At 40.2% G+C, this 144,179-nt stretch overlaps 1 protein-coding gene, 1 long non-coding RNA gene and 1 pseudogene across 6 annotated transcripts; 1 reads left to right on the top strand and 2 right to left on the bottom strand.

Moving 5' to 3' along the window:
* Positions 1-33,437: 33,437 nt before the first annotated feature.
* On the bottom strand, positions 33,438-117,731 carry LOC306662827. Of its 2 annotated transcripts, XR_013764273.1 has the most exons (4): positions 117,481-117,731; positions 111,358-111,419; positions 34,536-35,021; positions 33,438-33,570 (listed from the first exon to the last, which is right to left on the bottom strand). It is a non-coding gene; the product is annotated as an uncharacterized lncRNA (long non-coding RNA). The 2 variants fall into 2 exon arrangements; XR_013764274.1 differs by lacking the exons at positions 33,438-33,570; positions 34,536-35,021 and adding an exon at positions 99,471-99,598.
* LOC306662165 (small ribosomal subunit protein eS17-like) lies at positions 78,215-97,917 on the bottom strand (annotated as a pseudogene). Its single transcript has 2 exons — positions 97,489-97,917; positions 78,215-78,225 (listed from the first exon to the last, which is right to left on the bottom strand). The product of its transcript is annotated as a small ribosomal subunit protein eS17-like (transcript).
* Positions 117,732-117,873: 142 nt separating the features above from the next.
* Positions 117,874-137,938, top strand: AADAT (aminoadipate aminotransferase). 3 transcript variants are annotated; one of them, XM_079142961.1, is made up of 14 exons: positions 117,874-117,996; positions 118,272-118,383; positions 119,347-119,515; positions 120,477-120,609; positions 123,292-123,366; positions 124,757-124,966; positions 127,031-127,096; positions 128,553-128,635; positions 129,061-129,157; positions 130,408-130,469; positions 131,719-131,783; positions 133,376-133,482; positions 137,318-137,419; positions 137,813-137,938. In XM_079142961.1, exons 2-14 carry the CDS (start codon positions 118,317-118,319, stop codon positions 137,852-137,854), a joined length of 1,278 nt encoding a protein of 425 aa, XP_078999087.1. In that variant the 5' UTR covers positions 117,874-117,996; positions 118,272-118,316; the 3' UTR covers positions 137,855-137,938. The 3 variants fall into 3 exon arrangements, with proteins under 3 accessions (XP_078999087.1, XP_078999086.1, XP_078999088.1); XM_079142960.1 differs by lacking the exon at positions 117,874-117,996 and adding an exon at positions 118,056-118,177; XM_079142962.1 differs by lacking the exons at positions 117,874-117,996; positions 118,272-118,383 and adding an exon at positions 118,431-118,660.
* Positions 137,939-144,179: the final 6,241 nt, after the last annotated feature.

Raw genomic sequence — 144,179 nt, 5'->3', positions numbered from 1 at the left:
TTTCCCAAGCTGTACTCTTACTTCATTTATCTTGGATTTCTTAACATCTAGTCCATTGCTTTAAATAGCCCATTCTCTCCCTAAAGTTTATTTTTGTGTTTTACAGGCATGCAGAAATATGTCCATGTCAACAGCAAAGCATAAATTGCTGGCTTTTCTTTGGAAATTCTTTCTTAGAACCAGAAAAAAAAAATTTTTTTTTTTAATTGGGCAACATGATGCTGTGAAGTTAAAACTGATTTTTTTTTTTTTTTTCTTTTCATCCAGGCATTTTGACATGTATCCACCCTGCTGGTAAACCTTCGGGTTTCTCATGTTTGTTCCTGCAAGAATTCAGAGTAATGTCTGTTTTGCATCCAAGGAAACTAACTACTATTAGCCCTATACAAAGTTTAGGGTATTATCCGTGATGTCACACAATCAGCAGCCCCAAGTTTGCCAGGCGAAATTGTTAGTTACATTTGTTAGAACTGCCGCTATAGAATTCTGCTATAAATGCCTAACTTTTAAGATGACTGAGCGCAAACAAAGCCAAGAACAAAGCTGAAATCCTTTGACAAATGTCAAATTGCCATTGGAACGCCCGTTCACAGGCTGTAGGGTGCAGTCGATGTCATCATTTTCTCACCAAAGAAGCAACTGCTTCCTCGCGACACCTTGACATATCTGCCTGAGTCCATAGATTATCACTGTCCTCCAAACTCTTTATCATGGTTTAAAACTGTTGAAGTATGAAAAAAAAAAAAAAAAAATCCAGTGTGCTTCACAAAACAGGACCATAAAAATGAACTTGGCTGTCTTTGAAGGAAATCTTGAATCATACCCCAGACAAGTCAAAACAGAGATTGGAAAGTCAGCTGAGAGATCAGTGAAGATGCATGAAACACAGCAGTGCATTAAATGCAAGAAGGTGCGGCTTCGGGTGAAGATTAGGGTGAAGGGCACCGGGACAGGAAACAAAGCCAACTAAACAACCATGCTTCCAGGAGGCGGGAAGGGTAGGTAAGCGCCCCCCCACCATCCGCCTCTACACCCCCACTCGGCAAAAAAAAAAACCCTCCTAGTGCCTTTACAGACAAGGTGCTGCCATGCCAAAGTATTAAATCCGGTCCAGCACCTCATCTTCAGTTGCATCTGAGGCTTGTCGAGCTGTTCTGTGACTAATACTAATGAGAGACGTGACCTTTCCATTGTTACTTCAAAAATATGCAAGTCCTTCTCTGCTGCACTTTCTAGCCTCGCCTAATTTCCCATCAAAGAAATAGAACTGCAGCTACCTGACTGACTTTTCATATTGGATCTTGAGAAAATCAGAGATGCTTCATGCGTCTGCAACACTCAAGGAAATAAAATAGCTCACACTTGGCCACATTTGATGTCTGGATTCACAGCCCTTTCATGTTTAACGTAATTCATTACTTTGCCTTATATTTTATTTCCTCTGGTCTTGATTCAGGGACCAGGATTTCTATCTCTTTAACCTCAAAAACTTACCAATGGAGAAATTTTCCACTACGGCACAGCATAAAATTAATGCCACCTTTATAAAAGGTTGTCTGTGTCTGTGTGTCTGTGTGTGTGTATATGTGGGTGGGTGTGTTTGTGTGTCTGCGTTGTACTCTGTTTTCATAGGTTCAAATAAGAATTTTGGCGGGTGTTGTTTTGACAATTTTAAGGCTATGAGGGTTTTCAATGAAATAAGTTTTATGTAATTATGCTTAAGAAAAAAAAGCAAAGCAAAGGAAAAAACTCAGATTAGTAATCACATATCTTATTTTTTCTGAAAGGGAAGACACTTGCTTTCCTCATATTTGAATGAAAGTGACCAACAGAGTTTAGGTGAGTACACATGACAAAAGTGAGCTTGCCTCTCCCTTCATCCTTTGTGTTACATAAATGCACACAAAAATAGATAATATCAAAGGGGAATCACAGAAGTGCTAATAACTTGTAGTGGCTATTACAACTGGGAAGCTAGGGGAAGAACCACACCAAGCAGTTTAGAAGGCCCATTTTCCTGCATTGCCTGTTACATAAAGAACATGAAAACCATCCAGCAACTTGAAAAAGTGGATGAGAGACCAAGAAAAAAATGTTAAACCAAGAAAATGGGCACCGAGAAGACCATGGAGAGAAGATTTAGGATGTGTTTATGTTTAAAACTAGGCACACTGATTTATTCTTTTATAAAACAATATTTATGCACCACCTTGTCATTGTGGTAGAAACAAGAAAGAAGACAAACTGTCTGCCCTCAAAGAGTTCACAGTACAGGAGGGATCCGAGGGGCAAACTAAATTCAATGAGAAGAGGGCTGAATGGAACAGAGAGGTCTGCTCTGGCACCTCATGAGAGCAAGTTCCCCCAGCTGGTGAGGAATGGTCCTTCACACCTCCTTTTGAGTGAGAAGCAAATGCTATGTATTAAATGTTCATTCATGTCTCTCTGCAATTGAAACCCTAAGCCCCTGTGTGGTAGTATTCAAAGGCCTTTGGGAGAGAATTAGGCTCAAACGAGGTCATGAGGATGGGGCAGTGGAATTAGTGCCTTTACAAGAACACTCTCTAGTGCTCCCTCAATTCTTCTTACTCTCTCCCCCCCCTCCGCCCCCCGCTTTCTCTGTTTCTTTCTCTGTCCCTACCTTGTAAGGACATGTCAAGAAGTCAACCATCACTGTAGATTGGTGCACCCACTCTGGAAAGCAGTATGGAAATTCCTCAGAAAACTTGAATTGGAACCACCATTTGACCCAATTATCCCACTCCTTGTCCTATATTCAAGGAGCACACTACAGTGACACAGCCACCTCAGTGTTTGTAGCAGCTCAATTCACAATAGCTAAGCTATGGAACCAGCCTAGGTGCCCTTCAGCAGATGAATGGATGAAGAAAATGTAGTACATATACACAACAGAATATTACTCACCCATAAAGGAGAATGAAATTATGGCATGTGCTGGTAAATGGATAGAATTGGAGACTATCATGCTGAGTGAAATAAGCCAGTCTCCCAAAACCAAATGTCAAATGTTCTCTCTGATATTCAGATGCCAACTCACAATAAGGGGACGGGGATAGAAGAATAGAAGTTCACTGCATTAGACAAAGGGGAATGAAGGGAAGGGAGGGAAATGGGAAGAGGAAAGATAGTAGAATAAATCAGACATAACTTTCCTACAGTCATATATGAATACATGACCAGTACATACATAACTCCACATCATGTACAACCACAAAAATGGAAAGTTATACTCCATGTGTGTATGATACGTTGAAATACATTCTACTGTAATGTGTAACTTAAAAGAACAAATAAAAAATTACAAAAAAAAGAAGCCAATCATCAATAAGCTATGAAAAGTCCTCTCCAGAAACTGACTACTGACACCTTAATCATGCACTTTCAGTCTCCAGATCTGTGAAAAAGTAAATTTCTGATTCTAAACCTCCCAGTCTATGGTATTTTGCTATGCTAGCATAGAAAAATACGATGAGCAGTCACTTAAAACAAGAAACAAAAACATGAAATGGATCTTGAAAAGAATGTCCTAAAGGGTGAATGTGAATTGCAAGTGAAGGAATGAGACAGAGGGCAGAAAAGAGAACGTTGTATTCTAAGACAGAGTGTCACACTCCCTAGAAATATCCACAGACCTCTAGGGAGTTTCAAAAATAAAAAGACTTCATGTTAGTTGGAAGCATAGGAAGCATAGGCTGCCCTTAGAAGAATAGGGGAGGAAGGCACATTGACCCTCCAAGGTAAGATGTGAGAAGCAAACAGCCAAGACCACCAGGCTGTGCACTCCAGGACGACAGTCTCCAGGCATGTGAAGCACAAACTACTCAGGCCTTGGTCCCAGCTTGTCAGACTTGACAATCACTACCCACCCACACCTACATCATGGAGATGCATAGAATCAGGAAAACTAGAGTATCTCTAGACACTTAGACATACTCAGAGTAGGGTGGAAGACTCATAAGCATAGCTAGTGGTTTTGTCAGCTGTCTCTCGAAAACTGTTACTATAGAACAGACCAAATATAACCAAAAGGGAATAATGGTCTACACAGATGATATTAAAACAAGAGTTTGGCTTCCTGAACTTTGGTCTATAAAACAATAACATTCCTGATAAAGATAGGGTACATCTCAAAGAGAATGAAAAAGTGTATTCTTCCAAAAATTCAATGACTGAATCAAAGGACCCAAGTTATATTTTAGTGTGAGGAAGGAGGGACACAAAGATTGAATTGAGAAAGCATAAACAAAAATATCGGTGTTATCAAGCAGGGTGCAGAGAAGAACAAAAAGCAAGTGTTGCCTACTCTTTCTCACATGAAACCTAATCAAAAACAATGCCTTGCCTCATACTCTCTATCTTAGTCAACCTTTTTCACTGCCATCACTAAAAAGACCTAACCAGAACATCTTTAGAGGAAAGACATTTTATCTGGGGGCTCACAGTTTCAGTGGTAGAGACAAATGGCTTCATTCCCCAGGGCTCAAGGTGTGGCAGAAACAACATGGTAGAAGAGTGTGGCAGAGGGAAGCAGCTTGCATGATGATGAGGAAGCAGAGATACAGACTCCACTTGCCAGATACAAACTATATACCCCAAAGCCATGGCCCCAATGCCCAGCTCCTCCAGCCATACCCCACCACGTCAGTTACCACGCACTTAATCCTTATAAGTGGATTAATTCACTGATTGGGTTAAAGTTGTCATAACCCAATCATTTCTCCTCTGAACCTACTTTCATTGTCTCACATGGGAGCTTTTGGGAAACACCTCACATCCAAACCATAACATTCCACCTGTGGCTCCCAAAAGCTCACAACCACTTTAGAATGCAAAGTACATTTTGTCCATTTCCAAGAGTCCCCTTAGTCTTAACAGTTCCAAGTTTGCCCAAAAGTTCAAGTCCAAAGTCTCCTCTGAGACTTGGGGCAAACTTACATTGTGAGCTCCTATAAAAATCAAAGGCTATTTACAAGTATCCAATTTGTAAAGGTACAAAATAAACATTTACAGTCACAAAAATAGGGGAGTAAAAAGAAAGGGTAGGACCAAAGCAAGACCAAAATCCAGCTGGGCAAGAAAGTTCTATAACTCCACTTCTGGCATCTGGGGCAAATGGCATGGCAAGGTTCTGTCCAAAGGGCTTTTAAAGATCCATCCCCGTGACCTTGTTGGTTGCAGCCCAAGTGACTTTTCTATTGGTTTGTCTCTGCTCAATTCCTGCAGCTTTCCTGGTTGTGATCTCCAACGTTACTGGCATTTCTTAATCTCAGGAGTCTCCACTGCAACTTCAGCTTCCTGCTCAAATCTCCACACTTTTCCCTATCAAAGGGTGCTGCAGGGACTCCAACCCTGCTGCACTTTGCTGGCCTCCCAGGCCTTCCTTTGAAATCTTGGTGGAAGCCTCCATAACCCCCTAACTCCAGCATCCTGCTGTCTGCATAACCAGCATCACATGGTTGATGCCAAGGTCTGTTGTCATCTCAAGCAGTAGCCAAGTCTCTGGAGACCATGGTTGCAGCAACCTCCGAGTGTCTGGGTAGCTGATCATGTTGGAAAAACTTCCTGGGTCCCCACTGGTCTTTTCTTAAGAGCATTTATACATTTATCTCCTTGAGTCTGAGATGAGTGCAGCCTTGCCAGCTCCTGAGATGTCCTCAAGTACTCTTTCTTATTGTCTCTGGGCAAAGTCCTTAGCATTTCTTTAGTGGCAGTAATGTTTTCAATAACTGCAACTTCCTTAGGCCCAGTTTTACTCCTGCCTTTAAAGTTCAAGCTTTTCAAATCTTTCTACTCTACTTTCTGCCCCTGATTATCACAATAAATTTGGCTAAAAGCCACCAGCAATATCCATGCCATAACCTGAATGCTCTGCTGTTTAAAAATTTCTTTCACCAGATTAGGAAGTCCAGTGCTTTTAAAATTAGCCTCACAGAAAGTCTTAGAACACTGGCAAAATGCAGACAACTTCTCAGCCAGAATGTAACGTGAATGGCCTCCAAATACCAATAGTGTCTTCCTTTTCCTCTAAACCCTCTGAAGCCCTGTCTTCACTGTCCATGGTCCTATTGGCATTCTAATCTTCTGAGCTCTGATCAGAATTGGCCATTAAACTCTGCTTACAACAATCTAAAGCATTTCCAGCTTGCACTGCTAAGCATCTCAAAATTTCTCCGACAAATTCCAAAATGCTCCAAAAGCTTATGAACCACATTGTCAGGTTAGTCACAGCAATGACCCCACTTCTCAGCACCAATTTCTGTTTTAATCAGCTTTTTCACCGCTGTAACTAAAAAGACCCAATGAGAACAATTGTAGTGGAGGGGCATTTTATTTGGGAGTTCATGGTTTCAATATTCTCCATCCTAAACAACTGGCTTCATTTCTCAGGGCTCCAAGTGAGACAGGAGCAACATGGCAGAAAAGTGAGGGAGAGGGAAGCAGTTCACATGATGATCAGAAAGCTGATCAAGAGAGAGAGACTACTTGCCAGATACAAAATATATACCCCAAAGTCACACTCTAATTTAGAAACAATTATTATCACCACTTCACAAGTAATAAAACCAATTACCAGAGAAAGGAAGGCTTATGGAAACAGTTTTGAAAATTCAATCAATGGAGCAGCTAAGATTTATAGGCAGACAGTTTGACTTCCAGGCTCTGCAGCCCTAAATATGACAGTAAGTGGTAGATAAGTAGAGACTAGCAAGTCAAAAAGTGAGTTTATAATGATCTTTTCAGATAACCCATAGTTTAAAGAGTAAAGTTTTCCTGAATAATTCCAGGATCCCTAAAAGTGCTTCCTTTTCAGCATGATCAATAAGACCTACACCCAGAACCTGGTCTATCACAGAGTACTTAGCTGGGGCTAAGAGACTCCCAGGACTGCAGAGCAAAGCAATTTCTCACCATGACCCACTGCTGAGGAGCAACTTCAGAAAACAGTAGCCTATTAAAAGGCTAAGGGTAGAATTTAAACAGCTTGAGAATCTAGCATTTCATTCTTCCAAACTCAAGCAAAAAAGTGAGAATTCACTGCATAGGCATTGTAGCTACACACGTTTCATACTCAGCCTATTTAACATCATGTATTTTCTTTCTCGTCTTCTGCACATGTTCTGTAGTTCCTCAACACTCTCCTCTGACATTAATTTAGCTACTGACCTCTGGAAATCTGCTCAAAAGTATCTCTCACCTGAATTGCTTCCCTCTCATATTAGCCTTTCCAGTTGCTATTCAGCCCTCAAATATAGTTCAAATACTATCCCATCTTGAAATCTCTAACAATTCTGGAAATGATTTCTCCTTCCTTATGGACTCGTACTAATTAGTGGTCAGGCACATCTAAATCTATAGTTCACATGTAACCTTTAATTATATACCTCATAGAGTAGCAGTAAAAATTAAATTTGACAGTTAATTAATATAAAGTATTTAGCACAATTTGTGGCAAATAGAAAGCACTCAGGGTTGGTTATTATCATGGTTTTGATTTTTATCATTATTGCATTACCTTATGCTATTATTAAACCATGATATTTTTATTTAATTAAATGTATCCATTGTTCCTCCAATAAGAAGAGATTCTATTTTCCCAAAATTCTCAGACTCCTAAAATTATACTAAACACAGAATGTACTGCCAGTAAATACTCAGGTGGTTGAAGACAGGACATTAAAACTGTTGACAAATACTACCTTTTAATACTCCGCAATTTCTGAACCATGTTCAAGTAGTAAAACAGGTAAGACCTTTCTTATCGAGAGATTTATGGCACAAAATAGTTGTTAAAATATCTGTCAAGGCAATAAACTGCCATTCTAAGAAATAACTGGGTGGCCTTGACCCCAAGATCTCCTGTGAGCTGTAAATTCTAGGGAGAAGATGGTTTACAGCCGATCATCAATCCACAGACATGGTGCCACATAAATTTCAGAAGTCCTGTGTTGGCTGGCAAATTTCCTCATCAGATGTGGTCCACAGTTTCTAAAGCCCAAAGTGGTCAGACAGATCAAACAATGTACTTCCTTGTGTTTTAGAAATACCACATAGAATCAGCTTAGAGGAAATGGATTGTATGTGAAGAGATGAAAGTAAAGATGTTGGAGGCTCCTCTAAGGGCCCAGAGATGATGTGTGAGGACTCTCAACACCTTTCCAAAGCTGCTTTCTCTGTACTCACCTCCTCCTCCTTCACGAAGCACTCCTGTCTGTTATTCTTAATACAGTGAATCCAGCCAAGGTGGGGGTCCTGTTTCCTATCACACATCACATAATTTTTCTCAAAGCTTACAAATTAATTCGCCATCACTAGATTTCACTGATTTTACTCAAAGCACAATTCAGCACTCTTGAGAATTTCCATTTGATCTCTTCTCCCATTACCTTTTCATCCTGGATTTCTCTTTACTTTTCATTTATCCTTTTCCAGAAGGCAAGATGAAATAAATGAATAAACATAAGGAAAATATTCCATTCTGCTAATAATCAATTTGAGGGCTTATAAAAAAAGTAATAATTATTATTTTCCAAATTAAAACCAATACTTCCGGCTCTGCTACCATTTCCACAGAGAAGCCCCTGCCCCTGTGCCTGCAGGACCCCCTGCACCCACTCAGACCTACCATCATGGCTCCCCATCTACCAACACAGGTTCCCCTGACTACCTCCATCTTGGGACATGCAACTATCACCATAGCCCCCTTAATGGGGTAGCCTCCACCTTGGGACATTGAACAGGGCCTAGAGGTAGCCACTCACTGCAGCACTGCCCACCACAGTGCTGCATCTCTGAAGAGGTCACCCAGTGCCACCACACAGCCAACCCTCACTGCCCCATCTCTGAAAGCAGTCACCTCCATGTTGGGACACTATCACCGCCGTCTTGGGTTACCTCCCCTGCCACCATCACTATCTTCAGTTGAGACAGTCTCCATCTTGAGACACTGGCTGGCATCTAGAAGCCCAACATCAAGGTACATACAGGTTAGCCACTGCCACCACCACCACCAACTAGGGATGCAGTCGCTTCCATCTAAGGACAATAGCCAGAGCCTGGTAGACCATCACCAAGGTCCCTGCAGGTTTGGTTACACCTGAGGTCTCCCTGCAAGGTGTGTTAATAGCCACTAACTTGCTGCAGAGGCAGGAGAGAACCTTGCATGGGATCAGTAGGTTGGAAAAGGGTATGAGAGTATCTTGATCCCAGCTCACCCAGCCAACCAGCCTGGCACCAACCAGATTCCCAAGGCCAGTTCAGGTGGCACTTGGTGGAACTCAACACCAGCCTGGGCCCTGACTCCCTCCCCAATCCAACATCTACCTATCACCCAGTTTGGCAATCAACAGGGCCCTCCGGCTCCCCAGTCCCGAGTCTCCCAACCACCCCCCAGTCATCAACCCAGCCCAGCACTTGCAGCTGTGTGACTGGCCCACACCTGGTCCTGATCTGCTCAATACAGAACAGCACTCCATGAGAGGCACACAGGTCCCAGAGCTCAGCCCTCAGGACCTCTGGAGAGGTTCCAGATTGGGAAGTTGAAAGGGTGGGGGTGAGAGAGATACAGTTTAAAGACTAAAATACAGACCAGAAGTGTGGGGTCCACAGGTGATGTAAGGAACTAAGACCAGGTTCCCACATCACACAAGTGAACCCCAAAGGAGATTCCTGGGCTGCAGTCTTGCAATGGGTACTGGCAACTGCTATACCTGGCCTTCAGGAGTTTCCCTTTGAAGACTAACCCTCTCAACCTAGTAACCGTCACCATCCTGAGAGTGGAGATACCAGCAAAATCCAGACAACCCCACCTATTCTGATAGGTGAGAAGGGAAGTAGGGAAGACATTGAACTCTAACAGAAACAATCTTCCAATTGTCCTTAGAGATTTTTCTTCCTTTTTATTCTTTTCCTAACCCCACATGAGCAACATATGAGAAACCAAGTACTTTTCATGCTTCAGGCTACTGAGGACTGGGATGTCTGAATAGTATATTACAGTTCTGTTGTATATTCTTTAATTTTTACATTTTTTCTTTTTTCTTTTCAATTTTTTTTAATCTCTATATATTTTCCTACCACTTACCTGTCTCCCCAGAGTCTCTTTCTCTTTTCTCCTGCTAACAGCTAACTTTTTTTGATTTCCCCTTCACACGTCCTATGATCTAATATCTCTATATTCTCACCTCCTACCTCATTAATATCTCATACTACACTTCACCCTCCTTCTCTCTTTGTCTACCATTAGAAACTAAAGACTCTTTTGCAAACCTTCTGTTTATATTGTAGATAATAATCAAATACATCATTTCTGTTTATTGCAACAAAACTGTAAACATCTTCATAGGAGCTGTTTGGTTTAGGGCTGCATATTGCTTGCACTGGGTTCTGTTAATATTGGCCTCCTCCCTAAAGGGGAAGTATTGGAAACCTGCAGGGACACTGTAAGTCTATAGGGTAGAAACTGTAATACCTCTGATCCACACTGTTAAAGGGGAAGACATGCAAACAACATGAAAAAACAAGAGAAGAAAGCTCCCCAAACAAACCAAGATGCTATATATTAATAGAATCCATTGAAAGCACAGCAGAAGAAATATCAGAGGAGTTCAGGATATACATAAATAAAATGATCTGCAAAGTAAAAGATGATATAAGAGAGCAAATTCAGGCAACAAAAGATTACTTCAATAAAGAGTTAAAAGAATAAATGCAGGAAACAAAAGATTATTTCAATAAAGAGAGATTTTGAAAAAGAAACACAGAAATCCTTGAAATGAAGAAAAAAATAAACCAAATTAAAAACTTCACCAACAGAATAGATCACTTGGAGGACAGAGCCTCAGGCAATGAAGACAAAATATATAATCTTGAAAATTAAGATGACCGCACAGTGAAGATCATAAGAAACCATGAACAGAACTTCCAAGAATTATGGGATAACATGAAAAATTTAAAAATTATCAGTATAGAGGAAGGAATAGAAATACAAACCAAAGGAATGCACAATCTTTTCAATGAAATAATATCAGAAAATTTTCCAAACCTGAAGAATGAAATCAATCTTGAATGTTAATGGCATAAACTCATCAATCAAAAGTCATAGACTGGCAGATTGGATTAAAAAAAAAAAAAAACAATATGCTGCCTTAAAGAAATTCATCTCATAGGAAAAAACATCCACAGACATAGACTGGCAGACTGGATTAAAAAGAAAGATCCAACAATATGTTGCCTGCAAGAGACTCACCTCATAGAAAAAGATACCTATAGACTAAAGGTGAAAGGATGGGAAAAAACATACCACTTACATGGACTGCAGAAACAAGCAGGGGTTTCCTTCCTCATATCAGATAAAGTGGACTTCAAGTCAAAGTTAGTCAGAAGGGATAAAGAAGGACATTTCATACTGCTTAAGGAAGTCATATAACAGCAAGACACAACAATCATAAATATATATCTCCCAAACAATGGAGCATCTACATACATCAAATGAACTCAATTTCAAGAATCAAATAGACCACAGCACAATAATACTGGGTGACTTTAACATACCTCTTTCACCACTGGATAGATCTTCCAAACAAAAACTAAACAAAGCAACTATAATACAATGATACAATCAATAATTTAGACTTAACAGACATATACAGACTATTTCATCCATCACCAAGCAAATACATTCTTCTCAGCACACAGATCCTTCTCTAAAATAGACCATATGTTATGCCACAAAGCACCTCTTAGCAAATGCAAAAAATAGAAGTACTATGCTGCATTATATCAGATCATAATGGAAGAAAATTAGAAGTAAATGATAAAATAAAAAAAATAGAAGCTACTCCAACACCTCGAGACTAAATAATATGCTATTAAATGAATAATGGGTAGCAGAAAACATCAGAGAGGAGATATAAAATTCTTAGAGATAAGTGAGAACAATAATACAACACATCAAAATCTCTGGGACACTACGAGTGCAGTGCTAAGAGGGAAGTTCACTGCATTGAGCTCATTCATTAAAAGAACAAAAAGTCAACAAATAAATTACCTAACATTGCATCTCAAAGCCCTAGAAAAAGAGGAAAAAATCAACACCAAAAGTAGTAGAAAACAGAAAATAATTAAAATCAGAGTTGAAATCACTGAATTTGAAACAAAAGAAACAATTGAAAAATTGACAAAACAAAAGGTTGGTTCTTTGAGAAAATAAATAAAATTAATAAAGCCTTAGCCACACTAACAAAAAGAAGGAGAGGGAGAACTCAAAGTATTAAAATTTGTGATGGAAAAGGAAATATCATGAGAGACACTACTGAAATTCAGAGGATGGTTAGAAACTATTTTGAAAATTTCTACTCCAATAAAGTAGAAAATATCAAAGACAATGACAAATTTCTAGAGACATATGATCTACCCAAACTGAATCGGGAGGAATACACAATCTAAACAGATCAATTTCAAGTGATGAAACAGAAGACGCCATCAAAAGCATACCAAGTAAAGCCCAGGACCAGATGGATTCTCAGCTGAGGTCTATCAGACCTTCAAGAAGAACAGATACGAATACTCCTCAAAGTATTCCAAGAACTAGAAAAGGAAGGAACCCTTCCAAACTCATTCTGTGAGGCTAGCATCACCCTGATACCAAAACCAGAGAAAGACACATCAAGGTAAGAAAACTTCGGACCAAAATCCCTGATGAATACAGATGCAAAAATTCTCAATAAAATTCTGGCAAATTGCATACAAAACATGTTTAAAAGATAGTGCACCATCATCAAGTGGGATTCATCCCAGGGATGCAAAGTTGTTTCAACATATGAAAACAAATAAATATAATTCATCGCATCAATAGAATTAAAGATAAGAACCACATGATTATCTCAATAGATACAGAAAAAGCATTTGACAAAACACAGGACCCCTTCATGTTCAAAACACTGGAAAAACTAAGGGTAACAGGAACATACCTCAACATTGTAAAAGTTATCTATGCTAGCCTAAGGTCAACAACATTCTAAATGGAGAAAAATTGAAAACATTCTCTCTAAAAACTGGAAACAGACACTGCTGCCCTCTTTCATTTCTTCTATTCAACATTGCCCTTGAAACTCTAGCCAGAGCAATTAGAAAGCTGAAAGAAATTAAAGGAATACGAATAGGAAAAGAAGAACTCAAACTATCACTATTTGCCAGTGACATGATTTTATATTTAGAGGATTCAAAAATCTCCACCAGAAAACTTCTAGAACTAATAAATGAATTCAGCAAAGTAGCAGGATATAAAATCAACACACACAAATCTAATACATTTTAATACATCAGTGATGAATCCACTGAAAGAGAAATTAGGAAAACTACCCCATTCATAATAGCCTTAAAAAAATAAAATACTTGGGAATCAATCCAACAAAAGAGGTAAAAGACCTCTACAGTGAAAACTACAGGACTCTAAGAAAAGAAATTAAAGAAGACCTTAGAAGATGGAAAGATCTTCCTTGTTCTTAGATAGGCAGAATTAATATTGTTATAATGGTCATACTACCAAAATTGTTATATAGATTTAATGCAATTCCAATTAAAATCCCAATGACATACCTCATAGAAATAGAGAAAGCAATCATGAAATTCATTTGGAAAAATAAAAGACCCAGAATAGCCAAAGCAAGCCTTAGTAAGAAGAATGCAGTAGGAGGCATCAAAATACCAGAACTTAAACTATATTATAGAACTATAGTAACAAAAACAGCATGGTATTGGTACCAAAATAAACAGGTAGATCAATCAATGGTACAGAATAGAGGACACAGAGACAAATCCACATAAACACAGTTATCTCACACTAGATGAAGGTACCAAAAATATGCATTGGAGAAAAGATAGCCTTTTCAACAAATGGTGCTGGGAAAACTGGAGATCCATATGCAACAAATGAAATTAAATCCTTCTCTCTCACCCTGCAGAAAACTCAATTCAAAGTGGATCAAGGACCTAGGAATTAACCAGAGACCCAGCCTTAATAGAAGAAAAATAGGCCCAAATCTTCATCATATCGGCATAGGACCTGACTTCTTGACAAGACTCCTAAAGTGCAAGAAATAAAATCAAGAATCAATAAATGGAATGGATTCAAACTAAAAAGCTTCTTCTCAGCAAAAGAAACAATCAATAACATGAAGAAAGAACCTACAGAATTGTAGAAATTCTTCACCACACTCACATCAGATAGAGTACTAATCTTCTGGATATATAAAGAACTCAAAAAACTTAACACCAAACAAAGAAATAACCCAATCAATATATGGACTAAGGAACTGAGCAGACACTTCACAGAAGAAGATATACAATCAATCAAGAAATATATGAAAAAAAATTTTGACATCTCTAGCAATTAGAGAAATGCAAATCAATCAAAATTACTCTAAGATTTCATCTCACTCCAGTCAGAATCACAATTATCAAGAATACAAGAATACAATATTTTCAGGGCTATCGGGGGAAAGGTACACTTATTCATTGCTGGTGGGACTGCAAATTAGTGCAACCACTCTGGAAAGCAGTATGGAGATTCTTCAGAAAACTTGGAATGGAATCACCATTTGACCCAGTTATCCCACTCCTCAGTCTTTACAAAAAGGACCTAAAATCAGCATACTACAGTGACACAGTCACATCAATGTTCATAGCTGCTCAATTCACAATAGCTTAACTGTGGAACCAACCTAGGTGCCCTTCAATAGATGAGTGGATGAAGAAACTGTGGTATATATACACAATGAGATCTTTTCTCCTACTCACTTTCTTTCTCTCTTCTCCTGGCTTTTCCACTCTCTCTAGCCTGCACCCTTTCTCTTTTCCTATCATTTTCTCTCTTACCCTGCAGGGAGACACTTTGTTTGCTTAATAAACCCTCTTATGTGATTTCCCGTGTCCGGCGTGGTTTTCGTGAATTTCTTACATTGGTGCCGTGGCTCGGATGGGCTCTTCCATATCTCTTAAGCAAGTGGAACCCCATATGATGCCCCAGTGCCCCCCAGACACAGCCTCACCTTCCAATCTTCCCAGACACTATGCTCTGCTCTGCATTCATCACCGGACTTCAGATTGGTGAGTCCCCTAGGCGGGCTTCCCTAGGCCAATTTAACCCCCAGCCACGACTTTTATAGTTACAGCTGGCACCCTTAGTCAGTCTCATCTGCTGGGTGGGTTCCTGATTTTACGGTGGAGATTCTCTCTCAGGGTTGAGGCTCATCTTCACGCTCAAGCTCACACTCAATATCAGGTCCTCAACTCTCCTCGGCTTTTGCCTGGCACACATTGGTGCTTGTGTGACAACACAATGTTCTGCCTCCTCATCTCCAGCCGACTACTCTGGCCTCGGGATGCCCTGGCCACAGACTCGGCTGTATCAGTCTCCACCATGGGACCTGGGTCCTCCATTCCAGCAGATTCAACCCTGGGAACCCTTCACCTGACCCCCGGCTTAAAACCATCTAAATTCATTTGTGTACCCTTTAGATAATCAATCCAAAATGGCCACATAATGGCACACAGCTTCTGTGAGTGAGCGGACAGATGGAAAGGGATTCCTTATCTTCAAGTGTCTTCTTTCTTGCTTCTTGGCTATTCCACAAACTCGAACACTTCCTTTTGGATTCTTCTCCCCCTCTTAATCCCTCCTCCTCCTCTGACTTTGACTCAGTTCTGTTTCTGCTTCCATTCCCCTGCCCAGCCCACCTAGTCCTCCTGCCAAGAGGTCTCACATACACCGGTGTGGAGGGAGTAAGCAGCCCAACAGTCAGGGGCATGTCCCAGTAAGAAGTATGATACAGCAGCCCCATTCCCCACAAGTAGTGGGAGAAAATGTTTCACAATTCTCTGTGTCCAAACCTGAATTGATTACTAACCAGGAAAAAGGGTTAAAATGCCCTAGGCATCAAGTTTCTGCTAGAACCTGTTAGCTCCTTTCAGATCCAGATCTCAGTCAAGGCTTACATTGAAATGTAAATGGAAGAAGCCAGAATGCTCAGTGCGAGACCAGTCTCAAACCTAAGGGAAAAAAAAAAAAGTGTCCATTTTAAATTTCTCCTGGGCTGCAACAAAACACTTTCTCTCTCCCTTTTACCTCTTCTCTCTGCCATTCTCTTTCTCATTTTCTCATGCTATGATTAACGGCCATTATCACTTTTCTTCTAGGACTTTTGTTTTTCTTAAATGCTATATTTTTGAGCTCACAATTTTGATCCTACATACCTATGTTAATGATTTTTAATCAGTTCTTTTTATCCAACTCTAGAGTTATTTTTGAACATCTGTTACATTGCAATGGAGATAAACATTACAAGGCCTTTGCTTTTGTGTTAAGTATAAGTGTGCATAAAATTAAAATTTTAAAAATTGGATCCAAATACTTTAAATTCATGTGATTTAAAAAGGTTCAATTTAAATGGGTAAAGTAATAGAAGCAAAATGTCTTTAAAATTAACTCACAAGCCTCTAGGTGGTCAAACTAATAAAATGTTGATGTTTATAAAATGTCTAACATCAATTTTTCTAGGACTTTTCTTCAACAGGAAAGAGATGGCAAATACTGTTGGTACACTTGTCTGATATCTTGGTTTCTTTACAATAAGATGAGTGAATTAGAGTTGACATGTATGGGATTACTCAAATGTGTTTGTTAGAGACATCTGATTAATTTACAAAATTATTCCATGGAGTAACATACTTAAACATTATTGATGTTTACATAGGTTGGTAAAATTTACTCTAAATATACACAATGGAATATTACTCAGCCCTAAAAAAAGAATGAAATCATGGCATTTGCAGATAAATGGATGAAGCCAGAGAAAATCATGCTAAGCAAAGTAAGTCAATCCCAAAACACCAAACATCAAATGTTTTCTCTGATAAGCGGATGCTGATCCATGATGTGGGGGCAAGGGAATAATGAGGAACTTTGGATTGGGAGAGGGGAGTGAAGGGTAGGGAGAGGGTATGGTGGGGGATGATGGTGGAATGAGATGGACATTATTACCCTACGTACCTGTATGATTGTATGAATGGTGTGAATCTACATCGTGTACTACCAGAGCAATGAAAAGTTGTGCTTCATTTACAGGGAAAAAAAGGAAAATCAGAGTCTTAGAAGCAGAGAAAACAAACTTAAAATAGGACATAAACTCTTATCTGAATTTTAATAATGCACATGCACCCACATCAGTGTTTTTGCATTCATCAATAATATCAGAAGGAATGTACATCACCAATTTACAATGGTTATTCCTTGGAATGGGACTAGGGATGAGAGTGACTTTTGAGAGGATTTGGAGGGATGAAGAGTTTGAGAGTTTTGGAGAAAGCCTTTTGCAGTTTTATTTTATACATCTAGTGCTTGGATTTATTACCTTTGTAATAAATAAAAGTGAGTTTTTTATTGGAAAAAAATCCAATACTTCCAAAAACAAAGTGAAATTGGTAAGCTCATGCCTGCTTATGGCAGCTCCAATTGATATATATACATTCTGGAAAACAGGTCAGAAGTAGCTATGCAGAAATTCCACACTCCCCGCAAACAGTAACATGTATTTCAACCTTATAATCCCACCTACAAAAAATGATAAGTGTAGTCAAAACGGCGTAAAGTGAGGCCCTCAGCAACTTAGCAATATCCTGTCTCAAAAGGAAAAAGGAAAAAGGATAGGGATATGCCTCAGTGGTTGAACACCCCTAGGTTCAATACCTGGTAACCAAAAAAAAAAAGAATCCTGCTCAAAAAATGTGTTCATTGCAACACTGGGCACAACTTTAATGACTGATCATTTTGCCTGTTTTGCGATAATGTGTTTTTTCTTCCTTAGCAACTAATTTCCCTCTAACTTAAAACCTATGTAAACTTTTTAAAGTAAATGGAATCAAAACAAAGAAAAAACAAGGTGAAAGTAGTGCTTCGCTTATAAAATGCATGTCAACCTAATGGTAATTGCCACAATTAAAGATAAGACTATATAATCTCAGATATAATGCTGGTAAGTCACAGACCCACGCCTGCAGAGTCTGCTCCAGAGAATGAATGCTTAACCGCTTCCCTCCACAGTCTCCCTGTTATTAGCCTTTCAACCTGCTCAATATTTTAAAATACAATGAGAGTCAAGCCCAATGAGAGTCAAGATGCCAGGCATTAGAAACTCCCAAATACCACTGTTGAAGCACAAATTTAAAACTTTTCTGAAGAGTGATATTTATCAAGAGTCATATTGTTGAGAAAGTGAACATCCACTCTAAAAAATCCACTTTCTACAAAGTGGAGGGAATTCAGGAATTGTAGCTACTATTTTTAGGTGGGATAAAGTGAAAGTTGATATGATTCTTAAAAGATCCTTAATTTTTACAGAAACGTACCAACGTGTGTAATGTCTGGAACTTCACTTCACAAAGCGAGAAGCATAGAATGTGTAGCTGAAACAGGAGTCATGAGTTTGCAATAGTTGAAGCTGGGTGGTGGGGATGGGGATTCATTTTACTGATTCTACTGTTTTGTATATCTTTGATGTCCTCCATGATATAATGTTAAAAATTCAGAGATGCACATGAAGATCTGTTTGCAGAGCAAAGAATGTCATAACTCCACGAAATAGTCAATACTGATAATGACTGAAATACCCAACCATGGTAAAATTATCTTATAGATTGTGGCATATCTATACATCTAAGCATTTTGCAGTCAGTAAGAATTCAGTTTCAAGGGTTAGTTAATGACATTTCATGAATATGCACAATGTAACATTAAGTAGGAGAAAGTTTGCATACATTCTGAACCATGTATGATATGATCTAATTTAGGGAAAAACCTTTCTCCACAGATAAATTTTTAAGAAAACATATCAAAATATTAACAATCGTTATTTCCAGGTAATCATTTTTAATTTTACTTATTTTTATTTTATTTTACTTATTTGTCTGCATTTTCCAGCATTTCTATTACAAGAGGCAATTGTATCTATTTATTGAAAAATCAATGTTGTGAAGCAAATTTAAAGAGCAAAAAGAAACCTGATTCTGTTTAGAGAGTAAAAGACTCTCTGTGGAGTGTTCTGGGATCATGGTTCAACTGCTAAAGCCCTTGCTGCAGAGAGATTGGAGCAAAGTGCTATTATCTCCTGACTGACTGAGCTGGCAGCCACTTACTTGCTGGCTTCAAGCCCGGCTGGCATCCTGGAGTAAGGAGCCCAGGGACCAAGTGAGGCCTGGCCTTTATGGGCCTCATCAAACATCCTTAATCCACATGCTTGGCATATGTGAAAAGAAGTGGACAGTGGACTGATTATAAAAAGGAGACTGAAAAAGAAATCAGTGACTGTGCAAAGAATGGAAAACACAGGCATATTATACAAGTGGTACTGTGTCTAGGTGTCTGGAGGTAAAATAGAAAAATAATTTGACATGCACTGAAAAGGGGGACGGTGACAACTTAGGTAGAAGACTTAGCAAGTGGCAAAAGAACAATGCGAATTTTGCCTTGGTTTAAAATTTCCCAGTCCGGAGCCTTTGTCCTTCCCCTTCTTTTATATTCATAAGTATGTCAAATGGAAGCTTTCAAGAGCTGGGTGAATGGGCCCTTCAGATTGTCATGCTACCAGAGAGGGTATTTCAGAAGAGCAATTCCGTAGGCATGATTTCCTCAGCATGTACTCTCAGACAATCTGGAGTATTTTCTGAATTGCTGGATTTATCACTGAATTTAAAGTTGATGGAAAAGGGCTTATCCCAGATGACTCTCTGGTCTTTGGACATGTGAACTCTGCCAAACTAATTTTTGAAGTTTAATCTCTAAAGAGTAGCTTCAGGAAGAGTATGGGTTTAAAACCCCTCTCTTTCTAGGTGCTAAATTCTTCACACTTGTTATGGTTTGGATGGGAGGTGTCCCCCAAAAGCTTACCTGTGAGACAATGCAAGAAGGTTCAGAGGAGAAACGATTGGGTTGTGACAGTCTTAACCTAATCAGTGAATTAATCCCCTGATAGGGATTAACTGAGTGGTAACAGAAGTGGTAGTGTGTGGCTGGAGGAGGTGGGAATTGGGGTGTGGCTTTGGGGTACATATTTTGTATCTGGAGAGTGGATTCTCCTTCTGCTTCATGATCATGATGTGAGCCACTTCCCTCCACCGCTTACCTCTGTCATGACGTTCTGCCTCACCTTGAGCGCCGAGGCATGGCGCCAACTGTCTATGGATTGAGACCTCTGAAACCGTGAGCCCTTAAATAAACCTTTCCTCTCCTAAAATCGTGCTGGTTGGGTCTTTTAGTCACAGCAGAGAGTAAAAGCTGACTAAAACAACTCTCTTTCCACACCAAATCAAAACAGCTCCTCCTTATATTACAATGCCTCCGTTCATTATAAAATGTTCACATCATACCCAAACCCTTTTAGCATCATTAAATTTGCTTACAAGAATGACTATTAGGTTTGTTTATATCTCAGCTTTTAATGTTGATTTCTTATATGGGTGAATTGATAATTAAAAAACAAAACAAAACAAAAAAAAAAGATGATAGCCATTCTTGAGTAACAGCAGCTCAGACATATGGGCCACTGCTTCATGGGGGCTAGTCCACTCCCCAGACCACACATCTGCTGTCATTCCTCTCTGCTCATATTCCAGACCCCAGTTCCATGGCTGCATTGTGACTGTCCATTCTTCAGATACCAGAAGTACTGCCCTGGATCAATGGGCTCTCTACATGAGTCCAAGTGTCGAACAATGACTACACTAACGCAGTGAGCTAGTCCACTTCCTGAGCTCCAGAGCCACTGTCACTCTCCATGTATCTAAGCTTCAAGCCTCAGCCCCACGGCTGTTCCACTGTTGCCACATATCAGACACTAGTGCTATCACCACAATGAGAGCATCCACAAATCAGAACAAGACCCAAAAAGGATTCCCTCTGGTGAGAGAAAAAGATCAGGAGCACTCCAGCAGACTTCACCACTGAAAACCCCAGCATTCCCCACTGCTACCATGTGCATCCACAGCCTTAGCTGCTAGGACTCCTGCAATGTTCAATAATAACTGACCTCAGCTGGCAGAGCTTCAAGAAGCAAACACCTCTGCACCTTCCTGGAGCCAGAGCCTGGCACCCCTCATCACCAGTACCCACACACCCACCCATAGGTGGATGTCTTCTCCCACCAAAATCATCCTATATATTCTAGAAGAGGTGACTAATCCAGAAAAGAAATGCACAAACCTCAACACAAGGTAACAGAAAATATGAAAAACCAGGAAAAATACCAGCGATAGAGCATCAGAATTTTTCAGTAACCAACCCCAAAGGAATAGAAATCTACAAATTGCCCAACAAAAATTCAAAAAAAAATTGTTTGAAGAAAGCTCAGAGAGCACAGAAGACAATCTAACAATACCATGAATATAACACATTATATGAGGAAAAGTTTATTTGAGAGCTCACAGTTTCAGAGGTCTCAGTCCATAGACAACAGACTCCGTTCCTTGGGGGCTCAGGGTGAGGCAGAACATCATGACGGAAGAGTGTGGCGGAGGGAAGCAGCTCACATGATGATTAGGAAGAAGAAAGAAAGACTCACTTGCCAGATACAAAATTTATACCCCAAACCCATGCCCCAATGCTCCACCTCCTCCCACCACACCCCACCAGCCTTCAGTTACCACTGAGTTAATCCCATTAGGTGATTAGTTGACTGATTGGGTTAAGACTTTCGTAACCCAATCATTTCTTCTCTGAACCTTCTCACATTGTCTCACAGGTGAGCTTTTGGGAACACCTCACATCCAAACCATAACAATATCATACATGAACGAAATCAGAAGTTTAACAGAGAGTTTGTAATCATAAAAAAAGAGCTGAGTAGAAATTATGGAGCTGAAGAATACAATGAATTAAATTAAAAGTGCAACAGAGAGCATCAACAACTGACTTGGTAAAGCAGAAGAAAAATGGTGAAGTCAAAGACAGGTTATTCAAAAATACCTAATCAGAAAGAAAAAATAAAAAACAAATGAAAAGGAATGAATAAAGCTTATGGGGTTTATGGGACCCCTTCAAGAAAACTTTCATATTTTGAGTTAAGAAGAGAGAAGAGAGAAAGGGCAGAAAACTTATTTAAAGAGATAATGGCTGAAACTTTCCCAAACCTGGTAAATGGTATAAACATTCAACATAAGGGCTCAAAAAGTCTCCAGTCAGATTCTACCCAAACAAGACCACACCAAGACCTAATAATCAACTAACAAAAAACAAAGACAAAGAAAGACTCTTGACAGTAGCAATAGAAAAGAATATTCTCACACACAGGGAAACTATAATTAGACAATCAGCAGATTTCTCAGTTGAAACCTTGCAGAAAGAAAAGACAGAGATGATATATTCAAAATGCTGAAAAAAAATGCCAGCCAAGAATACATTACCCAACAAAGTTGTCCTTTGGAAATGAAGGAACTATAAAGATGTCCCCAAAAAAAAAACAAAAACTGAGAGAGTTCATTGCCACTACACCTGCCTTACGAAACTATGATAAAAGGAATTCTTCAAACTGAAATGAAAGGCTAATATTACAAATATGAAAACATCAAAGTATAAAATCACTGGTGAAAATAAGTACACTGTCCAGTTCAAATACTCCAATACTATAATAGTGATGTGTAAATCACTTATAACTCTACTATAAAGGTTAAAAGAGAAAAACACTAAAAGTAACCATAAATACAAACACATGTTAATGAATACACAAATAATGAGTTGTGACATCAAAAATGTAAAATTAAGGGGAGTAAATGTGAAGAGCTTTTGTATGTGATTGAAGTTTATGTAGTAACTTAAAATAAACTTGTGTGTGTATAAGATGTTTTATACAAGCCTCATGGTAACCACAAAGCAAACGTATAGTAGATATTGTATATAAAGGAGTTGAAGATAAATATAAAGGAGTCAAAGCATACCACTATAGAAAAATCATTAGATTACAAAGAAAAACAGAAAAAGAAGAAGAAAGAAAGGATGCATGTTTTTAAGAACAGAAAAATCATTAGGAGCAGATTACGGTTAGGATATGGAGTGTTCCTCAAAACTCCTGCATTAATGCAGGATGTGTGGGGGTGCAATGATTGGGTCATGAGAGCTGTGACCTACTCAGTCCATCCTAGTCTGAATGGACTAACTGGATGGTAACTGTAGGCAGGCGAGGCATGGCTGAAGGAGGTGGGTCACTGAGAGTGTGCCCTGGAAGGTGCATCTTCCTGGTGGCACCTCATGCCTCCCCTCCCCCTGCCCACTTCCTGGCTGCCATGAAGTGAGTAGCTTCCCTCTACCATACCCTTCACCATGATGCTCTGCTTTGCCTTGGGCCCTGAGCAAGAGAGTCGACCAACCGTGAACTAAATCTCTGATACCATGAGCCAAAATAAATGTTCCTTCTAAGTTGTCCTTGTCAGGTATTTTGGTCATAGTGATAAAAAGCTGACTAACACAGAACATGATAGTAGTAATTTTAGCTACAAATAATTATCTTAAATGTAAATGGATCAAATTCTCCAACCAAACAACATAACATTACTGAATTAATTTTAAAACATGTACACAAGACAAAAAAAAAAAATATATATATATATATATGTATATATATATGCTGCCTACAAGAGACACACTTCAACTCTTTATGACATACATAGACTGAAGGTAAAGGGATGGAAGAGGATATCCCATGCAAATGGAAACCAATGACACCAGGGATAACTATATTTACATCAGAAGTGCCGACTTTAGGTCAAATACTGTGTAAAAACAAAAGGACAATGAAAACCTTTATATAATGATAATCATCAGGGGCAGGCAAATCAAAACCATAATGAGATACTACCTCATACCTGTTATGATGGCTATTATCAAAAAATCAAAAAGATAATAATTTTTTTGTAAGTATGTGTTAAAAAGGGAACACTTACACATTGTTGGTTGGAATATAAAGTGGTACTACCATTATGGAAAACCATAATGGGGTTTCTCCAAAAGTTAAAAATAGAACTATCACATGATCCAGAAATACCACTTCTAATTATATATCCTAAGGAAATACAATTACTACATTTTGGCAATATCTGCAATATCTGCATTCTCATGTTCACTGCAAAATTATTCATTCAAGTTAAGATAGAAAAATAACAAGTGTATCTCAATAGATAAAGAAAATGTGATATTTATACACTCAATGGAATATTACTCAGCCTATAAAAAAAATGAAGTCATGCTATTTGTGACAGCATGTATAAACCTAGAGGATACTATGCTAATTGGAATAAGCCAGACACAAACATTGCATGATTCCACTTTCATGTGAAATCTAAAAATATTGAACTCAGTAAAATGATGATTACCAGGGGTTCAGAATGGAGTTAGGAATTGGAAGATTTTTCATCAAAGTGTTCAAACTTGCAGTTATGAGACTAATAATTTCTAGACATATAATATACAGCATAGTATCTATGGATAATGCGTTACATATTTGAAATTTGATAAGGAAATAAATCATAAGCATTCTTATATATTCTTACTCATATGGATCTGTTCATTAGGTTTATTGTTGTAATCACTTTACAATATATATGTACACCAGATATCACATTGTACCTCTTTAATGTGCACCATTGTATTAGCCAATTATGCCTTAATAAAACTGAAAAATCTATAATATCCATATGCATTTTAATCTCCTGCTTTATAAAACTTCCTATTAAATAAATTCTGATCTTCAAAAAATGTCCCATTTATCATTATCCTCTTCAGGAGGTATGTCCACTAGTGTATTCTACAACTATGCACACTTCCAAAGGGTGAAGGTTTAGCTCACCTAATGATTGCTGTCTGTCAAAACTGTTGTATGCCTCTGCATAACACACAGACAAATACAAAGAGTCCCCAACTCATGACAGTTTAAGTTATAATTTTTCAACTTCACAATGGTACAGGAACTCTACATTCAGCAGAAACTGTACTTCAAATTTTGAATTTTATCTCTTTCCATGCTAGTGATATGTGATATAATATTCCCTTTCCATGCTGGGTTGCAGCAGCAAGACACAGCTGCTGTTCAGTCACCTGATCATGAAAGGAAACAACCATTACTCTATGGTATGCTCTGTTGCTAAACTAGGATATTGGGTAGGTTAGGTCTATTAAAGGTATTTTTTTTTTTTTTTGCACACAATATTTCAACTTACCATAGGTTTATTGAAACCCCATCATAAGCCTGGGAACATCTGCATTTATTTATTTCACCAGAAGGCATCAGGTTGAATTATCTCATTTTTGTGGGTGATATTCTCAAATACTGTCTTGAATTTTCAAATTCTACCTTTTTAATACAAGAAGAAAAAGAGAACAAAAATAATTTAAAAACGCACCCATAATTAGCTGTTTAAGCAGAAATGAGAGCTCTAGAATCCTAAAATAAACTTCCTTCTTAGTCACTTTGTGTGAGTTACAGGGGGAAAAAAGAATCAGATGCCTGAATCAGTAAATGAGTGAGAGAAGCTCAGAAATATACTTGATATCATAATGCTCAGCACCTTTAGAAATTAAATTAATGAACGCCAGTGTCATGGAAGATTTATATATTAAAGCGCATGCTGCAACTAGTTTCTCTACAGTATCAATTTTGGATGACAAGCTGAAGTTTCGTGCAACAGCATTCATCTCAGCATTTGTCAGAAGTCATTTCATTTCCTACGATTCATTTCATTTGCACTATAGTGTATTAGTTGGATTCTTTATTGATCCTAGTTCCATCTAATTTTGTCTTTCACAAATAGTCAAAAATTTGGTTTGAGAGGTAAGTATGTATCATAATCTACTCACTGATGATGGTAACATTAATAAAAGCAAGGCTAGGTAAGCTGCTCTAAAGAGGTCACGTTGAAAGAATTCTGGTTTCAGAATAAAAAGGTAGTGTTGTTTTTGTTTGTTCAGTTGTTTTTTTGTATATTCACATCTCCTTACACATGTACAAGTTCACAGTTAAGAGATCACATAAACTGCTAAACAAATCAGCATAAATGGATGGTCAGGTCTTCATTTTTCTAGTTAATTAAAAGCTTGAACATCACTTTTCATATTAGCGAGAAGTATAATACTCATTTATTCAGCAAATATTGATGACTATTATTTGCCAGTCATTATTCTGTGCTGGGGACTCATCCACAAGCAAAGCATTCAGGAATCTGTGCCCTCAGTAAGTTTACCTTCTACTGGATCTTTATTTAGAGGCAATACCATCACTAAATCACCCAAGAAGCTAATGGTTTTCCTAGTCCAAATATGAGAATGGCCAATCAACTTCTACACTCAAGAGAATCTCTATTCTTTTAATAATTTCCCTATTGTCTTTGCTTCTCGAATGGGTAAAAATGGAAAGCAGTTCCCAGGTGTGATCTGATGAACTCACAGATTGCTCACGCCCTCTCTAGAATCCACTTCCACTAATACTACATTAGGTGTTGCTGTTTCCCCAGCCATGTTCAACAGTTGATTGATTTTAAAATACTAGTCAGCCTTCCATCACTGTGACAGATATCTGAGAAAATCAACTTCTAGTAGGAAAGGTTTATTCTGGTTCATAATTTCAGAGGTTTTAGTCCAAAGCCAATTGGCCTTGTGGTGAGGCAGAACATCATGGCTGGAAGCCCAAAGCAGAGGATGTCTGTTCACTTCATGGGAGCCAAGAAGCAAAAAGAAAGAAAGGAAAAGGTGGAGGGCCTAATAACTCGTTTGAGGGCATGCTCCCAATGACCTTCCAGTAGGCCCCACTTTGTAAAAGTTCTTCCCATAGTGCCACAGGCTCACAACCAAGCCTACAACTCATGACACTTAAGGGGCTTGCAAGATTCAATCCATAACAAAGAGTGTTATTCCTTATAGTCCCTAAGATAATTTCACAAATATTTCTGCTAAATCTCTTTAATCTTATTCTTGAGATTAAAACTAGTTGTTGTTTTATTTTGTGTTGTAATTTATGAAATGATCATTCTTAAAATAAGTGATCGTTACTACCGTTCCACAACCCCACTAGTACTACTGAGCCACCACCATACCCAACATGGTACTTTACAGCAGAAGCTCACTGTGGCTCCCTCAGAGACTGTGAACAGGAAGGCCCATGTCTGAGCTAGGTGATCATGAAGAAGTTCAGCAATCAGGACACCAGAGTAGAGAATGGTGATAGTGTAGGAGAAAAAACTGTCTCTATCACAGAGTGACTGTGAAGAAATTAAGGATAGCACTGTAGAATCTCCCATCATGATCAACACTTGAAAAATTACATCATCATCCAAAGGAATGTTTTCATATGCCCAAGAAGATAAAAAGAACATAAACCAGGACCTAATACTGCAAAACTAATAAGCAATATGCTTTCAGTTGCTGGGATGAATCACATCATTACCATTCACAGGTTTCTCAAATACATGGGAACTTTAAAGTGTCAAATCAAGTTTTAAAAAAATCTTTCAGATACATAGATTTAAAAAAAAATTATTCCTGTGCATAACCCTAAACCATTTAGTGAATTTCAGAAAATATTGCATGGGATAACTATTTCGTTGCTTCCCCTCCATGTGGTTTCCAAAAGGTTACTTTACTGAAGACAAATTCAATGCTCAATTTATTTTGATTCACAAAGAGAGAAAGTCAATGGAACAGCTAGGGTGGTTTTGTTTGGCTACATTACACACATCCCCATGAACGATGAGGCTGACACATGTCAACAATGTGCCACATTAGAGACGCTATTCTTGACTGGACCATGGAAGTGGAAGGTATTCCTACTCGTGGAAATTTCCAGAATAAATAAAGCTGATTTTGAGACTATGATCATCAAAAATAGAGTTCTCAAAGAGGGCAAAACGGAACAGTTCTCCATGACTCAGCTGATCTATTTTAATGATCTCCATGAAATGATCTAAAATACAAAGGTGAATCTGTCTTACCTTTGTAGTTATGTATCACTGTAACTCCAAATATTATACTTTGAACTATTATATTCTCATGTTTTCTTATTTTTGGTTTTGTTATGTTTTAAATATTGACTCAATAATAATAAAACAAAAACTATATAGAGTCCTTGATATTTATTCCAGTTACACTTCTTTTAGAGTTTGATTCTCTCCAGCATATTATGACCCCTTTCATCTGATTCATTTAGGATTTTTTTTTTATCAACCCTCTTAACACCACTTACAGATTTAATGAGTGCATCCTCCCTGTCTTTATCCAAATCCCTGGTTAGCGTACTGAACAGAATATGGGCCATGACAAAGCCATGGCACAGCATATGATATTAATAAGAGACTTTACAAAGAATATTTGACTTTTCAAGAAAAGAAAGTAATTGGGTTTTTTTAATACACAAAAAAATCTCAGAAGTCTAAAATTTTATCAAATGGAATTGAGCTCTATCTTAGGAGTGAAAGGGACTACAAAATCATGGTTGCATCTTCTGTCTCAAGTAGGCAAATACTTCACCCAGAGAATTCACCTCCTGACCTGACATTTCACCATCAGCCCATAGTCCTTGTGCTGCCCCATAAATAGAACTCTGACTAAAGGGACCAAGGCCTATTCATCTCTGCTTTTTCTACAAGGTCTGGCCCCCAGCTTCATCTATAATACTGTAGCATCTGCTTCTTGCCTTTCTTAGGTCAGGGTGCTCCTCCCAAAACAGAAGCTCCTGCCACTGTTCATCCATTGGAAATACAGTGGTCATGAGGTGCATATACAAACATGTATAACAGCAAAAACCACTATTACATATAATTATAAAGCACTGATAAAATTTACAGAACTGTATGACAGAAAATTTAAAAGTCCAGTGGTCACTTGAGCTTGCTACTTCCTATGGCCTTGCAGAGAGAAGTAAATGTATAAGTTAGCCAAAATATATCTTGCTTAAGACATGGGATGGAACGCTGAGTCCCCACTTAGATGATGAGCAATTGGCTAATATCTCTAGGTATAGACAGAGTTATGTTGCCACAAATATTCAGTCAACATCTTAGTCATTGATGTTAATTGTCGATGACTTTGAGCTAAACACAATAATACCTCCGTTTATTATTTTTTCTTTTTGCATTGCTGGGGATCAAACCCAGGCCCCCCACACATGGTAGGAAATTGATGCTGTGCAAATGAGCTACATCCCCAGCCCAATGCCTAATGATACCTACCTGGGACAGGTAACTAGGTCATCCCTGAGCTACAGGGTCTGCACACTGTAATGGTCTGTTCATTCCAGGTAATGAATCACTGTGTTTCAGACTTCATGGGGTATGGATCCAGGCAATGCCCAGTCAAGCCAATCCTTTTTTTCTATTTTCTCTCCTTTTGGGGCAGTTTCTTCCTCATTCTCCCTCCCACACAAAAACCCTCATTCTGCTGCTTTTTTTCTCACAAGAGAACTGAGTGTGCCCCTCCCCAAAGCATTCACAACAGAACATATTTGACCTTTTCTAAGATAAGAGTACACATATTTTTTAGAAAAATTGATCATTCTGCACACTCTTATGAATCCTTTATTACATAGATCCTTTATTATACCTTGGGGAACTTCCATTTTACACTTGGATTCTTAAAATGCGTAGGGAGCAAAACTTTGAGTTTTCATATCAAAACCTGAATCTATGTTATGCACAAAACAAAAACCCAGTAAATGTTTGTTCAGTGAACAAATCAGTGACTCACCAGAAATCAGTGGCTTCACAGAAGCTATTTCAGATCCAGTGAGCTAAGAGAACTCTGGATAGACAGCTAGGCGTGGTATTCTGCAGGACACTTCTGAGAAAAGAGGAGCAAAAATATTGGGACCTTGAAAGCAGTGAAATGGAGAGCATCAAGGAATTCTGTTCCTCAATAAACAAGAGAATTGAGGCAGGAGAATGAGGTTCGTGCGGAGAGCACGTTATTAGCAGGAGACTGGTACAAACATACTGTGAGTGCGGGAGAAAGATTCAGAATCATCCATCAAATGCGAGATCTGAGCCTGAAACACCGACACTGAATCCTTCGGCTAAAAACAAGTGCGAGGGCGACACCTAGTGTTCAAGCCTGTAAATGCTCCTGATCCCAAGCTCGAGAAGGTCTGTGCTGGCTCCTAGAGGTTCTCCTATGTGCACAAAAGGTGATGTGCATCGCTGCGTTAGAGGTTAAAAGCTTCAGAGATTAATTCAATCCACTCAACGTCCTGGCCCACCCAGTCTTTGTAGATATAAGAAAAATAAATTCAAAAGAAAAAAAATTGCCAGAGACAAGAAAGCCTTGCAGTTAGAACCCAGAACGTCTTCCCTCGTTCACCCTAAATATTTTCTCTTGACCAGACCATTTCTTTTTTTTTCTTTCTTTTTTTTTTTTTTTTTTTTTTTTTTTTTTTTGTGGGGGTTATCGAGAATTGAACTCGGAGGCACTCGACCACTGAACCACATCCGCAGCCCTATTCTGTATTTTATTTAGAGACAGGGTCTGGCTGAGTTGCTTAGGGCCTTGCTAAATTGCTGAGGCTGCCTTTGAACTCACCATCCTCCTGCTTCAGCCTCCCAAGCCCCTGGGATTACAAGCTTCCCCACTCACCCACCTAATATATACCATGACTCGTGTAAAATTTTCTGTCTAACCTTTTCTTTTCCCTGTGATGTGGTTCTATCCACCTATATAGCCCAACTGCCAAATGCAGTGTAAAATACTTAAAGTATGCATTTATTCAAGAAATGATTATGAAATACTTCAGATGTTCCAAGAACTAAGTAAAGCAGATAGCTCTGAAAATGACAAGATAGGCATTAAAAAGACTGCCTGTCCTTAAAGTCTTTTGCCAGTTATTATGGTCTGGCTATGAGGTGTCCCCCAAAGCACCTGTGTTAATGCAAGAGATGAAATAACTAGATTATGGGAGCTGTACTCTAATCAGTGGATTAATAAATAGTTCAGATGGACCAACTGGGTGGTAACTGTAGTCACACAGGCCACATCTGGAGGAGGTGGGTCATTGGGGGAATGCTCTGGAAGTATGCATCTTTCCTGCAGCTGCTTCCTGCCCCCACCCCACACCCACTTCCTGATTGCCATGTAGTGCACGGCACCCCCTACCACTCCCACTCCCCAGCAACCCCTGCACCTTTCCACCATGATGTTCTGTCTCACTTCAGGACCGAAGCAATAAAGCAGACTGACCATGGACTGAACCTCTGAAACCATGAGCCAAAATAAACTTTAATACCTCTAAGTAGTTCTTGTCAGGTATTTTGGTCACAGTGATGAAAAGCTGACTAACACCAGTTATAGGAGGGGGGGCAGCTCTAGAGCAAAGTTGTAGATACTGGGATACATCTGCACAGCCCAATGGTTGGAAGTCTTGAATTAAGACCAAGAAAGACATTCATGACAAGCTTCAGTGAGTCAGACAAACTTTGAGATCAGTTACTACGCATGTGTCCTTTCCTTCCAGAAATTCATTCTTCTGGGTCACTTACCACACATATGTCTTTCCTACCTCCTCATGTGGTCATTGTCCCCTTCCTCTAATTCTATTTGTGTGCAGCAAAATGTCTCCATGAAGCTCCAGGGGCTTTTAAGATGTTCCCTACCAGCTCTAATCTCAATTTTCCATCCCTTGCTCCTTAAAGGGCTCAACCACTGTGACACCACATACCTTCCCAAACAACCAGAGCAGAATCCAACAAAGTTCAAACCGCAAGCCTCATCCATCTCAAGACAAGTTCCACGGAGAGCCACCCTGCAAGGTGGACATGACTGACCATATCATTGTCACATGCTTCCAGTTCATCACAGATCAGATCCAGCCTCCCTTGGAAAGGCTTCCTATCCTTTTCTGGAAAAAAAAAAAAAAAAAAACATGGACACCAGGCACTCTTTCTCATAATAGTACAGCTTGAAGCAATTGGAAAACAAAAGAACACCCAAATCCCAGGCCAGCAGAGTCCACCAAGTCAAACCTGGAAACCGATGGAATAATTGAAAAGGTGATTCCTACCAGCACCCACATATCCAACAACAGCCACAAAACCCTAAAGCCTGTCAAGTAAGGTTTTCCTGTTGTTCAACAGATCCCTTTGTCCTCTGAATGCAAGCCATGCTCCCTCTGGGAGTCATCATTTATTTCCACAAAACTCACTGAGGAGACCTGAACAAAACACAAACAAATCAACATTTTTAAAAATATTACAATAATAAAATTCACAATATGCACTTCTGTCCCCTTTCTCCAAAATGTTGTTAACACATCCCCTTTTCAATATTGTATTCCAGGGTTTAGCATTTGGTTTTCCCATGTTAGCTAAGCAAGCTGTTTTTCAGAGCAAAAATCAAAACTTTGCTTGAACATTGTGAACCAACATGACTAGGTCTGATATTTTGTAAAAGATCAGATTTTAAATTGTTCACTTAACCAAAATTTTCCTATTCAACATAAAAGTTTGTCTTCTGTTAAAAAATTAAATTGCATATCTTATGAATATTTTTGTATTGATAATTTTAATTTTACCATTGTGATACAAGCTTCCTCTTGGCTTGTTTCTGTTGCCTATAGTCATTGGGTTTTATAATTTCCTTGTTACTTCTTGGGCACACCTACAAAGGAAGCCCACTTCTAAGCTGAAAGACTTGCTGTTCCAACACTACTCCAGATTCCTTTGAACCAATCTTTTCTTCCCTGCACCATCCTTCAGCAATGCCTCCCCTCTGGGTAAGCCTCCATTCTTTTGGTAAAAAAAATAGTGCCATAGGCTCATTGTCTTGCTTGGGGCCTCACAAACATACTATAATTATTAGTTGGAAGAAGATGACCTCAAAGAGCCTGCTTGGGTAATTTCAAAAACACAAGGCTTTCAAAATCATAATTTCAATCTAATCCTTGCTTTAGGGCTTTCAAATGATTTCAATCAAATCTCTTACTCTGCTCCAGCACAAAGAAAGGGCCTACAGAATAGGAAAAAAACCTTTGCCACTACTCTTCTGCCACAAGATTAATATCTAGACTATATAAACAATTCCAGAAACTTACCACCAAAAACAAGAAATAACTCAATCAATAAAGGATCAAAAAAATTAAACAGACACTTCTCAAAAGAGAAATACAAATGGCCAACAGGTACATTAACAAATGTTCAACATTGTTAGCAATTAGGGAAATGCAGGTCAAAACTACACTGAGATTTCATCTCACACCACTTGGAGTGGCAGCCACCAAGAATACAAATAAATGGTGGCATGGATATAAGGGGAAAGGAACACTGATATGCTATTAGTGGAATTCTACATTAGTACAACCACTGTGGAAATCAATATGAAGTTTTCTCTACAGAGTAAGTATGGGACCACTGGTTCTTATCCAAAAGAATTGAAGTCTTCATACTACAGAAGTACATGCACGCCCATTCTGTAGACTTTCTCTTCACCCTCTTAGTTGTCTCCTTTGCTGCACAGTTTCCTTATTTGTGCCAGTTTCCAAGTCTCTGTAGGAAAAAGGCCCATAATAGCTTTTTTTTTTAATTTTTATTTTATTGGCTCTTCTTGGTTATACCATGAGAGTAGAACTTATTTTGATAAAATTATACAAGCATAGGATGTATCTTATCTTAATTAGGAACCTATTCTTGTGGGTATTTTCACTGATATGTGGAAGCTAAACCACAGTAAAGGGAGGGGTGAGAAGAGAAATTCAGTAGGTTTGACAAAGGGGAACCAACGGAAGGGAGGGGGCGACAAAAATAGGAAAGGCAGTACAATAAATCTAACATAATTTCCCATAAGAGCTCATCCCATTGATGAAAATGAGTTTTAGGAGTCCTATTGAGGAAGTCATTGCCTGATTCTTTATGTCTGAATGTTGCTGACCTTATGCTTTCTTTGAGCAGTTGGAAAGTTTCTGGTCTGATTCCTTGGTCTTTCATCAATTTTGTGTTGACTTTTGTGCAGGGTGAGAGATAGGTATCTAGTTTTGACCTACATATGGATATACCTTTTTCCCAACATCATTTGTTAAAAAGACTGTCTTTTCTCCACTATACATCTTTGGCACATTTTGTCAATAATCAGATGACTGTATCTGTGTGAATTTGTCTCTGTGTTTTCTATTCTATTCCATTGGTTTATGTGCTTTTTTATGCCAGTACCATGCTGTTTTGTTACTATAGCTCTGTAGTATAATCTAATATTAGGTATTATGATCCTCCAGCATTGCTCCTCTTGATTAGAGTTGCTTTGACTGTTCTAGGTCTTTTTCATATGAATCTTAGGACTGTCTTTTCTAGTTCTGTCATTGGTATCTGTTCATTCCCCTCAATAAAAACTCAAAAATGTCTCCCAATGATGGGAGCTTGCTCTTCCTCTTAGTGTTGTACCAAAATGGAAGTAAAAATCCCCATTATGTTCCACTTAAACAAGAGATTTCCTGGTTTTGATTAAAAACATTATTTACATGATAGGATTAGGAGACATCCAAACACCTACTGATTGTTTTCCATTTGTTCTGCAGATCCAGTCTCCTCTAGCTCCTCCGCTCTGCCCAAGGACATGGGGGTACATGCCTTTGGATTCATCAGCAGCCTCCCTTGCTCTGTAGATTCCAGTTGGGTTCAGTCAATGGTGAGCCCCAGAAAAAGATGAAAAGATGGTTGTGAAGTCAGTATGGTCCTTGGGCTCCCTCCCTGGAGGTGGGTCCCAGGCTAAGTGCCTCTACCCCAGGTCACAATTCCTGACAGACAATCATTTCTACACACAAACCCCTCTCTTTGCCACTGTAGTTCTAGGATGGCATAGGACTGAACTGTTTTAACAGATCCCCCATAGTCAATCAGGCCTTTATAAATACTACTGCAATGGACATGACATATACTTCCTGATTGAATCCTGCCTGATATGCCAAAAATGGGTTCCCATTTGTCCAACTGGCATTGTCTTTTACCTGGGAAAACATTATTTTGTTGCCATGGTTACACAGTAGTTGTCAGTGTCTTATGACTACATCTTAGGAAATACAGAGACCGATTATTTAATGGGGTGGTGACCGAGGCAGCTGCTATAGTTTTCTTATTTGGGACAGTCTTCAGGTCTCCACAGGATAAAGGCCCATGATAAGTGCTGACCACTTTCAACACTTTAACTCAAATTTATGAAAGAATTATTTTCTTGCTAGCAAAGGTATGAAGGAGGGAGAGAGGAATGTCAGCTCTTGGCTTGAGTTGAAGAGCAGAGAAGGCCTAGTGTTGGTTGCTGCCATAAGCAACACTGATTCATATTACCCTCAGACGTGAAAGGCAGAGGTTGATGTTATAAATTAAAAACCAGTTTGTGGAATAGTCCATTCTGATTTTTTTCTCTTTACGAAGCATTGATTAATATTATAGACAGACATAACAGAAAGGTAGTTGACATTATAAATAACAACAACAACAAAAAAAAAGTTTGTGGAACAATCTATTTTGTTGTTTAGTTTTGTGTTTTATCTGATGCCCATATATTTCTCTGACAACTCCTTAGGCCGAGCACACGAATCTGAGCCATTTCCCCTGTTACAAAGTCAAGAGGGATGTGCAGCTTAATCATTAAGGGCAGCTGCAAGGTTCTCCATGAGTGTGCCTAGGTCTGTGGCTATGTGCCCGGTATTTTCATTAAGTCATAATACACTGGTCATTTGCGCTTAGTTGTAGGTATATGGTTTTGTTCCCACATATGTTATTCTCTCTTAGAAGTTATTACCAGAAATCAAAATAAGTGCACCTTTTTTTAGAGACCAAAGTACATTTATAGTGAGTCATGGTTGGCTTTCTATAGCACAGAGATAAAAACCTGTGAGTGAGGTATAGCCTTATATGGTAACAGGGTATTATGGTTTGGATATGATATGATATCCCCCAAAGGTTTATGTGTAAGACAATACAAGAATATTCAGAGATGAAATCATTAGATTAAGGGAGCTGTAACCTAATGAGTGGATTAATCCACTGATGTGGGTTAACTGGATGGAAACTGTTGGCCTGCAGTGTGTGTGCCTGGGGGGAGGTGATTGGTGGAATGACTTTGGAGTTTATATTTTGTTCCTGTTGAATGAAGTGCCCTTGCTCTTACTCCTCCCTCCCTCCCCTGCACTGTCCCCCCGCCCCACCATGCTTGGTAATCACTTCCTGCATGCTTTCCTCTGCCATGCCCTTCTAACATGATGTTCTGCCTCACCCTGGTCCCACAGCTACAAAGTCTGCCAACCATGAACTGAACATCTTAAACTGTAAGCTAAAATAAACTTGTCCCCCTCTAAGTTGTTCTGGTCAGATCTTTGGTTCACAGAAATGCAAGAGGTGACTGACTGAAACAAAAATGGGTGGAGAGAAACAGAGTGGTTGCTTTGGTTAACCTGACCATATAGTTCAGAAGCCTTTGGAGCTGGTTTGTGAGAGGAATTTTGAGATGCAATCTGGAAAAGCATTTGTTCTGTTATAGACAGAGCTTGAAGGGAATTCTGGTAGAAGCTCAGAAGATCTGAAAGCCAGTAGGACTGCAGACAGTAAAGACTGAACTCAGAGGTCCCAGAGGGAATGAGAACTCTATTGGAGATCGGACTAGAGGCCATCCATAGGCATTCTGGCAAAGAAGTTGTCTATATTTCACCCATGTCGTGAAACTTTCTGTGAGACAGAATTTAAAGGTGATGACTACCCTGGTAGAGGAAATTTTGAGGTAGTACAGTTCAGTGGGTTACAATGGAACAAAGCCAAAGCAGGTATCAGCTCAATTCTTCCTGAGAGGGTGCTTCAACTACTGCTGTGGTCACCTCAAAACATCTGATTCCTGCTCCTTTACTCTTCTAAAACACACTCTGACCAGGCCTTCAGTTCCAGACTGGGGCTGCATCATTATGAACCTTATTCCAAAGCTCCAGCTTCTTGGACTGAGCGACTATTGGTTTCTTCAGCTCTCCAGCCTGCAGACAGTCATTCTGGGACTATCCAGTTTCTGGTCATGTAAGCTAATCTAATAAACCATAGATAGATAGGTAGATAGATAGATTCCTGTTCATTCTAGAGAATTCTTATATAGGGTCAACACTTTCTTGAGGAATAATGTGACCCTGCAGCAAAACTGTACCTCTAGGACCCTCTGCATGCCCTACACTGGCCATTGGATTCTTGGGACTTTTCTTTTACATTATCTGATGTATACTCTTTATATTGTTTGCCACTTTGTACTAAATCAAAATGAGAGTAGCCTTGCATTGAAGAAGTTATTGTCCAGTTTTCAAAGTCAGATCAGATTTTTTTTATCTGACATAACTCTAAAATGGACTAAGTATGAAGCTTTTCAGTCTTTAATCAAATAGACATAGATGCTCAGACCCTATTATTTACTAGTTGTATGCCTTTGGTCAAAGTATTTCACTTCACTAAGATTCAGTGACCTCATCTACAAGAGTACCTAAATCATCAAATGAAACATATTTAAAATACTGAGCACGGTGCCTATCATATAGTGAGCACTCTGTATTAACTGTTTTCTGTCATTACATTGTAATGCCCAGCAAGAACTGTAAATCCAAAGGTCAAACCTAAAAGAGTGATTCTCACATTACAAATGCAGTGGATAATAAGAAGCACCTTGAAGTAATTCTTTTATACTTTAAACCTGTCCCAGGATGAGTGAAGATCATAAGATCAATTTTATAGAGATTCTACTACAAAATTCTCTAGCAAGGCAGCAAAGTTCATCTTATGCACTGAAATTGAATATTTGAACTGATTACATTAGACAAGGCAAAGAAAGTGGGTAGAATAAAACTAGAAAAGCCAGAACCCAGAAAAATAGTTCTCAGTGGGGAATTTTATTTTAACCCTTAGCTACAAATGATAAAAAGTTAAAACTGCACTGTCTATAAAAGTGTGAAAAACTTGAGTAAAGAAGACTTAAATATTCATGTTAGACATCCCTTAGCTTCAGATGCATAATTCATGGCGTTATACTTTGACAGCATACTTTTTTTTAAAAAGTCATGTAGCAAATTGTACTTTTTAAGGAGAAATTCAGTAATATTTTCTATCCTCTGTGAGCTTCTGTTTTGTTTATTTTTTCACCCTATTAAATCTTGCTCTTGTCTTCACTGTCTTCCTGTCATGCCTGCTTTTCTGTTCTTTTCCCGTCTATTTGGGATGTCCACTCTCTCCCTTTTCTTCTCCACAACTGTTCTTTCTGTCCTTGGATCGATCCCAGGCCGCAGGGTCTCCATCGCCTCTCACTTCTCAACTGTCTCAAATTGGGGAATGTAGGGACATGGCAGACGCAGGGATCCTAAGGGCTGCAGAGTAGCAGATGCCACCATTTTAGGGAGCCTGGAGAACCCTGTCAGTGGTGGCCCCCCAGCCTGACTGAGGGGCCCGGCAGTGGGTCTGGTGTGGCATCAAGAAACCAATATGAACCAGTGAATGAGGGAAACAAGTCAGGCTGTCACCTCCCACTGCCTGCAGGGTAAGTGGTCTGTGAGTGCCACGGTCTGAGGAGGGGCCAGGCCACACACCCCACAGTGTGTTTGTCCCCTATCCCTGACTCTCTTCCCGGACCCCAGTGACGGGGCTCATGGGACATGGGGGTATGAACTGTTCCTAGAACCAGCAGGTCATGCTGTCCAACCTGGGGGTCAAGGTTGATAATGATGCTTTGATTGATGAAGCAATTTTCTGCCCTTGCTATAAGGAAAAATATATCCTTGGCAATGCTCCTATTGGCTCTTGCCCTTGATAACAGCCAGCACCTACGTTACTGGTCCCTCGGGATGTGGCAGCTGTTGAGCTCTCCTGGGCTCCCCACACTTCCTGCCTTTTAGTGCACAATAACTACCAACTAGGGGCTTGGGATCAGCATCCCAGGGCACTCCAGCAGGTGCAGGGCAATTCAGCATAGCCAGGCTGGGGGCAAACAAACAGGTGGGGGATTGAGGAAAGGAAATGTGAAGGGGAAATGGAGAAAACAAGAACAGAAAGGTGCAGAAACTGAGAAGAGTTTGAGCATTCTTCTGTGGGTTTTTCTTCAGGCATATATTGGGTACCCCTGATGTACACCTGGAACTCTCTGACTCCCTGCAGAGCCAAACCCTGTCTGCAATTCCCAAAAAATTTGGGTTTTTAAGGGTGGCATGTTAAATCCACAGCATGTAGGATACTCCAGTGCAGCTTTTGTCCAATAGGGGGGGGTCTCCTCTATGATCAGATTGGAAACATCAGCCTTCCCCCCAAGTTCAACACCTGTGAGGCTGAGCTCCACAAGAGCCCAGGTGAACTGGTAGGACCAAGCCCATTCCATAACCTGCCAGGGATGTGGGGGAGAGGCATCTTCCATCACCCCTCAGAAGTAATATACATGTCACAGCCTGCTGCTTAATCCAAGGATCAGCTGTTCACCAGCCCTGCTGCCCTCTGCCAGCATAGCCAGGGGAGCACAAGAGAGCTGGCAAGAAAAAGAGGGAAGCAGTGAAGCTAGGTCCCAGATCCAGTCCATCCTGAGCCCTGCTCATACGTGGAAACTTGAGACTGCACTGGGTGACACCTTTGCAGGGGTGGGTCTTGACCTCAAGAGAAGGGAGAAACCACTGGACAGACAGGGGTTCCCAGGAAGAGAAATGTCAGGGAGGGCTGTCAGACCTGACAGCATGACTGGTTGGCACAAGTGTGTTGGGATGAAGCGAGCCTCTGAGGGTGAGGAGTGAAGGAAAAGACAGAAGCACGTGGAGACGAGCAGGTGGCAGGGAACCATCTGAATGGCTCCACAGGGTGTTTTCACAGGAAAACACTGAAAGACAGGAATCGAAAGCAGAAATGAGAGATGTGAAGAAAGTTAAACATGGTTATAAGTAGGAGGACATGTTTGGTAAGGAAGGTGGAAAAGAAATGAGAATATTTGGGGATAAGAAAAGATTTTGTACAGTGAAGCAGATTTTTGTCTTGAAGTGAAATGACTTCATTGTCGCAAAGTGGGAAAAAAAATATAAGGGTAGACTCAGAAGATTCAAACCAGTTGCAGAGAGTCCAAGTAAGAAGACATAGAAGCTCATGAAATTAAGATTGGTATGTGTGACGTTGTTGGGTTAAAAGTAATGAAAAACAACAGACAATGGAGTGTCAAAGAGGAGAGAGCTAGGAAGAGCATCAGGGAATGTACTACACCTCAGGAAACAAGGGGAAGGTCAAGGAGCAAGCAGGGAGCGGAGCTATGGGCCAAGAACGTGACACCCTGCCCTCCACACTGTACCTTTTCTTTGAGGCAAGCACCCACTAGACCTTGTCACCTGGGCTGAGCAATTTTGCAGTGACCTTAGTCACCTCCATAATTACAGGTTACTACCTCCCGCAGAGACAGTTGACACCAGCAGTTATGGGTGACAAGTTCTGCTTCCTCAAATGTTGAAGTATAACATCAGAGAAGCATGCCGAGGAAAGCATATAGACCACGTTTTATTTAAAGGTAGTAACACAGACTTCTCCTGGGAGGGAGAAGTGGGCCATGGCTGGTATTCTGGTATCCCAAGAAGTGAGAGCACCCTACCCTTTTTATAGACAAAGTTTCCTTTGTTCTCCTGCCCTCCCAACCCCCCAGTCTCCCCATCTCTCTCCTTTCTGCTTACATGATTAGGCCCAGAAGATGCTGGTGCATGGAAAAAGGTGGGAAGCAGATGAGCAGGTGGATGGGTCAAATGGAATGATCTGGGCAGGTAGCAACCCAGGGGGCATTAATTAACAACTCCCTGTCTACAGCCTTTTAGGTGGAGTAGTAGAGGCAGGTAATCTTGGTAGTCAAAGCACTCTGGAGACATTGACATTCCAATCTCCCAGGGGTGGTCTCCAACCTCCAGGATCCAATATGGCCTCCATTTACTTGATCCAACCCAATTACCTATTCTACACTAACTGCCTATCTTTAATTCTGCCTTCATTCCCCTCTTGAATTGTAGAGACTCCATACTACTGTAAGAAAATTAGATGGGGCAGTGTGGGGCAAGCAGTTTGGAGTCTACTTTAAGAAATAGGAAAAAAAAAGAAAAAAAAAAAAAAAAGAAATAGGGGTCAGCCAAGAGGTTCACAGTAAAAACCTGGTTGGGGAAGAACAGGTTGTAAAGTCATCTAGGGGTGGGTACTTCTATGAGAGAGAAACAAAAAGACATGACTACTGATATGAGATTAATACAAAATAAATGTTGCAGCATCTGGAACATGTCAGTGAATATCATGAAGATGACAGAAGTCAATAATCTTTCACCAGGAGGTGGAAGAGCTAAGTTGGTCCCCTAACAAGGCCTAACAGAGGCTGGAGCAGATAAGACCTTTATTTGGGAATGTAAATCTTCAACATTGTCAGAGTTATCAGGAATGTAAACACAACACTTAATTTTTAATGTCATAGATGTCCCCATAAAATACAGTTAAGTTACTTAATGTCATCTGATTTTTGTAAAATATCCTCTTATTGGTATGACCTCTGTGTTTAGTAGAGATGTCTTTATTTTGTTACATAGGCTAGATAATCATAGTAGCAAACATTGATTAAGCCTATCTGTGTAGGAGGTTAGGAAGATCTGTAGGCCTTAAACTGACTAAAAATTTCTGACATTGGCAGTTTCTCTTTATACTTATAAGGCACTTCTGCCTAAGAATCTCTCTTTTGTAGCCTCCAGTCTTACTTATTTTGGGGGCTAACACAGTGTGCATCTTAAGTTGCATTTAATTATTGTTTCTTCCTTTAAATGACCAGGAATGGCTATGTTTTGGTTTTAACTTTTTGCTAGTGTTCAAGATCAAACTGGTCAAATTGACCTGTTCCTGTCCATTGTTAAGAATCAACTGAGTATCCACAGGGGTCACTCACGGGAAACGTGAGAGTAGCTTCTTAGCTCCTTTAGTGCCATTAGCTAGATAGGGTCTCCTTGATGAGGTGGCTTCCCTTGGAAGCATCTTGGCTCTCTCCCTTTTCCAATGACCCTCCTCTTTGCAGCAAGTGCACTGTTTGGCTTTTCTTTCTCCAGTGGCCTAATTAATCTCTCTGACCAGGAGGTCATGTGGCTCAGATTTGCAAAGCTCCTTAGAGAATTTCTCTCATTTCCTAGGTTCAGGCTGACTCAGAAAGCAGGAGCCAAATATTGGTTCCCTTGGCCCCTTTATTTTAATCTCAATCTTTAAGTCTTGATCTTAAACATTCAGCAAACCAGTCTCACCAGTCATAAAGTAAGAGCACTGCGTTTTAACTTCAATGTCTATAACATTACATTCATTTACCCCTTTTATTTAATTGGGACCTATATTATCTTAATCTGTCCTATAGGTGATGGCTTTTTAATCTGAAATTAATTCAGGTTTTTTTTTGTTTTTGAAGCAGCACCTCTGCAAAATATTGATAGGCAACAGTTATAGAGCTTACAAGGAAAATACAAAATGGAGTTAACAAGAGTAAAAATATATTTAATTTGTGTAATAGCTATCTTGAATTTTGGTTGAGTTATACATTATATCCCCTATTTGGGATCACAGTAATTTAAAAACAAAAATTAATCTTTTGAATATAACTTTAAATGAGCTGAAGTCTACTTATTTTGGAGCCACTCTAAAATGTAATGTGGGAGAGAGAACTTATCTCAGGTAAGGCACAAATCTTAAGTATTCTAGTTCTGAAACTTATCTTTGCATCTCTTTTAAATATCATTTTACAAAGTTTACAGATATTATTTCCTGAGTCTATATGAATGTTAGTTAACACAGTATGACATAACATCTAAAACATGAATCAAGGAGAGGCTAAGAGAGTTTTTAACTTTCTCTTTGTGGAAAAAGTAGCAAAATGCTATTATGTTTCACAACATCAACCTTTAAAGAGATCAAGCTGTCATTATCTTTTAAAAATATATTTAAAATTTTTTACCTTACTGTAAAAAGGGATATAAAATTTTTATAACTTATTGATAACAGGTCCTGATATAGAACATTAAATGATATAAATAAATCTTGTTAAAACTTGTTATCTTAATAAGTCTTAAATTACCATTACGACTTTAGGTTGGAGAACACCAGCTTGATAAAAATTTCTTTTAAACCTTTTATTTGAAAGACTTGTATACCTGGAAGATATGAACATATTTAATATACAAAGAGGAGGAATAGTACCACAATTGCTTGATGTTTTTATACTAACCAAGTTTAGCTTTTTAAAGAAAAATTTAGACTCTGTTACATAGTACAATACTCTAACAGTTGTTGTTTAACCATAATTGTACAAACCCTAATTCCTTTAAGACTAGTTGCTCTGAAGAATAAAACTTAACAGACACAGTGTTAAGAGTAAATTAATGTTTTAAGAAATCCTTGTCTGTTTGACATATGGATTAAACTTTGGTTTACAATAGTACATTAGTATTGACCTTAGGGAAAAACCTTAAATATCTTTAACTGATTGACCAACATACATATAACCAAGTTAGTTAAACAGAAGCTTGTTGAAATTTGCCCTTCATGTACGGACAGACTTTCTTAGCACTTACTTAGACCCTCATATATTTCATCATACAAAGATGTTCTTACCCAGAAATATTTTCCTCTCCCTTCTATAAAATATATTTCCATACTTAGAACCTTGTATTTTCTCTTTACTGTCTGTTGACCCCTCTTTTGGTTCACATTCTGAAACAACTCTTATGAAATTTCTGAATTTAGATAAATTACTCCATTTTAATAATATAAAATACTTCATGCTATTTACAATACTCTAATTGTAATGCAGTTAAAACTTTTTGACTCCTTTATGTAGAATTGTACCTGTTAGCACTTAACTCTTAATAGCCTGGTTTTTAGTGATGACACAAAGCAATTTTAAACCCTTTTTTATTTACCAATATATGAAAACACCAATAATGTTTAATTAGTTACCCCCATGGAATTTAAGGAGTTAAGAGTATTTGATGTTATATTTAACAATATTTTAACTTTGTAAATTAATCAGTGTCTCTAACAAACACATTTTTGAGAAATCCCACCCATGTCAAATCTAATTTTCTTATTTTAGTGTAGAAATCAAGATATCAGACAAGTGTATTGAACAGTGTTTGCCATCTCCTTCTTGTTGAAGAAAAGTTCTAGAAACAATGGATATTAGACATTTTATTAGTTTTACCACCTGGACAGACATGTATGTTAAGTCACTTTACCAAATTTAAACTGAACCTTCTTAAATCATGTGGATTAAAGGTATCTGGTATTCCTAAGGGAGTGGATCATTTTTTTTTTATTTTAATTCATGAGTGCTCATTATCCGTATGTCAATTTTATTATCATATACATAATATGTGGACGCACATAAAGAGACAGACAAAATTGCTGAGCCCCACCGTCCCCCCTACTGAGATCAGATGCAGGCACTGAGCCCACCCCTCACCACGAACAGACAGGCGCTGAGCCCCCCAGCCCACCCCTACACCCATGACAGAGGCCGGCAGCTGAGCCTGCCTGCCTATCCCCCTACTGCTTAGGGACAATGCACTTGCCTCTGTGCTGACTCAGTGCACTCTCTGGGGCTCCCCAGCTTCATTGGAGGCTGGTGCAGGCATTTTGAATTATTCCTGAGGGTGTGGCCATCACCATTGGAAGGGCAGCTCCCTTTCTGAGACTCCTACAGGAGACTGGAGGCCCTTTGACAGGTACCTCTATTTACTCATTTACATCCCACACCCTTCCCATCCTCTTGTTCACAACTAGAAACACTGTAAATGGTAATCAAACTGATCCTGCTTATTTTAATAATATTAAAGCCTTTATAGGGGCTATCTGGTTCAGGGCTGCATTTTCTCTCTATTGAGTGCTACTGGTATTGATCTCCCCTTCAAAGGAGAGGTAGTGGAAAATTGCAGGGTCACAATAAGCCTGCAGGGGGGGAACTTCAGTATCTCTGATCTTCACTGTTAGAGGGGGATATATAGAAACAATATGAAAAAACAGGGGAAGAAATTGTCCCTAACAAACCAAGATGCTATTGTGATTGAATCCAATGACAGCACAGCAGTAGAAATGACAAAAAGAGAGTTTAGAATCTGCATAATTAAAATGATTCATGAAGCAAAAGACGAGATAAGAGAGCAAATGCAGGTAATGCTTGATGTTTCCAGTAAACAGTTAAAAGAGCAAATGCAGGAAGCAAAAGAACACTTCAATAAAGAGATAGAGATTCTGAAAAAAAAATACTTGAAATGAAAGAAATGATAAACCAAATTAAAAACTCAATAGAAAGCATCATCAACAGAATAGACCTCATAGAAGACAGAATCTCAGACAATGAAGACAAAACATTTAATCTTGAAAATAAAGTTGAACAAACTGAGAAGATATTAAGAAGTCATGAACAGAACCTCCAAGAATTATGGGATATCGTGAAAAGTCCAAATTTAAGAATTATTGGGATTGAGAAAGGCACAGAGATACAAACCAAAGGCATGAACAACCTGTTCAATGAAATAATATCAGAAAATTTCCCAAACCTAAAGAATGAATTGGAAAATCAAATACAAGAGGCTTACAGAACACTAGGTGCACAAAATTACAACAAATTTACACCAAGACACATTATAATGAAAATACCTCACATACAAAATAAAGATAGGATTTTAAAGGCTGCGAGAGAAAAGCGTCAGATTACATATAATGGGAAACCCCTACAGATATCAGCAGATTTCTCAGCCCAGACTCTAAAAGCAAGAAGGGCCTGGAACAACATATTTCAAGCTCTAAAAAAACACAGATGCCAATCAAGAATCCTATACCCAGCAAAACTAACCTTCAGATTTGACAATAAAATAAAATCTTTCCATGATAAACAAAAGTTAAAAGAATTTACAAATAGAAAGCCTGGAGGGGTTTTCAAGATGGCGGACTAGAGGGGGCCTGCATTTCATGTTGCGCCAGGACTCAGGATTCAAAAGAGGAGATATTGAGAGACTTGGGACCAACTCAAAGCAGCCGGGTGATTCTCTCCCGTTGGGCAGGCATCCTGGATGGGGCGGTAGTCCCAGAACGCAGGGAACTTTGTGAAGTAGAGCTGCCCAGCGAGACACCCCTGCCCCCGCTGGAGCAGTGAACTCGGACAACTGGGAGCATCATAGAGGAGACCGCTCAGCACAGTGTGTGGATTCGGAGCAACCACTGGGTCTTCCTCCGGCCCAGAGGAGGAGCTGCGAGGAGAGCTGTTTGGACTCAGAGTGACCACTCCTGAACATCAGGGCCTGCCCGGAGGAGGAGGAGGAGGAGCACGGCCTCTTGGACTCAGAGTGATGTACCAGAGCTACAGGTGGTTGCCAGAGGAGGAGCTACGCTGAGAGCTGTTTGGACTCAAAGCGACCGCTCCTAAACACCGGGGTGCTACCCAGAGGAGAAGGAGGAGCACGGTGGGTTGCTTGCACTCGCAGTGACTGCATCAGAGCTCCAGGCAGCTGCTCAGAGGAGGAGGTGAGTGGTGAGTTGTTTGGACTCAAAGCGACCGCTCCTGAACACCAGAGGGCTGCCCAGAGGAGGAGAAGGAACGGGGCAGGTCACGTGGGCTCAGAGTGACTGCCCAGGGCTACGGGCGGTTGGCAGGAGGAGGAGGCACACAGTGAGTTGCTTGGACTCCTAGTGAGGGCACCGAAACACCGGGTGGCTGTCCGGAGGAAGAGGCGAGTGGTGGGTCGTTAGGACTTGGAGCGATTGTATGGGGCTCCAGGTGGCTGCTCAGAGGAAGGACTGCATAGCCAGGCGATTAGGTGCAGAGCAGGGTCCCAGGACCTAGGAGGCTTCTTGGTGGAAGAGCCACACAGAGACACGCTTAGGGGTGGAGTGAAGGTTCCAGGACTGCGGGCAGATACTCTGAGGAGAGGCAGCCTAAGGAGACTCGTCTGCGAAGGGTGAGGACCTACCCTGGAGGTAGGTCCGGGCCCCTGGGAACATTGCAGAGGAAGGCAGCCCAGCCCAGGAGGTAGTTGTAGATTGAGGGGAACCTCTACGAGGGGAACTGACCAGCGAGACCTCCCCACTGGGTGAGTCTTCCCTGCCAGGTGAGGTTTTCCCACAAGGACGGTAAAACCAGAGACACAGGCCCTAACAGGCCTTGCCTCAGCCCGCAGCCTAGTTCCCCTTTGGATGACCATTGGTCAACAAGTGGAGGCACCTCTGCCCACTAGCAGGGAATATACCCCACCTGAAGGCCATCACCCCTAGAGAGGCAGCTTCCTTGTGGAGCACCGCACTATCAACTTCCTCCAAGACTTCAGCCCACTGAAGGCTAAGAGGGGATATACTAGAAATCTTCAGGGACATTATAAGTCAATAAAGGAAATCTGTAATATCTCAGCGGTCCACTGATACCTGAACAACATGAGAAAACAAGGGAAGAAAATGCCCCAAACAAATCTAGATGTTACATCAATAAAACCCAATGACAGCATGGCAGAAGAAATGACAGAAAAGGAGTTCAGAATGCACATAATTAAAATGATCAGGGAAACAAACAATGAGATGAAAGAGCAAATGCAGGCATTGAATGATCGTACCAATCAACAGTTAAAAGAACAAATACAGGAAGCAAAATATCATTTCAATAAAGAGTTAGAGATATTGAAAAAAAAAAGCAGAAATCCTTTAAATGAAGGAAACAATAAACCAAATTAAGAACTCCATAGAAAGCATAACCAATAGGATAGAACACCTGGAAGACAGAACCAAAGACATTGAAGACAAAATATTTAACCTTGAAAACAAACTTGAACAAACAGAGAAGGTGGTAAGAAATCATGAACAGAATCTACAAGAACTATGGGATATCATGAAAAGGCCAAATTTAAGAATTATTGGGATTGAGGAAGGCTTAGAGAAACAAACCAAAGGAATGAACAATCTATTCAATGAAATAATATCAGAAAATTTCCCACATCTGAAGAATGAAATGGAAAACCAGGCACAAGAGGCTTATAGGACTCCAAATACACAAAATTACAACAGACCCACACCAAGGCACATTATAATGAAAATACCTAACATACAAAATAAAGACAGAATTTTAAAGGCTGTGAGAGAAAAGAACCAAATTACATTCAGGGGGAAACCAATACGGTTATCAGTAGATATTTCAATCCAGACTCTAAAAGCTAGAAGGGCCTGGAACAACATTTTTCAATCCCTGAAAGAAAATGGATGCCAAACAAGAATCTTATATCCAGCAAAACTTACCTTCAAATTTGATGATGAAATAAAATCCTTCCATGATAAACAAAAGTTGAAAGAATTTACAAAAAGAAAGCCAGCATTACAGAACATTCTCAGCAAAATATTCCATGAGGAAGAGATGAAAAACAAAGAAGCAAATCAGCAAAGGGAGGAATTATCCTAAAGGAATTGTCAAATAAAGGAGGAACCAAGTCGTGTCAAATAAAAAAATAAATAAACAAATAAATAAAATAAATGAACCAAATGACCGGGAATACAAATCATATCTCAATAATAACCCTGAATGTTAATGGCCTGAATTCATCAATCAAAAGACATAGACTGGCAGATTGGATTAAAAAGAAAGATCCAACAATATGTTGCCTGCAAGAGACTCACCTCATAGAAAAAGATACCCATAGACTAAAGGTGAAAGGATGGGGAAAAATATACCATGCACATGGACTCAGCAAAACATCTGGAGTATCCATCCTCATTTCAGATAATGTGGACTTCAAGACAAAGTTAGTCAGAAGGGATAAAGAAGGACATTTCATACTGCTTAAGGGAAGCATAAATCAGCAAGATATAACAATCATAAACATCTATGCCCCAAACAGTGGCTCATCCATGTGTGTCAAACAAATCCTTCTCAGCAAAATATTTCATGAGGAGGAAGTGAAAAGCAGCAATACAAGTCAGCAAAGGGAGGAGCTATCTTAAAGGAAAAGCCAATCAAAAGTGAAACTAAGTCAAGTTAAAAACCAAAAATAAGCCAAAATGACCAGAAATACAAATCATATCACAATAATAACCCTGAATGTCAATGACCTAAACTCGATAATCAAAAGACATAGACTGGCAGATTGGATTAAAAAGAAGGACCCAACAATATGCTTCATTCTAGAGACTCATCTCACAGAAAAAGACATCCACAGACTAAAGGTGAAAGAATGGGGAAAAACATACCATGCACATGGACCCAGTAAAAAAGCAGGGGTCTCCACCCTCATATCAGATAAAGTGGACTTCAAACCTAAGTTAGTCAGAAGGGATAAAGATGGACATTTCATACTGCTTAAGGGAAGCATAATAGAGCAAGATATAAAAATTTTAAATATTTATGCCCCAAACAATGGAGCATTTATGTATACCAAACAAACCCTTCTCAATTTTAAGAATCAAATAAACGAAAACACATTAATAGCAGGGGACTTTAACACACCACTCTCACCACTGGATAGATTCTCCAAACAAAAACTGAACAAAGAAACTATAGAACTAAATAATACAATCAATGATATAGTCTTAATGGATATTTACAGTGGATTTCATCCATCATCGAGTGAATATACTTTCTTCTCAGCAGTTCGTGGATCCTTCTCCAAAATAGACCATATGCTATGCCACAAAGAAGCCATTAGTAAATACAAAAAAAATATAGATACTACTCTGTATCCTATCAGACCATAATGGAATGCAATTAGAAATGAATGATAAAATAACAAACAAAAACTACTCATACATCTGGAGACTAAATAATATGCTTTTGAATGATGCAGTGATAACAGAAGACATCAGGCAAGAAACAAAAAAATTCTTAGAGGTAAATGAGAACAATGACACAACATATCAAAATCTCTGGGACACTCTGAAAGCAGTACTAAGAGAAAAGTTCATTGCATTGAGCTCATACATTAAAAAACAAAAAGTCAACAACTAAATGACCTATACATCTCAAAGCCCTAGAAAAAGAAGAACTCAACACCAAAAATAGTAGAAGACAGGAAATAATTAAAATCAGAGCTGAAATCAATGAAATTGAAACAAGAGAAACAATTCAAAAAATTAACAAAACAAAAAGTTGGTTCTTTGCAAAAGTAAACAAAATTGATAACCCCCTAGCCACACTAACAAAGAGAAGGAGACAAAAAACTCAAATTACTAGAATTCATGATGAAAAAGGAAACATGACAGACACCATTGAAATACATAAAATAATTAGAAGCTACATTGAAAATCTACACTCCAACAAAATAGAAAATATTAAAGACATTGACAATTTTTTAGAGACATATGATCCTCTCAAACTGAATCAGGAAGACGTACACAATCTAAACAGATCAATTTCAAGCACTGAAATAGAAGAAGCCCTCAAAAGCCTACCAACCAAGAAAAGCCCAGGGCCAGATGGATTCTCAGCCAAATTCTACAAGATCTTTAAAGAAGAACTGATACCAATACTCCTCAAAGTATTCCAGGAAATAGAAAATGAGGGAATCCTTCCAAATTCATTCTATAAGGCTAGTATCACTGTAATACCAAATCCAGACAAAGACACATCAAGGAAAGAAAACTTTAGACCCATATCTCTAATGAACATAGATGCAAAATCCTTAACAAAATACTGGCAAATAGCATACAAAAATATATTTAAAAGATAGTGCATCATGACCAAGTGGGATTTATCCCAGGGATGCAAGGTTGGTTCAACATCCGGAAATCAATGAATGTAATTTATCACATCAATAGACTTAAAGTTAAGAATCCCATGATTATTTCAATACATGCGGAGAAAGCATTTGATAAAAAAAAAAACACTCCTTTATGATTAAAACACTAGAAAAAATAGGAAAGTAGGAACATATCACAACCCAGAGCCAATGTCATTTTTAATGGAGAAAAACTGGAAACATTCCCTCTGAAAACTGGAAGAAGACAGGAATACCCTCTTTCACCACTTCTATTCAACATCATCCTTGAAACACTGGCCAGAGCAATTAGACAGTCCAAAGAAATCAAAGGGATACGAATAGGAAAAGAAGAACTAAAGCTGTCACTATTTGCTGATGACATGATCCTATATATAGAAGATCCAAAAAACCCCACTAGAAAACATCTAGAACTAATAAATGAATTCAGCAAAGTAGCAGGATATAAAATCAATATGCATTAAACTAATGCATTTCTATTCATAAGTGATGAATACTCTGAAAGAGAAATTAGGAAAACCACTCCATTCACAATAGCCTCAAAAAAAAAAAAATACTTGGGAATTAACCTAGCAAACGAGGTGAAAGACCTCTACAATGAGAATTACAGAACATTAAAGAAAAAACATTGAAGAAAACCTTCAAAGATGGAAAGATCTCCCATGTTCTTGGATAGGCAAAATTAACATTGTCAAAATGGCCATTCTACCAAGGCACCATACAGAATCAATGCAATTCCAATTAAAATACCAATGACATTCCTCATAGAAATAGAGAAAGCAATCATGAACTTCATCTGGAAGAATAAGAGACCTTGAATAGCCAAAACAATCCTGAGTAGAAAAAGTGAAACAGGAGGTATCACAATACCAGACATTAAACTATACTCCAGAGCAATAGGAACAATAACAGGATGGTATTGGCACCAAAATAGAAAGGCAAACCAATGGTACAGAATAGAATACACAGAGACAAAACCACATAAATACAGTCACCTCATACTAGACAAAGGAGCCAAAAACATACAATGAAGAAAAGATAGTCTGTTCAACAAATGGTGCTGACAAAACTGGAAATTCATATGCAGTAAAATGAAATTAAACCCCTATCTCTCACCCTGCACAAAACTCAACTCAAAATGGATCAAAGACATAGGAATTAGACCAGTAACCCTGCACCTAATAGAAGACAAAGTAGGCCTGAATCTTCATCATGTTGGCTTAGGATCAGACTTCCTCAATAAGACTCCTAAAGCACAAGAAATCAAAGCAAGAATCAATAAATGGGATGGATTCAAACTAAAAAACTTTTTCTCAGCAAAGGAAACAATCAAGAATGTGAAGAGAGAGCCTACAGAGTGGGAGAAAGTCTTTTCCACATGCACTTCAGATAGAGCACTTATCTCCAAAATTCCATAAAGAACTCAGAAAACTTTACACCCAAATTATGAAGAACCCGATCAATAAATGGACCAAGGAACTGGACAAATACTTTACAGAAGACATACAGGTGATTCATAAATATATGACAAAGTGTTCAACATCTCTAGTGATTAGAGAAATGCAAGTTAAAACAACTCTAAGATTTCATCTTACTCCAATTAGAATGGCTATTATCAAGAACGCAAACAATGGATTTGGGGGAAAAGGCACACTTGTACATTGCTGGTGGAGCTGCAAATTGGTGCAGCCACTCTGGAAAGCAGTATGGCAAAACCTCAGAAAACTTGGAATGGACCCACTTTTGACCCAGTTATCCCACTCCTCGGTTTATACCCAAAGGACTTAAAATCAGCAGACTATAGTAACACAGCTACATCAATGTTTATAGCAGCTCAGTTCACAATAGCTAGATTGTGGAACCAACCTAGATGCCCTTCAACACATGAGTGGATAAAGAAACTCTGGTATATATATACACAATGGAATATTATTCAGCCATAAATAAGAATAATATTATGGCATTTGCAAATAAATGGTGGAATTGGAGAATATCATGCTAAGTGAAATAAGCCAAGCCCAAAAAAACTAAGGCCGAATGTTTTTACTGATAAGTAGACAATGATATATAATGGGGGTGGGAGTATGGGGAGTGAGAGAAGAATGGGGGAACTTTAGATTATATAGAAGGAAATGAGAGGGAGGGGGGTATGAAAATGGTGGAATGATACGGACGTCATTACCCTATGTACATGTATGATTACACGAATGGTATGAATCTACATCATGTACAACCTTAGAAACAAAATGATGTACCCTATTTGTGTACAATGAATCAAAATGCAGTTTGTAAAAAAAAAAATTAAAAGATAAATAAAAAACAAGAGACAGACAACACAACATACACATAACACAAAAGCAAAGATCTTGTAGCTTTTTGTAGTTGAATCTCCATTGCAATGTTACAGACGTTTTAAAACTCTAGTTCAATAAAAATAGGACTGATGTGAAAAAAAACATGAAAATCATGAGCTCATAAAATATAGAATTTAAGGGAAAAAATGACAGGCAGACTAATTATTTTAGTAAAGAACCACACAGTTTACTTTTTGGTTTAGATTAGTATGAGTTCAGGTAAAAGATGCTTTTTCTTTTTTCTTTCCTCCCCATGGGTCTCAGTTTGGTCTCTCTACTGAGTCTGCAGGCTTCTTCAATTTACATTTCAATGAGAGCCTTGACTGAGATCTGGAAGGAGGTGAGGGAATTTGCTGGTTTGAGCAGAAACATCATGCCTAGGGCCTTTTAATCATTATGTTCCAGTTGGTAATTGAACAGGTTTAGATGTTGAAGAAAATGATGAGACCTTATTTTCCATTATCTTTGAGAATGAAGTTACTATGCTAAGCTCCTTACTGAGATATGCCATTGGCTATTGAGCTTGTTTGTCCATGGCTGCCTATCTAATATTTTTTGGGTTACTATTTTTAGGGCTATTTCCCTCTCAGTGACAGGCTAAAACTAGCTCCATAGGTAAGCTGAGAACAGGTATGGGAAGCCATCCTTATTTAGCAGAATTAGACCAGGTTGAGCCATGTGACACAGAGGTCTGGCTTCTAGAAATTGCCAGGAGGCAACTGGCACTGCATGGCAGTGGTTCCCTGACTCCTTCTGGAAGGAGCCCTTAAGAGAATGGCTGCCCTAACTCCACCTGATCTTGTCCATCACAGAAGAAGCTCCTCCCAATCCTTGCCCCCTTTACCTGTGTGTCTAAAAATAAAAGAGTTGGGCTACTCCAGGTCAAATGTTGTAAAGAGGTCAGAGTTGGTATGAACAGACCTGTCACACCCTCTCTCATAAAAAGAGTACTGGTTCTCCTGTGTTTATTGAGTAGATAATATAATGAGATAAGGTAATAATAGGAATTGCTACAGTTGTGTGTTATATAGTAATAATAAGCTGTATTTGGTATTTGCCTGGACTTGTAAAACTAAAATATAGGAGCCTGGTGACAAACTTGCTGTGTGGCAGGATGACACTCCTGAACAATGCCGATATGAACCTTGATCTATGATTTGAGTGGGGGCTCCTAGTATAGTCCTGTTCTGGTCTTTATCAATGAAGACCAGAGCATGACTGGGCTGAAAATCACTACTTAAACCCCTGGACTTTTGGAGTGAACTGTCAGCAGCAGAGGACTCCATGTGACCAGAGGACTCCATGTCACTCTGTCTCTTGACTGCCCTGGCTGCTGTCCATTCCTTCACTGATTGCTGATTGGCCAGACGACAGACCATCTCTCCTGCAGCAATGACTGCCACCTAGCCTCCGGCTTATCGAACACTCAAGGACATCCGAAGACATCCGAAGAGCTGAGAGAGGCTATGGCTAAGAAGAATCCCCTCGGTCTTGCTGACTGACTTCTTGGCTAAGAGATGGTGCATTGAGTAAGTCCATGGGGATTGGACTCCAGGTGAACAAGGGAGTGAATCTTCAATGCATTTGTGACTTGCTATTATTAGGACTGTTAAGTTGAGTGTGCATTGCATGAATAAAAGCCACTTGTTGAAACCAAACTTGATTCCTCTCTTACTCACTGCTCACAACAGATAAGTTTTTAGGGAAAAGATAGAAAAACCGCCAACATCCTCCTCTGGCAGTCAACCCTTTCCTCCTCGACACGGGACATGGCAGAGAGGACCCTGACTGTTAGGTTGGAAATTAGGCAACTGTAGGGGGCACAGCTGAGCAGCTAGAACAAAGACCAATCCACCAAAGGTGACCAGAAAGTTCGCAGCAAGGTGGATGGAAAGTTCCACTGACCCTTCACACCCACCTGTCACTCAACAAGACCCCTTCCCATCCTAGTCTATAAAAACCCTGGGCAGCCAGGGCCATGTGCAATTTTCTCCCAGTCCCTATACCCCGGGGGTCTGGGAATTTCGCCTGAGAGCCAAATTCCAATAAACCTTGCTTCAGCCATTTTTCTGTCCCATTTTATTTGGCTGCTAACTGTGCCCGCCGCCGAGTTTACATTTGGTCCCGCCGTTGAGCCCGCCGGGCCCGCCGGAGCTTACACTGACATTTGGTGCTTGAAATAGGACTGTTTGAGAGGATTAAAGAAATAAGAAAGGAAGAAGAAAGGAAGAAGAGGGTAAGAATGTTTGGCCCCTTTTCTGGTGAGAAGCACACGCTTGTGAATAAGTAACTAATAGTAGTAAGAAACCAAAGAGAATTTAATTGTGTGACATTAAGCCTGGGGAATTTTCTCTCTACAGAGAGAAAATAAAAATAGATCTATTCAACTATATTCAATACTTAACCAGAGTAAAAATTCAGTGGCAAGAATGCAACTCCTACAGTCCTTGAAATGTAAATGGAGACCTGGTTGCTTTGAATACTGCAGACTCCATCAGGCAGGTTTGCCTGCATCTCTGTGACTGTATGCAACTGGGAACTAACTTGGTTGAGGTGCAAATGTTTAGAATCTGGGAAGAAATGATCCTAATTGGGAATTCAGAGAATATTTTAAACTTAGAAGGGAAAATTTCTCAGCAAGTTTCCTAGTTTAAATATGTGTGTTCCCACCTCCAGCCCTCCAGAAACAGCATGGTTTCTGCTCCCTATGGGGAAGGATGGAAGCCTACAGAACATGTCTGCTCCCTGCTCAGGCAGAGCCCCTCAGGGCCAAGTCTCTCGCTGAGAGGAGACATAGCACAGGGATTGAAAACATAATGGCAGGCTATGGGAATTTAGTTTGGACTGTAATAGAAATTTACTTTTATTTGGACCAAGGTGTTGATTTGTGGTTTTTGGAAGATTTGAGCACCATACTTAGAAATGCTATTAAGAACTTTAAGAGTCACAAATATTCATCTTCCAGGACCTCTTCGTTTTCTGAGAATATATTTTTAAAGTTTTTAGTAATTATCCTTGAGCAGTTCCCCATGGACAAATGTAAGACCCCCAAAAAGGAGACCCTAACTCTGTCCCATGGATCGACGGCAACCCCAATCAACCACAGGAGGCGTCACTTGATGCAAACCGCAAGAGGCTTTTATTCCAGCGCTCTGGGACCCAACTCATGACTCACACAGGAGTCAAGGAGTTGAGCCCCTAGCAGAAAATCTTACAAGTTTATAAAGGCAGAAACCACACATCGGGAGGGGTCGCACACGGAAGGGGAAAAGGGGAACAAAGCCGCTGGGAAATTCCAAAGGGGGTCTGGGTTTGCTGATAACATACAACATGTTTCACAATGTTTTACAACAGGGCATAGATTCTGGTCAACAGTTTCTGGTAATCTTATATCCTGGAACAGCTTTAAGGGCTTTGTTCCCATCACTGGGAGGGAGACCTTAGGGAGTTTATATAAAACAGACAGCTTAAAAAAATGTCCATTCTTTCATTCCCCCATTTGCTTTTGGTAAGTTCTAATCTTGGAACTTCTGTCTCTATATACTCTTCTCCGAAGCTATTTCCTTGGCGGAGGTACTGGTATTGTTGCCTGAGCATTAGTACTTGTACAGCACTTATTAGGTACAGAGATTGAAAGGGGTAAGATTCTGGGGAAGGAAGGTGTTGTATGGTAATGAGTGGGGGGTGAGTCCCATAAAGGATTTCAAAAGGAGTTAGCTTGAGAGAGCCAGGGGTATTGTGTACCCGAAACAAAGCAAAGGGAAGGAGGACTGTCCAGTCTGTTATGCCAGTCTCTAAGGATAATTTAGTCATGACCTCTTTTAAAGTTCTATTCATTCTTTCTACCTGCCCTGAGCTTTGGGGCCTATAAGCACAATGTAATTTCCAATTAAGCCCCAGGATTTTGGCCAGTCCCTGACCTACCTGGGCAACAAATGCAGGGCTGTTGTCTGACCTGATTACCTTGGGCCCCCCGAACCTTGGGAAGATGTCTTCTAGTATTGTTTTGGCCACCACCTGAGCAGTCTCCTTCTTGGAAGGAAAGGCTTCAACCCATCCTGAAAATGTATCTATGAATACTAATAAGTATCTGTATCCATACCTGGCTGGTTTTACCTCAGTAAAGTCCACTTCCCAGTAACTCCCAGGACAGTCTCCTTGGAGCCGTTTGCCATGAGGTAGCTTGCTGGGCTGGGCATTCACCATCTGGCAAGACTTGGCAAGACTTTACAGTTGTATCTGCAAGCTCCCCGAGCTTCAAGATGTAATATGGTGAAGACTGGACAAGAGTTTTTAAATGTTTTGGGCCCAGATGAGTTAACTTGTGAAGGTGTCTGAGAAAAATGATCGCCTGTTTTTCAGGGAGAATTCTTTTTCCTTCTGAGGTTTCCTGGATCCCCTCTGGAGTCTCCAGGCGAAATCCTAATCTGTCCATTTCCTCAAGGTCTAGTTCTGAATATTCAAAGTTCCTAATAGAGGGGTATACCACATCCTTAGGGCGAGACCTCGGTTTTTCCCCCCAACAAGGACAGGACGTTAAGTCCTTGAGCCGCCCGCTTGGCTTCCCTGTCAGCCCTTTGGTTCCCTCTGGCAACTCTTAACCCCCCTTTTTGGTGTCTGGGGCAGTGAATAATTGCTACTTTCTTAGGAAGGTGAACGGCCTCTAACAGGCTTAGAATTTCTTCTTTATTTTTGATTTCCTTCCCTGCCGAGATCAGCAGCCCCCACTGCCGGTAGATGGCCCCATGGACATGGGCAGTAGAGAAGGCATACCTGTTATCAGTGTAGATGTTATTTTTTTTTTTCTTCTGCCAACCACAGAGCCTAAGTCAGAGCTAGTAACTTGGCCTTCTGAGCTGACGTCCCCTCGGGTAGGCTGCTTGCCCAGATAGTTTGTTCATCATCCACTACCGCCGCCCCGGCTACCCTTTTACCTTCTATTATGTAGCTGCTTCCATCAGTGAACCAGGTCAGCTGAGCGTCTGGTAAGGGCTGGTCTTGGAGGTCCCTTCAGGTCCCCGTTTCTTCTGCTAGTATCTCTTGACAGGTATGCAGCACATTCTCCTGAGTGGACGTGTCAGGTAGTAGTGTAGCTGCATTGAGGATGGCAGGCAACCCAAACTGGATCCTGTCTCCATTCAGTAGGAGACTCTGGTAATGCGTCATGTGGGTGTTGAACAGCCACCAGTCAGGGGGCTGTCTGATGATGCTCTCCAAGGAGTGAGAGGCAATGACCATTAGCTTTTGTCCCATAGTTAATTTGTCAGCATCTTTCACCAATACTGCCACTGCTGCCACGGACCTCAGACAGGCAGGCCAGCCACTAGCAACAGGGTCTAGCTTCTTGGACAGGTAGGCTACCGGCCTCTTCCATGGCCCTAGAGGCTGGGTCAGCACCCCTCGGGCTACTCCCTTCCTCTCATCCACAAATAGGACGAAGGGCTTTGCTATGTAGGCAATGCCAGGGCTGGGCAGACAGTAGTGCCTTCTTGATGTCATCAAAGGCCTGCTGTTGGTGGTCACCCCACTCAAATGAGGCACCCTCTCTAGTCAGAGGATAGAGGGGAGCTGCCAGGGTAGTGAACCCGGGGATCTACAGGTGGCAAAACCCCGCAGTCCCTAAAAATTCTCACACCTGGCAGGGTGAGCGAGGAACAGGTATCTGAGTCACAGTTTGTTTTCTGGCCTCTGTTAGCCATCTCTGCCCCCCTTTGAGGGCGTACCCCAGGTACATTACCTCCTTTTGGCAGATCTGGGCCTTCTTGGTGGAGGCCCTATATCCTAAGCGGGCAAGTTCTTCTAGCAGTAGTCCCATGCCCCGTTGGCATTCCTCCTCTGTGGCCCCGGCCAGTAGTAAGTCATCTACATACTGCAGAAGTGTTATCAGGGATGGCTGGCATGGAAGTGGGCTAAATTTTGGTGGAGAGCTTCATCGAAGAGGGTCGGGGAATTCTTGAACCCCTGGGGTAATCGGGTCCAAGTCAATTGTCCTGTTCTCCCAGAGTCAGGGTCCCTCCACTCGAATGCGAAGATGTTTTGGCTGGAAGTGTGTAGTCGCAGGCAAAAGAAAGCGTCCTTTAAGTCCAAGACAGTATACCAAATATGATTCGGAGGAAGAGAGCTCAGCAATTGTAAGGGTTAGGTACAGTGGGGTGGATGTCCTGTACTCGTTTGTTTACTTCTCTTAAGTCCTGTACCAGGCGATAGTCTCCTGTGCCAGGCTTTTTAACAGGTAACAGGGGAGTGTTCCATGGTGACTGACACTTCACTAGGATACCTTGCTGAAGGAGGCACTGGATATGGGGCCTAATTCCTTCCCGGGCCTCTTTAGTCGTAGAGTATTGACATACAGCCACAGGAGTAGATGTGGCCTTAAGCTCTATAACTATGGGTGGTCTTTCTGCGGCTAGTCCTGTTCCAGCCATTTCGGCCCATGCCCCTGGATACCTGTTCAACCAGTTATTTATGTGACATATTTTTGCTCCCTGTCTCTCAAAAAGTCTATGTTCATCATCCAGGCGCATAGTCAGGGCAGTAGTTATTCTCTTGCTTCGGGTCACCTCTGGGCCATCGGGGTGAAGGTAATCTGAGCTCCCATTTTGGTTAGGAGATCTCTCCCAAGTAGAGGCGCAGGGCACTCGGGGATGACTAGAAACGAGTGGGTTACCCGTCCTGTTCTTAAGTCTACCATTCTTCGGGTAGTCCATGAGTACTGTTGGTGCCCTGTAGCTCCTATGACCCACGATTTCTTGTGGGAGAAGGGCCCAGATGGTTCCAGTAGGACGAAGTGTTGAGCCCCAGTATCTACTAAAAACTCAACTGGCTTCCCCCCCACCTCTAGTGTTACCCTAGGCTCGGGGAGGGGTTCCGAGCCCCGTCCCCAATAATCTTCTTCTTCTTCTAGGGCTAATGCTTTCTTGGAGGGCCCAGTCTTCTTCTTAGGACACTCTCTAGCCCAGTGACCTCTCTCCTTACAGTAGGCACACTGATCCTTGTCTAATGGAGTGTAGTTGCCCAGGTTACCTGACCTTTTTTTAGCCCTGCCTTGTGTTTGTTCCTGGCCTTTCTCACCTACTACTGCAGCCAAAATCCGTGTTAGGTTCTTCTCCTGTTTACGATCCCTTTTGTTTTCTCTTTCCTCTCTCTCCTTTTCTTTCCTTTGCTCCTTTTATTCCTCAGTTTCCCTCTTATGATACACTTTCTCTGCCTCCTTAACCAAATCCTGTAGGGTATAATCTTGTAACCCTTCTATTCTCTGCAACTTTCTCTTAATATCTATTGCTGACTGCCCTATAAAAGCTAAGGCCACGGAAGCCCTTTGCCCCTCAGAGGTAGGGTCAAACGGGGTGTAGTGCCTGAAAGTTTCCATTAAGCGCTCGAGAAATACTGATGGGGGTTCCGTGGGCCCCTGGATAACCTCTCTTACCTTAGTCAAATTAGTGGGGCATCTCGCTGCCCCACAGAGGCCGGCCACTAGAATCTGGCGATAGACTGTCAGTCGCTCCCTACCTTCTGCCATGTTGAAATCCCAGTCAGGCCTGGAGAGGGGGAAGGCTGTAAGGTTCCATATGCAGTCCGATCTACACCAAAGATGGCCCCTGAGCGGCTTCTTCTTCCCATAAGTCTCGGCTTCCCGCCACCTATTTTCCCGCTGGCGGCAAGCCGGACCAATCAGAAACCCACACGTCACTTTCTCCCTTAACTCGGAAGCCCCAAGAGTATATATGTAAGCCTCATCTTGTAATAAAGCGGACTTCTCCGGTGACCTGCTAACCTGCCTCCTTCTTCATTTTCCGCGTGGTTCTTTTATTGGTGCCGAAACCCGGGACGGAGTTAGCCTTCAACGGCACTCCGTTCCTCTGTTGGCAGGCCACCCTCGTCCTCTTGCTCCGGCGCTAGCTCTCGACACTCAACACCGGCTTCGAAAATTCGTAAGTTTCCCCTTGGAAGAGCACACCTTACCTCAGCTATACGCGGGAGTACTAGCCGTGACTGTCCGGTAGCCTCCCGACGCTGAGTTAAGGGGGGACAACCTCCCACCACGACCTTCATGGTCACAGTGGACCCCTGTGCACTTCCGTCAGAACACAAAAGAGGCCAATAGAAGACACTTTATGAGGAGTGAGGAGCTTAATCTTCCCCCGGGGAACCCCAGTCACCTTTCCTCTCCAACTGCCTAAATCCAGTACTGGTAACCTCATGGCCATCCGGGTTCCTTACCCCTTTGGGAATAGCGATTGAGGTGACGATCTCCATCGCGCTTTCCCTTCCGTTCCGTCTCCGGAACCTCCGGATCCTTCTCAAGGCATTGGGGACGCCCTTTACCTTGTAGATTGATCCCCCTCCGGGTCTCTCTCGAGGCATTGGGGACGCCCTTTACCTCGCAGACTGCTCCCTCCTCGCCCGAGGTCTTCCGCTCCCTACACCCTTCTTCCCTCTAACCATGGGGACCTTCCCATCTTCCCCGGTGGCAGACACGCCCCTCCAGTGTCTCCTCAAAAATCTAGGACCTCTTTCCCTTAAGCCTGACATCAAACCCAAATTATTGACAAAATTCTGCACTCAGGATTGGCCCCATTACCCTCTAGATAACCAGAACAAATGGCCCCCTGAAGGCTCTTTAGATCCAAATCTTTTAAGGGACCTTTTCAACTATTGCCAGCGCCTGAACAAGTGGAAGTAGATCCCTTATGTCGAAGCTTTTAGGTTACTATCCCAAAACCCCTCACTTTGCACTACTTGCTCTCCCTCCCAGGCTCTTCTGGCATGTAAGATTGCTTCCCCATTGTCCTCCCCTCCCCCATCCTCCTCTCTTGATTCTTTTGACCCGGCCGATGAGCCTCCCCCTTATAGGGCCCCTCCTCTCAACCCTATACTCCTGGAGCCCCCCCCCCCCCCCCCCCCGCCGCCTTGGCTCCCACGCCCATAGCTCCTACACCCACCGCTCCGCCTATTTCCTTCAGCCCGCCGCTCATGCGCTCCCATGGACCCCCTCCGGCCCCTCCCACTTTTATGGCCCCATTAAGGGAGGTAGCTGGAGCTGAAGGTATTGTCCGTGTCCACATCCCCTTCTCCCTGGCTGATTTATCTCAGATGGAGCGCAAACTGGGCTCCTATTCCTCCGATCCTACCACTTACATAAAGGAATTCCAATGGATTTTACAAGCCTACAGCTTACCTTTTAAAGATATATTTATGCTCCTCGCCAACACCCTCCTGACCGAGGAACGGCGACGAGTTTGGGATGCAGCTCAAACTCATGTGAATGAAACACATCACACAGACCCTACTTTCCCTCTAGGGCCTGAAGCGGTCCCAGAAATCGATCCACAATGGGACTACAACACAAATCAGGGCATACAAGCCCGGGACCGGTTTGCCTCGTGTCTCATTGTGGGTTTAAAAAAGACGGCCTGCAAAGTAGTTAATTTTCAGAAGGTCCAGGAAATTATCCAAAAAAAGGATGAAACCCCCACTGAGTTTCTAGAGAGGCTTACTCAGGCCCTCAGGCAATATACCACACTGGACCCGGACACACATGAGGGCCGTCATATCCTTATGACCAGTTTCCTAGCTCAGTCCTACCCCGACATTAAGGCCAAATTAAAAAAATTGGAACATGGACCGGCAACTCCTCAAAGTGAGATTCTGTCGCTGGCCTTTAAGGTTTTCCATGGACGAGATGACGAAAAAGAACGCCTAAGGCATAAGGCCAGGCAAACTGATTTACTAATGGTTGCTCAAATGATCAGGGGGACTCCTCATCCTGTTCCCCATTCACAGAAATTCCCGAACCCTACAAGGGCCCCTCCTAGAGCTTGCTTTAAATGTGGAAAAGAGGGTCATTGGTCACGCTCCTGTCCTCAGCCGCGGCCCCCCAATAAACACTGTCCCAAATGTAAACAAACAGGACATTGGGGCTCTGATTGCCCCTTCTCCCGAAGGGGTGAAGGGCCAATCGCTAGAATGCTCCCCTCTTGTCCTCCGATAGTGGGATTGGCTGAAGAGGACTGACGGAGCCCTGGGCCACACCCGACCCTCAATATCACCACTCGGGAGCCTAGGGTAACCCTTGTAGTGGATGGCCGGTCTGTCACCTTTTTATTAGATACAGGAGCAACCTTCTCACTTTTGACAGAGTTCCATGGTGCCACCACTCCTAGTTCCACTCCTATTGTCGGGGTAGGAGGGAAACACATATATCCACTCAGAACTCCCCCACTTCTGTGTCGCCTTAAGAATTCCTCTTCACATTTTATCCACTCCTTTTTAGTCATGCCTCAATGCCCAATTCCCTTGTTGGGACGGGACATTCTTTCCCAATTCAAGGCGTCTATTTCCTTCCCACTTTTCGATGCCTCTACTTCCTTTTTTATGGCCCTATTGCAGGATCCTACCTCCTCACATCCACGTATCTCCCACCCTGTTAACCCCTCAGTTTGGGACACGGACAATCCCTCCATAGCTCAGTGCCCCCCAGTCTCCATCCAATTACGGGACCCTACCAAATTTATTCATCAGCCTCAGTATCCCTTAACCACCTCTACCCTTCTCGGACTTTCTCCCATTATTTCTGACCTTCTTCGCAAAGGATATCTACGTCCCACTCAGTCCCCCTATAACACCCCCATTCTGGGTATAAAAAAACCCAATGGTTCCTACCGATTGGTACAGGACCTCCGCTCCATAAATGCCACTGTCATACCCATCCACCCTCTTGTTCCCAATCCCTACACTCTACTCTCTCTCATCCCAGCTTCTTCCACTCACTTCTCAGTTCTGGACTTGAAGGATGCCTTCTTTTCCGTACCTCTAGACCCTTCCTCACAGGACCTTTTTGCCTTCACATGGACTGACCCCCACACACGGAAACAAGCCCTTTCATCCTGGCCCGTACCTAAAACCAAGGCTGAAATTCTCTCTTTTTTGGGCTTAGCAGGGTATTTCCGTGCTTGGATCCCTAACTTTTCTCTTTTAGCCAAACCCCTTTACGATCTCTCTAAAGGAGACCCAAATGAACCACTCCCCTCCTCCCCTAAAACGCCTTTTAATAACCTACATCTCAAACTCCTATCCGCCCCTGCATTACACTTACCAGATTTAACAAGGTCCTTTCTTCTCTATGTTCATGAAAATCAGGGACAGGCCCTAGGGGTACTGGGACAAATGCAGGGCCCCACATTTGCCCCAGTAGCCTATTTATCAAAACAACTTGACCCCACAGTAAGGGGATGGGCCCCTTGTCTCAGGGTCCTTGCAGCTGCCCAAAAACTACAGCAGGAAACTTTTAAACTTACTTTTGGAGCCCCCTTAACTATATGCTCTCCACACCATCTAAAGGATCTCCTAGCTTACAAGTCCCTGCATACTTTACCCCCCTCACGAGTTTTAGTCCTAATTACTTCCTTTTTAGAAAACCCTTCTATATCCTTTCAATCCTGTTCTCCTCTCAACCCAGCCACTCTTCTTCCTGTTCACCCTACCCCAGAGCCTCCACTTCACAACTGTCTAGAAACATTACAATCCTTAACTCATTCTCCCTCTACCATTGTCGAGGGCCCCTTACCCCATGCGGATCACAATTGGTTCACGGATGGATCCTCATATAGAAGTCCAACAGCCCCCAAAGCTGGTTATGCCATAGTCTCCCTAACAGCCACTATAGAAGCCCAACCTCTCCCTCCGGGTACCACCAATCAGCAAGCTGAACTTATCGCGGCAACTCGAGCATGCATTCTGGCCGAAGGGAAAACCCTAAACTTATACACCGACTCTAAATATGTGTTCCACACACTCCTCTCCCATTCGGCAATATGGAAAGAGAGAGGATTTATGACAACTCGTGGGAACACCATTACCAATTCTGACGTAATTCACAAGCTATTACAAGCGTCCCAACTACCCACGCGGCTCGGAATTATCCACTGTAAAGCCCATAAGAAGGACAACTCTCCTTCTACACAAGGAAACCGATTAGTTGATGCTGCTGCCAAGAACGCAGCATTTAGCAAGTCATCTGAGACCCCACCCCCCATTCTTCACTTGTCCTCTCCCAGTCCAATCCCGGACAAGAAACTTCTCTTTCAAATGCTGCATGACCTGTTTCACTCCAGTCCTCAAAGCCTGTCTCGTTTCTTACAATCCTTCTTTCCTCTCACATCCCAAGATAGAGAAATGCTAAAACAACTTTCTCAAACTTCTGTTATATGCCAAAGAACCATCCCTAACACCACTACAGTTCCTTACCCATATCCCTCACATCAAGCCCGCGGTTCCATTCCGGCGGCAGACTGGCAAGTTGATTTCACACACATGCCTCCTGTTCGCCGACACCGGTACCTCCTAGTTTTCCTAGATACCTTTAGTGGCTGGATTGAGGCATTTCCTACTACCAACAAAAGGGCCTCCACTGTCGCCAATCACCTCCTTACCTCCATCATCCCACGCTTTGGGATGCCTACTTCCCTTCAATCGGACAACGGACCGGAATTCACAGCTCAAGTAATCCAATCTCTCTTTCAATCTCTAGCCTTACCCTGGCATCTACACTGCCCATATCATCCTCAGGCCTCAGGTAAGGTTGAGAGAGCAAATCAATCCATAAAGGAGACTCTCACTAAACTTTCCCTAGAACTCCATTTAGACTGGATTCGCCTCCTCCCTCTGGCACTCTTTAAACTACGCTTACTTCCAAAGAAACCTACCAATTTGTCCCCTTTTGAGGTGATGTATGGAAGATCTCCTGTATCCCCCGGAATCGTTCCTACCTCCCTAAACATCCCAAATACCCTCAGCCTCCCTCTCCTTTCTCACCTTAGAGCTGAACTTTGGAAACATCAAGACTGGTTACTTCCCCGTCCTCTTGCAACCTCCCCTTCTCCCTCCTTGAACCCAGGGGATCTTGCCTATTATACTCCACCAACCACACCTGAACCCTTATCTCCTAAATGGCTGGGACCATACCCAGTAATCCTTAGTACCCCCACCGCAGCTAAACTCATCCTACCTTCTAACGAGACCACTCCTTGGATCCATATTTCCAGGTTAAAACCCTGCCCGGCTGACCAAGGAGACTCACCCCCTACTCCTCTGGATCCTGACCCTATAAATACGGGCAAGCCGAACATCTACACCAGTTCCGTGGATTCCTCTAACCCTTTGAAACTCCGTCTCTCGCGCCTCTCACCCATTCAGGAGGAATGATAACTTCCTACCTTTCTGCTTTTTTCCCTTCTTTTCCCTGACCCTAGCTGGATTTGGTCCACCTGTCAACAAACTGGAACTCATTAAAACCCTATATGGACAACCCTGTGCAACTTGCAAAGGGGCCTCAACCCCGGGAGCAGTGACCACCACAGGGAAAAATTATGTAGTTGCCTCCCTCTATTAGGTCCACTTATTGGAGTTCTTTGCATCATTTTCTTCCTCCCCTGTCTCATAAGGTTCGTTAGAGACCAAGTACAAAAAATTTCTAACCAAGCCTTTAACCAGCTTCTCCTCAGGAACTATCAACTGCTACCTACTGGGAACAACGCCTGGTGACGTCCTGCTATGATGGACTTCCCCCAACTTCTTCCAAGGCTAATATCCTTTCTACGGACCTTGGACACTGATGCATGGCTCCTCCACCCGACTAATGACTACAATGAATTCCTAGACCAAATTGAGGACTTATGGCTCCAAGGGAGTTTTATGGGCTTTACGGGGGACGAAGTACTCTGATCTGACATGGCTTATTATGCAATATAATAGCCAAGGCTTTGTTCTCCCCTCACAACCAACCCCCCTGCCCCGGGCCCCTTGACGACGCCCCTGATCAGCAGGAAGCAGCCAGATTGAAAATCAACGTCCCGAATTCCCATAAACCAAAGAGGGGGGAATGTAAGGTTCCATATGCAGTCCGATCCACACCAAAGATGGCCCCTGAGCGGCTTCTTCTTCCCATAAGTCTCGGCTTCCCGCCACCTATTTTCCCGTCGGTGGCAAGCCGGACCAATCAGAAACCCACACGTCACTTTCTCCCTTAACTCGGAAGCCCCAAGAGTATATATGTAAGCCTCATCTTGTAATAAAGCAGACTTCTCTGGTGACTTGCCAACCATCTCCATCTTTTAAAGGCAGTCTCAATGATGTTGGGGAGCTGGGTGGGTCATCCATCTGCTCCTGGTACATTCTTCCTTGCCTCCAATAAAATCCTCTCCCTCTCCTCAGTAGTGAAAAGGGTCTGCAGTAGCTGCTGGCAATCATCCCATGTGGGCTGATGAGAGAACATTAAAGACTCCACCAACCCGGTTAAGCGCTGGGGGTCCTCTGAAAAGGGAGGATGATTAGTTTTCTAGTTATACAAGTCTGCGGAGGAAAAAGGCCAGTACTGGAGGGGCTGAAGGGGAGCTGGTCCACCATCCGTTGCCACTGGTGGGGGCCCATAAGCCCTTAGGGGAAAGGCAATGGTGGTGTTGGGAGTTATTCCGCGGCAGCAGCTCCTGGTACCCCATGAGGCCCCGTGGTGCGCTGCATGGGCCCCGGCAGAGACTTGTTAGGGGGAGCAGAGGGAGCAACTGCAGGGGCCGGCGGTTCTTCTGGCTCTTCCTGACCCCCTATGGGGACCAAGGTGGGAGGGTATGGGGGAGGTGAGTCAAGGAGAAAGTGGTCAGCCTGGGTTTCAGGATAAATCTTCTTGGGGGGGGGGGGGTCTGAGTGACGGAATTTCCCCCTGGAACTGGGAGATTGGGCGGCTAGGATTTGTGCGGCTGGCCGGGGCTTGGGTTTTGCAACCCAAGGTCAAATCCAAGGGGGTGGATTTTGCACCAGATCCTGCCAGACCACGATGTAGGACTGCTGATTCGGATGGGCTTCAGGTTCCTTCGGAAAAACAATCTCTTTAACAGCAAGAATGACTGATAGATTAAAGGTCCCTTCTGTTGGCCATCCTACATTAAAAGCAGGCCATTCTGAGGAGCAGAAGGTCCGCCATGGGCCTTTCTTGATCTCAACTGATAGGTTGCGACCTCTTCCCTTAACTTCAGCCCAGTGGTCTAATGTCAGACTAAGAGGGGTTGTCACAGTCTGTCCTATCGTCAGTTCGTCCGTCGTTAGAAACACAAACAACAAAAATGCTACAGACACGAGGACCCACTTACCCCACCTTGTCCACCACAAACACGCAACAGAATCAGACAGGCGCGATCTTGACAATCTCTGATCCAACAATTGAACCCGATCAGCCAGCGCCCTTACCGTAGGAGACTACCAGGCGTCCCTGGCTCTCCTCCACCCTTGGGGCATCCCCCGGGGCTGCAACCTGTGGCTCTCCAGGCACGTCTACCGACCACTGTTCAGCCACTCTCACTTGTCGCCGAACGGCTGCGAAACCAAAACCGAAAGTGCACTCACAGGACCAGACCAACTAACAAAACACAAGACAAAGACAGACAACCTCGGGGTACCCCTTCTTACCTCCAAGGTCGACTCCGCAGATGAGGAGGGGCCATCAGATCCCGAACGAGCCCCCAAATGTAAGACCCCCAAAAAGGAGACCCTAACTCTGTCCCACGGATCGACGGCAACCCCAATCAACCACAGGAGGCGTCACTTGATGCAAACCGCAAGAGGCTTTTATTCCAGCACGCTGGGACCCAACTCATGACTCACACAGGAGTTGAGGAGTTGAGTCTCTAGCAGAAAATCTTACAAGTTTATAAAGGCAGAAACCACACATCGGGAGGGGTCGCACACGGAAGGGGAAAAGGGGAACAAAGCCGCCAGGAAATTCCAAAGGGGGTCTGGGTTTGCTGATAACATACAACATGTTTCACAGTGTTTTACAACAGGGCATAGATTCTGGTCAACAGTTTCTGGTAATCTTATATCCTATATATCTTAACTGTCTGTGCACTGTCTTGCTCAATTTACCCTTTTACTCTCTGTTTGGGGCTGTTTCCTGGAACAGCTTTAAGGGCTTTGTTCCCATCACTGGGAGGGAGACCTTAGGGAGTTGAGATAAAACAGACAGCTTAAAAAAATGTCCATTCTTTCACAAAGAGATACTGAAGGGTGGGGGCAGAGTTTCTACTCAGATGACTGGAAAGCATTTAGATGTAGAGGAAGATGAGTTAACATGGGACTTCTGTAATTTACATTTGAAAGGTCCTTCTCCAGTTTACATTACTTTGGAAATGTTTATTGGCTTAGGACAATTTTCTGATTTGGGACAACAATTGACTTATGACTTGCAAACTTATGCTCAATTAAATTCACGTGCACAAAGAGCATGGAAAGAATTACCTGCTCATAGAGAGAGAACACTAAACCCAGCCAAATTCAGCAGGGGCCAGAGGAAAGTTTTTCAGACTTTGCAATATCTAACCTGGACAGTGTTGCCTCAAGGATTTAGAGATAACCTTCACCTGTTGGAATAAACCCTAGCTAAGGACTTAACAAAATTCAGAGATAAAACATTTATAATGTTTTCCAATATGTAGATGACATCCTTTATATACCTCCACCCAGGAGGAATATCAAAAGGCCATTACAGAACTCCTAAACTTCTTAGCTGATAGGGATTATAAGATCTCAAAAATGAAAGCTCAATTATACCATCAACAGGTTCAGTATTTAGGATTGCAACTGTTTCAATGAAAGGTTTTTAAAATATCAAAAAGGGGCCTTACTTCAAACCCCTGTTTTCAACTTACCTAAGGAAAAAGATTTAACTTGTTTGTCACTGAGAGAAAAAAATCCTAAAAATATTCACCCAAAATTATTGGACAGACAGCCATGAACAATGCAGGTCAATAGCCAATGGCATATCTCAATAAGGAGCTTAGCATGGTAGCTTCATTCTCAAAAGTAATGGAGAATAAGGTGTCATTGTAAGGGAATTTCCACAGAACCACGCCGGGCATGGGAAATCACATAAGGGAGTTTATTAAGCAAACAGAATGTCTCCCTGTAGGGTAAGAGAGAAAATGAGAGGAAAGAGAAAGGAAAGGGAAAGGGCATGCACTAGAGAGAGTGTGAAAGCCAGGAGGATAGAGAAAAGTGAGGACAGACAGAAGAATGGGAAAAGATGGCGGGGAAGCTATGGTAAACAGTTGAATTTCACCGGGCTAACAGGGGACCAATATCAGAGTAGGATACTTGCAAGCTGACTGATGAACCAACAGCTAGCTAGGATGTTCACAGATTGACAAGTGGTTGGGAGGCGGGGAAAATGGCTGCACCTGATGGGCGGGGGAGCAGCTTTATACATTACACTCATAATTTTCTTTGACATTCAAACCTGCCCTAAAAATAAAAAATAGTTAAGATGCCCTCAGCATCAAGTTTTTGCTGGGACCACTAATCTTTCTTTTAGTTTCTTACAGGTGCCAATGAAGGTACATTGAAATGTAAATGGGAATCCTGCAGACTGACTAGGACACAGACCCAAGAGAAAGAAAACAAGATGTTCTAATTGTGCTTTTCAGTGGATTAATCTTTTGCCTTTTAGAAATGATTTTAAAGGTGAATAACAATCATCAGGACAAAAGCTGGCAACCTGAATTATCTGAAGTTTTTCTTTTTTTTTATTTTTCTTTTTATGTCTTAAATTCTTAGACAAATTTAATCAATGTTTAAGGCATGTTTGTTCATTGCTGTGGAGCATCACTTGCATGTTTGTTCATTGCTATGTAGCTTCACTTACAATAAATTCTAAAAATTTCCTTTTATGACCGATCTATAAATGTGTGCATACAATGACTATATTTACATTTCAAAACTTACTTACAGTTGTATCAGCATGATCACATTTTAAATTAAAATAAAAATGGATCCATATAATTTTAATTCACATGAATTAATAATTTTTAATATATATTGGGCAAACAACTAAAAATAAAAAATACTTCTTTATACTTATTAACTTACATTTTTCCAGGTAAAAAGACTTTTTGATTAATTCACATTTTCCTAGGTGGTCAAATAAATAATAAAATTGCTAAATTCTATAATATTTAAGATCTCTATCCCTTGCTTCTAATGTTTTTTAAACAAGAAAGAAATTATTAATATTATTATTTACATTTGTTTGATATCTTGACTTGCAATTAAGAATAAATAAATTCAATTTGAGGTAATTAAATTAATTATCTAAGCTTTTATTACAAGAGATATTAATTGATTTACAAGGATGGGATGCTAAAATATCATTGATTGGAATATCATCTACTAAATATGAAAACATCAGATACTCTTCACTATTAACAGAAGTCAATAATCCCTCACCAGGGGAGGAAGAACTAAGAAGTTGTTCCCATAACAAGGCCTAGCAAAGGCTGGAGAGGACAAGACCTTTATTTGGGAACTTTAACATTATCCAGGTTATCAGGAATGTAAACACAACATTTAGTAGAGATCTCTATACTGCTGTTACTAGCAAACATAGATTAAGCCTACCTGTGTCTGTAAGCCTTAAACTGACTAAAACTTATGACTCTGTCAGTTTCTCTTGATAGTTATCAGGCACATTTGCCTAAGAATCTCTCTTTTGTAGCTTTTAGTCTTTATTCTAGTGGGCTAACACAAGTGTACATCTTAAGTTACATTTAACTATTATTTCTTTTAAATGCCCAAGAATGGCTATATTTTGGTTTTAACTGTTTTGCTAGGTGTCTAAGATCAAGCTGGTCAAAGTGACCTGTTCCTGTCAAACAGTCGGCTGAGTTCCCACAGGGGTCAGTCATAGAGAAAGTAAGAGCAGCTTCTTAGCTCCATTAGTGCCATTGGTTAGGCAGGGTCTTCTCAATGAGGTGGCTCCCCTTGGAAGCATTAGGGGTGTCTCCCTTTTTCCATGACCCTCCTCTGCAGCAGGTGCACTGAGTGGCTTTTCCTCTAGTGGCCTCATCAATCTCCTTGGTCAGGAGGTTGTGTGACCCAGAGTTGCAAAGCTCCTTGGAGAAGTCCTCTTGTTCCCTGGGTTCAGGCTGACTTTGAGGGCAAGACCCAAATATGGGCTTTTCTTGACCTCTGTATTTAATCTCAATCTCTAAGTTTGATCTTAACCATCAAGCAAGTCAGTCTCACCAGTCATAAAGTAAGAGTACTGGGCTTTAACTTCAATGTTTATAACTTTACATTTATTTACCCCCTTTTATCTAATTTGGGTCTACATTATCTGTCCTACAGGTGATGGCTTACTATTTATTTCAAGTTAATCTACGGTGTACTTCTGCAAAATATTAATCAGGCAACAGAGTTTACAAGGAAAACACAAAATGGAATCATCAACAGTAAACATTCAGTTTGTGCAATAGCTATCTTGAATTTTGGCTGAGTTATTCATTATATCCCCTGGTTGAGATCACAGTAATCTTTACTACAAACATCAAACTTTTGAACACGACTTTAAATGAGTTAAAGTCTGGCTTACCTTGGAGCCATTCTAATGTGCAGCAGGGTTGTGAGGCAGAGCCTTATCTCAGGTAAAGCAGGGCTTTTCCTGAAGCTAATTTTTCCTCTTTTGCCATGACCAGCATGACCAAATTCTCAAGTTCAGTGAGGGTCAAAGGTGTATTAGAAAATAAAGGTTTATAAACACAGATTTGAAAATTAAGCTGAGATCAGATGGAGCTCTGTTCTCTAATGGAAATGCAGATCTAAAGAGTTATGTCAGCAATCTTTATATATGTATGTAAGCATTAGTCTTCATTTTCAGGAAAGTTACAGAGACTAGAACATTAACGTAACTTTTTTTCAGAACTGCAAAGAGCAATGTTAGGAGCTCTGTGTAGCTCTCAAGGAAGTCCACTATCCAAAGCCATGTGGTCAGAGACCCCAATCTCAATCACTGTTGTCCCATTTTTGCTACTGTGCATTACACGCTTTCTTAAATGTCATTTTAAGAAGTTTACGTATATTGACTCCTGAGTCTATATGAACATCAGTTAACACAATTTAACATTATATCTAAAACATGAATCAAAGAAAGGCTGAGAGAGCTTTTAACTTTCCTTTTGTGTGGCAAAATGGCAAAATGCTTTCATGTTTCACAATATTAACCTTTAAACAAATCAGGCTTTCACTAACATTTAGAAACACATTTATATTTAAATTTATTTTATCTCAGTGAAACAAATTTCACATATACCCTATTGAAAACAGGTCCTGTAATAGAACATTAAATGACAAGTTTAAAATTACCATTACAGACAAGTTTAATTTGGAGAATAGCAGCTTGATAAATTTTCTGCTTTAAAGGCTTGTATACCTGGAAAATATGAACACATTTAATATACAAAGAATAATGTTTAATCAGATGTCTCTAACGAACACGTTTGAGTAATCCCATACATGTCAACTCTAATTCACTCATCTTATTATAAAAAAAAAAACAAGATATCAGACAAGTGTACCAACAGTATTTGCCATCTCTTTCCTGTTGAAGAAAAGTCCTTCTAGACATTTTATAACATTTTATTAGTTTGACCACCTAGAGACTTGCAAGTTAATTTTAAAGACATTTTACTTCTATTAGTTTACCCAATTTAAATTGAACCTTTTTAAATCATGTGAATGAGAAGTATTTGGATCCATTTTTTTATTTTAATTTTTATGTACACTTATATTTAACACAAAAGCAAAGGCCTTGTAATGTTTATCTCCATTATAATGTAACAGATGTTCAAAAATAACTCTAGAGTTGGATAAAAAGAACTGATCAAAAATCATTAACCTAGGTATGTAGGATCAAAATTGTGAGCTCAAAAATATAGCATTTAAGAAAAACAAAAGTCCTAGAAGAAAAATGATAATGGTCATTAATTATAGCATGAGAAAATGAGAAAGAGAAGGGAGAAGAAGGGCAGAGAGAAGAGGTAAAAGGGAGAGATAAAATGTTGTGTTGCAGCCCAGGAGAAATTTTAAATGGACACTTTTTTTTTCCTTGGGTTTGAGACTGGTCTCCCACTGAGCATTCTGGCTTCTTCCATTTACATTTCAATGTAAGTCTTGACTGAGATCTGAAAGGAGCTAACAGGTTCTAGCAGAAACTTGATGCCTAGGGCATTTTAACCCTTTTTCCTGGTTAGTATGCAGAAAATTGTGAAACATTATCTCCCACTGCTTGTGGGGAACAAGGCTGCTATATCATACTCCTTACTGGGACATGCCACAGATGGTTGGGCTGGTTACTCCCTCCACATGGGCGTATGTGGGACCTTGTGGCAGGAGGACTAGGTGGGCTGGGCCAGGGAATGGAAGCAGAAACAGCTGAGTTGAAGTTGGAGGAGGAGGAGGGATTAAGAGGGGGAGAAGAAGGAGGCATTAGAGTTTGCAGGAAGAGCATAGAAGCGCAAGAAAGAAGAGACTTGAAAATAAGGAATCCCTTTCTATCTGTCCGCTCGCTCACAGAAGCTGTGTGCCATTACACGGCCATTTTGGATTGATTATCTAAAGGGTACTGTGGCCAAATATCATTAAGTTTTGATGGCTTTAAACTGGGGGTCAGGCGAAGGGTTCCCAGGGGTGAATCTGCTGGAATGGAAGATCCAGATCCCATGGTGGAGACTGATACAGCCGAGTCTATGGCCAGGGCATCCTGAGGCCAGAGTATGAGCAGATTGCTGGAGATGAGGAGGCAGCACATTGATTGTGTCGTCACACAAGCACCAATGTGTGCCAGGCAAAAGCCGAGGAGGAGTTGAGGACCTGACATCAGGGTTTTCAAGTACAAATGTGAGTGTGAGTGCGAGCGCAAGATGAGCCTCAACCCTGAGAGAGAATCTCCACCACAAAATCAGGAATCTACCCCGCAGATAAGATCACTTCTCAGGTCAGCAGAGGAGTGTTTAAATTGGCCTAGGGGAACCTGCCTAGGGGACTCACCAATCTGAAGTCCAGTGATGGAAGCAGAGCAGAGCATTCGGGCAAAATGGAAGGTGAGGCTGTGTCCAAGGGGCACTGGGCATCAGATGGGTTTCCACTTGCTTAAGAGACAGTGGAAGAACCTATCCTGAGTCACAGCACTAATGTAAGAAAACCCACGAAAACCACACCAGACATGGAAATCATGTAAGGAAGTTTATTAAGCAAACAGAGTGTCTCCCTGCAGGGTAAGAGAGAAAATGAGAGGAAAAGAAAAAGGGTGCACACAAGAAAGAGTGTGGAAAGCGAGGAGGAGAAAGAAAGTGAGTCAGGGCGAGAGAAAGCATGAGAAAAGATGGGGGGGGGGGGGTAGCTACCATGAAGCAGTTGAATTTTGCCAGGCTAACAAGGGACCAATAATGGAGAAGGATACTTACAAGCTGACTGATGAGCCAATAGCTAGCTAGGATGTTCATAGACTGACAGTAGTTGGGAGGTGGGGAAATGGCTGCAAAGAAAAGGGCGGGGAGCAACTTTATACATTACATTACAATGTTCTCATTGAGAACCAAGATACTTTGTAGTTATAGATAGTTTATGAGGTGTGATATATAAGTGTCTAAAAGTTTTTTTTTTAACTTCACCTTACAAAATAGAAGACTATAACATGTTGAATAGATTAAAACAAAATTTTTACACAATAATTTTCAAAAGATTTACATAGAATTACATTGGCTATATATAATTGGCTATGTATATAATTAAATTAGCTATGTATAATTAACATGATCAGCTAAGGTTATTAAAAGTTTTTTATTCTTTAAATTCTATTGTTTGTATCATAAAGACTGTTTACAAATAAGGATGAGATCTTTTCACAAACCCCTATTAATTGGACCTTCTAACTAAAGGATAGAAGAAAAAAATATACTTAAAACATTAATTTCTCATTCTAGTAAAATAGTTTATTATGCCTGTTGAATTTCTATTATTTTAAAAAAAGTTAATTTCAAAGACATTTTGGTTTCTACAATTTGGTTAAACAATAGCTGTTATTTTAAAATGTAACCTTGCATTCCAAATTTTAAATTTCCCTTTAAAAGACAAATTTGATTAATATATAAAAACATCAATAGCTATATTTTAATTAACCACAGCAATTAGTACTGACTTATTATGTTAATTATATTCTTGTTTTCCAGATATAGAAGTCTTTAAAATATTAGATTTACAGGGATATGTTATTAAGCTGATGCTCCCCAGACTAAAGCTTTTTCAATAATGGTCTCTTGCAAACTTATATAATAATAACAAATTAATCAATAAATTAATTATATTATTTAATATTTCAATATTAAATAAGTATAAGTTTTTAACTTTTTAATATTACTAAGAAGTTAACTGAGCTATATTTTTAGAGGACATTCAAGAGATACTGGTTTATTTAAAGTCTATAGGAGTATTTTGACACCTTCCCCTAAAAGGGGATGAAAGCTCTTGGCTTGTCTTTTTCATGTTTCAAATGTGATATTAGTCCCCAGCACCCTGAGATTGTGGAAATAACAAACAAACAAAACCAACCTTCCAGATATGATATTAGATTATGCTACTTAATTTATATTAATCCAAAGAATTATATATGGAAGTAAAATAATATTCAGAAAAAGTGGCTAAAGATGGTTTCACGATTAAGGTAATTTCCCTAGATTTTGTCAAGAAACCTACTTAAGAAAAATTAGGTATACATAAAAAGAATTTTTTTAAGGTTCTAACAACCATTATTAACTAAATCTTCTAAACTGCTTTCCATACATAAACTCAGAGATTTAAATATTTTGTACACACAAAATTATATTGTTCATTTTAAAGCTTACAACATTGTTTTAGATTGCACATAATTAGTATTCTTTAACATTACTTTTTTTTGCTTTTTTTATTTATTCTTTTAATTTCTTACAGACTGCTTTTTGATTTATTGTACACAAATGGGGTACATCATTTCATTTCTATGGTTGTACATGACATAGATTCATACCACTCATGTAATCATACATGTACATAGGGTAATGAGACAGACATCATTACCCTATGTACGTTACTTTTAATGCCAGGTTTTTGTCATATAGTTCATTTATCCAAAACCCTATGTTGGACGTTTGGATTAGTTTTCCTACTTTAAAAGCAAGGTTATTAAACATATTCATAGAACTATATCTTTATGCATAGAGATTGTCTTTCCATAAGATTCCTTAAAATACAATTGTTAAATCAATGACATAAATTTTAAGATGTTTAAATAGTTTATTGAATTGCTATCCTGACAGTACCAGTTCTAATATGATAGTTTAAGTTAATTTAGAATAATAAGGCCATTACCTATAAACACAGGTCATGAGACAAATTTTCAATGTCTGTACTGACTGCATTCTATAGCTTTGTAACTCAGGCCACTATGACCAAATCAAATCCTATATTTGGTGGGAACAGGGTTTTTTTCTTTTATTATAATGCCCTTTTGAACTTAATAACTTTCACTTTAACAATAGGTAACTTTTATTAATCTTCCTGGCCAAATAGAAATATTTATTGGGCTGGGGGTATAGCTCAGTGGGTAGCATGCTTGCCTTGCAAGCACAAGGCCCTCGGTTCAATCCCCAGCACCACCAAAAAAAAAAAAAAAAAAAAAAAAAAAAAAAATATTTATTAAGTCACTGCTTATGGTTTAAATATTTGTACAATGCTAGGCCATTGTCTAAAATTCAAGGTTAATAATGCTCCAGTTTATATCAATCTTTCTACAAAATAAATAAAAATAAAAGGGGGAAACTGATTCCTGTATAAATCCACTTAATTTCAAAAAATACTGTCTAAAAATTATGATATTAGGTGTTTCACCGCTGCTGAGTGACACGTAGAGCAATAGGATGCACCAGATTTTACAATAAGGAGATCTTAACTCTCCAACCACAATATTTATATGCTAGCTCTACTGAGCTCTCAGGTAAGTGAAATATATGGGAAATCTGTTGGACCCATTTCCCAGATCCACCTTTAATACATCCAACGATGTGGACTGGAGAATCAATCCCAATGTTTACTGATGATATTCACATGATGGGAGGTTTTACAGATAGCTGTGTTACACCCATCCATGTGGCTGGATTTGACTATACTGACTACAGTGGAACTTATCTATATGCTGGTCCCATGATAGACTCTGGCTACCTAGATGTAACCTGTGAGAAAAAGACAGCATAAGGAACACCTAGACCAGTCAATTATACTGGCCCTTGGAACTTAAAATTGCGTGTTCAGTTATTAAAATGGGACTTTCTCATATAAAGCTAGTCATTTCTATGAAATATTCACCACTATCTTCCTGCCCTAATTGTTCTGTGATAGAATCTGACACTTTTCCTAAAAGGATAAAATATACAAATGTCTTGCCAAAGCTACATATTATTTCTAAAGGTGGTGAATATGTTTTTGGATCAACCTTAAAAAAAACTAATGAAAGTCAGTTATATCAAAATATTTTCCTCTGGAAGATTCGAAGCCAGAAAGGCCTAACATGGCAACATTGCCACTAAATGTTTCACTTTTACTTCTTAAAAGAAATTTACAAGGAGCCATGTTTAATCTAAATCTTTAATGCTAAGAAAGATCTAAGGAACTAGGTAAAAATTGAGTTGTTTAAAACTATTCTCAGAATATAAAAATAAGATCAGATATAAAGTTATTTCTTTGATGATAATTTGGTTCATATGTATTTTAATGTATTCTTTCAGGTTTCTAGTTGTTCCCACATTCATTATATCTAGGGGCATGATTCCTTCTGTTAAGATGCTATAACCCCTGAAAGTTAAGTATTAATAGAATGATTGAGATTAACTTGAATGCTTTAACAGCTACTGTTTCCAATATCAGTGATGAGACTTTTGCTCTCAGATTTAAACAAAGGCTCAAATGCCATAATGACTGTAAGCATATATGTTGTTGTGACTAAATATCTTACTTCCCAATGGGACTAAGAGATAATTAAGAATTGTCTAATAGACATTTGACATAGCAGTAATAATAGCCTGGATTTTATAAAATCATATCACCACATCCAGGAGTATTCATAAGATAGACTTGATCTCATGGACTCTGCATTCTGGTTGATCAGATATCTCCTAAATTAATGGTATTGGAATAATATGTTTGCCACTAATTTTTTTTGTGTGTCATGATAATAGGTTGTCATACCCTCAGAACCAAGAGCCAGGACCTCAGAGCAGCCCTCCAAACCAAGAGCTGGGACTTCCCAGCAGCTCTCAGAGTCAAGATTTGGAGCTTCAACATAATTGCCCAACATTTGCATTTTAAAATATTAAAAAGGGGGAGATGTTGGAAGCCATTCTTATTTAGCAGAATTAGACCAGGTTGAGAATGGGACACAGAGGCCTGGCTTCTAGGAACTGCCGGGAGGCAACTGGCGCTGCATGAAGGTGGTTCCCTGACTCCTTCTAGAATTATCCCTTAAGAGAATGGCTCCCCTAACTCCACCTGATCCTGTCCGTCACAGAAGAAGCTCCTCCTGATTCTTGCCCTTTTACCAGTGTAAAGAGAGCTAGGCTACTCCAGATCGAATGTTGTAAAGAGGCCAGAGTTGGTATGGCCCGACCGTCACACTCTCTTTCATAAAAAGAGTACTGGCTCTCATGTGTTTATTGAGTAGATAAGTTTTTGGGGTAAAAGATAGAAAAACCACCAACATCCTCCTCTAGCAGTCAACACTTTCCTCCTCCACGTGGGATATGGCAGAGAGGACCCTGACAGACAGGGATTTAAAGGAAGTCCCTTTTTCGATATCTTAAGTATATTCTAGTTCCCATATCAGGGCAGTTGTTCCTTGGTGTAGAGTTTCTTTAAGGAGGCTGTAAAGAGCCTCAGTTAATTTTCCATACCCAGGAATTCAAAGCCTGCAGTATCTGTCTATCCCTAAGAGCATCGTAGTTGCCTTACTCTCTAGGGTAGAGGATATTGTCCTATGGGGATTGTGTTTCTGTCCAAGCTTCTGCATTCTTTGAGACAATTGTAATCCTGTTGATGGCATAATTGAGCTTTCTTCTTGGAGATCTTATAATCCCTATCAGCTAAGAAGTTTAGGAGTTCTGTAATGGCCTCTTGACATTCCTCCTGTGTGCTGGCACATAAAAGGATGTCAGTTACATATTGGAGAACAATTGCAGATTTTTTATTTCTGAATTCTGTCAAGTCCTTAGTTAGGGTTGTCCTAACAGGTGAGGGCTATCTCTAAGTCCTTGGGGCAACACTGTCCAGGTTGATTGAGATCCACTATCTGTTTCCTCAATGGCAAATAGATATTGTGATTGAGAGTCTAGGGGTACACAAAAAGGCATCTTTTAAATCTAACACAGCAAACCAAGCAGTGACTGCTAGAATCTCAGATAACAGAGTATATGAATTAGGAACTAAAGGGTGGAGGGGAAAGACTGCTTTGTTAATTATTCTAAGGTTTTGGTTTTTGAACTCCTAAAATGGATGTATCGCATTGGCTCTTCCTGGGCACTAAAAGTTTTTGCCATTTGAGAGGTCCTCTTTTTTTTATGCTCCCTTTCTTTCTTTTCCTCTTGATCTCTATCACAAAAAATTGAAGATGCACACTGGAGGAGAACATCTATGAATTGATCAGGGCCATATGCCAATTCTTGTAATTTCCTCCAAATGTTTGGGGCTGACTGAATAATAAATTTGTCCTCTAAAAGTAAGTGGCCTTCGATGGATTTAGGATGCAGGGTGGCGTGTTTCCTTATTGCCTTCCATGAACATGGCAAGACTTTCCTGAGTACCTTACTTAATAGTTTTCTAGGCATCCTGCTTATCATTTGGATTCCAGTTAGGATCTTTTCTGGGAACTGTTTGTGCTCTAGATGGTTAAGTAATACCATAATCTTTCCAGGTAAAGTCAAATATATCTCATTATATTTATTTGGAACTTTGAAACCTCTCTCAATTTATTTTTATCTGTTTTAAGTTGAGGAAGTCCCCTTGATTTCTCTCCCTTAGTAGGTGATTCCTTAAGACCTTCTCCCCTCATAGCGCAGATTATGGCAACATATGAAAATGAGATTCTTTTCTTGATCATTTGTAATCTCCCAGCATGCAGGCTAGTGGTGAACCTGGCAATACTGTTGAGAGTGTGGCTCCCATCTTGAATGAGAAAATTAGGGATGCATCCCTAAGCTTGAGCCTCAATACAATCCAGAAAACCCATCTCTCACTACCTGGCTTTTCCAAAGTTACTTCTGACCTCCTTTGGCAAAGTGCTGGGGTCCCAGATTGTCCTATGCCAGAGACCCTGGGAGGATTCAGATTTAAGGACATTACTGATGTCCTCCCTGCCACTATAAACTCCTAATTATGGGGGGAAAAAATGACAAAAATAAAAATTGGTTGTTTTTTTATTTTTTTTTCCTGTAAACTAAAGGGATATCTATTAGTTGTTAGGCTTTTAATGCCCTTTTCTTGTAGGGACTCATGGGAGGAGTTGATTTTAAAATGCTTCCCTCTTGCAGCTTAGAGAGAACACAGTGTTATGGTTTGGACGTGAGGTGTCCTCCAGAAGCTCACATGTGAGACAATGTAAGAAGGTTCAGAGGAGAAACGATTGGTTTTTGAGAGTCTTAATCTAATCAGTGAATTAATCCCTCGTGGGATTAACTGAGTGGCAACTGGAGGCAGGTAGGGTGTGGCTGGAGGAGGTGGGAATTGGTGCATGACTTTGGCAAATATGTGTATTTGTATCTGGCGAGTGGAGTCTCTCTCTGCTTCCTGATCACCATGATGTAAGTTGTTTCCTTCCACCACCCTCTCCTACCATGATGTTCAGCCTCACCTTGAGCCCCAAGGAATGGAGCCAACCTTCTATGAACTAAGGCCTCTGAACTCATGAGGTCCAGGATGGTTCTGTGGACTGGGCCTCCTGTGATAGCCCCTGACAAGTCTCCTTTGGAAGGGCAGCTTGCCTGAGGTCACTCTGGCCCTGGTTGACTTTAGTCAATAGGAAGTGCTACATTTTTCAAAAACCAAACTATTATCTTGTTATCTGCAAGAGAAATGCAGACCCAAAAGACTCCTCCCTGCTATTAAGAACACAGGTTACCTTGAATGAGGGACATTTGTGACATTTACACAGACCAGTTTCCAGGACTCAGAGAGACAGAATAATTAAAAGCAAAGCCCTCAACCATAGAATCTATAAGAACAAGTTCCAATTAGAATTGATCATCCCAGGCCAAAGTGATTGAGTTGCCTTGGACTTTTAACTTGTCTTATAATAGTAAAATCTCCCTTCCAAGGGGTAAGACTGAAAGCACCCAGAAACCACTCCAGACACGGGAACTCGTGCAAGAGATTTTATTAAGCAGACAGGCAGAGTGTCTCCCTGCAGGGTGAGTGAGAGAGGAGAGAGAGAGAAAGAAAGAGAGAGAGAGAGAGAGAGCGCAAGCCAGGAAGAGAGAGCAAGCCAGGACGAGAGAGAGCGTGAAAGCGAGGAGGAGAGAGAGAGAAAATGGAGGGGGAACTATTCTTAAGTAGTGGAATTTCACAGTCTAAGAACAATGACCAATGACTGGCGAGGAGGTTCACAGCCTAACAATCTGGGTTGTAAAGTGGTGTGGGGGAGGCAGAATAATGACAGCAGCAAAATAGCAGATCTTATGCCGATAAAGACCATGTGTAGTGTGGATTTGAAATTCTGATGCAATCCTGCTGTCAGTTAAAAGTCAAGAAGTGGACCTGGGAGGGACTGTGAAAATTTCTCTGGGACCCCTAATAAAACAGGAGGGCAGAAGGGGTGTACCATCCCTTTCCTCTCTGAGAGGACCCACATTCTCTCTCTTCCTCCCTTGAAAGTGTTCCCTTTTTCCCTTTCTCTCTTCTGTTAAACTCATGCCTGCTACTTCGTATAGCCATTTGAAATCTTCACTGTGTAGTCACATGAATCAGTGATGAGGACATCTACAGTCACTTTGACTCCACAAATGGCCTTGCTCTGTAACTCAGGCAGAAAATGAAATAGGATTCACAGGCTTTCAATATCTCCCATTGGGAAGGACAGAGGTTCCTGGCTCAGGGCGACCTGTAACAGTACATAGGGCCAAAACAATGACCCAGGGAAGGGTGGCGTACCCAGTAACTATGCTTAAGGCCAGAGCCCTTTGGGTGGTGGACAGAAAACATGTGGAGAAGGACAGGAACGTGCCTCATCCTCTCACGCGCACTTTGTCTTTCTTTTCCAAATGAGTGCCCAGGTGTCCATACCCTGAGAGTCACCCTTAAGAAAGGGATTATCTTACAGCAGAGAATTTAAGAAAAGGAAATCAGTTTGTTCTTCTGCAATACAACTTGACCCCTACACAAATTATTGAGGCTCATTTCTGTAAATGGGAAGGAAAATGGACAGAGATCTGACTATCAAGCATTTCTCCTGTGTTTTGTTTGTTTGTTGAGACAGGGTCTCACTAAGTTGCTTAGGACCTTGCTAAGTTGCTGAGGCTGGCCTCAAATTTGTGATCCTCCTGGCTCAACCTCCCAAGCCCCTGGAATCACAGGCATGTGCCACCATGCCCAGCTCCTGTTACCTTTTTTAAATTTTGGTTATTCGAGGGTTGTTTACTTAAGCATTTATTCAAGGACTAACCCTCAAACTCACCTGGGACTAAAGGACAAAAAGTGATCTTCCCCTTAGAGGGTCCTAAAGAGGGGGATGAACTGTGGTGCTGGTTGACCCAGACCTTTCACACAGCAACAAGTGACCATCTGAACCAATGATTTAATGTCGCCATGATTGGTACACTGGCTTCTTTGTATGTAAAATGTATTTATAAAATGAAAAGCTTGGGAAAACACCCTACCAAACTGAAGTCCTCCAAACCATAACTGTTTGTAGGAATAGCCTTTTTCAGGTTTATGTTTGTGTGCTTCAAATTATATCATGACCATCATCTTTGAATAAAGAGTATTAGATGGGCCCAAATACTCGGCATTGTGAACTGTGCCACTCTGATCATTATGAACTGAGCATGTTTTTACTCTTGTTAATTTTATTTTGTATTTTCCATGTAAAATTATAAGTGTTACCTGTTAGTATTTTCCAGAATTTGACTTCTAATAGAATATTCTGTATCAATTTGATCTATTAAACCCTAATCGACAGGACAGATAGGACTTCCAGTTCTACAAGTGACCCCGATTAAATAGAATGGAAAACTGTGAATTACAAAAGTTAAAATTAACTCCCACTTCAAAACTGGTGGAACTAACCTTCTGGTTGTTCATCAACCGAGATATGGAAACCATAGCCAAGGAAAATAAAAGGGCTAACAAAATAGCCAATATTTTGACACTTACCCTCTGAGATCAAGCAAGACTCAGGGATTCACAGGATCCTTCCAGGGACCTAACAACTCCAGTGAGTCACCCAACCTCCCAATGAGGGGAATCATAAGCACCCTAGAGAACGAGGACAGCTTGTGTACATTTTATAAAGAGGAGTGTTATTGGAAAGGGAAATGTCCCTAACACTTCTAAGGGAAGCCACATGTGGTCAGCAAGACCCTGGCCCATTCCGGAAGATGGTAGAGAAAAATACAAAGGAACCCAAGAGCTTCTCACAGTTTCCTAAAATGACCCTGAGGAATCTCAGCTGACTTCAACAGCAGAAAGGAAAGAGGGCAGCATGGGGTCATCTACTTGATCTTAAATGCCCAATAGGAAAATATAACCAAAGATAAATTTACTAATGTAAGGGTAAAAGAAAAGTCAAAGAACAGTCATGCAGGGACTTACAAGAGAAAGACGATGGTCTTTTCAAATGTAGCTTAAGGTGTGCATTTGCATCAGCCCCAACAAAAGTAAAAGGAGGTCTTAAACATAAGTGCCTGATAATAACCATCAACAGAGACTCACAAAATCATCTTTGTCCTGAGCTAATTCAAGTATGATCTAACAGACTTGCTTTTTAATAAAAGTCTAGATCCTGGGGAATGTAGCTCAGGGATAGAGTACTTATCTAGTATGCGCAAGGCCCTGGGTTCAGTTCTCAGTACCAAAACAAACAAAAACAAAAAGACCATTTACACTAAAAGTCTAGATCCTGAGATACACAGAAATGGAAAACTATTTAAAGCTTAGTTATCTAGCGTCACCTGGCTATTACTACTATTAGAAACTTTGGCTACTATACTTCTTAATCTCCAAATAAAAATCATATCTTCCAGATTTATGGTAGTCCCATTATGACCCATAGTTCTTCTCAGACTCTGAGTTGCTCCAAAGACTTGCCTCCCATTTCGCCCTTCTGAAATTACATATGGCAGACCATTCCCGTACACTGACCTGCCCCTTGAGATCGCTAATAGCCTGGACACCATGTTTGAGGCCCTGGCTACCTTACATCAACAGGTCAGTTCCCTGGCTGCCATGGTCCTACAAAACAGGAGTCAACCTCCAATGTCCTTGAAGTTTGCAGGGGACTATCAATTTCCTGTGCCTAAGCCTCCACTGCCATCATATCTGTATTACGTCAAGTCACCAGCCATCTAATTCCCCTTCTCAGGCTAAAGGAAAGAGCCCAAAACCTACCTATCCTAACCCCTTGACAGCACGAACTACCCAGCAGTGGAAGAGGTGATCTGATGGCATAAATCTGAAGGATTTCAGAGTTCCCAGTCCATGAGGGGAAATGTTAGAGCAGGTAAGTAAACAGACATGAGAAAGAGAGGCAGGAAAGGGAAATGCAGGCTCCATGTGTGGGCAGATTTACTCTTCTCAGGGACTACCTTCTCGTGTCAGAGAGTTCTCTGTCAATCTGAAGAAAATGGGCAGTCTGTGCTGAGGAAGTTGTCAACATGCAAAATGGGCATAGGCAGACTACAGTTAAGTGAAAAATGGCTGTAACTGCCCCAAGCGAATGATTCATGGGGTGAGAGGATCCCAGGTAGTCCATGAAAACCCACGACACAGAAAACACGAGGCCACCTCCTCGCTTAGAGCAGCCTTTGTCATTCTCTAGAGTGTACTTTCATTTCACTAAACGAACTCTTTATCATTATTTTATCTGTGTCTCTCAACCGAAATCTTTCTTTGGGGGAGACAAGAACTGAGAAACCCTTTCCCCACTAACAATCATGGCAAGGATATCCAGGTCCTAATGATAATCTGGCTTTTCGAAGACAATGAGACTATTTTCAGCATGAGTAAGTAAAGGCACATCTTATACTCTTAGCTAACAAGCCATGAGTTAGGGTAGGAGAACAGGAAAAGGCACAAACCGTGCTTTTAATGCTTAACAAGCTACGAGTTAAGCCCAAGAGTGCGTTTGCCTTTTGTCCCCACTGTAGCGACAACAAAGGCAACAGAAACAAGTGAGGAATCACAAAGATTAAAAACAAAAATCCACTGGTGGGATTCTACCTCATGCAGAACCAGAAGAGAAATCATACTCCATTATATGTGATTATCAAAGTACATGGTACTATCATGTATAACTAATGAAAACAAATTAAATGTTTTTTACATCCACCAAAAATTATTAGTGAAAATATATATTTATTTATATATTTATTTTGGAGTCCTGGGGATGAACCTGAGGGAGCTTTACCACTGAATCACATTACCCGTCCTTTTTTATATCTTATTTTGAAACAGTGTCTCGCTAAGTTGGATTGGCCTAGAACTTGGATTCCTCCTTCTCAGCCTTAAAATGCCAAATTTAAAATGTTAGATGAAAGAGGTTTCAAGATGGCGGCCTAGAGGGTGGCTGCATTTCATGTTGCTCCAGGACTCAGGATTCAAAAGAGGAGATATTGAGACACTTGGAACCAACTCAAAGCAGCCGGGTGACTCTCACCCATTGGGAAGGCGTCCCGGATGGGACGGTGGTCCCGGAACGCAGGAAACTTTGTGAAGTACAGCTGCCGGGGAGACGCCCCTCCCCCCGCTGGAGCAGTGAACTCGGACAACTGGGAGCGACGTAGAGGAGGCCGCTCGGCACAGCGCTGGGACTCGGAGCCACCACTGGGGCTCCAGCGGCTGCCCAGGGGAGGAGTGGCGAGGAGAGCTGTGTGAACTCAGAACACCGGGGCCTGCCCTGAGGAGGAGGAGGAGGAGCGTGGCCGCTTGGGTTCGGAGTGACTACACCAGAGCTACAGGCGGTTGCCAGAGAAGGGGCTGCGCGGCGAGCTGTTTGGACTCAGACCACTTCTGAACCCCGGGGCCTGCCCGGAGGAGTAGTAGTAGGAGGAGGAGGAGCGCGGCAGGTCCTTTGGACTCGCAGTGACTGCATTAGCGCTCCAGGCGGCTGCTCAGAGGAGAAGGCGAGTGGTGAGTTGTTTGGACTTAAAGTGACAGCTCCTGAACACAGGGGGGCTGCCTGGAGGAGAAGCGCGGTGGGTCGCTTGGTCTTGAGTGGCCGTACCAGAGCTCCGGGCGGTTGCCCAGAGGGCCCGTGCAGCGGGTCACATGGATTCAGAGCCACTCAGAGCGAACGCTCCTGAACACTCGGGGGGGTTATCTGGAGAAGGAGGAGGAACGGGGAGGGTCACTTCGACTCGGAGTGATTGATTGCCCAGGGCTACGGGTGGTTGGTGGGAGGAGGAGGCACGCAGTGAGTTTCTTGGACTCCTAGTAACCGCACCGGAATACTGGGCGGCTGTCTGGAGGAAGAGGCGGGTGGCGGGTCTTTGGGACTCAGAGCGATTGTACGGGGCCCCAGGTGGCTGCTCAGAGGAGGGGCCGCATAGCCAGGTGATTAGGTGCAGAGCAGGGTCCCAGGATCTAGGAGGCTTCTCGGTGGAAGAGCCGCACAGAGACAGGCTTAGGGCGGAGCGAAGGTTCCACACCTGCGGGCAGATTCTCTGAGGAGGGGCAGCCTAAGGAGATTCATCTGCGAAGGGTGAGGCTCCCAGGCCCAGGAGGTAGGGCCGGGCCCCTGGGAACTTTGCAGAGGAAGGCAGACCAGCCCAGGCGGTAGCTGTAAATTGAGGGGAACCTCTAGGAAGGAACTGACCAGCGAGACCTCCCCACAGGGTGAGTCTTCCCTGCCAGGTGAGGTTTCCCCACAAGGACGGTAAAACCAGAGACTCAGGCCCAAACAGGCCTGGCCTCAGCCCGCAGCCTAGGTCCCCTTTGGATGACCATTGGTTAACAAGTGGAGGCAACTCTGCCCACTAGCAGGGATTATACCCCACCTGAAGGCCACCACCCCTAGAGAGGCAGCTCCTTGTGGAGCACCGCATTATCAACTTCCTCTAAGACTTCAGCCTACTGAAGGCTAAGGGGGGATATATATAGAAATCTTCAGGGACATTGTAAGTCAATAGAGGAAATCTGCAATATCTCAGCAGTCCACTGATACCTGAACAATATGAGAAAACAAGGAAAGAAAATGCTGCAAACAAATCTAGATGTTACATCAATAAAACCCAATGACAGCATGGCAGAAGAAATGACAGAAAAGGAGTTCAGAATGTACATAATTAAAATGATCAGAGAAGCAAACGATGAGATGAAAGAGCAAATGCAAGCATTGAATGATCGCACCAATCAACAATTAAAAGAGCAAATACAGGAAGCAAAAGATCATTTCAATAAAGAGTTAGAGATATTGAAAAAAAACCAAACAGAAATCCTTGACATGAAGGAAACAATAATCCAAATTAAGATTTCCATAGAAAGCATATCCAATAGGATAGAACACCTGGAAGACAGAACCTCAGACATTGAAGACAAAATATTTAACCTTGAAAACAAAGCTGAACAAACAGAGAAGATGGTAAGAAATCATGAATAGAATCTACAAGAACTATGGGATATCATGAAAAGGCCAAATTTAAGAATTATTGGGATTGAGGAAGGCCTAGAGAAACAAACCAAAGGAATGAACAATCTATTCAATGAAATATTATCAGAAAATTTCCCAAATCTGAAGGATGAAATGGAAAATCAAGTTCAAGAGGTTTATAGGACTCCAAATACACAAAATTACAACAGACCCACACCAAGACACATTATAATGAAAATACCTAACATACAAAATAAAGACAGAATTTTAAAGGCAGTGAGAGAAAAGAACCAAATTACATTCAGGGGGAAACCAATACAGATATCAGCAGATTTTTCAATCCAGACCCTAAAAGCTAGAAGGGCCTGGAACAACATTTTTCAAGCCCTGAAAGAAAATGGATGCCAACCAAGAATCTTATACCCAGCAAAACTTACCTTCAAATTTGACGATGAAATAAAATCCTTCCATGATAAACAAAAGCTAAAAGAATTTACAAAAAGAAAGCCAGCATTACAGAACATTCTCAGCAAAATATTCCATGAGGAAGAGATGAAAAACAAAGAAGCAAATCAGCAAAGGGAGGAATTATCCTAAAGGAATTGTCAAATAAAGGAGGAAACAAGTTGAGTCAAACAAATAAATAAATAAAATTTAAAAAATGAACCAAATGACCAGGAAACCAAATCATATCTCTATAATAACCCTGAATGTTAATGGCCTGAATTCATCAATCAAAAGACATAGACTGGCAGATTGGATTAAAAACAAAGATCCAACAATATGTTGCCTGCAAGAGACTCACCTCGTAGAAAAAGATACCCATAGACTAAAAGTGAAGTAAAGGATGGGGAAAAACATACCATGCGCATGGACTCAGCAAAAAAGCTGGAGTATCCATCCTCATTTCAGATAATGTCTACTTCAAGCCAAAGTTAGTCAGAAGGGATAAAGAAGGTCATTTCATACTGCTTAAGGGAAGCATAAATCAGCAAGATATAACAATCATAAACATCTATGCCCCAAATAGTGGCTCATCCATATATGTCAAACAAATCCTTCTCAATTTCAGAAACCAAATAGACCATAACACAATAATACTAGGTGATTTTAACACGCCTCTCTCACCACTGGACAGATCTTCCAGACAAAAATTGAACAAAGAAACCATAGATCTCAATAACACAATCAATAATTTAGACTTAACGGACATTTATAGAATATACCATCCAACCAAGAGCGAATACACTTTCTTCTCAGCAGCACATGGATCCTTCTCTAAAATAGACCACATATTATGCCACAAAGCTAATGTTAGCAAATACAAGAAGATAGAGACACTACCATGTATTCTATCAGATTATAATGGATTGAAGTTAGAAATAAATGAAAGAGTAAAACACAGAAACTATTCCAACATCTGGAGATTAAACAATATGCTATTATATGATGAATGGATAACAGAAGATATTAGGAAGGAAATTAAAAAATTCTTAGAGGTAAATGAGAACAAAGAAATATCATATCAAAATCTCTGGGACACTATGAAAGCAGTACTTAGAGGGAAATTTATTTCATGGAGCGCATTTAATAAAAGAAGTAAAACTCAACAAATAAACGACCTAACACTACAGCTCAAAGCCCTAGAAAAAGAAGAACAGACCAGCACCAAAAGTAGTAGAAGACAGGAAATAGTTAAACTCAGAGCTGAAATCAATGAAATTGAAACAAAAGAAACACCACAAAAAATTGACAAAATAAATAGTTGGTTCTTCGAAAAAATAAACAAAATTGATAAACCTTTAGCCACACTAACAAAGAGAAGACGAGAGAAAACTCAAATCACTAAAATTCGGAATGAAAAAGGAAATATCACAACAGACACGACTGAAATACAAAACATAATTAGAAGCTATTTTGAAAATCTATACTCCAACAAAATAGAAAATTTCGAAGACATCAACAGGTTTCTAGAGACATATGAATTGCCTAAACTGAACGAGGAGGACATAAACAATTTAAATAGACCAATTTCAAGTACTGAAATAGAAGAAGTCATCAAAAGCCTACCAACAAAGAAAAGTCCGGGACCAGATGGGTTCTCAGCCGAGTTCTACAAAACCTTTAAAGAAGAGCTCATTCCAATACTTCTCAAAGTATTCCATAAAATGGAAGAGGAGGGAACCCTCCCAAACTCATTCTATGAAGCCAATATCACACTGATACCTAAACCAGACAGAGACTCATCAAGGAAAGAAAATTTCAGACCAATATCCTTAATGAACATCGACGCAAAAATTCTCAACAAAATTTTAGCAAATCGCATACAAAAACATATTAAAAAGATAGTGCACCATGACCAAGTGGGTTTCATCCCAGGGATGCAAGGTTGGTTCAACATCAGGAAATCAATAAACGTAATTCACCATATTAATAGACTTAAAGTCAACAATCACATGATTATTTCAATAGATGCAGAAAAAGCATTTGATAAAATACAGCACCCCTTCATGCTCAAAACACTAGAAAAAATAGGGACAGTGGGAACATTCCTTAACATTGTAAAGGCCATTTATGCTAAGCCCATGGCTAATATCATTCTAAATCATGAAAAACTGAAAGCATTCCCCCTAAAAACTGGAACAAGGCAGGGATGCCCTCTTTCACCACTTCTATTCATCATCGTCCCTGAAACTCTAGCCAGAGCAATTAGACAAACCAAAGAAATTAAAGGGATACAAATTGGAAAAGAAGAACTCAAACTATCCCTGTTCGCTGATGACATGATTATATATTTAGAGGAACCTGGAAATTCCACCAGAAAACTCTTAGAACTCATAAGTGAATTCAGTAAAGTAGCAGGTTACAAGATCAATGCCCATAAATCAACGCATTTTTATACAAAAGTGATGAATCTTCAGAAAGAGAAATTAGGAAAACTACCCCATTCACAATAGCCTCGAAAAAAATAAAATACTTGGGAATCAATCTCACAGACGAGGTGAAAGACCTCTACAATGAGAACTATACAACACTAAAGAAAGAAATTAAAGAACACCTTAGAAGATGGAAAGATCTTCCATGTTCTTGGATAGGAAGAATTAATATTGTCAAAATGGCCATACTACCTAAAGTGCTATACAAATTCAATGCAATTCCAACTAAAATCCCAATGACGTACCTTACAGAAATAGAACAAGCAATTATGAAATTCATCTGGAAGAATAAGAAACCCAGAATAGCTAAAGCAATCCTTAGAAGGAAGAGTGAAACAGGGGGTATTGCAATACCAGATCTTCAACTCCACTACAAAGCAATAGTAACAAAAACGGCATGGTATTGGTACCAAAATAGAAAGGTAGATCAATGGTACAGAATAGAGGACACGGACACAAACCCAAATAAATACAATTTTCTCATACTAGACAAAGGGGCCAAAAATATGCAATGGAGAAAAGATAGCCTCTTCAACAAATGGTGCTGGGAGAATTGGAAATCCATATGCAACAGAATGAAACTAAACCCATATCTCTCACCATGCACGAAACTAAACTCAAAATGGATTAAGGACCTCGGAATCAGACCAGAGACCCTGCAGATTATAGAAGAAAAAGTAGGTCCAAATCTTCACCTTGTTGGTCTAGGATCAGACTTCCTTAACAGGACTCCCATAGCACAAGAAATAAAAGCTAGAATCAACCACTGGGAGAGATTCAAACTAAAAAGCTTTCTCTCAGCAAAGGAAACTATCAGCAATGCGAAGAAAGAGCCTACAGAGTGGGAGAATATCTTTGCCAATCATACTTCAGATAGAGCACTAATCTCCAGAATCTATAAAGAACTCAAAAAACTCTACTCCAAGAATTCAAATAATCCAGTCGACAAATGGGCTAAGGAAATGAATAGACACTTCACAGAAGATCTACAAGCAATCAACAAACATATAGAAAAATGTTCAACATCTCTAGTAATAAGAGAAATGCAAATCAAAACCACCCTAAGATTCCATCTCACCCCAATTAGAATGGCAATTATCAAGAATACGAGCAACAACAGGTGTTGGCGAGAATGTGGGGAGAAAGGTACACTCATACATTGCTGGTGGGGCTGCAAATTAGTGCAGCCACCCTGGAAAGCAGTGTGGAGATTCCTTAGAAAACTTGGAATGGACCCTCCATTTGACCCAGCTATCCCACTCCTTGGCCTATACCCAAAGGACTTAAAATCAGCATACTACAGAGATACAGCCACATCAATGTTCATAGCTGCTCAATTCACAATAGCCAGACTGTGGAACCAACCTAGATGCCCTTCAATTGATGAGTGGATAAAGAAACTGTAGTATATATATTCAATGGAATATTACTCAGCCATAAAGAATGATAAAATTATGGCATTTGCAGGCAAATGGACGAAATTGGAGAATATCATGCTAAGTGAGATAAGCCAATCTCAAAAAGCCAAAGGACGAATGATATCGCTAATAAGTGGAGGATGACACATAATAGGGGGGAGGGAAGGGTTAGTGTTAGGGTTAGAGTTAGGGTTAGGGATGGGGGCAAGTATGGAGGAAGGAAGTACTGTATAGAGGGTAAAGAGGGGTGGGAGGGGTGGGGGGAAGGGAAAAAATAACAGAATGAATCAAACAACATTACTCTATGTAAATTTATGATTACACAAATGGAATGCCTCTACGCCATGTACAAACAGAGAAACAACATGTATCCCATTTGTTTACAATAAAAAAATAAATAAAATAAAATAAAATGTTAGATGAAGTGTTAAAATTCTGTGTTTACATGGAAAAATTAGAATTGTACCTTTTCTTACCATTTATAATAAATAAAATTCAAAACATTAACATTTAAAACTATAGTGTGGTAAGTAAGAATTTTTCTAGAAATGTTTTGGGTATAACCTGGTAATTTCAGTGAAAGCATCTAGTCAATTCCATCGTTATAATTCTTCTGTGGGTTAAGTCTCGGTCAGTCTTTCTTATTCTCATGGAATGACATCATGCTCTCCTCTTTCAATGTGACAAAAAGCTAGTAGCATTATACACCAGTATTAGAATGGTATTTGAAAGGCAAATGCAAATTAAAATAGAAGGAGGTATCATTTCCCACACATTAGGTTGGTAAATTTCCAAAAGTCTTGCAATATACTTCATCGTCAAGACTGAAGAAACAAGCACTCCGATACTTTGTAGAACAGTAATGAATATCAGTACAACTTTTGTAGAGGGAAATTTCTCAGAATTTAGCAAAATTATTTAGGTTTATCTTTTGACCAACAACCCCATTTCCATGAATCTACCCAAAAAATAAGTTGGCACAAAGCTAAACAACACAGTTATCCTTATATTGGAGGAGGGCCCACCACTGACCTACCCCTGTTTTGACTCCCTCTTGCCTTTCTGACTTTTCTTTCTTCCTTCTAAGTTCTCCTAAGCCATTCTTTTCTACAGTCACCTTTGATCCCAGGAACAACAGGTCTCATGGTCAGACAACTTGTGACAAGTGTTGAAACTATGCCCGAAACCAACAGGAACCTTCTTTTTGTGACAAGTCTCCCATCTGACCAATCCTGAGATAATGATTGATGTTCTAGTCAACATTTTTTTTCACTGTGACCAAAATATCTGAAAAGAACAGCAAAGGGGAGGAAGAGTTTACTTTTGCTCACACTTTCAGAAGTTCAGTCCTCAGCTCTCAGCCAGAAGGGAGGCAGCCCATCATGATGGAAGGCGTGGTGGAGGAAAACAACTCAGGACGTGGCAAACCAGAAACAGAGAGCTCTGCTCACCAGGGACAAAATACAAACCCCAAAGTCACATCCCCAGTGACCTCCCGCCTGCCTACTGCTGCCCCCAGTTATTCCATATCAGGGACGAATCCCTTGATTAGGTCAATGCTCTTATTTCACCTCTTTCTTGCAGCATCCTACACATGAGCTTTTGGGAACAACTCATATCTAAACTATAACAATGGACCAGACTGTGCCTGACCAAGATCGCCTGCTTTGGCAGGTATGCAGGTATGCAGGCTCTCAAGCTATGCAAACCTCCAACCCTTGCTCTCGTTCCCCTGTCTGTAAAACCTCAAAGCCATGGTCAGTCTCTCCAAGAAAGGGCAACTAAGGACTTGAATTTCCCGTGTCTTCTCAGTGTAACCACACTGATTAAAACTCCTTTCCTGTTTTCACCATTATTTTTCCATTTTGGGGGAGAGGAATCAGTGGCTGGACCGGAATTGTTCAATCCCCATACTCAGGTCTCTAACCTAGGACTCCAGTAACAGTATTAGCAAAAGATTGGAAATAACCCAATTATCAACAGGAGGACTGGTTGAATAAACTGTGGGATATTTACACAATTGAAGCTGTGCATCTATAAAATTGAATAAGGAAGCTGGGCATGGTGGCACACACCTGTAATCCCAGAGACTTCAGAGGCTGAGGCAGAAAGATTGCAAGTTCGAGGCCAGCTTCAACAACTTAGTGAGGCCCTAAGCAATTATCAAGCCTTGGTCTCAAAATAAAAAATAAAAAGGGCTGGGGATGTGGCTCAAGTACCCCTGCGTTTAATCCTCAGTACAAAAAAAAAAAAAAAAAAAAGAGGAAAACTGCATATGTTACATAAGTCTTTATTACATATTTTAGTAGAAAAACAAGGTGCTGAAAGTGCGTATAGGATAATGCCTTTTGTTTTTTGTTTTTTGTTTTTTTGTTGTTTTTTTTTTCCCCCTAAGGAGAAAAAGTTTATTTGAGGGCTTACGGTTTCCGAGGTCTTAGTCCACAGAAGGCTGGCTCCATTCCTTGGGGCTAGAGGTGAGGCAGAACATCATGGCAGAGGTGTGGCAGAGGGAAGCAGCTCACACCCTCAGGAAGCAGAGAGTCTCCACTCAACAGATACAAATATATATACCCAAAGTCATGCCCAGATTCCAATCTCCTCCAGCCACACCCTACCATTTCAATTAATCCCACCAGGGATTCATTCACTGATTGGGTTAAGACTCTTACCACCTAGTCATTTCTGCTCTGAACCTTCCTGCATTGTCTCTCATGTGAGCTTTTGGGGCACACCTCACATCCAAACCATAACATTTTGCCCCTGTCTCTCAAAAGCTCACAACCATCTGACAATGCAAATACATTTAGTCCATGAGTTCCCATAGTCTCAACAGTTCTGAGATTGATCAAAGTTCAAGTCCAAAGTCTTTGAGGCTCAAGGCAGTGTCACATTGTGAGCTTCTACAAAATTGAAAGCAGTTTACAAATACCCAACAAATAAAGGTACCGAGTAAACATTTCCATTTACAAAAATAGGGGCATAGAAAGAAGGGATGGGACCAAAGTAAGACCAAAATCCAGCTGGGCAAACAAGACGTGTAACTCCATGTCCCGTACCTGCAGCACATGGCATCTTGATTTTCTCTCTGAAGGGTTATGGAAAATAATGTTCTGTAAGTCAGCTCCCCAAGAAAAGGGAGGGATGGTGAGGCTTGGAAGGAGGGAGGAGAAATTGGCCAAACTGCAAACCTCTCCCAGAGCATTCTTTCCTGATAACAATGGACCCTGGGGGAAAGGGGCGACACCCAATGCTGGGTCTTAAACCTTGACCTTCCCCCATGGTGAATTAGTCCTAAATGACAATGGGCAAGATTTGAGTACTTATCCCTCAGGATCCAGACTCTTATCTCCCCAGTGAGTTTCGGCCTTTTTACAACTTCCCTCCTAAATGAACCCTCCTAAAATTAAAATTTTAACCTGTACAACTAGCCCCTGACGGTCAAAACTGCAGGTACACAGCTTCCAACGATTATATCATTGCACCCTGTAAAACCAAAAATCCCCTCTGAGGGCTATTTTCCCATCTGGAAAATTGGCCCCAAGGGTGCCCAAGTCCGTGAAGGAAGAAAGGCTTCTCTGAATCCGTTGAGGTCTGCTTGCCGTCCTTTTGTACTTACTCTCTCCAAATGGCATGCATAGGTCCGCCCCTGTGGCCTTGTTCCTCGCAGCCCAAGGTGCCTGCCTTTTGACTTGCCTCTGCTCCTTTCCTGCAGCTTTCCTAGGATGATGTCCCACGTTACTGGCATTTCTTAATTTTGTGGGTTTCCGCGGCAGCTTCGACTTCTTCCTCACCTCTCCACACTTTGACTTTTCAGGGGGTGCCCGCAGGGACTCCGACCCTGCTGCACACTTTGCCTGGCCTCCCAGGCCTTCATTGGAAATCTTGGTGGAAACCTCCATGATCCCTTAACTCCAGTATCCTGCATTCCTGCAGAACCAGCCCCACGTGGTGCAAACCAAGGTCTGCTGCTATCTTGAATAGTAAGTAGCCAGCCCTCCAGGAACCCTTGCTGCTGCAGCCTCAGAGGGTCTGGGTGGCTGAGCACATTGAAAAAACTTCCTAGGCCCCCTCGTGCAAGAAGGGTGCCCCACTGGTCTCTTCTCAAGAAAATTTTCACCTTTCCCGTCCCTGGGGCCACACCCCTGAGATGGGTGTGGTCTTGCCAGCTCCTGAGATGCCCTCCAGCCATCTTTCTCAGTATCTCTGGGTAGTCTTTAGCATTCCTCTAGTGGCTAGTGGCGGTAATGTCTTTTTTTTTTTTTTTTCTTTTTGTCCCAGGTTTATTGAAAATATTACAGCATAGCAGAAAGATTGAGACAGCTCCACGTGGCATTTTGAAATTAATCCCCACAGTAGGCTGAGTGACCTGCAAGTTGGAGAGACTGCCTAAGTCCAAAAGCTTCAGCATTTCCTTAGTGTCAGGATTTACTTCAAAGATCTCCTGATCCAAGGCAGAGACCTCAGGAACATAATTATCTCTCCTTTCTCTCTCCTCTTCCTGCAGCTTAATGGAGATGCCTCTCACAGAGCCTCTTTGAATCCCCTTCATCAGATGTGTGACATACCCTGCGATCTTGTTGCGGAGTTTCTTGCTGGGAATAATGGCGATCTCCTAGCACACGCGCTTGTTGGTATGGAAGTCGTTGCCCAGGCGTGTGTAGTACTTCTCCATGATAACCCGGGCAGCCTTCTTCACAGTTTTGGTGCTAACGTGGCCCATGTTGGCGGGTCAGTTTCAGAGGTCTTAATCCACAGAAGGCTGGTTTCATTCCTTGGGGCTTGAGGTGAGGCAGAACATCATGGCAGAGGTGTGACAGAGGTGTGGCAGAGGGAAGCAGCCCACACCCTCAGGAAGCAGAAAGAGCTGCCTTTTGTAATAAATGTAAAAATGTGAATATAAATGTAAACTATGAAATTTTTTTATTTGAATAGCCTTTAAAGTGTCCATGCAGAGATGATCAGGAATTTGCATAATGGTACATTTCATTGAAGAAACAAAAATTATATTTTGCATTTATTAACGCAATTATATGTATATTTTTGTGGCCAACAAACATACATATGTATACATGTACATATATGTAAAGTGGACACTTGAAAAATATTGCAAAGTTGCTATGGTCTGAATGTTTTTGTGTTCCCTCAAAACTCTCATGATGATGTTGGCTTAGGAACCAACTTCCTTAACAAGATCCAATAGTGCAAGAAGTAAAATCAAGAATCAACAAATGGAATGGCATCAAACTAAAAAGCTTCTTCACAGCAAAGGAAACAATCAAGAATGTGAAGAGAGAGCTTACAGAATGGGAGAAAATTTTTGCCACTTGCACCTCAGGTAGAGCATTACTCTCTAAGATATATAAAGAACTCAAAAAACTCAACACCAAAAAAAAAAAAATAACCCAATCAATAAATGGGCAAAGTGAACAGGCACTTCATGGAAGAAGAAATACAATCTACAAATATATGAAAAAACATTCAACATCACTAGCAACTATAGAAATGCAAATTTAGACTACGCTGAGATTTCAGAATGGCAATTATCAAGAATACAAGTAAAAATAAATATTGGCAAGGATATGGAGGAAAAGGTACACTCATACATTGCGAGTGGGACTGCAAATTGGTGCAACCATTCTGGAAAGCAATATGGAAATTCCTCAGAAAACTTGTAATGGAACCAATCTCTGATCCACTTATCATACTCCTTGGTATGTTCCCAAAGGACTTAAAATCAGCATACAATAGTAATGCTACCAAATCAATGTTTATAGCAGCTCAATTCACCACAATAGCTAAACTATGGAACCAGTCTAGGTGCCCTTCAATGGATAAATGGATAAAGAAAATGTGGTATGCATACACAATTGAATATTACTCAGCCATGAAGAGAAATGAAGTTATGGCATTTGCCGGTACCTGGATGGAACTGGAGACTATCATGCTAAGTGAAATAAGCCAATCCCAGAAATGTTCTCTCTGATATGCAGATGCTAAGTCACAATAAGAGGAGGGGGGTTATAGGGAAGAATAGAAGTACTTTGGATTAGACAAAGGGGAATGAAGGGAAGAGAGGGGGAATGGGAGTAGGAAAGTCAGTTGAATGAACCGAACATTACATTCCTATGTTCATGTATGTCTACATGACCAATGTAACTCCAAATCATGTACAACCTGAAGAATGGGAGGTTATATTTCATTGATAAATAAAAAGTTTTTGAAACTCACTTGTTGAAATCCTCGCCTCCAAGGTGATGTTATTGAGATAAGACCTTTGGGAGGAAGACTCCTCTTCATCATCATGGGAAGACACAACTGGAAAATATCATTTATGAACCAGAAAACTTGTCCTCACCAGAAACCAAATCTACTGGCACCTTCATGTTGAACTTCTCAGCCTCCAGAACTGTAAAAGATAAATTTCTGTTGTTTGTAACTATTCAGTCTATGGTATTCTTTAGTAGCAGCCCAAACAAATTAAAACATTAGTCAATAGAATATACTTAATTTTTAAAATTAAGTTTAAATATTTTAAATTCCAATTCATAAGTATATAAGTATATGAGTATATGAAGCCAAATTTTTATGATATGAGCTCTTTTGGCTAATTACCTAAAATAATACCTAATTCTGTAATTATATAGTTTAATTTTAATATCTTAACATTTAATGGGGGAATCAAATGTTAAGTAAGCCAGGAAACAGAAAAATTTAAATAACTATGTCTAAAGTTATAAGAACTGTATTGTCTCAAAATATGAAATAGTTCATATTTTAAAATATATAAATCTCACATGTCATTCACTGCTTCTTTTGCCCTCCCATTTTATTTTATTAAAATGGGAGAAAAAATGGAAAATTGAGAGAAAAAACAAAGGGGAAAGATAAAATTTTGAACAGAAAGAAACAGAATGTTCAGTGACACTTTTCCTATTATCCCTAAATTATTTTGCTATTATCTCTAAATTTTTTAATAATGCCCCCAAAACTGAAATATCAGTGAATAATCAAGTTCTTTCCACCATGTGAAAAATGATGAAGTAGAAAAGAACTTGGTATAGTGAAGATCTGTTAGAAAACCAATGTAGTTGGAGGAAGAGTGGGAGAAGAAAGGTAATTGGTGAACCTAGAGGAGTAGCCAGAGGCTAAATCATGCAGAATTCCAAAGGCCAATGAGCATTTTACTCTTGATGGTAAGATTTTACACTGGATTCCTAAGGGAAGTCATTAAAAGACTTCACATGGAGAGAAATATAATCCAGTGTATGCTTTAAAAAGTTTACCCTGACTGCAATGTTATTAGACTAGAGGCTGGTATAGAGAATAAGACAAAGGAAAAATAGAGGATAACAGAGAGAGAGATGATAGTGTCTTACAGACTATTGACAGCAACTAGAAAGAAGTAGCCATTTTCAAAATACTTGAGTTGATCTTGTCCAAAATGCTTGACACCAGAGGTGTTCAGACTTTGTATTTTTTCATATGGTGGAATATTTACATATACATATAATGTATATTCTTGGGAATTGGACCAAAATCTAAACACCAAATTCTTTTGTTTCATGTACACCTTATAAACATAGCCTGAAAATTATTCTAATTTTTTTATAATTATTAACATATTAATTGTACAAATTAATGAGAGTCACTGTTATAGTTCCATAGGTTCATCATGTGTTGATTATGTCCATCCACCCTTGTATCCACCTTCCTGCTCCCTTACTTTATGCTTGTCTTGAAAGGTCTTTATTTCTTCTTCAATTTTGAAAGATATCCTTGTTGAGTAGAATAATGTTGGTTACAGTTATTTTCTTTCAGGACTTGAATTATATTATTTCATGTGCCCTGATCTTGGGGTTTACATTGAGAAATCTTCCATTAGTCTAATGAATTTGACTTTAAATGTAACTTGGCACTTTTTCTTGCAGATTTTAATATCTTTTGTTCTGTATTTTGACAATTTAACTCTATTATACTGTGAAGAGGTTCTTTTCCAATCACATCCACTTGGGGTTCTAAATGCCTCCTGGACTAGGATGTCCACGTCTTTCCAAGATTAGGGAAATCTTCCGCCATTGTTTCATTGACTATGTTACCCATGTCCTCAATCTTTAGTTCTCAGGTACAATTGTGTGTCAGGTGTTTGATTTTTAAAAAGTGTCCCAGAGATCTTATATTCTTTCTTTCTTTCATTTCTTTCTCTTCATCTGAATGTAATATTTTGAAAGACCCTTCAAACTCTGATGATATTCCCTATTCTGTTTGATCTAGTCTGTTACTGAGGCTTTCAACTGAATTTTTTATCTAACTTATTGAGCTTTTTATTTCCAAGATTTCTGTTTGGTTCTTTTTGTTTGTTTTGTTTTGCAGTGCTGGGGATTGAACTCATGGCCTTGTGCTTGCAAGGCAAGTACTCTACCAACTGAGCTATATCCCCAGTCCCTGTTTGGTTCTTTTTTAATATCTCTATCTCTTTACTGAATTTGTCATTCAGATCCTGCATTGTCTTCCTTATTTATTCAACTGTTTATCTGTATTTTTTGGATTAATTGAGCTTTTTAAAAATCATTCTTTTGAATTGTTTATCCAGAATTTCTTCTCCTTTGACATCTTTGGAATCTACTATGGAACTTCAGGAGGTGCCATATTACCATGATGTATCTTGAGTTTCTATTGAGATTTAATGTTTGCCAAGATGAGTATCTCTTCTGCTTTTTTTGTGATGATCTTCTTGGAAAGCAGCTTTCTCCTGATGATGTGTCCTGGGGTACTGTTTAGTAGGTACTCTTGAGTTTACTTCCCACTAAACACAATAGTGTGATCTTTCTATAGCTTCTTTGCTTATTATTTGTGAGTTTGGGCACAAAGCATACCATTTTAAATTGGAGAGACCCACAGTCTCTGCAGATTTTGAAAGAGTTGGAGCACTCTGATAATTGAGTCAGAGGTGCTGTAGGTAGAAAAATATAGTTACTCCTACACAGGGAGTGGTAGCCCTAATCAGGTGATGGGAGTTTCCATGGCACTGTTGATATTGGCAGCGTTAGCTGAAAATAATTCTGATGCTGATTGCTTCAGTTGTGTTGCAGGTCCAGAAACTCTTGTCCTCTGATTGACACTGGTGCAGCACCATGTGCTTCATGGGGAGAGGCACGGATTGGAATCACAACTCCCCCTCTGTGCCACTTACCTCCAGTTTTGCCAACAGTGCACAACCAGATGAGTTGCAAGTGCAACTGTAATAGAGGACTCGTATGAGTGCACTGTTAGCAACCGTGTTTTTTCTCTCTGCTGCTACTGTAGGGAAGTGTTCCCAAGGGTGGGACCTCAAACACCCCAAGCTATGCCCACCTGAGGATGAGTGGACAACCGGAAGCTGATGTCCTCGTCTCCTCTCCTCTCCTCTCCTCTCCTTTTCTTGTCTTGTCTTATCTTTTCTTCTCTTTTCATTCTGAGGATAGAATCCAGAGCTATAGCCCTAGCCACCTCCCCTTTTTTTTTAGGCAAAAACTATTTAAGGTACAGGAATAAATACAAATGCTTGAACAAATAGATATACACAGTGAGTTCCAACTTAAGGACCTAAGGAAAAAACCATACAAAGGCTGACTATAAGCCCTAAGGCATCATACCACTAATTTGGATGTGGGTTTGATTTCACAAACAAAGACATAAAATAAATAAATAAGTACATAAATAGATATCACTCTCAGTTTTACCCAAATAACCACATTTGCTTATATCTCCAGTGAGGGTGCTAACTAAGCCAAATGTCACCAGTTAACAACTGGGAAACTTGCCCCACTTAACAAGATGACTAGATCTGTCTACTCAGTAATCTAAGAAGTAGATTAGCATATTTGGTAGGCTCCCTTGAACTGCTGATAACCCAAATAACATTTTCATCATTCATGCTGATATTGAAGATGGGAAACATTTGGGTAATGTCATTGGATTTCTTTGTCTCAACAATAAAACTTGGGGATAATTTTAGCCCAACTATCTTTTTCAAGTGAAAAAAAAAATTGTGGTACTCAGATTCTGCCTACATAAGGGCAGAATCATGACTTGAAGTCAGACTTCTGTCAGTCAACACAACATCGTTCCTCAAGAAAATCCTGGTAATCACCTTGAAGACTCTGCCAACATATCCCGGAGGAACCATGGGATAGTAAAAGAACATCAGAGTGGAGTTCAAAGACCTAAGCAAAATTCTGCCACTCCCCATGAAATATTGAGAAAGTTAGCTACTTTCTCTAGGTATCAGCACTCTCTTCTAAGAACAGGTATTCATTTGTTCAGTCATACACAGATGCTATTCTAGGAACAAAACTGACAATGATCAATGTCCTCTACAGAGCTTACAGAAATGCAATAAATAATAATAATAAAGTAAAAATAGCATGATTTAACTTCCAGGTCAAAGAATTACTGTGGCCACTATGTTGACAATTGATTCAAAGAGGTAAGAATAACTGTAAGAAGATAAGTTAGTAGCTGCTGCAGTTATCCAGAGGCAGGCAAATATGACCCAGACTAGAGGAGCTACAGAAGAAAAATAGGAAAGTGCTTAAATCCTGACAATATTGTAAATGTACAGATGATAAGATTTCCTGATGGACTGAATATAACAGGAGAAGTAAAGAAAAGAATCAAAACTGGAATTTGAGCAACTAGAAAGATGCAATTATTATCAACTAAGACGAAGGTTTTTGGTAAGACCTGGAGATCATTTATAGACCCTTTGAAATCACAATGTCTAAAAGAACCTAGTGAAGATGTTGAGTGGGAATTTGAATATTCAAACTTAGAGTCAAAGATACTATATGGTAATTGTCAGCAAATAGATGTTTGTGTTAGCTCTTTCATTGCTGTAAACAACATACCTGAGAAGAACAACTTAAAGGAAGAAAAGTTTTGTTTTGGGCTCACAGTTTCAGAGGTTCAGTATATGGTTGGCCAACTCTAGCACTATGTGCCTGAGGTAAAGCAGCACATCATGGTTGAAAAGTGTGGCAGAAGAAAAATGCTCAGCTCATGGCAGCTGGAAAGCAGAGAGAGAGAGAAAAATGACAAGATGGAGTCCCCAAGGGCACACCCCCAGTGACCTACTTCCTCCACCCATGCCCATTGCCTACTGTTACCACCCAGGAGACCACTGAAATTATTAATTCATCAAATGGATTAATCCACAAGTAAGGTTACAGCTCCCGTCATTGCCTAAAAGTCCCAGGGAAATTGTGTTTTCGAAATGGGAGCTCTTCTGGATCCAAATTATGACAAGGACCAAACTTGTTTGATGTAATTGCATCACATATCACCTCCAGAGAGAGAGAAAAACTGTGAAAAAACACTTTCTAAGGAGTAAAAGCCACTTGATTTTACTCCATTTTGGGTTCAGAAAACTTGCTTGAAAGAATGAAGGAATTCAACTTTCGCCAGCTTCCATAATAGCTGTAGGGATCCTTCCATCTTATACTTACTTAAAGATAACAACAATAAAAGCAATTTTAAAATACTGAAAACATAGTATATATTGACAACTGTACACATTTTACTAAAATGTTGATTTGAGCATAGATTTCAAAGTTAATTTCAAATTTTATAGTGGGTTTTGGTTTCAGCTTCTAGTTCTTTCTTACAAAGTTTCTAAAAACTGTCATCCAATTATGCCTTAATATGTGAGCATATATTTTTTTATTTCTCCTGGTGTTTTCCCTTTTTTTTAAAGAGAGGATTTCACTAAGTTGTAGAGGCTGGACTCAAACTTAAGATCCTTCTGCCTCAACCTCCCAAGTAACTGGGATTACTGGTTTGCACCCAGCCCTTTCTACTTAAGTAAAAGTATTCACCAGGATTCAGGCAAGATTGGGTCATGTGGATACTTGGGCATAATTCCTCTCAGCTCGGTTGGAGAGTGGCAGAGCACTCTCCAATGTGTGTGAGACTGTAGGCTAGCATCACAAAAAAAGGAAATAAAAATTGAAAAATGAAAAATAAATAATAAGAAGGAAATATAGAAAAACATAAAAGTATACAAAAAAATAAGTTAAAAGTTTTAAAAAGTAAAAACAAAAAATCTGTAACATAGGAAAAAAATGAAAAATAATGAGAGAAATATATATTTTAAAATTTATATATGCATACATTATGTATATATGCAAATATGTATGTGTATATGTATATATATACCTATGTGTGTTTGTATATATTCTCCTACTCCAGGTGCCAGGAGGGTGAATGGAGTAGGGGTGGGTGATCACGGGCTATGCTGCTCAAACCTTTTCTCCAGGTCTTCTTAGGCTACTCATCCTGACAGCAGGAAGGTATCCAGGGGTTTTCTTGTCTCTTGGAACTTTCAGGTATGGTCCCAGCAGGTATCAAGTGAGAGTGAGATGTGGCTGCAGCTCATTGAAATGTCTCTCAGCTGGATTCCACACCCAACAAGTTAAGGAGAATGCAGGCTGCACCAGGCATGTAGTCTCTCTGGAGCTTTTTAGGCGTGTGCCCCAGAAGCAGGGCAAATGCCATAGCCACAGTGGGTGTCCAGTGCCTCTGAGGGCAGCGGGCAACTGAACCACCCGGTTCCATGCTGGGAGGAGTGCAGCAGGACACATGGGATCTGCTGTCAACCCTGGTGTCTTCAGTCCTGATTCCCTGCCAAACCACTAGCAACTGGTCACTCCTTGGTCTCAGAGGGCAGGTTCCCTGATCCTCCAATTCCAGAGGGCTCTGCCCTGCACTCCACTCTGCCTTGCAGCCCATAGTCCCCTTAGCACAGAACTCGGTGGGATGATTTCAGAGTGATTCCCCAGAGCCAAGACTGCCTCGTGGGCCCCCCACCCTCCCAGGCAGTGCAGTGGTGTGTCCACAGGGTCCCAGAGTTGGGAATTGGCTGGGGTTTGTCCTCCCAGCAGCCTTCAGGTCATCTCAAAACCCTTCCTTCCTTTGCTGAATTCTTCACTGTAAACTCCCAGTTGTCCTTTTATCTCACAGAATATTTCACTTGAGGCCTCTTTAGTCATTTATTGTATTGGATTCAATAGTGTTCCTCCAAAATGTGTGTCCACGCGGAGCCTGTGAATGTGACCCTGTTTGTAAATATAGGGCCTTTGCCAATGTAACCAAGTTAAAATGAAGTCATCCTGGAAGGGAGGCAGCTCCAAATCCGATGACTACTGTTCTTACAGGGAGAGAGAGAGACACAGAGATACAAGAAGTAAGCAAACCATGTAAAATCAGAGGCAGAAATCAGAATGCTACAGCTACTAGTCAAAACATGCCAAGCATCATAAACAACCAGCAGAAGCTAGAAAGAGCAAGGAGAGATGCTCCCCCAAACCCCATGAGGGCAGCGTAGTTCTGATGACCTTTGACCTGCTCCATTTCCAACCTGGGCCGATTTGCCCCTCCTTAGGCAACCTGTTACCCCCTGAGTCTAGGGAGATCACCTAATTGATGTCAAACTTAGTGTGGACACCCAACCAGCTTAGTGCACAACAGCCCAGAACTCCTGGGCTCAAGCAATCCTCCTACCTCAGCCTCCCGAGTAGCTGGGACTACAGGCACGCACCACCACACCCGGCTCTGATGACATTTTGATTTCATATATCCAGCCTCCAGAGGTATGAGAATACATTCTGTTGTTTGAAGTCACCCCCGTTTGTGGGCATTTGTCATGTCAGGCCTGGGAAACTAACACACTGACTCATCCTTGACTTCTCCCTTTCCACATCAATCTATCACAAGTCTTCATTCTATCCATTGAGTATTTCTCAATTCTATTTGTTTCCTTCAGTCGCATTCCTTCCATCTAATGTAAGTCTCCAGCATCTCCCACCTCACTCTTGTAAAAAAATATGACTCCACACATTTGTTTTTACTGCACGTTTATTTCTTCAACTCAGTAGCCAGAATGATCTGCAAAAGCACAGAAGAAGCATATCTATTGCAGTTAAGATGAAGTTCAAACTCTTTCATATGGATTACAAACCCTTTTATGATCCAACCAACCTACAATCCCAAAGTCAACTACCAACACTTTCTTTATAACTCATTTTATCCAACTCCAGGTAGACTGAACTTCCTCAGCTTTGCCATGATTCTCATCAACACTTACATCTAAAGCTCAACAAGCTTTAAGGTATGCATTTACTTATGTATTTAATGTGAAAGTTAAAAAAAAAAAAAAAAACACAAATTGCCTTTGTTCCATCTTAGTTCATTTTGTTTGCTATAAGAATTATACCCGAGGTTGGGTCACTGCAAAATAAACAGTTTTCTTGGGCCCATAGGTCTGGATACCAAATGGTCCAAACAGCACGATCAAGTGTGCTGGTGAGAGCCCCCTTGTCTGCATAACAACGAGGGGGAGAAGCAGAAAGGGAACCAGTATCATGAATACAGAGCCAAGGCATGGGATGACCTCACTGTATAACATCCCGCAGGAGACCTGATCCATCTCTGAAAGACAATTAACCTGCCCACGTTGGTGGAGCCCCCATGACCTACCTCTTTTTATTTATTTATTAGTGCAAATTAATTAAACAGAATAGTGGGTTTTATTACGGCATTTTCATACATGTACATAATATAATTTGAGCAATTTTACTTACTAATATCTCCCTTGACCTCCCAAAGCCAATACCAAATAAGAAAAATCTGAAAGCATTTCCTCTAATATCAAGAAAAAGACAAAGATGTCCAGTCTCACCACTCCTTATTCAATATAGTACTTGAAATGTTATCCAGTATAACTAGGCAAAAAAAGGAAATAACAGGCCTCACCTCTTTAACCACCTAAATAATGCAACTGTTGAACATTCAGCACCTGAACTTTTGAGCAACAAACCATTTCCAACCACAGCAACTCTGTTCACCAGTGTATGCCCAGTGCCTAATGTACCCAGAATGCATAGAGTGCTCAGTAAACACTTTTAGAAATAGTGACAGAATACAATAAAATCTTGAGTTGTGATAGATCAAAACCAAACAGATATATTTTTCTAGAAATGCAAGTTTCAGCTCAAAAAGTATTTCAACAGAAACTTGAATCACCCTTCATAACACCATTGCTTTAAAGGAAAAAAAAACAAAACAAAACAAAAAAAACCTCCCAGCAAATGAACTTTTGCTCACAATCTGAAAATTAGAAACTCTTTTTTAAAATATGTTCATTAATCATATAACAACTTATTTTTTAATTATATTTTCATTTTTACAGACTGCATCCTGATCCATTGTACACAAATGAGGTACATCTCCTCATTTCCATGGTTGTGCACGATGTAGATTCATACCATTCATGTAATCATTCATGTACATAAGGCAATGATGTCTGTCTCATTCCACCATTTTTCATAACCCCACTCTTCCCTCTCATTTCCCTCTACATAATCTAAAGTTCCTCCATTCTTCTCTCAACCATCATCCCCCAACCCCCATATATATTATCATCCACTTATCAGAGAAAACATTTGGCCTTTGGTTTTTTAGGATTGGCTTATTTCACTTAGCATGATAGTCTCCAATTTCATTCATTTATCTGCAAATGCTGTAATATTATTCTTCTTTATGGCTGAATAATATTCCATTGTGTATATATACATAGTTTCCCTATCTATTTATCTGTTGAAGCACATCTAGGTTGGTTCCACAATCTAGCTATTGTGAATTAAGCTGCTATAAACATTGATGTGGCTGTGTTACTGTAGTTTGCTAATTTCAAGTCCTTTGGGTATAAACCAAGGAGTGGGATAACTGGGTCAAAAAGTGGGTCCATTCCAAGTTTTCTGAGGATTCTTCACTGTTTTCCAGAGTGGCTGCACCAATTTGCAACTTTGCCAGCAAGGTAAAAGTGTGTCTTTTTCCCCACATCCATGACAACATCTATTATTGTTTGTGTTCTTGATAATAGCCATTCTAATTGGAGTAAGATGAAATCTTAGATTTGTTTTAACTTGCATTTCTCTAATTACTAGAGATGTTGAACACTTTGTCATATATTTATGAATCACCTGTATGTCTTCTTCTGTAAAATATTTGTCCAGTTCCTTGGTCCATTTATTGATTGGGTTCTTCATAATTTGGCTATAAAGTTTTGTAAGTTCTTTATAAATTTTGGAGATTAGTGCTCTATCTGAAGTGCATGTGGAAAAGATTTTCTCCCACTCTGTAGGCTCTCATTTCACATTATTAATTGTATCCTTTGCTGAGAAAAAATTTTTTAGTTTGAATCCATCCCGTTTATTGATTCTCGCTTTGTTTTCTTGTGCTTTGGGTGTCTTGTTAAGGAAGTCTAATCCTAAGCTAACATGATGAAGATCTGGGCCTACTTTGTCTTCTATTAGGTGCAGGGTCTCTGGTCTAATTCCTAAGTCCTTGATCCATTTTGAGTTGAGTTTTGTGCAGGGTGAGAGGTAAGGGTTTAATTTCATTTTACTGCATATGGATTTCCAGTTTTCCCAGCACCATTTGTTGAAGAGGCTATCTTTTCTCCATCATATATTTTTGGCTCCTTTGTCTGGTATGAAATATCTCATGCTTCACTTTTTCTGCTCAGGATTGTTTTGGCTATCCAAGGTCTCTTATTATTCCAGATGAAGTTCATAATTGCTTTCTCTATTTCTTTTTTCTTTTCTTTTTTTTTTTTTTGGTGCTGCAGATTGAACCCAGGGTTTTGTGCTTGGGAGGCAAGTACTCTACCAACTGAGCTATATCCCCAGCCCTGCTTTCTCAATTTCTATGAGGAATGTCATTGGAATTTTCATTGGAATTGTATTGAATCTGTATAGTGCCTTTGGTAGAATGGCCGTTTTGACAATATTAATTCTGCCTATCCAAGAACATGGGAGATCTTTCCATCTTCTAAGGTTTTCTTCAGTTTCTTAATCACTCAAGTCTAGTTTTCAAGCAAAACGTTTACACACACAATGTCTGATCATACCACGTGTAGCCTTAGACTCAACTCTGTCTGGAGAGGGTATCACCCCCAAGTGCATTTCAAGACAGGGAAGAAGGATAAAGGAAGTGAGATCATGTTTCTTAGCCTGCCTAGAGACCACAATTCTCCATTTCCCTTTCTTTCCATTCAATCAAGTGTTCCACAAAATCACAAAGATTTACAAGTAGCTTGGAAGAGAAGTTCATCTCTGTAAATATATATGGACATATTTCTTTCCTCCTTTTTATGAAACCACTGTCTATTACTAGCTAAAACCAAAAAGTAAAACCAAGGCAAATCTTGTTCTACCTTGTGCTAACAATACTTGCCATTCTTTACTCTAGGATTCTGGTTTATATACAAGTAATAGGAGCACTCTTATTTCTATTATATTCAAAATAGCATCACCCAAATCTAAGTCCCTTTCCTTGACCCTTGTCCAGTAAATAGCACCACTGTCCACTCAGCTTTGCCTGTCAGCAACTTAGAAATCATTTTTATCACTTCCTCTCCCTCCTCCATTTCCAGTCCCTCAAACAATGCTCATTTTACTTCCTAATATGTCCATTTCCTTCAGTTTTCACCTTCATAACCAACTTCTTAGTTAAAATAGTGTCAATTCTCATTTATATTACTACAATAATCTTCTAACTGATCTCTGGTTATCCACTATTTTTCCTCTAATCTGCCCTGTATGTTGGAAGTAAAATGCAAATCATATCACGTAGCCCTATGCAACTCTTCTTTTTTTCTTTTTTTCCAACTCACCTCCCACATCACCTCTATTCCTACCTCCATCCTCCAATTTGAACTCTTCAGTTGTTTCTCTCATTCCTGGGACAAGGACCACGACCTGGGCCATGATTTGTCTTCTGGCTATCTCCCTCATTTCATCTCTTCCCACTCACCTCGATGGCTAGTCTTCTCTCACTTCCTTGAAGATACCCTGCTCCATTCACCCAGGGAAGCTTCGCTCATCCTGCTTGTGCCCTTGGGACTGGCCTGCTTCTTACCTACTCTACTCAACCACGGAATCACAGTAGAAACATCAGGTCCTCTGAGGACTGTCTTCTTTCAACCCCCAAGACATTATAGTACATTATAGTATCATAGTATTTGTCTCTCTTCTCATCCTCTATCAGTGTCTATCAAAATGCTGGCTCATAGGAAACATCAAATTAACATCTGCAAAATCAATTCTTGCCACGGGAGATTTGACTTACCAAAAGGAACAATATCCTGCTGCACCCTTTTCATCTTGTTGATGCCAACTGAATACTTCTTTCTGACAAAACAAAACAGAAAAAAAGAAAAAGAAAAAAAAATTGTCAAGAAGTCATAAAATTGGGCTGGGGAGATAGCTCAGCTGGTAGAGTGCTTGCCTCGCAAGCACAAGGCCCTGAGTTTGATACCCAGTACTGCAAAAAAAAAAAAAAAAAAAAAAAAAGTCATAAAATTGCTCTTTCTTTTCTGAGTTTCTGTTAGGTCTAATAGTTGATTAGATAAGATAAAATTGCACACCTCTCTTTATTACAGATTTTAAGCCTAACGCACTCCTGAGTCAAGTTGGTTCTCTGAAACTTAAATTTCTCTCACATCATGAAAACATTCATGTGTTGAGTGAGAAACGAGTATTTCCTTTAAAATTAATCATTACCATCTCTGAGCTTTACATGTGTACTAGGATCATGTAGTTTATATTTTTCTCATTCATATCACAATTTCTTGATTTTTAAATATTCATTGAATACACACACATATACTTGCTCATAAAGAATAAGTGATATTAATTGGTTTTAGTAAATGTAGTCCACCATTTACACTTGGTGCTAAGTATTCAGCAATTATTTTCAGTTCAGTGGAGACAGTTCCCTTAGTCTTGAGAGACATCCTTCTTAAGTAGGATTTTCCTAAGTGAGTTTCTTCTTTCCTTTATAAGTAGGATTTCTCCAAATATTTTGAGTTGTCCCTCTTGAATTATTAATATTGCTAATAATAACAAGAATAAAAGCAGCTAACACTTATGAGACCCTTATTATCTGCCATAAAGCACATTTATGTGCATTTAGTACTTATAATAATCGTATAAAATAGGTAACTTTTTATCCTATTTTATATAACAGGTGACTTAGATATAAAGAGGTCAAGTAATTCATCCCCTGCACATTGCTTATAAGTGGTAAGGTTATTTAAAACCAGGCAGTCTGGACTCCAAAGCCATATTCAGTCACTATACTACACTGCCTCTGATCCCTTGGAAAAGGATGTACCCACAAGTTTCCATTTGGGGTATGATCAAGAGTGCTTCTAATGGACCCAAACCTCCTCCAGACAACAAATTTAAGTTATGCACAAAATGCAAGAAGGAAAATAGAAAGTAGGAGGGAAGAGATGGAGGGTGGGTGAGAAAGGACAGTAAAGAAAAACTGAAGGTTCTGGAAAGGGAACAAAATACACAGAATCTTCAGGCAATCTGTACTTGGAAGCAGAAACTATTTCTACAGCTTCCAACCTGAGACTAGGCTAAAATCAATACCTACGCAGAAGCTAACCTTTAATGGAAAATCCACAATCTCTCTGGTAGAAAAGGAAAGGACAGAGTTCAGGGCAACCAATGGCACTGAAAAATGGATGATGAAATTCCCAAAAAGAGAAAATCTGAAAAAAGACCTCACAAATTCTGTACGTAAATATTGTCCCACCCCCTGGCTGATCCGTCATCCATGCATGCACAGGAAAGAATAAAGACAACCCAGCTAAAGATGAAAGACCTGAACTGACTTGAGCTACTGCATAAAAGAGAGAAATTGTTCTTTGATCAAAATCCTCAACACTTTTTGGAGGGATATAACAAGAATTCAGAGTCTCTATAGTCTAACAGTCACAATGTCATGATAAATTCAAAATTATTCAGAATATAAAGGGTCAGGGAAAATATGACTTAATCTCAAGGGAAAAAAGCGAAGAAAGAGAATTCTTTTTCTTTCTGGGTCACTCTTCAAACATGTGACCTAGCTGTTTGAATTAGCAGATAAGGATCTGAAAGCAACTATTATAACCTTGTTAAACAAATTATTACAACTAGCCCAGAAAATAGCGTCACAGTGAATTAAAAGGTTGTAAATGTCAATAGAAAATGAGAAACTTTGCAAAAGACCAAATAGAAAATACAGAAATGAAAAGTAGAATACCTGTAATTAGAAAGGAAGCCTTACTGGTACAACTATCTTCCCCAGAAGAATTCTTTCTCTGTTTTTATATGTAGCAACTTTTCTTCTGTTTAGTGTTACTGATGACCAAGTGTAGATCTCCAAACTCTCAATTTCTCCTTTCTTGAGTGTCCCTATGTCTGATTCCCGCATTTATAAAAAGTACCTTCTCCGTGATATAATTCCTACCTTACTGTCAATCCATGATCTTGATCTATATTTTTGACTGACCTAACCCTGATTTGCTTCAGTTATGGTTTCACAAAATATGTCCACCAATTATGAGGCTTTCCTTTCTTCAAAGGAAGGACAAACCTGATTCCCTTCAGTGTGGACCAGACTTAGCAACTCGTTTCAAGTGAAGAGAATATGACACAGTTGTGATGTGTGGCTTCTGAGATCATCAAAGATATTGAGGCCTACTCCTCTTTCTCAAACAAGCTACCCTGTCACAGGGACCTTGAAGCATCCTTACACAGAGGTATATTATGGAAAGCACCCAATGCCTCCTACCAATAGCCAGCAAGAGGTCCTCTGCCAGTAGTCATGTGTTATGGATAAAATTGAGTCTGCTCTCCCTACCAGAAAGGATTCCCCCAATTGTGTCTTGGAGTCCTAAATTTTATTACATCAGAATATGATTTTAGGGGCTGGGGATATAGCTCAGTTGGTAGAGTGCTTGCCTCATAAGCACAAGGCCCTGGGTTCAATCCCCAGCACCACAAAAAAAAAAAAAAAAAAAAAAAAAAAAATGTGATTTTATTTGAAGATAGAGTTTTACAGGGAGAATCAAGGAAAATGAAGTCATTAAGGTGAGCCCTAGTCTAATATGGCTTGAGTCCATATAAGAAAGATAAAATTTGAACAAAGACACAATGTGAAAAAAAAGCATGTGAAGATGAAAGTGAAAATCAGAGCAACAATAAGCCAACAAGTGCCAAAGATTGTAAGCAAGCACAGAAGAGATAATTCCTCACAGTTCTTAGAACAAGCCAATCCTGAGGATACCTTATCACACACCTCTGGCTTCCAGAATATGAAACAATTGCCGCCTTTGTTCTAAGCCTCACGGTTTGGGTTCTTTGTTATGGCATCTGTATGAAGCTCATACATGATGCATATGAGCACTTTGGAAGTCCTTTCAATCCCATCAAGCTTTCAGAGGATTACAACTCCACCTGATAATTTGCCTTCCACTTTTTTAGATGTCCCATACCAGAGCCATCAGCTAAACAATGCCTGCCCCATGAAAATGATGAGATAAATACTGGAGATTTTCACGTTTTTATGAACTAAATTGTGTCCCACCATCTCCGAAATAAAATTCACATATTGAAGTATATCAAAACTGAAAACAGACAACAGAGAAAATCTCTCTAAGTATTCCAAAACTTATTTGGAAACAAAGCAAAAAAGGATTATAATTCAGGATGCACAGTAAGGCAAGTCACAGATGCACCTGAAGAAGGAAGGGTGAGGGAGGACTCAGGGATGTAGCTCAGTAGTAGAGCACTTGCCTAGCATCCTCCTGTTCCTCCCTTTCTTTCCTCTTCTTCTTCTTGCCCAGCATATAGGAAGCCCTGGGATTCAATTTGCAGCACAGGAGGAGGAGGAGGAGGAGGAGGAGGAGGAGGAGGAGGAAGAGGAGGAGAAAAGAAAGAAAGAAAGAAAGGGAGGAAAAGGAGGAGGAAGGGTAAGTGAAGTTTTTATTCACAAAAAGAAAGAAAGTCGCATGAACTGCTTGACTACACAGTTCCTTAACCTTGGGGACCTGAGGCAAGGGCTGGTGTCAGTTCATTATTGGAGGTACATTAATGGCTAGGTAGCTGTGTTCTGCCTAAAGCACCTTATCTGAATTATTGTGGACTTAAAGAATTTTAAGATAAAACTTTGTTACTTGTGGGGTATGCAGAACAAAGAAGGATTTTACTGCTCTTCAAGGGCAGTAACTTGTCTCTGTTGTCATTTTAAATTCATTACAATTTCAGCAAAGAGTAAGGATTCAATAAGTGTTTGGAGAAAGGATTTGCCCCTTTAGTTCTATCCTCATGCATTCCTTAAAACCAAGTCTTATCTCAGATGAGCAAGTTTGAGTTTTCCTTCATAACTTCCTGGCTCTAACTTTTCTGGGTCCGGCAAACACAATTTCATCTTGGTATCAGTAACTTTCACAAGCCCTAATCCTCGAAGTGACTGTGTTTGAAAACAGGAACTTTAAAGACTCAATTAAGATGAAACGAGGGCACAAGAATCCAATAAAACTGGAGTCCTTAAGAGAAGAAGGAGAGACTGCAGGAATGCAGATGTCTAGAGAAAAATGCCCTGTGAGCCCACAAAGAAAGCCATCGGCAAGTCAAGGAGGACAGCCTCAAGCAAAACCAAGCCTGCCAACAACTTGATCTTGGACTGACAGCTTTCAGAGCTGAGAAAATAAATTTCCATTGCTTAAGCCACTCAGTCTGTAGTATTGTGTTATGGCAGCCCTACAAGATTAATTCGGCTTGCGAGGTTTGGGGATAACTTGTCACATAATAATAGGTACTACACCTTCCCACTCCATTCCCCGATAAACACACACTTTCCATCTGTATTCACCAAACTATCTCAATAGCTTAGTACCAATGTATGCCAGTGAGGAACTTGAACGAAATTTCTCAGAACCCGCTTAGTGTTCTGAAGCTTGATTTCCTCACAAGTTATAGAAAGGGCTCTGTGAGACGTCTGTGACAAACAAGGCTTCCCATGGGTGACCTCTGAGTTTGTAAGAGAAAGGGGTATAGGATGACAATTAGGCAGAGTGTGACCCTGATTGACTTTACACTGTGACCATGTGACCGTGACCAAGACCATAAGAGGAAGATGAAATAAAAAGAAACTTTTGTTTCTAATCCAACTGAGAATTTCTGTCCACAGAATATAATCACTCCCTTCTCTGCTTTCCTTAGCCGCCTAAACCACCTCTACTGCAGACACTGCATCGGATGACATTGTGACACTCGCTTGCTCTTCAAGAGCAGTAACTTGTCTCAGTTATCGTTTTAAATTCATGACAGTTTCAGCACAGAGTAAGGATTCAATCAATGTCTGGAGAAAAGATCTGCCCCTTTAGTTCTATCCTCAGGCAGTCCGAAAACTAAGTCTTTATAGAGGCAGCAACTGAGCTGAGAGTCTTGCTCATTAACCTAGCTCCCTTAAGAGAACTCCTCCATTGCTTCTGACAAAGCTTTGGCCTTCCTGACAATCAATTTTACCTTCACCTTGCAGCTTTTGATTGACTGATAAGCTCTTCACCACTTAACCCTTGCCAGTTCCTTTTCCACCACCATGTCTATGTTCTGCCTTCTATTTTCTAACCACAGCCCCCTAGGCCCTGGCATCCCATTATCTGCCCTCAAGGACCACTTGTCCCTATCTGGCCTGAATTGTCACCCCAATTATAATCAATCAGTGTCCCCAACCATCTCATCTATCTGACGCCAGGACAGATCAAACAGAAAATAATTCAGCAAGCTGTTTAAAGGTTGAACACCTGCAATCTTATGATCTGATATCTTCTAATCTCTTACTTTTGGTTCTCAGAAGACCTCGAGTGTATGCTGGGTCAACTATACTCTTTCATCTGCTTCTCCAGTGCTGAGAGGTCAGGCTACAACAAAGTGACACTCTGTTTTTTATGGAGCTAACCACCAAAGCCTCCCCCACCAGCACTAGCAGGCAGTATGGAGAGACCTCATGTGTTATCTCTAACCCCAGCTATGGTAACCAAATACATGAAGCTATATCTGAAATTAAACTTTATTTTCCACAGAGGCATGCTTCCATCCTAATTAAGTAACTGTACTTTAATAATTTTGGAACTGTCAACATACCTCCTCTATCAAGTGTGTTCCGCTTGAGATTTGTTCACATTCTTCCCCTCTGTAAGCATTATGAACCAAAGAAAAATTCTCTTTGTATGTCAATAAACCAAGAGATTCATGGAACCATCTCCTTGTTTCCACCATGTGCAACACACTTTCAACCTAATTCTTACATAATGAAAAGTAAGAAAATTCACACGGAGAGGCGATTGACTCTAAAATTGAAGAGACATGCTGAGAGATTCTTCCAGAATTCGTGTTCAACAAGCCACCTTACCCTCTCTTTTCCATCTGAGCATGATCTTGGAGAAGGTGTTATTGAAATTCATCTGGGTCGCCTTGGTAACTTGCTGGAATAGTGCCAATCGGTTTGTTAGTATAAAAAAGTGAGAATTTTTCACAGCAATGGTCTGAACCAGTAAAATGATCAGTTTGGGTGACAGACAAGACGCAGAGGGCTCCCGCACACCCGCACACCGGGACGCAGCGGTGAACGCCCTCCAGCGCTCAATTTAGGGATCGTGCGCTGCAATGAACCAAAGCGACCACCAGATGGTACTCAAAGATTAGGATCGTGGCGAATTTCTGGTTCCCTCCAGCAATCAGCCCCTTAACTTTCAACGCCCATGCCTCCGCCAACCAGAACGCTGGGTTGGGGCGACTTCCAACCGCAAGACAGTCATGCAAGGTTTGAATGGATTCAGACTTGGGTACGGGATCAAGTACCTGGAGGCTGAGGCTCATCCCAGTCCCGCCCTGCGCAACAGCCCAGAGCCTTGGCCAGAGACCCGAGGTACAGAGGCTACCGACCATAGGCCGCGACGCGGGGCGGGAGAGGGCGCGGCTGGCAGAGCCGCCCCGGTACTGGCGGGTGGCCTCTCCCTCTGCAGGTGGACTTTGCCCATCTTGCCACCACCCGAGGCCTATTTGGACCCAGAGACTGAACGCGACCAGCAGCCAGGAAGGAGTTTCGGGTGCGTTCTCGGGTCACTGTGCGCGGGGACAGCTAACAGTGGCGTGGCAGAGTGAGAAGTTAGCAGTACCTGACCTGCTGTTTTGTTTTTCTAGTCCTGAATTACTGAGGAAGGAGCTGGGCGTGTGGCCATCCGAGGCATGAATTACGCACGGTTCATAAATGCAAGGAGTGCAGCCAGAAAACCTTCTCCCATCAGAGTCATGGGTGAGACATGGGGGTAGCGCCTCTTCTACAGGGGTCGAGGCTGAGAAGGGTGCCCTTGCAGCTCACGGTTTGGTTGCAACCTTTTATTCAACTGCAAAGGTTCACTGTGAGCCAGGCTCTGCAAGCCGAAATGAAGTAGGCATTAGTCCTTGTATTCAAAGAAGTCCTGCTAAAGTGGAGGAGGAGCAGCCAGAGAGGAGGTCAGGCTGCCTCCTTTGGGGCAGGTCCTTGGAAGAAAGGATGTCCACGAAGAATCTTCCTGGAAAGATGTGAAGGGGTATGCACAGTGCAGATGTGTGTGGAATGGGGAGGCCTTGCTCAATCGGAGAGAAAGGCTGAGCCACGAAACTCACTGGCAGACAAGGGCAAAGTGAAAGAGGGTCTTCTGACCGTGACGTTTTGCTTATTCCTGATCCCTCTGCCTTCTGTTTGGTCATCTCCATTCTTAAGGACCTCCACCAACAAGGAGGCCCAGGGAACGTTATTCTATATTTACTTTAGACTGACATTCTATCTTAATCCATTTGGACTGCTACATCAAAATATTGCAAATTTTATCTTTCACAAATATGGAGGCCTGGAAGTTCAACACCGAGGTGATGGCAGACACCATGTCTAATGAGGGCCATTCCTTACAGATGGTACCTTGCTGCTGTGTTCTCGTGTGGTGAAAGGTGTTCGTTTACATCCTCCATGGCAGAAGGAGACAGGAGCACTTTTCTCAGGTCTCTTTCATTAAGGACACTGATCCTATTCATGAGGGCTCTGCCTAAAGGCCCTCACCTCCTAATACTACTACATGGGGTATTAGGTTTCAACATATGAATGGAGATGGGTGGACACCAACATTCACACCCCAGCACATTCTATCACTAGAAATGGTTACTCTTTAGAGGTGACTATAATGCATATTAGGTTATCTCTGTTTATAAGAATCTTTCTTCTTTTCCATGTTTATCCTAGCTGATATAACAAACAGAGCACCAAAATCACTCATCTCCCTGGCTGCTGGATATCCAAACCCAAACATGTTCCCCTTTAAGAGTGCTGTGATCACTGTAGAAAATGGAACTTCCATCAGGCTTGGAGAAGAGTTGATGAAGGAAGCACTTCAGTATTCTTCATCTTCTGGGTAGGTTATCGTAGACAGCATCATTCTGTGGTTTCACATTTTCACAGCGTCTTCATAAAGAGACATTGCTTTTTAATGAGGTGTTCCATGGTTAGGAAGGTTCAGGGAAGAATTTTCAAATGATAATTAAAAGCAAAAGGGATATTAAATGCTTATGCTTAACATTCCTCAGTGACTGCTTTTCAACCTTAAATAGCTGGGAAAGTCAGAGAAGCTGAAATTCGAGTTGAACTGAGTAAGAAAACTGAAAAGATGACTGGGTGAAAAAGTATATTGGGAGAAAGGAAGAAATGTATAATCCAAGAAGCAGCAATCTTGAAGGAGGGCCCCATGTAAACAGGCAACTGTGCAAATACATTGCTTTTATAGGTTCAAATATCTTCAACTTCTTAAAGTCAAGCTGAAATATATACCTCAAGACTTTTGTTAGCTGGTGTTCTTCCAATGATAAAAGAGAGTTTATGGAATCTTTAAATTGGACTTTATTAGAACTTTCTTTGTTTTGCAATTGAAGAATATATTGAAGTACAATGTGCATGGATTATATGTAATATATACATAGGTTTTTCTTTCCATGATACAAATAATTTACTGAACTTGAACTTCCAGGAAGACTACAGAAAGCTTCCTAAGGAGAACAAGGAATCTATCATGCAGTGTTTGCTCTAGCTAAAAGAAAGACCTTAAACTTTCAAATAGGAAAGTTGTACATTCAATCTCAGCTGTCGATTAAATGATTGATTTTATGTGAATTTCTCACTCATTGGATTTATGTGAATTTTCTAATCTCTGAATCTATTATCTCATCTTTTACATGGGAATATTGACACTAACAAAAAGCATTTCAGGATTTTTAAGTTGAATGTGTAATGCGCTTGGTATAAAGATACCTTTTATTTTCTGTCTGCTATTATTATGATTTTTACTACTACAAATTTACAAATACATTTTTTTGTTTTAGAGTTCCAAAACTTTTGTCCTGGCTAAAACAGTTACAAATAAAATTACATAATCCTCCCACCATCCATTATCCACCCAGTCAAGGACAAATGGATATATGTATCACATCTGGCTGCCAAGAAGGTCTTTCTAAGGTAAGACTGCAAGGAAAAGGTAGCTGTCATGCAAGAATCAAATATGTGCCTAAATATAGCTATCTCTCCCTCAATCACAAGAGGCTCATGTTTTGTGAATGACTAGTAGTCTTTCTTATCTTTGCCTAGAATATAAACAGAGATCTCAAAGACAAAGCCCAGGGATAGGGTGTACATATGGGTTGGTTCCCATAAACAAAAGCCAGATAGTAATACTTTAGGTTAATTTATCAATATTTCCTTCTTGTTTTCTTATTGTGAACTTGAAGACTTTCAAAAATTATCTGCTCTTAATATCATTCGCCTGTCTGATTTTTCTTAAATACACAGCATGTGACAAATAGCCTGGAGCTATGAATCCTTAAAGGGAGATTCCCCACTGAGGGAGTGCTCAACTCCCACTCTTGTGACTTCCTCCTTTGATTTCTACCTGTAGTTAGGAAATTTCCATACAATTTTAAACTTTCTCTAGAGGATATATCCTCATTCTTCTGAGATGAAAACAGTATTCCTTTGGTGCCTATTTATGGAATCCCTGTGCTCACCATTGCTTGCATTTCACCTCCCTCTTAGCAGTTTCTAAATCTTTATACAGACACTCCTAGACTTATGATGGGGCTACCTCCTGATAAAACCATCGTAAGTTGAAAGTATGGTAAGTCAGACCTACATTTACAACACCCAATGTACTGAACCTTGTAACTCTCAGCACAGCTGTTGGCCCTCAAAATGGCCTGGCTGGGAACTGCCACTGCCCAGCATCCTGTGAGAGTATCATATGCCACATCACTGGCTCAGGAAAAGATCCATATTCAAATTCAAAGTGAATTCAAAGTGCAGTTTTGACTCAATGCATGTCGTTTTCACACCATTGTAAAGTGAAAAAATGAATTTTAATGAAATTATTATCATAGAATACTGGATTGAGGTAATAATACTTTTTAAAGATTTTAGAAATTAAAACAAATCAAAACTCCATAAGAAAAAAATAAGTTGAACATCACAGGCTGAAATGGAGAACAAAAATCAAATCCCCTGTCTTCATTGGAAATGGCCCTATTTTGGGTTCTGAGATATAGGTTGTTAAAATGATAGGAAGAAGGGCTGGAGGCCAGGATTGTGAACCATTACTAGGTAGGAAGGGATTATTCTGTGACTTATATACCATTCAGTCATTATCATGACCCCATTTGATCAACCCACTGGAACAACCCACTGCCTGAGACTAAAGATGTCAGTGGTCATCACATGGTGCACAAACTCTAAGTTTTGTCAAACCTAGGCACACTTGACCTCTAAGGAGCCTTTAACACTGTCGACCACTCCGACCTTCTTCGACCCTCTCCGCTGGGTCTCCGCATCACAGCATGCCTCTCCTCACCCCCTGTGCCACACCTTGCAGGAAGTTCACCCTCGGTGCTTAAGCCTTCATGCTCAGCACCTCTCCTCAGCTGTGCACTTTGCCTGGGTACCTGTGTTCACACCCGTGTGATCAACCATATGCCAGTAACTTCCCAACTCCTTCCAAGTCCATTTGTCCATCTGTTCAACTGACTCCTCAAACCAAAACAGCTCCTCATCCTCTCACTCAGATATGGATGCATTTTGGGTTCTGGATCTCAGTGAGGAACACCTCCTCCACCATCCCTCTAGTTTGATAACCAGAATTCTAGGAGTCATTCTTGACAACTCCTTTTCCCCAGCCCGCTCTGGTCCATTACCATGCCCTGTTGGCTTTCATTTCCTAAAGAACTCTTAAGTTCTTCTCTACAGGTCCACCTCACTAGTTCAGACTGCCCCATCCGTCCCCAGGACTACAGCAGTAACCTCCCAAATGATCCTCAAAATTTCCCAAACTTTTTCACGTGTTCTCGCTCTTCTCTTCCTCTTTCACACTACAGCCAGAATGACCGTTCCTTAAGGATTGTCTGATACTGTGAGCCTCCCTCCCTGCTCCTTTCTTAAAATTCTTACCTCCCTGTACCCAATTGCCTGCATAGTGTGGTGTCTGCCCACTTCTCCTATCCTCTCTCTACCCTCTTCTGGATACTCCACTTTGCATCCCAGAATTCTATCAGTTTCTCAAAATGTATGTATTGTCACCCCTGACACCAACTCATCAATTCCTCGAGAAGCCTTATTTGAGTTCCCTAAATGCCCAAGCCCTGCAATTGTGCTTCTGAACCTCATAGCAAGCACTACTGTTTGTAATTACATATAATTTTGCGTAGTGTCTAGCTTTCCAGAGGACTGGTAACTCCATGACAGTTAGAACCTTGTCATTTTGTTCAACATTTTATCTGCACAGGCCTGACTTCTAGTAGGCATTTAACACATTTCAAAGAAGCAATAAAGGAAACGATGGATTTTAGGAGCCAAGTCAGTTACATTCTTTTTCACCCTAGAATGTAAGTTGGCAAACTATGGCTCGAAGGCCAAACCCAGATTGGCATCTAGGTTTGTAAACATAGTTTTATTGGAATTTGGTCACGCATTTGCTGCTTTTTCACTATGCAGGCGGAGATGAGTAGTTGCAACACAGACACAGGGCCAACAAAATGGTGACTGTCTGTCTCTTTACAGAAAATTTGCCAACTCTAGAGTCCTGTGAGCTCAAGCAAAAAAGGGAGTTTTGAGCATGGAAATAATATTATCCAAGCTTACCTATGCTTCTTTTGTTAGATATTTGAAATGCTCATTGATCCTGGAGATAACATCCTCCTAAATGAACCTGTTTATGCAACGACCATTCAAGCTGTGAGTACACATTTCTCTACAAGAGCATTTCTCTTACAGGAAATAGAAGAAAGCTTTGCTCTATTAGAATTATCTGCCCAGTGAAAAATAACAGCATCTCTCAGCTGTAAACAAGAGATCTTGAATGATGTATGTAAAATACGTTAAATGTACCCTCTACTGCATACATTTCTTTATTAAAATGCAAATGTATAGGCACTAAAATTAGAGTGTGCCAATCACATCTTAATATTTTACTTGAAATGTGATTTAATTTACAAAAACTTGCTTTTTCTTTACCATCTTTTATTGCAGTATGCCTAAGTGTAATCATGTGACATGTCAACTTAATATAACTTCAAACTAATAGGGCAAATTAGGACTTCCCACCCCAGTGTGAAATGAATGAGACTATAATATCCAGAATAAAAGGCTGATCCTCTGCCTCACCACTGAGAATTAGGTTTCTTTGGTGCACTCTGCTTTCATATAGATATGTCCACAACCTGGAACGAGCACAGGAAAGTGTGGTCAGAATTAACAGGGAGTTGGGAGCCACAATGAATGGTTATAGGAACCACAGCAATTTTTCTAAAAAATAAAAGGTCCCAGAGAGACAGGAGAATTGTTCTCAAATACGTAAGTTAGCCGTTTACCGAAGAATTAGATTTGTTTGTGTCATCAGTTGGGCAGAACTGAAAGGTAGAAACTATGGGGAAATGATTTCAACTCAGAATAAGAAGTTTCTAGCCATTGGCCTTACCTTACTGCCTAAGGAGGTCAGACATCTCCTGCCCACTGCAGCTGCTCAAAGTTACCTGCTTCTGACCACTTCTGCTTCTGACTTCCAAAACAATTCCTTCAGAAGAGACTGTGAGAGACTATATGCTGAATGACCCCTGTACCTCAGTGGCTTACAGCTACGAAAGTTTCTGTACAAGACTGCTGCAGCTCTCTTCTCTGGCATCTTTGTGCCAAATCTCAAGTTGACAGAAGCAGCCTGTAACTCAAACATCGCCAATCTTAAAGAAGAGGGAAAACAGACATAGAAAAATCACAAATTGGGTTGATAAAACTTCTGCTTGCAGGAAACACCCATCACTTCTGCTCACAATTTATTTTCCTGAGCAAGGCACATGGCCAAGTCAAACAAAAATGGGGCAAAGAAGTATAATGCTTCTTCCCCTGCAAAGAGATAGGAGGTATAGTAGAACCATAACGGAATCTGCCCCCCCGGGGAACAAAAGAATTACAGTATGTAACCTCAGCCCTCCAGAGCTTGGTGCTGAGTACAGGTTCATATCTTCAAGGGTATAAATAAAATGTTCTTGGTCCATATTTCTTAAAAATAGTGGCACTTTGATCGTGTGTTCTTGTCTGACTCTTGGACTTTCTTTTGTGCTGTGTACAGCTGCTACCACTTGGCTGCAACATTATTAATGTTCCCAGCGATAGACATGGGATTATTCCAGACTCCCTCACAGAAATACTTTGCAAATGGAAACAAGGCGATTCAAAGGACCCCAAGAAAAAAAGCCCCAAATTTCTATATACTGTCCCAAATGGCAACAACCCAACCGGAAACTCATTGACTGGTGACCGCAAAAAGGAAATCTATGAGGTATTTTTGAAAATGGTATTAGGTGGTTATGCTCTTGTTTCTGTTTGACTTTTTGGAAAAGTGATGTGCAAGATCCCTTTCTTGTTACCCTCTTGTGTTCAAGGAAGATAATTTTTAATAAAAGTTGTTCATCTATGCTAGGAATTCTAACAAATTTAGACACAAGAGATTATTATGTCCTTTATTGATGAAATTTTTTCTTTTCCCTTAATTGATGTTTAACATGAAAGAAATAACATTCTTGGTCTGATGTTAAACTTTATGAGATTTTTTTTTTAATTTAACCCCACATTTGATTTTCATTATTTTATATTTGGATTTTTTAACCTGTCTCTTCTGCTTCCTATTCTTTATCATTTGGGGTAACAGGGAATTCTTTAAAAATAAGAGACATGCTCCTTTTTTGGTAAAATCTCTTTTAGGTATCTATGATGCCTGGATTTTTACACTAAACATTTTTTTTTAAAGTATCCAACATTTATTAAACTATACAGAAATATTTGAAAAATGCTTGTAAAGTCTCTTTTCTGCATCTGTGTTCCCTAAGTTTTCCCTATAAATAACTTTTTAAGAGCTGGAGTTGTGACTCAGTGGTAGAGCGCTTGCCTGGCATGTGTGAGGAGGCCCTGGGTTCAATACTCAGCACCACATATAAATAAAGAAAATAAAAATTCATTGAGAACAAAAAAATTAAAGCAAACAAAAAAATTGTAAAAATATAAAAATTAATAAATAAGTAACTTTTTAAAATAAGTACACAAAATTGTGTTAAACTATAGAGAATTTAATCATGTTCAGTGGAATCATAAGAAAGATACCAACCAGTTCCCTTTTACTTAGAAAATAGTGTTTCAAAACATTTTCTTGTTATTGTTTACACTTTCCTGTGCTCTCTCCTAGGTTCTCTGCTCTTTTCCCTAAGTCCCCAAGACAGCCTTATCTGATTCCATGGTTATGAATTCCATTCTGCACACGACTCCCACCTTGTTCAGTTCCACCTCTTTCCTGAACTCCAGACTTCTGTCCTCAGTTTTCTACTTGGTATCTCCATATAGATGGCTAATAGAATTTCACACTCAACCTGGCCAAAATGGGACTCTTGGTTTTCCCCAGTTCTACCCCAAACCTCTAATGCACAACCGCTCCAGGTGTTCCCTCCCCATAAATATTGTGTCCATGAACAGTTAGGTAGCCTGCATTCCTCTCTTTCCCTCTCCCTTCTTCCAACCCCCACATCCAGTCCATCCTGTGAACTCGACCACCATGTTATCAAAATCCATCCATTTTTCTACACTACCATTTCTAGCTCCATCTCCTAAGCCATGCCTGCTCTCACTAGACTAGGATAAGAATCCTGCTGTTTTGCACTCTTGATCTCTGACCAACCAACCATTCTTTGCAGGGCAGCCAGTTATGCCCCCTGGGGCCTGGTAAATGTGAAGCCAGTCTCAGTTTATAGTTCCTGGTGGCTTTCCCTTGAACCCTGAAGTCCAAATTCCTTCCTTCACCTTGCAAAGCCATGTGACATGGTCAGTTCTCTTCTCAGGCCTTTTCTCTTACCATCTTTGCCAAAGCCTACTTGCTGCAGGCACTCTGGCCTTCTTTCTATCCTTTAAACATGCCAAGTTTTCTGCTTACCTCAGGATCTTTGCTCTCAGGCATCCATCAGTCTAGAATCTTCCTCCCTGATGTTTGCACAACTTATTCCCATCATTCTGAGCTCCAGTATTACCTTGCAGGGAGGGCTTTCCAAATGATTCAAACTGAATAACTGTCTCTCAAATGTGATCGTATTTAATGTTCCTAGAATTTGACCTCGGCCCCCAACTAATGATTCCTCCGTTCAGTGCCCACCAGCTTATGCATTCTCTTTCCCATTGGATTCTTGGTCCCTGAGAAGAGCCGTCAGTGCTTCATTCATCTCTACCTTCCCTGCATGCAACGCCAGCACTCAGCCACTTCTCCAGCGAATGGACAAGTTAGCACAAAAAAGTTATGATTCCAAATAATATAAATGTTAGACAGTTCCTAAGAAGTAAATATTTTTTTACTTTAACCTTTTAGCTTGCAAGAAAATATGACTTCCTCATAGTAGAAGATGATCCTTACTATTTTCTCCAGTTTAACAAGGTAAGTGAAAATGTGAACTCATTTCACTATTAGAAGACACATTGTTGTAAATTATTGCACAGCATTTGAGGTCAGCCTGGCTGCTGGGTCAGACCTATCTGTTTTTACACTGAAATTAATGAATAATTACTAACTTGCTACCAACTTTAATTTTTTAGTCTTCCAATTTCATTGTTTTGTTGTTGTTGTTGTTGTTGTTATTGTTTTGTCTTGTTGTTCTGTTTTGTTTTGTTCTTGAACCCAGGACCTTATACATGCTAGGCAAGTTCTCTACCAACTGAACTATATCCCCAGCCCTAGTACTTTTCATTTTTTATATTACTGCTCTTTCTAGAAATTGCTTACCTTTCAAATGGTAACTGGCTCCCTGTACCATGCATTTAGGTGAACAGAGTAAGTCAGGCTGCCGGTCTTGAACTTGAAATCTTGTTCTAGATCCTTGAACGTGACACCAGGGATGTGAAGCAGGTTTCGTCTTGGGTCTCAGCCTCCGCGTCATAGTAGGGGCTGACTAGAACGATGTCTAAGAAGGATGCTCAAACGGAAGAATCAGACCTGTGCTCGGTTACTGCTGTCCATTGTGGACACAGAGGAAGGCCTTCAGACAACAGGTCACTTAGTTGCCATCTCTATCATTGATGCCCTGGACCATATCTGCAGAATGAGGGGCTTTTAGATTCATCTTCACTATATACAGATGTGCTTTTTACAATCACTACTTTCTAATGGACAGTGGTAATGATAGACTACCCAGCACCTGATTCCTCAAAATCTGATACTTTACTTGCTCTCAGGGTTACAGAGAACATATGCTTAGATTCAATGCTCCCTTTATATCTACTGAGAAGAGAAACAAATTATTGATTCATCCCTGTGATTTGCCAGAACGTCATTTTGCCTACCTGCCCTCCCGCCTCAGCATGACCACGAACCCCTTTCTTTGAGCCTAGTTTTGAAGTAAATCTTGAAATCAGTATTCCATACTGATTATATTTCTCAACTTGGATCTCATCTTTTTTCTCTCTTGTCTTTCTAGTTGGTTCTAAGGATCAGCATTCTCTAAACAACCCTGAATGATTCTGGCCCTCTTCATTTTGATCTTTTCCAAACAAATTTTTCTTGAGTCCTTCCTCTGAATCTATTCATCTGGATTTTATCTCTTGGAACAAGGAGGGCCTGTTTGAGGATCCTCTAAATTCATAGCCGTGGCATCTTGAACAAAAACAGAAGCCCTTCTGAGTGTGCTTGGCAAAACAAAAAAAAATAAAGCCATGAAGATAGGCAGATGCTAGTAAAAAGAATGTGCACATGTGTTTCTTACTCCATGGTAAAGGGTTGAGACAAAGATAAGAGATACTAGTGCTATTGTGTTTCAAATCCATCCCGTCTCTGCTCAGTACAAATAACCCTGCAGTTTGAGTTTGTACATTAACAGTAATTTTCTTCCCATTTTAAGCCCTGGGAACCAACCTTTCTTTCCATGGATGTTGATGGGCGTGTCATCAGAGCTGATACCTTCTCAAAGATCCTCTCCTCTGGGTAAGACCTCTGTCTCTAACCTGAGGTCAGCCTCAGTATCTTTTAGTCCACACAATTCTTCTCATTTAAGATGCTTGTATTCCACTTTCCTTATACATACCAGTTTCATTGTTAATATTAATATGGGCCTTTTTTCTCTTTATTCATCTCCAGTAGTCAATGATGCTTGGTCATTAATCTATAGTCACAGAGGGACTAGTCTAGTAGAGTATACGAAATAGCATGTGGAAATACTTGGCTAGATTTGCATTGCTTTTTAAATGTACACTTAAATCTAAATTTGTATTGGAAGAAATAAGAACTTTGTTTTAATTTCTAGATCCATTTGCCCCAGCTCGCCACTCTCTTCCTAAAGAAATCGGCAAGGTGATGTGTACTAATTGTTAACATGGGATTGACGTCAAGCCTTTTCTGTTTTTGTGTAGGTTGAGGGTAGGGTTTATAACTGGCCCCAAACCCTTGATAGACAGAATTGTTTTACACATGCAAGTTTCAACCCTGCACCCCTGCACTTTGTCACAGGTAAGTACCATTTAGGAAATAGGATTTTTAAAACATCAGATCAGAATAAAGTAGATGCTGGCAAATGAGATTAAGCTAAGGTGACAGGGAAGAAAAATCACCCATTCAAATAACTGAATTAGAAGATCAGATACCAGGTATTTACTCTAAAAGACGAATGGGAACTGGTGTTGCTGTGCACAAAAATCCAAATGCCTTGAGAATCAAACATCATATTCGCCTTGCATCCTCAGGAGAACTCTAAAAAAAACCTGTGAAACAACAAAAGGAAACTGAACTTCCAAAGTAATGTTGACTGTAGCTTTATTGTCTTGGAACCTGAAAGGGCAGCAAGAAATTCAGACCTGTTTAGTAACTCATGTGGCCTTCATTGCACATGGGCCGTCTTCTCCACTCGTTGGAATGCATTTTAATGAAAATAAGGTCAAATTAACTTGGGAGAATGAATAAATTTCCCCACAAGCTCTAAGAAATTACTCGATTTGAAAATTATTGCAATCTTTAAAATCAGATTTCAAGGATAGAATTACTGTGTAAGAACTCACAATGAATCTGAAAGTTTGTATCTCATGGGACGTTTGTTGTTTGATATTGGACATTCCATAAAGTGTGGATGTCCCCATATTTTACCAAGTTGGGGACTTTTCACATTTTTTAAATATCTGCTCTCAATGAAAAGTCAATATTTATAACATTTAAGACTTCCATTTTAAATAGAAAATCTCTAAATATGATAGACCTTATGTATCCACCATATGTGTGTGTGCGTATATATAAGTTGGGGATGCAGTTCAGTGACTGAATACTTGCTTAGCAGGGGCAAGGCCCTGAGTTTGGCAACAGAAAAGGAAGCAGGGAGGCAGGGCAGACTGGTAACCAGTGGCTTGAATCTGGAGTTGGATAGTCTGTCTCTGAATCCGAGTTGACTACTTTGTCAAAAGAATTAACCCTCATGCCTCACTTTTCTCTTCAGTAAAAGAGAAATAATCTGCCTCAGACTGTCATGAAGATTGAATGAGCCAAAATCTATCCATACGTTACAATAGTGTCCGGCAATATGACAAGACTATATTTGTTACTTTGACTAATGTTGTAGTCATGTTATTGATTATCGTTGATTATCAGTCACTGACTGGTGTAAGTTAGCCAGCATGCACATGTAATCAGGAGTGATTGATTTACTTCTACATCTGACAAAACCAAACACTCGCAGGGAGTGAGCCATGACATCTGTCACCCTTCTCTTTTAGTTCATGATGTTACAACTGCTTCAACAGTGGGGAGAAGAGGGCTTCCTGGCTCACGTGCACAGGTATTGGATCGTTTGTTAAGATGTTTACAAGCAAAATAGGAGCCCAGTGGACAAGATAGGGAGCAGCCAGTACTGATTGATTATTCTTCCTCCTTAAGTATCCTGAGATAGACAATAAGACAGTATCCTAGAAGTCACAGCCTGTTCATCTTAGTAGTTCTCTAGAAAAACTCAGGAGCATCCCAGGTACAACCTGAAAGCCGGATCCACCCGTGTCCAGGACAATCTGAAATTCATACCAAGTTAGGTCCCCAATTTAGAGGGACACATGACACAGGAACTGACTTAATTACAGAGGAGTGCGGATGAATCCCTGGTATGTTCTTTGATCCTGAGCATTTTCCTATCCTACAAATGACCATCATTATTTGAGACACCTAAACACAAGGAAGGATCCTGCTATTTCTAAGTTCCTGGTTTTACATAGAAACAAACATTTTGGCTTTATTAATTTTCATTTTTCTAATTAGTCTACAATAAAGGGAAAAAATATCACTAGATAGATCACCCAAATTCATTCCAGTCTCTTTATCAAGAATGTAGTCAAGAGAGAAAACAAATTCTTTTTTTTTTTAATTGTAAACAAATGGGGTACAACTTGTTTCTCTCTTTGTACATGAAGTAGAGGCATACCATTTGTGTAATCATACATTTACATAGGGTAATGGTGTTTGATTCATTCTGTTATTTTTTTTCTTTCCCCCACCCCTCCCACCCCTCTTTTTCCTCTATAATAGTCCCACCTTCCTCCATTCTTGCCTCCTTCCCACGCCCCATTATGTATCATCATCCGCTTATCAGCAAGATCATTTGTCCTTTGGTTTTTTGAGATTGGCTTGTCTCACTTACCATGATATTCTCCAATTTCATCCATTTGCCTGCAAATGCCATAATTTTATCATTCTTCATGGTGGAGTAATATTCCATTGTACATATATGCCACAGTTTCTTTATCCATTCATCAACTGAAGGGCATCTAGGTTGGTTCCACAATCTGGCAATTGTGAATTGAGCAGATGTGAACACTGATGTGGCTGCATCACTGTAGTATGCTGATTTTAAGTCCTTTGGGTATAGGCCAAGGAGTGGGATAGCTGGGTCAAATGGTGGTTCCATTCCAAGTTTTCTAAGGAATCCCCACGCTGCTTTCAATTAGAAAACAAACTCTTACAGCTTGAACTCCAGAGCCTTTTTGAGTTTCTGCAGCCAATGGACTGAACCCATCCTTGCTATTGATTTCTTCTTCCAGGGTCACTGATTTCTACAGGGACCAGAGGGATGCAATGTTGGCCGCTGCAGACAAGTGGTTAACTGGTGAGTGGAACATGTGTCTGTCCTCAGGATAAACAACAGCACCTATATGATAACATGGATGATAAACACCGTGTATGAACAACCTGGTGGTAAAGAGGCAACAGTCTGGCAGTATTCTTGCCAAGGAAATGTTGCCCACAAATAATCTTCACAAGTAGTACCCTCTTCCCACCACCCTGACATAGTTCTTCCCATCCCTACTTGACTGATATAAGAATTTGGGTTCAAAAAAATCAATTAATCTAAAAGTCGACCAGCAATAATTAATGCTAAATAACATCCATCTTCAAAATATTATAGTTCTTTCAAAATTCTGTCCCAAATAACCAACATACTCTTAGAAATAACTAAACTTTATTGACAAATAATACAGTCTAAGGCAGATCTCTCATGGACACGTGTTTTGCCTTTTAATCATTAACCTCATTTATCTAATATTATCTATTGCTAATTTGACTGTAAGAAGCTTAAGATTTATTTTTCCTTATGGAAGAAAGTTGGATGAATTACACAGCTTTCATTGTATCATTAAAAATGTCTTGTTGGGGCTGGGGAGATAGCTCAGTTGGTAGAGTGCTTGCCTCGAAAGCACAAGGCCCTGGGTTCAATACCCAGCACTGAAAAAAAAAAAAAAAAAAATGCCTTCTCAAAAGCAGTCTTGGTAAGAACAATAATAAACCAAAATATAAATTCCTTATTTCTGTCATATCTCATTCCCTATAAAGTCCTATTTAAAATGGAATTATTATCTATTTGATAAGAGGACCATTTTATCATTTTGCATAGTAATACTGGAAAAAGTTTTAACCAACAGCAAGTTTTTTTTTTTTAAAGATAGTAATTAAAAATCAAAACAATTATCCTCTCTTCTTGGTTTCCCTATCCTAATAATACTCAGTGAAACAGAAAACCTACAAATGCTGCTAGAATTCTTGAATTTTTAAGCCCTTCCATTCATAATTAATTATGTTCTGATAAAAATGAATTCATTGGGCTTCTAAATTAAACGATGGGATTTATTGAAACACCGAGAGACTCCAGAAAAAGCTATAGAATCCTCTTTTAAAATGAAACAGTCACGTTTGCCTCAGGTGTGGCCCTAATTATGTGAAGGAGAGAGAGGTATCAAATTCTCCGCTCTCCAAGAAGCCTGGCTGCAGCTTTAAATGTGTACTCAGGAGCTACCCCACCTCTTCACCCTACACTGACTCTGAAATAGACCTAGAATATTAATATTTCAAAAATGTTATTGCCGGTAATGGTGGCCCCTGCCTATAATCCCAGCAGCTCAGGAGGCTGAGGCAGGAGGATTGCAAGTTCAAGGCTAGACTCAGCAACTTAGTGAGGTCCTGAGCAACTTAGTGAGAGTGTGTCTCAAAATTAAAATAAAAAGGACTGGCAAGAAAGCTCAGTGATAAAATATCCATGGGTTCAACCCAAAGTACAAAAATAAACAAAAAAGAAACCTAATATTATCACTGAAAGAATTTTTTGAGAAGTACTAGTTCATAATCACTGCACTTATGTCATGGAAAAATATATTTAATATAATTAATGCCCTTGGAAGATGTTTATTCTCCTTTTGTTTGTAGGTTTGGCAGAATGGAATGTTCCCATTGCTGGAATGTTCTTATGGGTTAAAATTAAAGGCATTCCCAACGTAGAACAACTGATTAAGGAAGAAGCCCTTAAGAAAGAGGTAAACCTGGGAGGTGGGTGGAGGGGTGGGGGAACTAAAGAAAAGTCGCCCTTTTTCTTTAAAGTAATCTTTTATTTGAATAAAAATGAAAAGAGATGTATTTTGGTTGCCCACCGTTCATAAATGATGATGTTTATGATGTTAGGTGTGTTTCTCATCTTTCAAATGGTAATAAATGTGAGGGTCACATGATTCCTCAGCTGGTCTAAGTGAATCGAAACACTGCCATTCATCTCAGTGGACCATTACTTTAGTGGCTAATAGCAATCTCTGGAGCCATGCTCTTTGGGTTTCAATCTAGCTCCACCCCTTGCTGGACATGTGGTTTGGGGTAAGTCACCCTCCCTGGGCTTTCTCTGCAAAACAGAGAGAGTAAGAATCCATCCCTAGAGCGTGGTTGCTGTGATTATATGAATTCTCTGTGTGAAGCACTTCAACTGACACCTGGCATGCAGTATGTAATAGCCACTAGTCTCTCCAATGGAGGGACTTTTTCTTTCCTGATTATGAAAGTAAAGTGTGCTCACAGTAGGAAATATGCAAGATGCATAAACCATAATGAAAATTTTTAAAATAGCCCATCATTTCACCACTCAGCTTTTGTGACCACTTACAGTGATTTTCTTGGTGACCTTGGGCTGTGCAGTTATTTTGCATAACTAAAATTGCATGAAAAAGTTAGTATCCTGATTTTTTCAATTAAAATTAGCTCGTGCACTTCTTTTTTTCTCCTTCTATTCTTAAATCTGCTGAGATTTCATTTGTGGGTATCGATTAGGCTGTAAATCCTAAGGGAAATTTTTTTCTGTCTAGCTTTTCAAAAATAAATTGTCCCTCTGCATTCATTAATTCCATTATCATGTTTGTCATTGAATCTTTATAAACACTGAGGTCTGTTTCTAGAATGACTTTTATCTTGAATTAGTAAGTATAAAAGAACAAATTGAATTGACTGATGGCAGGTAGCCCAACCTGGTGCATGAGAGACTCTAGAGGTTAGATCTAGAGACAAAGTACCTGGGCAAAGTCATTGTCCTCAATATCCATCTTATTTGAAGGTAGGACTCACACTTTATTCATTATTCTAATCCAAGTAGCATCACATAGTAGGTACTTAATATATATTTAATTCATTTATTTCAAACAAATATAATTTTCCTTCTTTTTTTTTAAATTGGTGCTTCATAAGTAACATAAAGGTGGAATTCACTGTGTTATATTCATTTATGTGCATAGCATAATTGGTCAATTTCATTCCTCAGATCTTCCCTTTTCCAATCACTCCTCCTTCCCCTCAATCCTCTTTCTCTCTTCCATCAATATCCCCTTTAATTTCATGGTGTCCCTGCTTTTTTCCCTTTATTTTGTTCTAATTTCCACATATGAGGAAAAACATCAACCCTTTACTTTCTGTATCTCACTTAATTCACTTACCATGGTATTTTCCAGTTTCATTCATTTATTTGCAAATGTCATGATTTTTTCTTCTTTGTGGCTGAATAATACTCCACCATGTGTGCATACCACATTTTCTTTATCCATTTGTCTGTTGACAGGCACGTGGGCTGATTCCATACCTTGGCTATTGTGAATTCTGCTGCTGTAAACATTAATGTGCCTGTATCACTTTAGCATGCTGATTTTAGTTCTCAAGTACATTTTAATATAATAAATGAACTTTATATTTTCTTTATCTATCAATGCCATTATCGTCAAGCACTTTTGGTTAGTGTCTATGTGTTTGTAATCTCTGAGCCAAGTGCTAAGGATATGGACTTGATATTTAACTTTACTTGTTTGTTTTTTCATTTATTCCATATATTCTGCTGCTTATTCCTCAACCTTTTCTAAATAATCTCCAATTTATCACCACTGCCTTAGCCCAAAGTTTGATCATCTTAAAAAAGAAATTATTACCACTCCTTCCTTCTCATACAGGTCCTTGCTTCTAGTCCATCCCAGAACTTTTCCACTTTATTGGAAGAAACGATAGCTTTCATATTTTGCTAATCAGTACCAAGAAACCCATATTCTGCCTCGAAATCTTTTCCCAAGGGGAACACAAATCATTTCACTCCCAGCTGACCTTGTTTTACTGGACAGAACCCAATTTTAGACCATGTAAGAACAAACTGTACTTTGTTTTTGAAGGCCATAATTTCACTAATTAACATTAATTGCTATAAATTAGGAACTCCAAAATTACAAAGATTTAACACAATAGAGGTCTGTTTCTTTTTTTTCTCTCTCTCTTTTTTTTTCTTTTTCTTTCATTACTTCAGTTTGAACCTAGGGTGCTTTACCACTGAGCTACATCCCCAGCCCTTTTTATTTTTTTGCTTAGGACCTCAAGAAATTGCTGAGGCTGGCCTCAAACTTGAATTCCTCCTGCCTCAACTTCCCAAGCGTCTGGGATTACAGGCACGTACCACCACTCCCAGCAGAAGTCTATAAAACTCCATAAAATCTACGGCTGCAATATGCAGTAAACTGTAATCCAGCAGTGACTCAGAGACCCTGATTCCTTCCATCTTGTTGCTTCCCAATCTTCACGTGGATTCTAAGATTCCTACAAAATGGAAAAGAGCGTGGGAGATCACACAGGGGAACATTTGGGAGGCCCAGGCCTAGAAGTAGCACTCATGACTTCGGTTTATATCCCTTGGTTAAGATTCACTCATGTGACCACACATAACTAGAAGGAGGCTGGGGAATGGGAGCATAACTTAGTGGCAAAGCAGGTACTTATAATGCATGAGTGAGGTCCTGGGTTCAAGTCCCAGCAGAAAGAAGGAAGGAAGGAAAGAAGAAGGAAGAAAGGGAGGGCTGGAAAACTAAGTATGTTTGTCTGCCCAACATGAAAAGGCAATGGAGTCTCCAGTCAGTGAGCTATCCCTGACAGTATAATTGCACCAAGTGCAATGGTACACACCTGTCATTCCAGCTACTCAGGAGGCTCAGGCAGGAGGATCACAAGTTTGAGGCCAACCTGGACAAATCAGGGAGACCCTCTCCCAAAATAAAAAGTAAAAATGCAAAGCTACAGCCCAGTGGCAGAGCATCTCTGCACTTGTTCTCCCCCTCCATCTTGACACACTTGGTTAACATTTTTATTCCTTCCCTTCATGTATTCAATTCCTTATCTCCTTTCAGTTCTTTACATCATTTTCTTCCATCTCAGGGCGATTACACTTTATCTTTTCTCCCTAAAACACTGTTCCCTGCTTCTTGCCAGGCTAACATCTGCTTATCTTTCAGGCTCCCAGCTCAAAAATCTCTTTCAATATTGGCCAAATTATATCCAAATTGGCCAAATTATCCCATGTGCACGTGCAAATATGTAACAACAAATCCCATCATTATGTACAACTGTAACGCACCAATAAAAATATGTGGAAAGAGAAAGCAACAGCACTTTCAGATTTGGTAACTTGAAATGGTATTCTATTGTTTGAATCCGTATTCATTTTCCAGTTAGGTTAGACATTTATTTGTGTTTATTGCCACTGTTTAGTAGGATGTCCTTTGCACATTAAAACTAGAATTTTAAACATGTTCTTCTTCACCGTTCTTCTCCATTCCTATGTACTCTTTATATGTGGAGAAGAAATGGCACTGGCCGTATTTATGGCAAACATTTTTCCAGTTTCTGTGCGTCTAATGTTGTTTCTTGTATGACATATGCAATTTTTGTGATAGATATTTTATTTATTTTGGGATTTCTTTGACTGCTTTTAAACTTCAAATGCCTGTCCCCATTTGAGAACAGCTTTACTTGTATTTTCTTTTGCTTTTTCTTCATGGTGCATCACTGATTTTCCACAACGTCTCCTAGGTCTTAATGGTCCCTGGAAACTCTTTCTACATCAACAGCTCAGCACCCAGCCCCTACTTCAGAGCATGCTATTCTTGGGTCTCTCCAGAGAAGATGGATGTGGTAAGGACCAGGTCCTATTTGAGTTACCCTCGCTCTCAGTTCTGGTTTTTGGTGCATGTGCTCACTTTATAATTTAGAACATTGTTTAATGTCTTCTTGGATTTCCATAAAGCAGATATTCATGGGCCAGCCGTGAGCTCCCATTAAACATTCCCTTTTACTCTGTTGCTAGCCTTCTGCAGAAAAAGAGATTGAGCTGCAGTTAAAGTTTGCCATCTTCTGATGAACCTTGCAGAACCCTAATGAGCAATTCCAGAAAGTTCCCAACATGTCATAGGGAAAAACCTGTTCCCCTCCTTCATGAGATTAACATGAATGAGAAGTAAGAATTATGACAAACTTTTCCAAAATAGTTTCCTGATTTCATCCATTCTTGTCTCTTTTCTATTTTAGGCCTTCCAGAGATTAGCCCAACTTATAAAAGAAAATTTATGAAGAAATCAAACTAATCATAGTACTCTAGATTTTCCAGATAAATTATTTCTATCTTTATTTGAATAAATGAATATTAATGTTGGACTTCTAGAGTGGACTCCATCAAATTTGTCACGTCTGTATATATCTAGTATCTTCACTAGACAAGTTCTGAAGTGGCTTTAAGTACATCAGTTGGCCAAAATATATTTATAATTTACTTACACCTTTCAATTAATTTTCAACCTGCAAAAATATTTTTATCTTCAATTTTATTGTGAAGAAGTTGCTTTATAATATTCTGTAAATCTTTGAAACCAAACTCATCATTTTGAAATTTTAAAGAAATAAGTTCAAAATGGTATATGATGTGTACTTTTTTTTCTATTTTTAGGAAAATTTAATGAGAGTTCATTACAAAAATTGTTACAATTTGACCATTATAATTATAAATAATTCTTTAGTAAGAATACCATAGAATTATCATATGCTCCAGATATCTCTTTAAAATAAAATTCTGAAACTAAACATACCTGAAGGCATCAGTCCTATTAATTCTAAGTAAGGAGGGGAACTTATGGGCATAGGAAAATTTACTACATTGTATTTTCATGATACTAGATAATTCACAAAAGCACATTCTTATCGGTTATGTAACTGAAATCTACTACAACCTCAAGATTTCAGTTGAAATCTACTACAATCTCAAAGGGTCATAGTAGTAGATTTCAGTTACATCTGAAATCATTATTTTAAAAAATTGTTATTTTCCCATCTGATTATTAAAGTAATATGTTCTCATCCTAAACTTTCAAACATTCAAGAAAGTGTAAGGAATAAAGTAAAAGCCACTTAATTGCTCACCCCCATTGATAACTGCTATCAGCGTTTATCATTCTTTCAAGTTGTTTTTCTATGCAAGCACATTGTAATATCTAAACAGCAGGTGCTCGTTGTGACTATGCGTCATAAATACCCTGTATTAGTTTTCTCTCACCATTTAACAAATTACCACCATGTTTCAAGATCCAGTAATTGTAAACTTATGGGTACTTTGAGGAACTGGACGTTTATATCCTTGTTATTTATTCCATCCCTCGTGGATATGAACATCTCCATCATACTGATAATTTCCTGGGCATCTGGATGAAATGTCACATCATCTTCTACCTCAAAGGTCAAAGCAGCTGTCTTCAAGCCCAAATCCTTATTGCTGAGGAAACTGCTTTAGAAGAGATTACAGAGATTCGGGGCCTAAAGGCGGGCCAAGATTAGGGCCTGACAATCCCCTTAACTGGGAAAAGAGGTAAGTATAAACTAGACTCATGAAGATAAAAGAAGCCTTCCACTTAGTTTATTTCGTAGTTTTCAGCAATAACAAAGATGTCCCAACCCAGCACTACAACCATGAACCCTTTAGCTTCTTAGAACTTCTACTCTTATTCAGTATAAAGATGACCCAGTGTTACACTCTCCCACTGAATAGTAAGTACTCTGAAATGGACTCATCTTAATTTTACAGCAATTTGCACATAAAGATCAGAAAGTTGTGACAGAGGGCTGGGGAGATAGCTCAGTTGGTAGAGTGTTTGCCTCACAAGCACAAGGCCCTGGGTTCAATCCCCAGCACCGCAAAAAAAAAAAAAAAAAAAAAGGTTGTGACAGCTATCAGCTATCAGAGGGTAATACTAAGAAACAAAGGTACACTCTGTGACAGGCATCTCCAAGAACTTAATCAATCACAACTACACTGTGTTAAGTCTATGTAACAAAGGCAGCTCAGCAACGTTCAAGTCCCGCCGACTCGTGATAAATGACTAAGAGCCATGTTTGACTGTAAAATGGCCTGACTCAGAGAGCTGTCATTTTGGTAATTAGCCTATTGACACAAGTCATAGTAATCTGGAGACCCGCAAAGAGAAATATAAAGATTAGAAAACTCTTTGCTGAGAAAAAGATTTTTGGTTTGAATCTATCCCAATCATTGATTCTTGCTTTTATTTCTTGCACTTTGGGAGTCATATTAAGGAAGTCTGGTCCTAAGCTGACATGATGAAGATTTATACCTACTTTTTCTTCTATCAGATGCAGGGTCTCTGGTCTGATTACAAGGTCCTTGATCCATTTTGAGTTGAGTTTTGTGCAGGGTGAGAGATAGGGGTTTAGTTTCATTTTGCTACATATGGATTTCCAGTTTTCCCAGCACCATTTGTTGAAGAGGCTATCTTTTCCCCATTGTATGTTTTTGGCACCTTTGTCTAGTATGAGATAACTGTATTTATGTGGGTTTGTCTCTGTGTCCTCTATTCTACCTATTTTGGTGCCAATACCATGCCATTTTTGTTACTATTGCTCTGTAGTTGAAGTTCTGGTATTGGGAAACCACCTACTTCGCTTTTCCTGCTAAGAATTGCTTTAGTTATTCTGGGTCTCTTATTCTTCCAAATGAATTTCATGATTGCTTTCTCTATTTCTATGAGGTACATCATTGGGATTTTAATTGGAATTGTGTTGAATCTGTATAGCACTTTTGGTGGTATGACCATTTTGACAATAGCAATTCTGCCTATCCAAGAACACGGGAGATTTTTCCATCTTCTAAGGTTTTCTTTAATTTCTTTCTTTAGTATTCTGTAGTTCTCATTGTAGAGGTTTTTCACCTCTTTTGTTAGATTGATTCCCAAGTATTTTATTTTATTTTTTTGAGGCTATTGTGAATGGGGTAGTTTTCTTAATTTCTCTTCCCAAGGATTCATCACTTATGAATAAAAATGCTTGGATTTATTTATGAGTGTTGATCTTATATACTGTCACTTTACTGAATTCACTTATGAGTTCTAAAAGTTTTCTGGTGGAACTTTTTGGTTCTTCTCAATATAGAATCATGTCATTGGCAACAACTAGTGATAGTTTGAGATCTTCTTTTCCTATTCATATTCCTTTAATTTCTTTGGTCTGTCCAATTGCTATAAATGGGCTAAGGAAATGAGCAGACACTTCACAGAAGAAGATTTACAAGCAATCAAAAGATATATGAAAAAATGTCCAACATCTCTAGTAATAAGAAAATTCAAATCAAAACTACCCTAAGATTTTATCTCACCCCAATTAGAATGGCGATTATCAAGAATACAAGCAACAGTAGGTGTTGGCGAGGATGTGGGGAAAAAGGTACACTCATACATTGCTGCTGGGGTTGCAAATTGGTGCAGCCACTCTGGAAAGCAGTATGGAGCTTCCTTAGAAAACTTGGAATGGAACCATCATTTGATCCAGCTATCCCACTCGTTGACCTATACCAAAGGACTTAAAATCAGCATACTACAGTAATGCAGCTACATCAATGTTTATAGCAGCTCAATTCACAATAGCTAGAATGTAGAACCAACCTAGATGCCCTTCAATAGATGAATGGATAAAGAAACTATGGTATATATACACAATACAATATTATTCAGCCATAAAGAAGAACGATATTAGGGCATTTGCACATAAATGGATGGAGTTGGAGAATATCATGCTAAGTGAAATAAGCCAATCCCAAAACACCAAAACCCAAATGTTTTCTCTGATAAGTGGATGATGATACATAATGCGGTGTGGGGAAGAGGTAAGAATGGAGAAAGGATGAATTGTATAGAGGAAAAATGAGGAGTGGGGAGGGAGTGGGGAAAAGGAAAAATAATAGAATGAGACAAAAATCATTACCCTGTGTACATGTATGATTACACAAATGATATGACTCTATGTATAATCAGAGAAACAAAAGTTGTACCCCATTTGTGTACAAATCAAAATTAAAAAAAAAAAAAAGATGAGAAAACTCTGGAATGCCACACTTCAGGATGCCTGCAAACCAACTGTCGGCCGTTCCTATAAAATATATCACAGGTTCTTTCTCCCTGAGAAATGTCTTAATTTTGTTAGTGACAGGGTCTACAGAAACAGTCAACTCAAGCCACCTTTTAGATTATCTTTCTGTAGTAGTAAAATCAGAAGAAAAGTAGGTATAATATTCAGTTTTGTTCATCACAATATATAAGCCTCCAACATTGGGCAAAGAGTTCTAAATGGGCATGATGTTCTATTAAATGTTTGCGAAACATATATAGTCTCATTTACTTTTTGGAGAGTGGCTTCTAACTGTCTGAATCCCAGAGAGGCCTGATTGGCTACAAAAATCCAAGATTTTTCCCAACTTGCAGAGTAGCCGCAAATTCCATTCAACTGGCATCCCACTGGCTGTTCAAAGTAATTCCATAGGAACCCCATGGGAACCTTACCTTAGTGGAAACTAACTTATCTTCAGCTATGTCAAGGTTGACACTAATTTCAATTATTGACTGCTTTGTCCTCTGATGACAGGATATTATCCAGAAGGCACGAGTGAGCCAGGGCAGAAAGCAAGTTCCAAACCAACAAGGAGGCCAAAGAGGAAGACCCAATTCTATAGACCCAATTCTCTATCGACCCAATTCCTCAGGGAATTAAAAAAAGAAGGCCACCTAGTGGTGTTTGCACAGAGGTCAGTCATTCACCCATAAGTCTGCATACCTCCTAAACAAAGTCCAGTGGAAACTTACTTTTTAGAGGTCCCCATATAGCATGCTATAACAGTACATAACAACATTAGGAGAAAGGGACCTTACTGGACCTAATTCAGTGACATCATTCAAGCAATTACTTGTACCCATATAAGTAGTCCCTTGATCTTGAGTGTGCAATACCTAGAAACACCTTTCGCAGGCATCACTTGGATAGGTTTTCCATATTTGGTTCCTAATTTGAAAGGTCAGGGTAATATTTCCAGTGAGTGTAGGAAAGAAAGCAGCAGGGTATCCACAATATCACAAACAGTCTTCCTTTTCTTTTTTGGGTGTGCAGAATCAGACTCACTGGGAACATAGGCGTTGACATTAGGGAAATTGTCCCTTAATTTAGAGACATTATTAGCTCACAAACCCAGCAATTTCTCTAGCTTCTTGTTAGAGCATAACCCTTTACTCAAGATGGCTACAGATTATGTTACCATGGATTTTCATTCAAGGAACAGGAAGGTGTTAAGATTACAGAAAATAAGAGGAAGGTGGGGGTGGGGGATTAGGCTTTAAAATTGGCTGAGAAATCCTGGTCCACAAACTTGAGAAAGCTGTGCACATCTAAGGATGCCATCCACCAGATGGGGAAAGACCCTTGTCTATGGTCTCCATCAGGGTGAGCACCGGAAATCTGGATGAACTCATTTTAAACAGTGAAATGCAGCTCCAAGGCCCTCAGTTTTACCATTGGTCCCTTCCAATGTGGTTCAAGGACAGTCTCTCTGATGTCACTTCCAAAGGATCCAGTCTTCAGATTCTAGATGAAGAAAGGTTTAGTTTTCTCCAGTTGGTGGATCACAAAAGATTTCTTTGCCTGCAGAAAATATACTTTGGCATAATGTATTAAAGCTTTGCATTATTTAGTCATAACAGAGTTAAGGAGGGACATACGTGAGCCTCTGGTATTAGGAGCCTATCCTTCCAGTAACTATTTCATAAGGGGGTCAATCTGTGTCTTCAGTGGGAATGGATCTGATTGCCATTAAAGTCAATGATAATACCTTAGGCTATATCAATCCAATTACCTCAATTAATTTTACCAATTTCAGTTTTTTAAATGTCATTACTCCTTTCAACCTTACCAAAAGACTAAAAGTGATAGGGACAATAGTAACAACTTTGTATTATTTTATTGAATTTATTAATTTGTCCAGTTAAATGGGCTCCTCTGTCACTGAAAATTTCTTCAGGTTGCCTCACAAAGGAAATACATCTCCTAATAACTCCTTAGACACTATTAAAGCATCAGCTTGCTGTATGGGAAAGCTTCTATACAACCAGAAAACATGCATACTGAGTGGAAATTGAATGAAGTCCATCTCTAAGTGTTCAAATTGTCCATCAGGTGATGGAAATACATATCTGACATTTTGATTGTCTTGCCAGGAGTATAAATTTGGCAAAGCAAACACAGATTATAAATCACTCACCACACCAATATTTTATTCATCATTTGGATCATCTTGTCTGGATGAGTTGTGGAGTGCAGAGTTTTTAAGAATAGAAACTTCAAGGACTCAGAAAGGACCAGGTGGTTGACTCTATGAGTTCATGCTTAGCATTGAATTTATATCCTTTTAGATACCAACTTTGTCAGGTACTTTGCACTGCTGACTAAACAGGTCGTCTGGAGGAGTTGATACCACATTTTCTTGATATTCAGGATCAGTTTCACAGGTAGGAGCTTCCACATTAACAATGGCAATCGATGAGGGTAACAGGGTATCAGAAAGGAGTCTGTCTACTTG

This window comes from Sciurus vulgaris, assembly GCF_902686455.1.
Source record: "Sciurus vulgaris genome assembly, chromosome: 5".
Lineage (NCBI taxonomy): Eukaryota > Metazoa > Chordata > Mammalia > Rodentia > Sciuridae > Sciurus > Sciurus vulgaris.
This window is presented reverse-complemented; position numbering and strand designations above follow the sequence as displayed.

Bases quoted from the DNA above. Each gene is read 5' to 3' on its own strand.
- AADAT (XM_079142961.1), top strand. From the start codon at position 118,317: ATGAATTACGCACGGTTCATAAATGCAAGGAGTGCAGCCAGAAAACCT. The intron at 119,516-120,476 runs GTAGGTTATCGT...TTTTTGTTTTAG, and splicing joins CAGTATTCTTCATCTTCTGG to AGTTCCAAAACTTTTGTCCT. The intron at 124,967-127,030 runs GTATTTTTGAAA...TTAACCTTTTAG, and splicing joins GCAAAAAGGAAATCTATGAG to CTTGCAAGAAAATATGACTT.